This window comes from Zingiber officinale, chromosome 5B (genome assembly GCF_018446385.1).
Source record: "Zingiber officinale cultivar Zhangliang chromosome 5B, Zo_v1.1, whole genome shotgun sequence".
NCBI classification, from domain to species: domain Eukaryota; kingdom Viridiplantae; phylum Streptophyta; class Magnoliopsida; order Zingiberales; family Zingiberaceae; genus Zingiber; species Zingiber officinale.
This window is the reverse complement of record NC_055995.1, coordinates 138604111-138745557: the sequence shown is the minus strand read 5'-3', so window position 1 is coordinate 138745557 and position 141447 is coordinate 138604111. Positions and strand designations below refer to the sequence as shown.

The following is a 141447-nucleotide window of genomic DNA, read 5'->3' as shown; positions in this document are numbered from 1 at the left end:
ACGATGGATGGCCAATATAGCAGCAGGGCGAAGCCGCCATCATCTCTTTTCTTCCCCGATCCTTCTTCCTCTATCGCTCGCTCGCTCTCTTTCGGCTCCTCTCTCTTGCTTCGCGATCGGTGGGACGGTGGCAGAGGCAGCGGTGGAAGTTTCGGTGGCCGGTGCTGGTCGATTCGTCCGCTCCTTGCATAGGTATGACGCCGAGCTCCGTCTCGAATTGATTTTTTCGGTAGTACTATTATAGTTTGTGATTAGCAAAAGAATAGACGAAGGTATAGTTCTTTTATAGAATTAAATTGATCTCTCCATTGGATGACGATTTTGAGAACTGGGTTTCATTTATTGAGTATGCTAAGATTGTTAGGTTTTCCTCAACGTACAACGACGTATGGCTAGAAAAGGAAGTTTCAATCTAGACCTTAATTGACATCCAGATTTATCTGACATGGATTTTTTTTTTTTTAGTGTATAGTGAGTTTAGCTAAAAGTATAAACTCTGATTCTGGTTCCTTGTGAGAATTATGGGAAGATTTCATTGGTGAGGTGCGAATGTTTTTGTGGTATTCGACAATAAAGAAATTGAGTATTGCAAGAATTAGGACATCAAATTTGTCGGAAGGAATAGCCTTTGCCATTACTTGCCTGTTTGGTGCTACCTAGACCGAGAAGAAAATTGAATCGATACGGTATTCCTTCTTGTAATGAAGTAGTTATCTCTTCGAGAGGAACAAGAATTCAGTATGGTAAGTAATAATTTGATTTCTGTAAATCTTTTATACTAATCGGACTAATTTCCATTTATGTAGACGATGTTGGATTTTAGGAAGTGGGTCTCCAACCAAATTATATCTAATAACTTGCTATCCGCAAGGCCTTTCAGATTCTTTGTGGATGACATAACAAATGAAGAAGCTAGCAGTCGAGGTATTCTCTTTCTTTGAATGTCAATTTTTTTATTTCTTTTGCTTCTTGTACTAGTTTCTATTTTTGTTATTATATTTCCCAATATAGGTCACTCTAGTTTAGTCTCAAGTGGTGAGCTGTGGGATAACGAAGAAGCTCCATAAGTTTAGATGAGTGAGCTACTATTATCTTAGGCTTAAGCATTTTGGCCAATGATTGAGCTTGAAAAAATAATGGGTCAGTTCTCTTAGCTATGTGGGCTGTGACAATCTATTTCAATGATCGGGTTTATGCCTATGAGGAATTCCTCTTTGCATACATCCAATCTATTCCTTCATGTATTTGTCTGTTGAGGATTGCAATATTTTTTCTTCGTCTTGATTGCATGAATGGATTTGTGTGGGACGTAACTGCATAGTTTATCTTACTCCACTTATCATTTTAACGTCCATTGGAGTTTAATTCCATCTTACATTCTAAAAGTCTAATAATGATAATTTCCATTAATCTTTCAAAACTGATGTTGCATCTTTAGCTATCAAATAATGAGGTACATAGTTTTCTTTCTACTTTTCACTTATCATTTGAATTCCTATTGCAGTTTACTTCCATCTTATGTTCTAAAAGTCTAATGCTGATGACTTCCATTAACCTTTTGAAATTTATTTGGCATCTTCAACTATCATGTAATGAGGTCGAACTTAGGCATGGTCAGAATTAAATTGAGAGCATAACATGTTAATTTTCATGTGATTGCAAGCGTTTCCCATTGTTATTAACCTTCAATCTTTATCTCAGAGAATTTTTGAATTATGCCTGCATCTCCTCAACATTGTATTCTTAATTCTTATTGGATGACCTCTTTTGTATTTGGATTATTTGGATGCAGAAGACACGGGAAGTACGTCTGGAACCAGATTAGCTAGGGATTCCCAATCCCACCATATTCCAGCAACTGAAATTCCAGCTAGTCAACATCTCATTACTGCTGAGTCTTCTCAAGCAGGACAAGGATACCATGATTGGAATGCCGATCAATTGAGTAAAGTCGAGGAACTTCAGATCAAGTTCTTACGTATTGTCCATAGAATGGGAATGACGCCAGAAAGCATTATAGTTTCACAAGTTCTATACAGATTGCAAATTTCTAGCTTGATTCGAGCTGGTGACTCGGATGTCAAGAGGCCAGTTTTTAAGGTTAATAAAGCCTGGCTAGCTGCTTCACAACTTGAAGCAGCTGGTAGACCTGATCTGGATTTCTCACTCAGGATTCTTGTTTTGGGGAAAACAGGTGTAGGTAAAAGTTCAACGATAAACTCTATTCTTGGGCAACAGATGTTAGCTACCAATGCATTCCAACCTGCCACTAATCATATTCAGGAAATTGTTGGGACTGTCAAAGGCATTAATGTTACAGTAATTGACACACCTGGTCTTTCAGCATCTTGCAGTAATATGCATCAGAACAGAAAGTTGCTGCACTCCATCAAAAGATTCGTTCGGAAATCCCAACCAGATGTTGTGTTGTATATTGACCGGCTTGATGTCATGAACAGGGGATATAGTGATTACCCACTGCTTAAGCTTATAACTGATGTTTTTGGTTCTTCAATCTGGTTTAACACCGTCCTGGTCATGACACATTCCTCATCACACCCTCCTGAAGGACCCTCGGGCTTGCCTGTCGCTTATGATTCTTTTGTGCATAAGTGCACGAAGATCATTCAGCATTATGTACGTCAGGCTGTTTCAAATGCACAATTCGAAACTCCTGCCGTGCTTGTAGAGAACCATCCGATGTGCAGAACTAATACTAAAGGTGAGAAGGTTCTACCAAATGGCCAGGTGTGGTTACATCAGTTCTTGCTGTTATGTGCTGCAACCAAGGTCTTGGCAGATGCTAATCTGCTACTGAAATTTCAGGACAGCTTCCAACTAACACCTAATAGCAGTCGGCCACCTTCATTGCCTCATATCCTATCGTCTTTACTTCGTCCCCGTTCTTTACCCACTGCCAATGACATTGATAATGATGATGCAGATGGGGTTTTGGACAATGACGAGGATGAGGATGATTATGATAACTTGCCTCCATTTCGTATATTAACAAAAGCCCAATTCCAAAAACTATCCAAAGTCCAGAGAAATGCTTATCTTGATGAGTTAGATTATCGGGAAACCTTGTATCTAAAGAAGCAGTGGAAGGAAGAACTCAGAAGGCAAAGAGAAACAATGCTTCACCATAATAATGACTCAACAAGTAATGATGGCAACGAGGATATAGCTTCCCAAGAGGTTATGCAAGTATCGGATCTAGTTATCCCACTAAATTTTGATGCTGATTACCCTGTCCACAGATTCCGCTGTGTATTAGGTCATGATCAGTGGACTGTGAGACCGGTTTTAGATTCTCATGGATGGGATCATGATGTTGGGTTTGATGGAATCAATTTGGAAGGTTCTCAAGAGATAAGAAGAAACCTCCAAGCATCGCTTTTTGCACAAATGAGAAAGGATAAAGAAGATTTCAGTATTCAATCTGAGTGCATCGCTGGTTTTACTGATCCAAAACGCTACTCTCTGCTTACAGAAGTCGATCTCCAAACTGCTGCCAATGATTTGGTTTGTACTGTTCATGGCGATGCCAAGTTCCGAAACTTCAAGCTTAACACTACTGGAGGTGGTCTGTCTGTCACGAAGTATGGGAATATGTATTTCATTGGAGGTAAGCTAGAGAATACACTTATCATCGGAAGGAGAAGTAAAATAGCTGCAAATGCTGGACAAATCCAGGGTTGTGGTCAAGTGGCTTCAGGCGCCAGCATAGAAGCGACTTTAAGGGGAAAAGATTACCCAATCAAAGATGATAAGGTGACTCTTGGTGCTTCTATCCTTTCCTTCAACAAGGATGTGGTTCTGGGTGGAAGTGTTCAGACTGATTTCAAGGCAACCCGCACCATAAAGATGTCGATCAACGCAAACCTGAACAACCAAGGGTTAGGTCAAATAAGCATCAAGACTAGCACTTCAGAACATATTGAGATTGCGCTAGTCGCAATCTTTTCGCTAGTTAAAGCTCTGTTCCAGAGAAAAAGGACTGATGTTTCAGTCGACCAGAAGAATAGTTTGGGTTATTGATTTGTAGGAAGAGAAGGAGCATTGACAGACATATTTTGGGGATGCTGCCCTATCTCTTACTGTCGATATAGCTTAACCAACTCAATTCAATGCACCGAGAGATTCGAGAATGGGTGATCTTGACACAACTTGTTTTGGAATTCAAATACAGTGGAGGTATGTAAAAAGGACCTAAAAGTGTTCTAGCCTCAAATAAGATTGATATTGAGCAGAATTTTCTAATTCAGGTTATGCTCTTTACAGATAACTTTTTTTTAGCATTTACTTCAATAATATGGAAATGTACAATCAATTTTCTCGAGTAGTAGATATACTTTCTAATTAGTATGAGATTAGGCTCCCTTGTTTCGTATAAATTATTTTGTGTTGAATATTTTCGAAAGAAAGATTTTTACAGGAACATTATTTTACAAAGAGATTATTTGTGTGTGTGTCTACATAGGGTAAAATAAATACCCCTTCTCTAGGTCAGGTCATTTGGTCGAACGGGGTGGGCAGCTGGGCAGACCAGTTAGACCATCAGTTCAGACAAAGGAGCATCGGTTCGGGCAAGTGGAGTGGATCAAACTTGCTGGTCTTCTTCCTCCCCGACTTGCTTGTGCTTTTCACGGCGACCGACCCCAGCTTCAGTGCCGTGAACAACCCAAATGCAATAACCAACGGCCTCACAGCCCAATGGAAGTCTTCAAGATGCTGGTACTTCTTAAGCAACCCCTCGCATTTCTTGAAGTTTACTACTTCCACTTCTGAAGGGTCGGCGAGGTAGTTACTAGCTTCTCCGAAGCTAAACCTGCCGGGGAATTTAACCACGAGGTAACCGTTTGGGTGGATCTTGGAAACCTTACCGGTTGCCCACTCTCCTCCAGGCTTGTGAGGCCACTCGAACCTTGGGGTGGAGATGCTTGATTTCACTTTCAGAAATTGGCCAGTATAGTGTGATTCTGCAATTTGAAGTTCCGAATAATGACCGTGCCAAAGTGTGTCCATTCCGATGAAACCGACTGTGACCTTTCCATCACGCTCTATGCTATGAAGGATGCCAACCAAAGAGCACTTCTTGTCCTCATCACTTGCACGTACCCAATCGCCAACAACAAAGCCATAGGTCACCCTCTCCATTGTAGAATAGTGCACTCTTAAAGGATTGTGAATTGCCATTCCGTGAACTCGAATGAGAAGGTAGTCATCACTACCCTTCCCGACAATGATTCCCTCTGAGATTGGATTCTCCATGCTCTCTGAATTGCACAAGTTTCTGGCCTTCCGAGGGCAAACAGTATCACCGGCCTGAAGTTGGTCCTTCAGGAGTGCTCAATTAGTGTAATTAAAATGGCTTATTTTTTCAGCTTTCTGATCATCAGCATCACTTTCGCCATGTAGTTTGGAGTGTCAAGTCTCTGAATAAGGTCTGAAGATGGCAATGAAAGCCCATGCATTACAAGCGGAATCCCAAAATCTCCTATCACTGCCTCATTGTTCTTGTCGAGAAGGAAATTGCCAGGCTTAAGATTGAGTAGCAGAATCCCATTTCCATGGAGTTTCAAGATGCTCCCAACCAAACTAATAATATACCTGTAATTTTGTGAGCAAACGGAAGGAACTCTCAAAGTTCGAGTTACATAAGACAAAAAAAAAACATGACCATATGTATCAGAGCATTTCCTAAAATAAATGAAAAAAAAAAAGAGAGTAAAAACACATACCAAAAGACTCTCTTACTATAGTTTTCGTGGATAACCAAAAAGTTGCAGGATTGCATGTCAACATACAATAATTGCTTAAAAAAAATTAATCACCCTAAACTACTGATTACCTAAGAAAGAATCATTTACATTGCACGACAATAGATACAAGTTGAACGAAGATGCCAATATTTGTATAAAGTAATATGCAAAGTTCTAATGGCAATTGAATCTAGAATAGTCAGTAACAGAAGCTCTATCTCTCAGAAAGCACTCCCATCAAATAGGCGGTTAGAAATAGAAATTGAATAAAGAAGAGGAGCAACTATTTTCAAAATCTTTATCTGGTCATCAAAAATGTGATGATATTAGCAAACAATAAGACAATATGTGATATTTGGCAGTCAGATGCATGAATGCAGTGCCGCGGAAGGATTGGACTTCATTGGATTTATTATATGCAGCCCTGCATTGCAAGAGACTTTTTCTGCGACTCAAACCCGTAACCACAAGATCAACTATACCGTTGCACTAATGTTCCCCTTCATGTCATCTCAGTCAATGCCAGAAAATTATCCAATTTATCTAAACATCTAATAGCCAAACACTTCTAGTACTACGTAAAGTCCATTTTCTCTTCCCTGATTCATTTTGTCTTTCATTTTGACTCATCAATTACACGTACCAACCCAGAACTTTTTAGCATACCAGAAAACCTGCATTTCTATCCAACAATATCCCAGCACATATAGAAATTTCATATCAATGCAGCAACTTTTCCCATATCAAACCAGCATTGATTGCCCACTAAACTCTACCCTAGAAATATAACATAAAGGGATACGAAACCCTATTCAAAAAAATTTTTAAAAAAAAAAATTAGGTCAAAAGCAAGTAAAACAACTATTTAAAACCCTTTAAAGGAATTTCCAGCGCAAGATAGGCGATCTTAAATCCGATGCCTGCACAATAGTAGCGAGGAAGAACTTGAAATCACAAGAACATATTACTGCATCCAACTTAAGCATAAGAAATGGCAGATAATACGAATATCTGAACCGATTGTCCTACCTGAAGAAGATTCCCCAAATCCTTGCCGAGTTAAGAAACGGTTAATGCTAGTAGCCGATCGTGGTAGAGTAAAAACGACGATTTTGGGAGAATCCAAGAACAAGAGAATGGACTCTGCAATAGGAAAGGTATGGAATTTTTATAGTTCTTCTTTGGCAGAGAGAATCAGGAGTCTGTAGCATAGAAATTAAAATTTTAATTATCAAAATTGGCAGGGGCCGCGCAGGCGCGAATCCCCCTCTATCACAAATTATGACGACCACTCTCCCTCTTGGGGAGATGGTAAACCAACGCGCCTCCAGAGTGCAATGGAGGCCGTTGATCTAGGCCACGGACCTTCATTATCGCCCGTCGACCCCGTCCAGGTAAGTATGGTCTAAGGTTGGACGAGGCCTGTGTCTTAAGCAACTCGGCTCGCTTCTCCCTCCACAACTTACAGATGTGGGACTAAAATCCATTATGATCATCCACCGTCTATAGTTCGATCTCTATCCAAGCCCATCTCCGACCGTCCATCAAGACTGATCGCCATTTCTAACGCCGCTGCCAAAATTCCACGTCCGCGATGATCTCCCCCGTTTCTCCGTCTACTGGTGAGTCCAATTAAATTGAATTAGCTCATCTGAAGTCTCAATTTAAAATTTTAATTTTGATTAAACCGATTAAATTAAATTTGACTAGGCTTAATCAAAATTAAGAATTTAAATTTTTTAATTCTATAATTTGTGACGGTTCTTCCCTCTTAAGTATTTTAAACATTTTTTATCGGACTTCGTTCGATTTTGTTTTTCAATCTGATTTGGATGAGGGACATATGATGATATTCGATATGAATGAAGGACATATGATGATATTCAGATTTATCTTTGAACTAAACCTCTTCGACTCAACATTTTTAATCGGATTTTATTCAACTTTGTTCATTGTTTGACGTGAAGAAAAAACATGTAATAGTATTCAGATTTATCCACAAAGCAATACGATCGAGTTCAGCTGAGCACTCAAAGTTCCTTTGAACTACAGTGCACTACAAAAGCAGTTCTGCTGCAATACACTACAGTAAGTATATAGTTATAGTATTCTACGTCAAAATTTTTAACAATAATTTCTGTATGCTACACTAAATTACCAACAATACTACAGTGCTCTAGAAACTATATTTATCTCCCAACTGATAATTTGTATATGCTACAGTAGGATAGATTTCTCGGTACTGCAACAACATTGTTATAAGGCTGGCTCAAGCTTATTTAAGACCCTAGGTAGAAATAAAAAATTTAGGTACATGACGTTGTTTAAAAAAAACATCGTTTATCCTTTTTCATTCAAATTTGGGATAAAAATGATGATTTAATTTTTTTTAATAAATTTAAATATTAATTTAAAAATATTTTTTTATAAAATTTAATTTTCTTATCTTTTTTAGATATAAAATTATTAATTAAATTTTCATATTCAAATTTTCATAATTTAATTTAGAGAAGTATAGGTTTTACAGTATTAAATAGAGTATTATTATTAAATATAATAATACAACTCAAGGAGATAAATAAAAAGTATACGTATAAAATGATAAAACTCAATACAATCATTAGAAAATAAAAATCACAACGAGACTAAATCAGTCATTATCATTTTATCAAGAACTAAATAAGAGACTTTTTAAACACAGAACAAAAGAAAAAAACAAATCATATTTTTCAACATCTAAACTAGAACAGTTGTAAATGATAGTGATCCTGTCCAAATCAAGAGTCAGTGGACGCTGGGCACGCGGCGCTCTCTGCTGGATCCTCAAGTGCTCCGGCGAACCTGCAACAAAACCAAGCCGGGAGGGGTGTCCCGGCGACGGTCCTCCGACGCTCAAGTCAGGTAAGTGGTGGAGAAAGTGGCTGCCAAATTCGTATTCTGCGTACCTTCGGCGAAGTAATAGCCTCTTTATATAAGACGGAGAAGGAACTGATGCACGCCCACCGAGGTGCGTACGTGTCAGCAACCCATACCACGGTATGCACTTGTCAGAGAGCTTACCTGACACCATGCTGCCACAGTCCGAGCATGTTCTTTGATGGGACGGCAGGACCACCCGTTGTCAGACTAGAAGTATGGCACAACCATACGACTTGACGGCTGTCAGAAGATGTCCCCGTCTTTTACCCACCGTCTGACTGGGGTGCCCGGCCCGCCGGGCGGGCGATGAACGTCGTCCGGACGGCCTTGATTCTTTGCGCCGTCCGGGCGGCACCTCCTTCCGCTCGGTTATTACGCACCGCTTTATTTGAGCGCCGGAACCCTGGTCCCTACCAGGTGCCTTTACTACCAGATTTCTTCCGGTCGGCTCGCCCTTTTCCGGCGAGCCACTGGACCCTTTGACCTCCCCTCAGCGTTGACTCCTTATGGGGTTCCGGATTTTTACCGCCGGATCACTTGCCTTCCTCTCGAGTCTAGTCGAAGGAGGCAAAGTCCGACTGACTGGACTGCCGATCGGTCGAACAATGATCATTGCCTTAGGCCGCTCGGCCAGGCATAAAGATGCTCCTCCGTGCGGCGATATCTGTCTGTCCGGCGACACTTTGTCCATGCCTTGTATTTTCTGGGAATCGATGTCCGTTGTTCTCCCACACTACCCATCACGTGCTCTGCGCACGGTAAGGGGAGCTCATTAAATGCGGCTAGTAACCGGCAAACACGTGGCGACCGTGCATTTGTCAGAGTATGGCGGTTAAGTCACTTCCGATGGGACAGCCGCCGTTTGAAACGGACGATCCGATGACAACCTCGATATCGACGACCTGGATCGGACGCTGGAGGTTGCTTCCGGGCGGCAATATAAAGCTTGCGGCTCCGCTTCCGCCGCCGCCTCGCTGCTTCATTCTCCTCCGGCACTCTCGCCCCTCAACTCTTCGGCAAACCTCGGCCCTTCGTCGATCATCTTCTTTGTTTGTAAGGCCTTTTCTCTTGTTCCCAGCGCTTTCTTCTTTTTGTTACCTGTTTCCTTCAATCGGCTTCTGCTCCATTCTTTGCTCACCCCTTCCCTCGGCATCCTATATTCTCGTCCCTTGACCATGACTAGCACTTCACAGTCGACTGGCGGCGCTCCAGGTCTGTGGTACACGACCATGGAGAGCCGTTTTGATGAGGAAGACGCCTTGCGCCTCGTCCGGACTTATGACCTGCCGACCGACCACCAAATAGTGTTAGCCACACCAGCCGCTCGGCCTCATGACCGCCATCCGGCACAGTGCTTTTCTTCCGAGACCAATTTCTGGCCGGACTGCGTTTTCCACCTCACAAATTTTTCTTAGAAGTCTGCAACTATTTCCGCATTCCGCTCGGCACCTCCTATTAGGTCACTGAGCGGAGTGATAGTTTTGTTTAAACAACATCCCTTGGACCCAAAAATATTCCACTACTTTTACTATCCCAAGCAAGTCGAGTGGGGTACCTTTGTTTAGGATAGGCTTCGTGCTTTTTGATCATATGCCGAGCTCCAACAAACATTGAAGGAGCATTTTTCTATATACGCTTTCCCGAGCGGCCGACTTCCGCACCAAGTGGCAGACGGCTATGCCCGCAACCGGAGCTCTGCAAGTTTAGAGGTGACGCGACTATCTCCATGCACCGAGCGGCTAGTCGGTCACGCTATCATATTGACGAGATGCTCCTTCCTGAGTAATGTATATATTCGGCTTGTCTTCTATCCCTGCCGATCCGCCTACAACATGAGTAAGTTTCCTTGTCTTCTCATTTGTTTTGTTCTAACCGATTTATTTTTCGGCGCAATTTGATCGAATCAAAATCGGAACGGGATCAGGCGTCCGATTGCGCATCCGAGTCAGTCGGCGAGGCAGTCCAACCGACCGACCGCCGATCCGTCGAACAATGATCAGCCTTGACTTGCCTCCTTCGACTAGACTCGAGAGGAAGGCAAGTGATCCGCAGTAAAATCCGGAACCCCATAAGGAGTCAACGCGAGAGGAGGTCGCCGGAAAAGGGCGAGCCGACCGACTCAAGAAAGGGAAATCTGTAGTAAAAGGGGGTCCGACGCTCAAATAAAGCAGGCGAATAACCGAGCGGAAGGAGGTGCCGCCCGGCGAAAGAATCAAGGTCCGGATGACGCTCATCGCGGGTACCGACGGTAAAAGACGGGACATCTTCGACCAAGTCGTATGGTGCCATACTTAGTCCGACAACGGTGGTCCCGCCGTCCCATCAAAGAATATGCTCGGACTGTGTCAGTAAGCTCTCCGACAAGTGCATACCGTGGTATGGGTTGCTGACACGCACGCACCTCGCCTTCTCCGCCTTATATAAAGAGGCTATTACTCGCCAAGGCAAATACGAATCTGGCAGCCACTTTCTCCACCACTTACCTGACTTGAGCACCCCCGGCTCGGTTTTGTTGCAGGTTCGCCGGAGCGCTTGAGGATCCAGCAGAGAGCGCCGCGTGCCCAGCGTCCACTGACTCTTGATTCGGACAGGATCAGATAGAATAGAGAAAAAAGAAAAATCAAACAATTTATAATTGTAAATATATCTAAATAAAAGTTAAACTTAATGTCTATCAAGGAAACAAAATAGTAAAATATCTAACTCGTTATTACTAAAAAAAATAATAAAATCTTCCATTTAAATCTGACAAAATATGGATGAATGCATCAACATTTGAATTTAATTAATCAAGGAGCATAATATCAGCACCAACCGGATCAACATGTTAGTGTTAGGTATGATTTCTCTTCTCCAATCTCAATGAAGAAGAGAAGCGCAAAGAAGGAGAGTTGGAAAAAGAAAAGAGGGGAAACTCAATAAAAAAACTAGCATTTTTCATTTTTCATTTTTCATTTTACATTGTATGGATAAGATAAAAAGTTTCTAATTCATATTCTTATTGATCAAAGGAAACAACATCACTAACATTAGATAAACATAACAAGAGAAGGCTATAATTGAGAGATATTGAAGATGAATAGATTAGATCTTATAAAATAACATCCATGATTAAAAATAAATTTAATTTGTTTAAAAAAAGAGCTCCTTTATGACTCTATCCATTCGAATCATAATGAGATCTTTGCAAAATCCGAAACTTTGATAAGAGATTGAGATCATATAAATCTTTAATCACGTGGGTCCTATTATAAAAATATTTTAATATATTAAAAATAATGGCCCCAATTTTTAGAAAATGAGATCGTGTAATTTTTTATTACGTGGACCCTATTCTTTTTTATTATTCTCTTTAAAAAATACAAAAATATATTTAATATATTAAAAATAATGGACCCCAATAAAATTGGGGTCCTAGGCATAGGCCTTAATGACCTATATCTAAAGTCGGCCTTGCATTGTTATAGTACCTCTGTGAAACTCTACAATTATATTTAAACCCTACATTCTCCCTCTTTAGCCCACATCAAAAACTCTTCTCCTTAAGAGTTATCTCATATTATTCACAACCTCACTTGTTGTTCACAATACCACAATGAAGATCTCATACCCTTCATTGTGCCTAATACTCACCCATGAGCATTAATCATATGCTTATCCTAGAGCATTCATAACAATGATGGTTTCCAACCTTCAATTGTTTAGTGAAAAAAATATAAGTCATGTCTTTAAGGAGTAGCTCCCCCTCAAAATATGCTCCAACCTTCTATCATTGCACCAACTATAACTTGAAGTTTTTAAACCTTTAGAAACCCCAAAATTTGAAGTTTTGTTATTCAAAATTCAACTTTGAAACTAAATCTCATCCTAAACTCTAACTTAGTCTTCTTTTAACTAATCATTTCTTGTTTCAACTAGAAATTACCATTAAATATGTAGGATCGAAAAGAATTTAAATATCTCCACAATGGCATGATATTGTCCACTTTGGGCCTAAGCCCTCATGATTTTGCTCTTGGGCTCTACCCAAAAGGCCTCATGCCAATAGAGATATCTTTTTCTTATAAACCCATGATCTTTTCCATGTGTTTTCAATATAGGACTATGTTTGCAACCTTGCAACCCCAACAATCCCCCCCTCAAACAAAGGACCATGGGCTTCCCACGTCCGATCCTTGACCCACCAGGTCTTCCTGCCCCTCGGTCTACTCGACCTACTAGGACTTCCTGCCCCTCGGTCCACCCGACCTACTAGGACTTCCTGCCCCTCGGTCTACCCGACCTACTAGGACTTCCTGCCCCTCGGTCCACCCGACCTACTAGGACTTCCTGCCTGGTGTCTGGTCTTCTTGATCCGAACATAGGAGCCCCCACTTTCTTTGTTCGAGGTCAATATTGTACTCACATGGTTCAATCAGACCATAGCTCTTGTGCACAGTCGGCGGTTAAACCTTCTGGCAGTTCGGGCTCTGATACCAATTGTAGGATCGAAAAGAATTTAAATATCTCCACAATGACATGATATTGTCCACTTTGGGCCTAAGCCCTCATGATTTTGCTCTTGGGCTCTACCCAAAAGGCCTCATGCCAATAGAGATATCTTTTTCTTATAAACCCATGATCTTTTCCATGTGTTTTCAATATGGGACTATGTTTGCAACCTTGCAACCCCAACAAAATATTCATAAATGAATTTCTTAGGATTAAGGATGGTTAACATGACTAAACATGACTTAATCAACTTAGATAAACTTATTTAAGTTGAAATTAGGGCCTTAAGCAATTAGGGAAATCTCTTAATCGCTTAAAGCCAAGCTTAATCGATTAAAATTGAGATTTAATCGATTACCCAGTGTTGATCGATTACTCTAATCGATTAAGATCTTTAATCGATCACAATGATTAATTCCGTAAGCCATTGTGCTCATAGGAATTCACCTTAATCAATTAAGGTATTGTAATCGATTACGATTTCTGAATTTTTGAAATCAATTTCAGCCGAAGAAATGCATAAATAATTCTACAAAATTTCAAAAATCATGGAAAATTCATGTAGACATTATTTATATCATATAATATCATGAAAAAAATAGTTTTCTAAGAAAATACATCACATTTTCAAATATTGACACAAAGTTAGAAACTCTTAAAAACTTCGATGTTTCTTTCAAGTTTGTATCTAACTATACAATGATTCCTTTCAAAAGATAGCCCTCACCAAGATTTTCCAAAAGCATTTTGAAATGGTTTTCAAAACCAATTTCTAACTATGTTCCTTGGGCTAAATGCATATGACTTGTGCATTAGCTTTCTCAATAATTGAATAACGCATAACTATGTGTTTTGATGAAATTAAAACTCCAAAAGATGTGCTAAATTAACATCTTGAGTTTTGTTCATTCTCTTAATATCTCACTTGTATCTAATGTGCACTAAAACACATACAAGTCACCTTATAGTCATCGTGAGATGTAGATATTGATTTTCCCTAATCTAAGGGTTCTTGCATATCTATCTAGACATTTAAATTATGATCATCCACCTAGGATATAATTTGATAACCAATGCTATTGTCCTTAACTACAAGGTATTAAAATAATGCATAATGATTTACGACATACATCAAAATTAGTATTTTCAAAAAGAAAACCAACTATAGCTATACAATGTCTTATTACATGACATGATATTTTTTATTTTTCATAACAAATATGAATGTAAAATATGATGAGCAGACAATTATGGCAATTTAGCATAAATAATATACTTAGATTATCTATCTAAGTTTCCCTTATTAATTGTTAAACAAAATTAATTCTAACTTGCCCCTTTTTCTTCTAAGAAAATGTTAAAATTCCAACTTGACATTTCTTTATTTTTCCTATTTGTATCAATTTTAATTAAGTCAAATTCCTCAAATTTTAGCACATTTTACTCTTCTAAAGAGTAAACATTTAAACTTATATTTTTAAAGGTTAACAAAACCTTGAAAATGCCTCCAAGTGTCAACTTCACCAAGATTGGCTTAACTACTTTTCCAATTAGAGTTGACACCCTCTAAACTCATCTAAGGTGTAAAGAACACACTCTTAGAAACTCAAAACCTATTGGTGCTCCTTGGTGTGCTAGCTACTCATTAGGGATAACTTTCCTTAGTACCTCCCTATTGACCTTCTTAGGCTTCTTAGAAGTCTTGGTCATACTTGACTTCTCACGGTCAACTCTAGGGATAACTTCCCTTATAACCTTCTTAGTAACTTTGTTAGGCTTCTTAAAAGCCTTAGCCACATTAGTCTCTTCAAGGTTAACTCTAGGAATAACCTCCCTTGTAACGTTGACTTAACCCCTAGATCTAGGGTTAGTTCTATAATTATATGGAACTCTACGATAAAAAGGGACATTATTCTTGGCTTTAGGTTTATATCTCAAACCTCTATGATCATTGCATGACTCTTGTTTTCCTAAACCTAGGTTTTGTTTCTTGGACATTTTCCTTCATTTGCCAATTTTCTAAGGGTTCTCTCTAATTTATCAAGTCTTGACCTTAAGACTTGATTTTCCCTTCTTAAGTCCTCAAATTTAGACTTTTCCTTAAATTCTTGGACATTTTTCTTTTTAGGAAAATATTTAAAATCCTTAGAATTTTTGCCTAAATTATTTTCTACCTTCCCAGCCTTAGGTACGATAGTTTTGGTATGATACGCTACATGTTTTCACTTAACTCTATTATGCTTCTTATTTTCATGATAAATAGCATTAAAGTGATATAAATTTGAACTAGCATGTTTTTTATCATTTTTCAAAGGAATTGTATTAATAAATAATACCTTGGGTTTGTTCTTAAGAGTTCCCCCTTGAGTTAAGCTTTCTCCTTTGTTCTTGACTGGATTCTCCCTCTTTAAGACATTGACTTTGATAATGTCCTTTTTAGCTGCACAAGAAGCACACAATGTGCTCCTTACCCTTCTATATCATGGGGCCGACTTCTTTGGGCTTCTTCTTGCCCTTTGATACCAATTGACCCTTCTTCTTGCTCAATTTTAGATACTTACTCTTGTAATTGTTGGTGCAATATCCCTTAGGTCAAGGTTGACTGGTTTGACCAAGCTTGAGTCTTGGTCATAGTTTCGATATTTGACAATACATGTAGACACATGGACAATGCAGGTGCAGTTGTTCATATGGGGAGATTCTGATCAGTGTGAATGAAGAAGAGTCAAGTAGGTATACCTGACTGGATGGAAATCCTGGTGAGTGAAGCCAGGTAAAAGTCCTAGTGAGTGAAGCTAGGCAGATGGAAATCTTGGTGAGTGAAGCCAGGTGAAAGTCCTAGTGAGTGAAGCTAGGCAGTATGAAAATCCTGGTGAGTGAAGCCAGGTGAAAGACCTAGTGAGTGAAGCTAGGCAGATTGAAAACCCTAGTGAGTGAATCCAGGTGAAAGTTCAAGTAGGTCAAGAGAGTGACCGGATACTTGGCATGAAAGAAAAGTCCAAGTGGGTCAAAGGGATTGACCGGACACTTGGTGAGGGAGTCCTAGCAGGTCAAGGGAGTGACTAGATGCTAGGCATGACGTACCAACAGGTTAAGTTTGACCGGATGTTGGTTTGGGAGGTTTGGGACTTGGTTTTGGGCAAAACCAAGTCTGGATCGATTCGATTCAGAGCTCGATCGATCGCTGGATCGATCCAAGCTTTTCCTGGTGAAGCTTTTCCCATCGATCAGAAGCCTCCGGATCGATCATGGATCGATCAGCTGCTTCTCGCGATAAGCGCTGGATCAATCCGTGGATCGATCCAGGCGTTTTCGATGCCTGATCGATCCGTGGATCGATCCAAAGCCTCCCGATCGATTGGGAATAATCGAATCGATTGAGATCCGACCGTTGCGTCGTATTTGAGCCGCATTTCAGATCTTCACCAGCTCCTCCACAACTCTTGTCAAGCTCGAGATCGCCAGTTCTTGAAGGTTCTTGGAGGCTCTTCCAAGTCAAGAGGCGGATCAAAGCAAGAAGAAGAAACTAGAGTTAGGGTTTGTGCACTCATTGTAAGCTTGTATTTCTTACTACCCTTTCTTCTTCTTGTATTGAGTCTTGTAGGGCTTCTCCGCCCTTGGTAGTTACCATAAAGGAGAGTTTCATTAGTGGAGAGTGCGTGCGTTGTGTGGATCCTTGGATTAGTCACCTCCCTTGGAGGTGGATACCAAGTAAAATTCAAGTGTTAGCGTGTTTGTATTTGTTTCTTTGTATTTCTGCTACGCATCCTTGAAGAAACAAGCAACGCTGAGCAACGAGCACGCGAAGAGCTATTCACTCCCCCCCCTCTAGCTACTTTTCGGTCCTAACAGTAATGTCCACTTTCTCTGCATTCAAAGCAAATAATATGTCTTTTATTATCAACAATTGAAGTTTTTATATTTTCATTGCTTGTAGAGTTAGCACATGATCCTCCATTTGATTTTTCTTAACTTGTGGAGGTGTCATAATTTTCCTCTCCATTTGACCCAGAAGTATAAGCTTCTTCTTGCTCCGATGTCAATGAATGATGCTCACCCTCAATTCTTGAGGTGGAGTCCTCTTCAATTTCTTCATCCTCCTCATCCGAGTGAAACAAAGAGTATTCCCCTTTGCCTTTGTCCTTGTGCTCTCTTGAGAATGGATCTTCTTCAATTTCTTCCTTGGATCTTGAGCGCATCTCAACATCCAAATCTTCTTCCTCTTTCTTTTAATCCAATGAGTTGTCCTCTTTAGATTCTTCTTTATTTGGTGTAGTGGAGGGGTTTTCATGGATTCTTGCCAACTTGCTCCAAAGCTCCTTAGCATCTTTATAATCTCCAATCTTGCATATAATTGTGTTTGGCAATAAATTGACTAACAATTTGATCACTTTGTTATTGGACTCGCATCTTCAAATTTGCTCATCGCTCCAATTGCTTCTCTTGATGAGTTTGCCTTTATTATCCATTGAAGCTTCAAATCACTCCATTAGAGCAAGTCATTACTCTATCTCCATTATAAAGAAGTTTTTGATCCTTGATTTCTAAGAATCGAAGTTTGACAGTATAAATAGTGGAGGCACCCGTGTGTCGAATTCGAGTCCATCTTAGAAATTCATCTTGAAGTTGAGCTCCCTTTTGATAAAATCTTTGACTTCTTGAAATTAGGGCACAACTTCTTCTTCCTCTATTTTGTTGTCCTTCCGACGATGATTTTGGTGAAGAGCGGCTTCGCTCTGATATCATTTGTTGGGACACTTCGGAGTTAGAGGTGGGGTGAATAGCTCGCTTCACTTTGATGATGATGATTTGCAGCGGATAAATTCGAAGCGACAAACTTCCCAATGCTAACGCTAGGATTTACATAGTATCCACCTCAAGAAGATGTGACTAATCCAAGGATCTATGCCGAACACATTCTCCACTAAAAAATACACTCATTCTTGGAACAATTTGGAGGTGGAGAAACCTCTACAATTCAAGAATAAAAAATACAACCCAAAATAAGAAGTAAATACACAAATACAAATAAAAAATCTTCTTGCTTGATCTCTTGTTGATTGTGAATACCTCTTGTAAGCTCGATCGAATTGAGCAGTAAACGAAGTTTTGATGTCCAATTGACTAATAAGGAGAATCAATCGACCGATCAAATAAATTTCACGAAAGATACAATCTTGGCGGATCGTGAACCTAGACGCAAATTCAAACATTTTATGAAGATCGGTAAACTAAAAAATGATTTGGTCAACCGAAAATAAAATTTATAAAAGAAGCCTCGAGATAAGTTTAAAAATCATCTACTCCCATCCTCCTCTATGTTCAATTTCCTACTACTGCAAAGTTGAAAGACTCTCTGACAACTTATGACTATATTTTTGGATCTTTTGTTGTTGATATTTTTTTTTATTGCATTTCATTAGAAGTTAGTAAATTGTTATTATCTCCTATATCTGGTAAGAATTTCTTTCCTTACTAAATTTTTTTAAAATAATGTATTCAATGAATTGTCAATCTGAAACTGTCTAATATATTATGGATTTTAGAATAATAGTCCTAGACTATGAATCAAGTTAAATCATCCCGTCTTTCTTATTTTTTTTCTTTAAATTTACAGTGTGCATCTCTGTCTTAGTTATTATAAAGAAAAAAAAAATCAACTAATGATATTCACCCTCTCTATGTACTTTTCCGGTCCTATATTTCCTTCCCTTCCAAATCTGGAGTTAACTCAAAATTTAATTATTTTGATTTTTCACTGATTTAATTGATGGTTTATTAATTCGCTTTGTTTGATGCTTTTTTTTATAAAAGCCCGATTGGTTCGATTAGGTTAAAATAATAGATTTATTCAATTTAAATTGCATCAGTTTTTTTCGACTGATCCAGTGAATAGATAATAATGTATTTTGAATTTTAGAGAATATTTTTATTTTGTTTTTAATGTAATTATTATGGAAACAAAATTAAAGAAAATAAAAAAAAATATTAATTTAAAGAACAATTTATTAATCAACATATTTGAGGAGGAGAATGGACTTGCTATTCTTGTTCAACATACTTTTTCACATAAACAGGATACTTTTATACAAAAATATTCTATATTTTATCTATAAAAAGTTCTACATAAAGCATCATAATTCATTTATATTTATTGAATTATTTTTCCCAAATTATTATGTATAAGAAAAAGAAATCAACATGTATTATATTTCAATAACATAATAAAAAATGATTTTATTAAGCTACAATATTGGTTTGCCTTATTAGTCTAGTACGTTCTTTATAAAACATTTTCCTTTGTGATAAGTAAAAATGATAATTAGCTTTTGCTGATAAAAAATGAATATTAAATTGTACATTATTTTAAAATTTATTTGAGTTAAAAGTAATTAGTTTGATCGTATTTTTATCCATTTAAAATGAAAGGAAAAGATGAATTATTTGTCCGGACATGAGCTCGTGTAACCACGTTGGTCATCTAAACATAAGCTCATAGCCTCATAACATGATAGCGAGCTTACAAGCCAGTCGAATACCACAAAATTCATGGTGCTTACTTGACTATGAGTTCGTCTCCGGAGTTATAATATCATGATAGGATATTCAGATTGTCATCCAGGTAAATTCATGATTCAAACTCTAGATACGTCCCTGAGACCATGGTGTCACGGTAGGACATTCAAGTTGTCACTTAGGTATTTACGGTTTGAATTCCAGCTACGATGTATTTACAAAAATTTTCTTAAATAGGAGGTGTAATCAAAAGATGTTGGACTTCTTGATTAGTCGTCGTGTGTCCTTCCTGATTTATTTTAATAATCGATAAAAATTTTTCATAGGATCAAACAGAGATAATCAGTGAGAATAATTAATTAAGATTATACTTTTTACTTAACTATGAGCTTGTGGACGGCTAGAGCTAGCCGCTAATGGTAAATTTATCCTAACAAAATTTGTTTATCTTTCGGGTCTTATCCTAACAAAATTGTCAGTTACTAATTACAATTCTAAAATTGAGGGTACGCATCTACCCATCATCCATGATGGACTTGTAAGGAAGTAAGATAAAACATAATATTTTTTGGATTTATCCATTTGTGGCACTGTAATCTGGAGTAAAATCGTTGGGTTAAGAAAAATTAGTGAATAAGGTTGAGTTATAGGTTAGTTTAACTAAATTAACTCATCGAATCAATTAAAATTAAAAGTTTAGTTCAATTAATTTAAAATTATAATTTTTTTAATTTAAAATCTGTTAATTTAGGTTCTCTCAGTCCCAACTTAAATTTTGAATTGGATTAAATTGAATTCAGCTATGCTTAATCGGAATTGAGAATTTAAAATCCTTAATTCTATAATTCGTGACTCGTCTTTCCTCCTGAATTCCAATTTCATCCAAAATTCAATTATTTTAATTTTCAAATGATTTAACTATGTTTTATCGATTCAGTTTATTTAACTTTTCATAAAATTTAATTAGTTCGATTAGGTTAAAAAAAATCAATTTGTTCGTTTGGATTTAAATGATTCAGATTAGTCATCTAAAATTCAAATTTATTAATCAACCCATTTGAGGAGAAGAACGGACCCAAAAAAAACTTTGATATTTTTTTTTTTCAAAATACTTTTACAAATAAAGTAAAAAGTCTCTTACATTTCTTTTGAATTTTAAAAAGGATAATTTTATAAAAAAATATTTTATATTTTATATATACTTTATTTTAAGAGAAAAAAGTCCTGCATTAAACTTTATTTATATCATATTTTTTTTCCCCCAAATTATTATGTATAAAAAAAATGAAGTCAACATGTATTATTACAAAGGTAATATTAGGACGGAGTCAAAGCGGGACGATAGCGACAATCGCCCCTCTCAATTTTTAAATATAAAAAATATATAGAATATATGAATAAGAGTGAAAGAAAGGTGAATGAGAGGTAACGACATAGTCATCTCTTTTTATTGTAAATATATATATTTCGTTCTTTTGATATGAAATTGTTGGCTCCATCACTGACAATATATATATAATTCAAGGTCAAGTTTTGGAGAATCGTAATGAGAGAAGAAGCATAGACCTAAAAAAAATCAAAGATGAGATGGGAGATTGATCCGGTGGTAAGGGTTTAGGGCACCATTCTAAGGTATGCTATCCCTTCCCGGCTCAACTTTGTTGCAGGTTCACCGGAGATCCACGTCATCGCGAAGATCATCCAAAGACAATAGAAAGCACTACATCTTCAACTTTCATTTACTCAACACACGAACAAGATCAGAGACCATAGAGTATTTCTTGCTTGAATGATATAATGCTTCTAAGGAAGTACGATAAAAGCACAATATTTTTGGATATATTAATTTGTGGCGCTATTAATTAGAGCACAATCATTAGGTTATTTACTGGAATACTCTTGTGATTGGCTAAACAAAAGTAGTGATAGAAGTGAGTCAAAAGACGGCCGGTTAAATTGAATTAATCCCTAATTGGCTGAAGTTAAAAGTTCTATTAATTTAGAAATATATATATATATTTTTTAAAAATATCGATTATTTCGAACAAATCATCCTCTCTCAATTTTTTTGTTTAAAAAATCCTAATTTGTTTAAATTGATTAAATCGAATTTGGCTATATTTGAACCGGAATCGAGAATTTAAACTCCTTAATTCTGTGTAAATAATAACTTTCTTCTCTTCTGAATCCCTGATTTAATTCAAAATTTGATAATTTTAATCTTTGATAATTTAGTCGGTATTTTATTAATTCGATTTGTTTAATTTTTTATGAAAATTTAGATGGTTCGATTAGATTAAATTTGAATGATTTAATTGATGAAGTCTTATTTTATACTAGCTAACTATAATTTTTTAATTTATCTTTTCATAGACGATCAGATAGTATGAAATTATTAGAGTGACAGATTTCATATTTACTGTCATGTAAGCTGAAACTCAGTCTATTCCTAGCTTGCAAGCCACTGGAATCCCACAAGCACATGGTGCTTGCCTCACTGTGAGCGGCTAACTGTAAATTTACGGTCGATCGTCTTTCTATTATTATCGATAAATTGGGTACGTATTAATAAATTGTAGGTGAAGGGCCCTTGATTCCTCTCGCTTTCTTATTTGCAGGAGGAGCATTTTTTAAGGAGAACCTGCGGCTTAATCTATTATTATTATTATTATTCTATTTCTCCTCCTCTCTTTTCTCGCCTTAATTTTTCTTCACTATCTTCTTCTTCCTCCTCTTCCTCCACCTCCTCTGTTTCCCCCTTCTTCAGCAGCTGCCCGCATTCCAATTGAAGCATCTCCGTTCGATCGAAGATGAACGATCTGCTGTCGACGACATCGTTCAAGAACTACACGAACCTGCGACAGCAGGTGCAGATGGACCAGATGGAGGCGGGCATGGCGGACGGCGAGGCGGCCGGCGCCAACCTCGGCTCCTTCTTCGAGGAGGTGGAGGGAGTCAAGAAGGACCTGCGGGGGCTCGAGGGGCTCTTCCGGCGCCTGCAGGAGGCCAACGAGGAGAGCAAGACGGCGCACAGCGCCAAGGCCATGAAAGAGGTGCGGGCGCGAATGGACGCCGACACCGGGCAGGTGCTCCGCGCCGCCAAGGGGGTGAAGGTCAAGCTGGAGGCGCTGGAGAAGTCGAACGCGCAGCACCGGCTGGTTCCCGGCTGCGGGCCGGGGTCCTCCGCCGACCGGACGAGGACGTCGGTGGTCTGCGGGCTGGGCTCCAAGCTGAAGGACCTGATGGACAGCTTCCAGGGCCTGCGCGCCCGCATCGCCGCCGAGTACAAGGAGACGGTGGGCCGGCGGTACTTCACCGTGACGGGGCAGCAGGCCGACGAGGAGACGGTGGAGAACCTGATCTCCTCCGGCGCGAGCGAGACGTTCCTGCAGAAGGCGATCCAGGAGCAGGGGCGCGGGCAGGTGATGGACACCATCTCGGAGATCCAGGAGCGGCACGACGCCGTGAAGGACATCGAGCGCAGCCTGCTCGACCTGCACCAGGTCTTCCTCGACATGGCGGCGCTGGTGGAGGCGCAGGGCCACCAGCTCAACGACATCGAGAGCCACGTCGCCCACGCCAGCTCCTTCGTGCGGCGGGGCACGGTGGAGCTCGAGACGGCGAGGGAGTACCAGCAGAGCTCCCGTAAATGGGTCTGCATCGGCATACTCGCCGCCGCCGTCCTCATCACCATCCTCTTGCTCCCTCTTCTCACCACCCTGCTTAGGTAGATTCCATTTTACACACAAAAGCATTCTCTCTTTTTCCTCTGTATATTTTTTTTTTCTACTGAATATTTTCAATTTTTTTTTGTATCCATTGTTTTTTTTTAAAGTTCTATTTGTATCATATTTTTTTTATATTTATTTTTAAGTCTAGAATTAGAGTTATTTTAACATTTTTAAATAATAAAATTTAATTAAAAAAACATTGATATCTTACTATTTTATTAAAAATCTCCCTCCTTTACTAACTAACTTTGGTGAAGACTAAAATGAATTTACGTTAATATTCTTTTTTTTTTTGTATCCATTGTTTTTCTTTTTAAGTTCCATTTGTATCATATTTTTTTAATTTATTTTTAAGTGTAGAATTAGAGCTATTTTAGCATTTTTAAATAATAAAATTTAATTAAAAAACACTATTATATAAATAAAGTCAAAGTCAAGGTGGAAGTGAACTAATTTTGGGTTGGATTTAGTTGGGCCTTATCGATTACAGCCTTATATGCAGAACCCGACCCGGTCCGGCCCAATTAAAGTAGCTTCTTCTCTTTCTTCTCTGCCGCGACAGCGAAGCGGATCAAAGGAAACCATGAAGGCGGCGGTGCGGCCTCTCGTGCTCGTCATCGCTCTCCTTTCCTTCTTCTCCCTTTTCCTCCTCTCCTCCAAATCCACTCCCTTCTCGTCCTTTAAATCTTCTCTCTCTCCTATCGCCGCCGCCGCCCGCCTCAAGGTTTTCGTCGCCGACCTCCCCCGCGCCCTCAACTACGGCATTCTCGATGAGTACTGGTCCCTCTCGGCTCCGGACTCTAGGATCGGAGTCGATCCGGACGCCGCTCTACGCCCCGTCGTCGCTGCCGCTTCTTCCGGGCGGAAGCCCTACCCGGAAAACCCCCTCATCAAACAATACAGCGCCGAGTACTGGCTCCTGGCCGACCTGGAGACGCGCGATCGGGGATCCGTCGCCGAGAGGGTGTATGATTTGGACTCTGCGGACGTAGTGTTCGTGCCCTTCTTCGCCACGCTCAGCGCGGAGATGGAGCTCGGGTGGGGGAGGAAAGGTGGTTTTTTGAAGAAGGATGAGGGAAATGGAGACTACAGGCGACAGCGTGAGGTGGTGAATCGGATCAGGGCATCGGAGGCGTGGAGGAGATCTGGTGGCAGGGACCATGTGTTCGTCTTGACAGGTAAATTGCCATTTTTTTTCATAAGTCAAGCTTTTCTTAGTGCAGTTCGTGTGATATTGGATTGTGATGCCAGATTAACTTTCTTTGTCTTAAAATTTTGATTGTTCTGTGACACTAATCTCTGCTACCTTCTCCTCGTTACCTTTTGCATTACTATGCTAAGAAATTTCAACTTCTTCAATACTATCTGAACCTGAAGATTCTTCACTACTGTTAAATCAACCGAAAGCCTGAGTTGTAAAAGTACCCAGAAGAACTCTTTGTTGAAACTTTATGTAGTTATCAATATCTGTCAATATATGACTTAATCAAAGTTTATGCGAATGAGAGATATAAAGATGCTAAAAGAGAGAGTTCTGCATTGAGTTTAAAGAGAATCTAGTTGTTCTCGCACAAAAGATTGTCTAGCAAGCACTTGTAAGAGAATTTTTCCCTACCAAGATCACCATGCTAGACCTAGAACTAAGTAATTAATATCCAAAGAAAAAAAAACCCATGATTTGAGCCTTGTTCTTTGCATGGAGTGACCTTCCTCTTCCTCCTCTCACCTTCGATGACCTGCTATAGCTCGAACACAAATTATTAAGAGGGAAGCGTAGACCTAGCTTATATGTATATGCAAAAATGCCATCCATAAAGGGTTATAATGTCTATACCTACACAATCATCCATCGCATTACCATGAGGTAACCTGATCTGATCACGCTCTATGGTTTTATTTACAACCAAAATTAATATTAATTAATGTTACACCATTTGGGTGCCAACTAGCTCAATTGGTAAGTTTCTTGAAAGTTGTTGTCAATGTAAAATCGCCTTTACCCATAGCTGTCGTTTCAGAAAAAAAAATAGAGAAACAAATTAGCTGAATATACTTATATGACAAGGCCTAAAAGATTATCTGACTTGTCTTCTAGGTTTTGCCATTTGAGTTGTAGATGGTTCAGATAGCAAGAATGCTAGTAAAATACTATGTTTAACTAGTATTATTCTAGCTTCTTATGCTTATAGTCTTTTCATTGTCAGGTTGAGTTAAAACTTGGGGCATTCTTTGGCAGATCCAGTTGCAATGTGGCATGTTAGGAATGATATTGCTCCAGCAATTCTTCTAGTGGTTGATTTTGGTGGATGGTATAAGATTGACTCCAAAACATCAGGAAACACTTCAGGGATGATACAACACACTCAGGTATCCTTGCTTAAAGATGTTATTGTTCCTTACACTCATCTGCTACCAAGACTGCAATTGTTGGAGAATCAACACAGGCATATCCTTCTCTACTTTAAAGGCGCTAAACACAGGCATCGGGTAAGTCTTGTGCCATAAAATTTATGTACCTGAAATTCTATACATAATACATTTGTCATTGGTCTAACATATTGATACATATGGTAAACAAAATCTCACTGCTGTTTCTTTTTTTGTGAATCATGATTTTTCCCTTTGCCATTATTCTGATGCTTCTATGTATAACTTTCTAATCTTGCTTTGATTTAGCAACAAATCTACTAGTTCTGATATTGTTCCTGTCGCTATGATATGAATTTTCTTTTTTAACACTTGCGATGCCATACAGGGAGGTTTGGTTCGTGAAAAGATATGGGATATACTGGTTAATGAGCCTGGTGTAGTAGTAGAAGAAGGCTTCCCGAATGCCACTGGCCGTGAGCAATCAATCAAAGGAATGCGGTCCTCGGAATTTTGTTTGCACCCTGCAGGCGATACGCCAACCTCATGTCGTCTTTTTGATGCCATTTTTAGCCTTTGTATACCTGTCATCGTTAGTGATGAAATAGAGCTTCCATTCGAAGGAATGGTAGATTACTCCGACTTCTCAGTTTTTGTGCCAGTCAGCAAAGCCTTGCAACCAAAATGGCTTGTGACCTACTTGAAGAGTATCTCCGAACAACAGAAGGATATATTTCGTTCCAATATGGCACGAGTACAGCCTATGTTCGACTATGAGAATGCCAACAGCACAGGGAGTGCCCCTCTAGGTGGTGCAGTGAACCACATATGGAGAAAGATCTATCATAAGGTACCAATGATCAAGGAAGCAATGATGAGGGAGAAACGAAAACCGGAAGGCGTATCAAGACCGTTGCGCTGCCATTGCACTTGATCAACTCCCTTGTTTCTGAAAGCTGGCAACAAATTGTTAATCTGTTTGTGTTCATTCTTCTGTAACAGATCAGGAATGTGTAAAGTCTCTTTCGAGTCATGAAGAATTTGCAGATAATGGTGATACGACGATGTAAAACTATGAAAAGTTGTTCTTCTAATGCCATTCTAACACTTTAGTCCTTTTTTTGACTTATCAGATGGTGAATTATAGCCCTCGATGCTGTCTACAAACAATACTCGTTTGAAAATATAATTTTGATGACAAAAGATGAATACGTTCTCTCCCAGTGTCCCTGTTAATTCGTCTCAGAGTTAACATGGAGGAAGTAAATTACGGGTGGTTACTAGTCTTTGGAATAATGACTAGCACATAAGGGAAGTATTTATCTCGATTTTGTCGAGATTCGAACCCCAGACCTCATGATGGCAATATTTCATGCGCTAGTCACTAGATCCATCCGAGGGAATATTTGAAAATATAACCTTGATCATAGAATATGGTACCAACAATGTGAAGGTTATGAGTTTATGATCTAAAAGAGCTGTCAACATGCTTGTTAAAGGAACAATGATATTTTTCTATGTACAACATCAATAATAAGGAGGGACTCAATTATAGTTTCAATTTAGATAGATTTTTTGAATTTTTGTAGGCATTCATGATAGATGTTCATAATGTATTATGCGGAAAAACATTTAAAGCGTACCTTATTAAGTCTCTATTTTCCGTTTGGTGGCCTATCGCGTGAAGTCTGTTGATGATGTCTTTGATCCTCGCATGAAGTTGACTCGTCGTTTCTCCTTCCTGCATTTTAATATTAAATAATTTATTTAACAGAAGGTCGCGCTTAGTTACCTTGGCGTCGCTCGTTCCTTCGTGTAGTTCGATCAACTTATCCAATAACTCTTTAGCATTTTGGTGTGGTCCCACTCGGTTCAGCTCTTCCTTTGTCAGCCCGTATTGTAGCGTGTTGAGAGCTTTGTAGTCCGTCGAGGACTTCTTTCTCATGTCCGGAGTCCACTGTTCCGGATCTAGTGGGTTTCGGGAGTTGTCGACCAGCACCTTGTATCCTCTGGTGATGCTCAACTATTGGTCGAAGTCGGTCTTCAGGTAGAGCTCTATTCGCTTCTTCCACCCCCGTTGAATAGGGGGGACGTATTGTGCTAAAGCCTTCGATTTTAGACATTTTATCTTGCATACAAAAAAAGGAACGAGGAATCCCAAGACTTGGTCTTGGATTAATAATGCGGTATAAAATTAGAAAGATTCTAAAACTGAATTGGTGTTGCACCAATTCAGCTTAATTACTACGAAAAACTTTCCAAAAAGATAACAATACCAATTTGGATTTGTAACGTAAAACTGAATGCCGAAAAAAATGTAAAGAAAAATTTCACCCCCTGTCTGATTAGTGGCTGCACCAAATTAGAGCAGTACCGACTCTGATACCACTTGTTGGATCGATGAATTCGCTAGAGGGGGGGGTGAATAGTAATTTAAAAATATCGTAAAAACTCGAGTCGAGTGCACAACGGAAGAATAAAATGATCAATGCTAACAAGAGTCGTTTTACTTGATTCGGAGCCTTTGTCGACTCCTACTCCAAGGCCCGCACTCGTTGAGTGCTTTCGTTGGGCAATTTACTAGCAATTCGAAAAGATGTTTACACAATTTAAATTACAGGAATGCTAATAAATAAACAATACCAACAATAATAAGGAAAAGAAACACAGCACTTGTCGGAGAAGCCTCGCAGCGTCGCAGGAGCACAGCACATAAGAGCAAGCTTTGGAAGATCTTGTTCTGAGATTGTTCTTTGCTGCAGGGTGCATCCTCCTTATATAGGAGGCTCCGGACGCCCGGATCCCTTCCGGCTGCCTGGAGTGTGACGTAGCTCGTCCAAACATGAAGCTCCACGTGGTGACATGGCGAGGGGATAAAGTTTGCATCCCGGGCGCTCGGATCCCATTCGGGCGCCCAGACCTTTGTTTTCCAGTGACCTGCACGAAAACGTTAGTCCGAGGCAAAATACAAAACTACCATACAAAATAAAGTGTTAGCACAGTTTTAAAAAGAATAGTACAGTTATAATAGAAGCAGTAATTAGATTCCGTCTCTTCGAGACCGGAGTCTAATCAAGATCTCAACTTAGATTTCCGAAATGGATCTAAGTTGGATCGATGCCTAATGTTCCTTTCCCGGGAACGCGTCCTCACAGTCACTCCCCTCTAGTGACTTACCTATCAGACGTCCGGTCAGTCCTTCGATCCGTCTAGACTTCGTGTCAGACATCCTGTCAACCCGTCGACTAGTCTGGGCTTCGTGCCAGCTATTTGGTCGACCCGTTGACCTAGCTGGACTTCTTGCAGACATCCGGTCATCCCATCGACCAGTCTGGCTTCGTGCCAGCTATCAGGTCGACCCGTTGACCTAGGTGGACTTCTCCTGCACACTTCGTCAAAGTGTTAGATCACTATGAAACTAACTTAACCTACTTTGTCATTCATCAAAATTTGAGTTAGACCGTTAGTGCTAACCGCACCAACAGCCGCCAGCCGCGTGCTGGCGAAGGGAGACGCCAGGAGCCCCGCGCAAGCGGACGAAAACCCATGGAAGAAGCTTGCCTAGAGAAAACGGAGTGAAACACAACCTGTCGCCGCCGGAGATCCACGCGTGCGCGAGAGAAGGAAAGGGGTTCGGGTTGCCCTAATAATTTCGGGTTTACTGAAGGAAATCAAATTCCGTCGGTAAGTACCGAGAAAACCTAATTCCGTCGGTAAATCCTATTTGTTTCAACGGAATGGCTTTCCGTCGGTATATTCCGTCGGTAAAGTAGAAAATTTTTATAGTGCTCTCGTTTTCCAACTGATAATAGAGAGGAACAAGTTAGGGTTTGGAGAGTGGTGTCGTCCGGTGCTGTGAAATAGAGATGGTCTAATAGGGATCCACAATCAGATTGGTAGCAAATTGCGGGTAGACAAATATCAGATTTAGCAACAAACACAATTTCAATATCGTTTAAATACATTTCAAACTGTTGGTGTAGCAGGGATATTTTATTTGTTTTTTTACCGTGAAAGAAATATTTTGTTTTGGAAGAGCAGAAATCAAAATTAAGAAAAAATTTCCCTAATTAAAACGTTTCTGTAGTTTATTTCATTAAAATTTTCAGATAGAAGAGAAACGTAATTCATCAACGGATGGTTTTGAAGTCAAAATTGATCATCTCAAAATCGGACGGAAAACAGTGGATGGAAAAATGACGTATGTACCCCTTTTTATTCACAAAATTACATCATATATTAAAAAAAGACGAATGTACCCTTTTTTATTTACAAAATTATATTGTATGTATCCACCTTCCTCTATTAAGATAAACAAATATGCAAAGGAAGAGATTTCTTCACCTTTTCTCTTCTCTTCCTCTGAAGATAATTTTCCACTATAAATTTTTTTCCCTTCTTCATCCACGCTTTAGAGTAAACAAAACATTAGGGCATCTGCAACGCTACATCTTTATAACACTCACCACCTCATCAAAAAGCATGGGACCCACTGCCACATACTCATTATAACAACTTTCTTTTTTCATCCACATTTCTTTTAACATTAACACTCATTATTTATAAATCCCACAATCCACTCAATCATCTTAAAATTATATCATATTAAATAAATATATTTTAAATATGTTTTAAAATATTTAAACAATTATTATTATTTTTAATAATAATATTAGTTTTAAAAATATAATTTTATTGTTTTTTAAAAATAATATTAATTTTTTAAATATATTTATTAAATAAAAAAATATTTGTGAGAAAACGAAATTACAATATTGAAAAAATGAAATTATAAAGTTGGGAAAAAACTGACCGTTTTATTTAATTTTTAATTTCACCCCATGCATGCTTGAACATGTTCAATGTCTTGAACGCGTTCAAGCCGATGAACACAAAGGCACACCTCCACAATGGTAAATTAAATGTATAGTAATGTTATAATGTGATATTAGCACCGCGTTGCAGTTGCTCTTAGTCTATAGTGGAGGAAGATATTTACTAGTTTATCTTTAAATTTATTTTTAAACTATTGAGCAAATTATTAACAACAATACTTTCTTCTCTATTCAATAACAAGAACACATAGTGAACACTAAACTCAAAAGGCAAAGGCGTCTTCAATTTCAAATAAGCAACAACACTGTATTCTAATTTCTATGGTATCAGGCAAAGCTTTAAAAAAAAATTAAGCTTTGTTGTCATGCAATCTTATTTTTAAATTTAAATTATTTTTTTATATTTAACATAATGCATTTTTAAAAATATAGCACATTAAATTTATATTTATAACATATATTTATTTAAGATTTAATGAGCTAAACGACATTAAGGATGAGGTTTTATTATCTTTGTTGCCATAGCATATTGAAGCCCTGAAACATATCATCCCGGAGGCATTGTTAATTAATAATGGCACTCTGATTTAAGTTCATATCGTATTCTGACTTATCGTGTATTAACTTAAGCATCATTATGCTTAAGGAACTTCTTCACACCATCGAAACAATCTTCTACGGAACATTATCCAACAAAGGAAGCTTTTCCATCCAAGGTAAAATTGTCATTAAATACACTCTAAATGCAAATCACTAAAGAAACAAATAATATCTATATTGACTATCAAGAATCAAGGTTTGATGCTTAGAAATCATTAACCAGACCGGAAGAGAAATGTAGAATGAAATCAGCTCAGATCCTCTAGTCCGCAAAACACGGATCAAAGAATGAGCCACTCTCCATTATTGATAGAGAGTGATGATCCCCACTTATTTTACAGGTAGAGGCAGCCTACAAAATGGCAGAACTTGTCTGAGGAGCGGATGGGCAGGAAATGACAAGAAATTATATTCCTTGAATGCATTCGAAACAGAAAAAAAAAAACATTCATTGAATGAATTCAACAACATTTATAAAACCTGATGTCCTCAGGAAACTATATTGCATAGCCACAAGAGATGAACCACTTCTAGTATTACAATGATCGATTGATATCTAGAGTTGTATGGTAGCGAAGAACTTAAAACTCTAGTCATCAGTGACCTAGCAACTTCAAAATTGACCACCTTGTACAACAGTTGATGACAATGCGGTGAAGGATCTAAAATCCTGAAAGAAATGGGAGCTCAGCCAAGGAGGTTGGGAGAGTGAGATGTAGGTTATGAGCCGCTACGTATGCCACGATTCCAGCAGTATAACCGGCGAAAGCAAAACCGCTCACCTGACATGAAAAACAGGCATCAATCGCAATGAGTCAAACTGCAAGCATAAAATAGGGGGGGAAAAAATACTTTGTTGAAGACATCGGGACATTACCTTGCGAAGATACCAAAAGAAATCCACTTTCTCCATTCCCATGTATGCAACTCCGGCTGCAGACCCAATGATAAGCATGGAACCCCCGGTTCCAGCACAAAAGGCCACAAGCTGCCAGAACTCCGAGTCCTGAGGAAACGACGTCAGGTTATACATCCCCATTGTTGCTGCGACAAGCGGAACATTGTCTATGATTGCTGAGACCACTCCGATTGCACTTGCAATCAATTCAACATTTGGGATATGTGCATCAAGGTAATTCGCCAAATTCCTCAGGACTCCAGCAGACTCCAAGCTACAAAGACAAATACACATCAAAAGAATCTCACTATCCTGTTAGCAGATCGAGTTGTCATTACCGTATCATAAAATCTGTGTACATGGAAGTAACAGCTCCTGATCACATTCAAAACTTAAACATAAATATGACAATGAGTTCTATGACATGACCTGTTTGACGATCAAACTATTTCTTTTTCTATTAAGTTGCATGATTTTATATTGATAAAAATGAGATGACCCACAATTAATATGATAAATAACTTGGAAACATTATTCAATCATCTTGTTTTGCAAATTGAGAACAAGAATATTGGTTATGTATCTGACAATTCATGATAATTTCTTTCAATTAGCTCAGAACTCAGCTTCTTTTGTAAAATGAGATGAAGGTTTTTGGAGGTACCTGCTTACTGATAAAAGAATCCCTAAAAAGAAGAGGACTCCTTGTGTATCGATACGAGATAAGGCTTGCGGTACTTTCAGTTTTTGTCTTCCATTGTCACCAAAGTGAATTGCATCGGTCAAAATCCATAGGACTCCTAGTCCAAGAAGCATACCAATGTAAGGTGGCAAGCCTGTAATAGCCTTGAACACCGGAACAAACAGTAATGCTCCTATGCCAACAGCAAAAACAAGCTGTCCTCTAGGAGCCATTTTCTCGGAAGCTAAAATATTGACACCTTTCTCTGATGTACCACTGACCTCGCTACAATAAATAGAACAAAAAATGTATATCAGTAACATTATTGAAAATATAACTTTATATTTGCTAGTTATGCATTACATACCTAGTAAGGGACATCAAAGCCAGTGGAACAGCTAAAGAAATGGCTGAAGGTACAAATAAATCCTATACGCAACAATGCACAACAGTGAAATATTTAAAATACTATCTTGAATGTCCATTAACATTCCATAATTTTTTAATAGACAAAAAAATAATGATAATAAAGAACTGTAAGAAATTGGTCTTGTTAATCGTAGATGTTTAAGTTTGGTGAGGGGAACGCACAGCAAGCTTTATCCAGTCAAGATGCATACTGAACACCAAAATGATCTCATACAAATACCTCATTGGAAATCGAGATTCATCGTGGTCTTTACCATGTGCAACTTATGAATGAAAACAACAATTTGATAAAGCAGAACTTTCTTGTTTGAAACTTTGATCATGAGATTGTAAACAATTAACCTAACCTGACCTTTTAAGTCAAACTGTAGATATTTAAAATCCAATTGCAAAGTAATAGCGTGTATTTCGCATGACCATAGGCTTTTTAAACCTAGCAGTCGTTTGCAAATTTCCTCCTATGAAATCAAATCTTGTATAGGATTACAGGAGAGTTATAGATGTTTCAAGTAACCACAGATCCATGTGCTTGTAACATGCTCACAAGAGAATATGAATATTGAATTGTGAAGAAACAATTACATCATTTGAATAGTTAAGGCAACTTATTGTGATTATCAAGCATATAAAACTAGTGCCTCAACAGCTAAAAGAAAACTATGGGACAAGCCTCGACATTTTGATTTTCAAGATATTCTTACCTCTTAGTCCTCTGTTGACTTTCAATATGACAGTCAGATAGCTAGTTAATCAACTCGACAAAGAAATTGGACAAGCAATATCCATGCTGGGAGCCGCTGTTCTTTAATTTGAAATATTTTCAGCAAGTGGAATCAGAAATTTAATATACCTGCATAGTGTGCAAAGTGGAAATTTGACCATTAATCCACAACATAGTAGTGGTTACATCGCCTATGGGTGTCCATGCACCTCCAGCATTGGCTGCTATTACAATGACAGCACCTAATAATCTGTCGAATCATATACTAAACAATAACAAACTCCACATACACTAAAATAATCATATTATATTACATGTAAGCATGGAAGCCATATAACTAGCAGCTAACTCCACATGCACTAAAATAAGGAAGCAAATCGAGTCATACTTTCTGTATTCTGATGGTGGTACTAGCTTCCTTAACAAGGAAACCATAATAATTGTCGATGTTAGATTATCCAGAACTGAGCTCACAAAGAAAGTCACAAAACCCACCTGCAATAAACCATGAAATCTCAGGATATAGGTAATTCTAGAAATATATTTCATCATTCACTCTACGACTGTGCTAGTCTTAATCACAATAATCAAATGACTAGTTTAAGCATTTTACTCAATCAAATTAGACTGAGACGAAGAGTACCTTGTATTATTGTTCTGGTACTGGGGCAAGCTAAAATTCATGATTTGCCATACAAGTCCTTTTTTATTCAACAGAGAGTGCAATATAAGATTAGAACTTCTCAAACATCTCAACCAATACACTCACCGACTTAGTTGGAATTTATGTGAATACATTCACACATTGTTAAGCTTCGTCAAGAAAAGTTCTTAGGATAAATTCAGTAAACAGTAGAGTCTATTAATCATTCTGAGACGGAAATCCACAAATCCAGATTCTATGACCAATCAAAACCTCACAATCTAATCAATTTCCACCATTTGAATACAGGCTTTTCTTGGAACTGTCTCTTATATTCAGTAGACAGGAAAATGAGTTTGAGAGCTAGTAGATAATCGTTGAGTATAAACATGACAATTTCTTAGATCTCTGAATTTTGTTTTCATAATTGACATTGGAATTCAGATTCAACTAATTTATCAGGGTATTCTGGACCACCATTTATTCAAATGTTTATAAGACAAACCAAGATTTTGTAGTAGTCCATAATATGCTATTAAATATGCCACAGCAAAACCTCCACCACACGAGCACCATATTCACATATTGTGCCAATTCTACACTGGGAAACACATAACAATCCTTCCCATTTTCCGGTTTAGTGCCCTTACAGTTTGGTGTACCCTGATGCTATTTGGTGCTGACTCACAAGCAATATATGTTCATAAACATCTAGTAGACTTTTCTTTGATACAAATTCTGCAAAACCAATATAAGTTACAACAATCTACAAGGAGAATTATGGACTAGCCAGCTGTAAGCATATGCGATATGTAAAAGAGTGAGAAAAATTACCCACCACCCAGAGGAGAGTACGAGGCTTGCGAGTGGTAATACTGTCAGTAATTAGCTTGAATCCTCTATGTGCATCAACAATCTCCACTATCGTCATTGCACCAAAAAGGAAGAACACAATTTCACTGACTTCACCAGATGCGTGATTTAATTCTGAAACAGCTATCTCAGTTGATGGAGCCTACACAGGAGGAATTCTTCAAAACAAAACCTCCAAATACAAACAAGTAATGCCAACATATGTTTATCTCGATTTCAATGATAGTTGATATGCAATTTACTTTGCAACAAGTGGGAATTAAGCCAGATATTAACCACCGAAAAAATAAAACTGACTTGTTGTATGACAATTACGTACAAAAAAAGTATGTAAACATCTACACATCAATTACATGAAAGTTCATAGGAGTATTTAGCCAAGATAATCATAGGTCAATAACTAAAGGGAGCTCAAGTATTATTTCCTTTTAATTTTGCATTGGGCTTAACTATGCAATTTGGCTTTTATTTAAGACTATCAACTGACCACCATAGACAAAGATGACTAAAGATGAAGGATAACATATTTAGAATTGCACATTTTTGTTTGCAATGTTTCATCATCAGAAATGCAAGCAGAAAGAAACAAAGTTTTAAAATGTTTCCCCAGAGAGGAATTCATAACTTAATTCAACTAGGAAAAAAGACCAAGATATCCATGGTTCTTTGTACACAGAGTAAGAAGAACCAAGAATAAATTGATTATTTGAACATCTCAGTGATGTTTGATGAATATGATGCATCTAAGACTAACTTCACACCTTTCACATTTATGTAGGTGAAATGAAAGTCTTCTCGTCATGTTTGCATTATGAGGACAATGTTCACTAAGTTCATATTGTTCCAGAGTTGTATAGAAGGTAGATCGATAAGTTTCTTGTAAACAATACAGATAGGCGTCCTAGTTGATCTGCATCATAGACAAAGTATTCAAAGAAGCTGACTTTTGATGCATATAATCTACTAACAAGAAAATAGAAAAGAAACATCACACTTTATATAAAAGTCTCACCCCAATGCTTCGAATGACCCATAAGCAAACAGCCATCAACAATCCAACTCCGCTCTTGTTGAAGGCTAATGATTCCTCAAAAATGATGCCAGCATAACCAATTGAAAATACCAACACCATAGCAAGATCCTGTATCATATGACATAAATTTAAACTGGAGATTCTCCATAGTCATAGGGAACTATCTAGACTTGGGTAAAGATTTAAAGACTTTACACTAAACAATAACAATAAATATGAATGATCAAGTATTTTTTTTATTATCCAATGTTCAAGCATCAATTATAGGTGCGAACCTGATTAGAAGCAACCCAAGAATGATTGATTGCAGCTGCTCCTGCTAAAGTAGCTGCAAGAATACTAAGAGCTTTTACCAAATCAGTCTTTGGTTGGTAACTTTCTTCAAAGTCCCGTGAGCTCACTTCATCGAGAGAACATAAAGGATCACAATCTCTAGATCCACTTGTCAGTTCCTAATATGATAAAAAATTCCAAATTCATAGCAAGGTAAGTAACAAACACATTAATAATAGAGAGACATGCTAAGATTATAGTGGTCACCACTATTAGTTCAGTCACCAAGAATAGACAATAAAAAGGGCAACCCGGTGCACGAAGCTCCCGCCATGCGCGGTCCTTGGGAAGGATCCATTGTACGCAGCCTTACCTTGCTTTTTGCAAGAGGCTGTTTACAGGATTCGAACCCGTGACCTTTAGGACACATGGCAATAACTTTACCGTTGCGCCAAGGCTCCCCTTCACCAAGAATAGACAATAGCCAAAAAAAAAAAAAGAGGATGAATTATAAGATGCATGATTGTTAACCAAGAGGCAACTAATATATGTTTTCTTGATGACCAAAGTCCAGAAAAAGGAAGAATTTAGAAATAAACACGAAAACCTATAAACATATGACATTTATTTGAATATAACAAGGTCAAGATCATGTCATGGCACATTTTAGCATTAGAAGACACCTAAAGAGTATTTTATAAGTGAAAGCAGGAAACATAAATTATGATTAGATAACAAAAAGAAATCCACTATCAATGATTCTTATAACTAGCATTACAGTTATATCTTCATTCTCGAATAACCTCCGCCAAAATCATGGACTACAAACATGTGAGTTTCACTTGAAACAAAAGTATTCGACATATTTTCTTAGTTTCTAGAGAAATAAAACAAAACAAAATAAAAAACTAGTTGAGTATGCTATTACAACAATGCTTTCTTCAAGATTCAATAACAAGAATACATACTGAACACTATCATTTTACTGATCAAGATCTGAATAAACAATTCAAAAAGCGTCTCAAATTTTAAATAAGCAATCATACTGTGTTCGCTAGGAACATGCAAGTTTAGCTGCTCCACCAAATGAGCTTAGCTAGGTCAATCCACTTCATCGCCAGATACATGTGAATTGAACATTCATCCGTAGGCATGCATGTCGATTCATTCTCCAAATCACTCTTGAGCAAACAATCATTATATGATATTATCTCGAAAGGAAATTAAATCCACGCCATGAGCAACCAATAAAGGTAATTTCAGTAGCTACAGATTGTCAGATTGACATGCTTGAGTGTTTTACAATGCCTTAGAAGTCTACGCGTCTTTTTTTTCTTCTTCTTCTTCTTTAGTTCAACCCAGGACAAAGTAAAAGAAAAGGGGAATAACACAGCATAAAACAATAAAGATAGAACTTTGCGACCTCGTAATCTCCACGGTCTTTTCCAGGCACCGGAGAGGACGGAAAGGCAGCGTTCTTGGCCTTCTCCTCCGCCCTGACGATGCCGCTCACCCGGCGCCATCGCTGGAAGCCCTGGAGTGAAGGGCGCGGCGGCAAGGCAGAAGCCAAGGCAGCGGAGGACCCGGCGTTGAGCTTGAAGAGGCATCGGGAGAGTGTGGGAGTCGCAGTGGAGAAGGATGCGACAGCCATTTTGGTGGAGAGAGGGGTTGAGCGAAGGAGCTGAAGACCGAGAGACTGGAGACGGATCCACCGCCGAAACAATAATAACAATAATAGTAAAAAAAATTGGATTTGGATAATTTTTATAAACTTGTTTTTTGAGCATCCTACTGGATGGTTTCCAATTTCAACCGGTATTCGTTTTTACCTCTCTTTTCGTTCTTGGAGTGTTTTTTTTATTTTTTATTTTTTATTTTCGAATTCAAAATTCAAAAACCTACCCAATTTCCTATAAATTGGATCTGCCGGTGGGAGAAAAGATGATGATCCGGTGATAAAGATCGGGGGTCCGCATAGAAAGGGGTCAATGACACGGGAGAGTCAAAGTCTCGGCTGATCGGGGGAAGTCACCTGACCGATCGACCGGAGTAAATCCCCGGCCGGCGCGAAGATAGCTCGACCTCGGGTCGAGCTTCCGACGCTCACGAGTTTCCCTTATAGAGGAACCGTTGTGCCGAGCGGTCGATCCGCTCGGCCAAACTGCAGATCAACCAACTCGTACTCCCGTCTGAGTATGTGACCGAGCGACCTTCTCGCCCGGTCCGATGCGCATACACACCCGAGCGCCCTGGAGGCCGAGCGGTCATCCCGTCCGGCCCAGTAAGAGACAAAAGACTTAGAAGAGGACAAAAAGGGCAGTTAGTGATATCATTCTCGAGACACCTGCCGCCGACAAACAGCATGGTTGGCTGTCGGGTCGTACCGAGGATCATACGGTGAAAGTTTCCACTATCATGGCAGCGATATGCTCGGACGATTGCGGTATGACGTCAGACACGCTTTTCTGACACAATCATTCTGAGGTATGTTTTGAGCAGCGTGCATGTCTCGAAAAGCGTGCGCGCGCCTCTCTGGGGTCCTATATAAGGACCTCCAGACTTCGCCAGAGGTATGCTTTTCTCATCTACTGTAGCCATAATCTCGTTATTTTACCTCTGCTTCATCTCGTCGTTGCCTAACTTGAGCGTCGGAGGGTCGTCGCCGGGAACCCCTTCCCGGCCCGGCTTTGTTGCAGGTCCACCGGAGGTCCACGTCATTGCGGAGATCACCCGAAGGCAGCAGAGAGTGCCACGTCCCCATTTTTCATCGACTCAGCGCTCGGATAGGATCAAATTGGCGTCGTCTGTGGGAACACACTTAAATCCGAGTAGAGAAGATGGAAGGAGTCGGACGACTGCACACCATGACGCTCTCTCAGGAGGAACTCGACGCTCTAATTGAGGCACGAGCGGCCAAGATCGTGGAGTAGCAGTAGCAAAAGGCGCTAGCCGAGCGGCTAGCACAGCAGACAACATCATTATCGGGCGGCCGGGCGGCGCGAGAGGACCGACCGGAGCAGCTCTCAGTATGGGGGCAGAACAAAGGTCCGACCGATACTCAAGTGGAAGCGCCGCCCGCCCCGATACCTTTTCATCGGACCTTATTTCAAACGCCATCAGAAGTCGCGCAAGCCAATCTCGACCGAGGGTCTTCATCCGACGAGGCACCCGTTCGTGACACAAGGAAGGACAAGGCACCCCGAACGGAGTCATCCCTCGAGCGGATCAACCGTCAGTTCTCCAAAGCCATCTTACGAGACCCACTACCAAGGCATTACACGCCCCCGGCAATAGGAGAGTACAACGGGACCACCGACTCGGATGACCATCTGGGTAAGTTTGACAACACAACCACTTTACATCAGTATACAGATGGTGTGAAGTGTCGGGTGTTCCTCACCACCCTTTCTGGATCGGCACAACGGTGGTTCCGGAGGCTGCCGGACGGATCAATCACGAGCTTCAGAGAGTTCCGCACGGCTTTCCTTCACCATTTCGCGAGCAGCAGTCGCTACCAGAAGACGAGCGTCAACCTGTTCGCCATAAGACAAGGCTCGAGGGAGACGCTCCGAGCTTACATCCAGCGCTTCAACCAGGTGGTCATGGATATTCCGACAGTCACCTCGGAGACTATGATGAATGCGTTCACACAAGGACTCGCGGACGGCGACTTCTTCCGCTCGCTCATACGAAAGCCACCCCGTAACTACGACCATATGCTGAACAAGGCCAGTGAGTACATCAACGTAGAAGAAGCCCAGGCGGCCAGAAGAAAAGAAGCGCCACCCGAGCCATCGGCCACTGCCGAGCGAAGGCCGCCCACCAACTATCAACAACCGAGAGGACCCCGTGCGAAAGTAGCACACCCTCATCAGGGAGCAAGGCCGCACGCCGTCCAACACGTGGCAGCCGATCGGCCCAAGCAAAAAGGGAAGATATGGACTCCTATGTTTTGTTCGCTTCATCGGTCAGCAACCCACAACACGCGCGATTGTCGGAGCCTCCCCCCGATCGCTCACCCTACGCCACGAAGTTATCGCCGCCGATCACCTTCGCCAGACCGACGACACCGACACCAAAGCCCCGGTCGGCGTGGTGTCAGAGAGTCACCTGAGCGGCATCATCATCGTCAGCCAAGGGTCAATCCCCGAGCATCGCAGGAACGGGCAAAGCCTTCCCTCAGGAGGAGGAGAATAGAAACAACGCAGCTCGGGGCGAGATCAACATCATTGCTGGCGGACCTACAGGCGGTGACTCGAACCGGGCTAGGAAGTTACATGCTCGGCAGCTCAGGATCCACACGGTTGGCTGCAGTCAGGAGCGGGCGAGTGGGCCCGAGATCAACTTTGTGGGCCTAGAAACCTCGAGGGGGTCGAAGTCCCGCACAATGACGCCCTCATCATCCAAGCGGTAATAGCTAACTACACTATCCACCGCATATTTATTGATACAAGCAGCTCGGTCAACATTATTTTCAAGAAGGCGTTCGACCAACTTCAAATTGACCAAGCCGAGCTACTGCCAATGACGACCCCGTTATACGGTTTCACTGGTAATGAGGTTCTGCCGATCGGGCAGACTAGATTGGCTATCTCGCTATGAGAGGAGCCGCTCAGGAGAACGCGGACAACTAACTTCATCGTGGTCGACGCTCTCTCCGCATACAATGTGATCTTGGGGCGACCGGCTCTCAACGAGTTCCGAGCGGTCGTCTCAACATTTTGCCGAAAAATCAAATTCCCTATGGAAGATCAGGTGGGAGAAGTCCGAGGAGATCAAATGGTAGCCCGGCAATGTTATGTGGAGATGGTCCGAACCGAAGCAAAGGCCGCTCGGAAAACCCCACGCATCGAGGTAAACGCTATAACCGAAAGGCCCCCTACTTTAGTTTATGAAGAAAAGGAGGAGGTACAGATCCACCCGGCCCGACCGGAGGCCACGACATTCATAGCCTCCGACCTGGAGGCAAGCCAGAAGGAGGAGCTGACCAGATGTCTCCAACAAAACCGCAACGTCTTCACTTGGTCAACTCATGAGCTGCCGGGAGTCTCGCCGAGCGTGGCGCAGCACGAGCTTCATGTCCGGCCGGACGCTCGGCCTGTGAAGCAAAGGAAGAGGGACTTCAGTGCCGAACAGAATGTCATCATCCGAGTTGAAGTCGAGAAGCTTCTGGAGGCTGGCCATATACGGAAGGTGCAATTCCCGAGCTGGCTCGCAAATGTGGTGCTAGTCTCCAAGCCTGACAACAAATGGAGAGTTTGCATCGACTTCCGTGATCTGAACAAGGCGTGTCCAAAGGATTTTTACCCGCTGCCCCGGATTGACCAAATGGTGGACTCAACCATTGGGTGCGAACTGATATGCATGCTAGATGCTTATCAGGGTTATTGTAACGACCCGGCCCTTTGGCCTCTTAGGCGGCCCTTGTGGCGGCCCAACTGGCGGCCCTTATGTCGTCGGCCCATTTGGCGACCTCTAATGTCGTCGACCGACGACTCTTTGGTCGTGTCGTTACTCACTAGGACTTTCCACCCCTGGCCAGTGGATTTTTGTCTTCCCCAGGATTCGAACTCTAGACCTCCAGGCTTAAGTACTAGAGTTTAATGAGCGTCATTACGCAGGCGTGGTCGCGTGCTCAGCCTTAATGGCGAGGATTTGCACGAATTCCGGGGAGATTCTAGGGACATCAGCATTGACCAATGTCGGGGCAGCGGGACAACCACTGGCAAACAAAACTTTCCAAGTGCCAGCAGGTGTCAGGCCGACCGGCATCGCCCACTTGCGCAGTTCCCGATCGGATAGACACTAACATCAGTAGCAGAACGACAGGCGTGTCACCAGGCCAATGGTCCAGTCAGTCGGACTTGCAGCCTCCTTTGACTATAGTTGAAGGGAAAGCACGTGATCCGATGGTAAGGGTCACGGCCCACATAGGAAGGGGTCAACGACATGGGAGAGTCAAAGTCTCAACTGATCGGGGGAAGTCACCTGGCCGACCGACCGGAGTAAATCTCGGGCCGGCGCGAAGATAGCTCGAGGTCGAGCTTCCGACACTCACGAGTTTCCCTTATAGAGGAACCGTTGTGCCGAGCGACCGATCCGTTCGGCCGAACTACAGATCAACCAGCTCGTACTCCCGTACGAGTATGTGACCGAGCGGCCTTCTCGCCCGGTCCGATGCGCATACACACCCGAGCGCCCTGGAGGCCGAGCGGCCATCCCGTCCGGCCCAATAAGAGACAAGACTTGGAAGAGGACAAAAAGGGAAGCTAGTGATATCATTCTCGAGACACCTGTCGCCGACAAACAGCATGGTCTGCGGTCGGGCAGTACCAAGGATCGTACGGTGGAAGTTTCTGTAGGATCGTTGGGCCGGCTAGAAGGGTTGGTAAATAACCTGTCAATTAAAAACAGACAACCCTTCCTCGAACGATTAAGCTAACACTTGTAAAATGAATTAAGCAGATAAATAGAAACATAAAAGAAAAGACGAGGCACCAGATGTTTACTTGATTACAACCGATGTGGTTGTTAATCCAAGGAAGATTAAGCTCAAAAACTCCTTCAGGCGGAGAAGCCTCTTACAGCGTTTAGGCACAGGAAACAGAAGCTTAACTACAACTAAAGCATACAAGTGTTTGGAAATAGAATGATCGTGATTGTTGAAAAGCTTCTGGACCAAGGCTATATTTATAGCCTTGGTCGGGGTGCCTGGAAGGGTTCCGGGCGCCCTGGGGGGGATAAAATTTATCCCCCAACGGTTAGATCGAGTCAAAGCTCGATCCTGTGAAAAAGTCACTTCCGGGCGCCCCGGAGCCAAAAGTCAACCCAGTTGACTTTTGGTCCGTGCTCTCTTCTCCGGTTTAGCTCGCCTCTGGTCCAGATCTTTCTGCTCCGGCTCCGCTTGCTTGAGTGATCTCTGACATCCGGAATAGGGCTCACCCGAACCCATCTTCCGGTCTTCTCGAGCGTGCTTCCCTCCGGCTTCTCGTCCCTCAGAATTGCCGCGTGTCCCTTCTCGTCCACCAGCGTACTCATCCGCAAACTTCGTCCCTCGGTCGCACCTGGTGCCGACCTTCGCGCTAGCTGCGTCTCTTACTCCCCGAGCAATCTTCCGCTCCGGCTTTCGTACCTCGGAACCACCGCGCGCACTTCCTTCTCGTCCGCCGGTGTACTATTCCGCAGCACCTCGTCCCTCGGACGCACAGCGTGCCGTCCTTCTCGCTAGCTGCGTCTTCCGCTCGAGTACCTGTGCTCCTAAGCTCCTGCACACTTAGACACAAGGTTAGAAACAACGCAGGACCTAACTTAACTTGTTGATCACACCAAAACAACCTTGGGGTTCCAACAGTTTCCACTGTCATGACAGAGATATGCTCGGACGGTTGCAGTATGACGTCAGATACGCTTTTCTGACACAACCATTCTGAGGTATGCTTTGAGGAGCGTGCACGCCTCAAGAAGCGTGCACACGCCTCTCCGGGGTCCTATATAAGGACCTCCAGACTTCACCGGAGGTATGCTTTTCGCCGTTGTCTGACTTGAGTGTCGAAGGGTCGTCGCCGGGAACCCCTTCCCGGCCCGGCTTTGTTGCAGGTCCACCGGAGGTCCACGTCATTACGGAGATCACCCGAAGACAACAGAGAGCGCCACGTTCCTAGTTTTCATCGACTCAGTGCTCGGACAGGATCACATGACGTCACCGAGAAGAGGGAGTGTTTTTTATTTTCGAATTCAAAATTCAAAAATCTCCCCACTTTCCTAATTCAATATGCCGGTGTGAGAAAATATGACGTCGCCAAGAAGATTGAGGATCCTCCCAGGACTGGTCCGGTCCTAAGTTTTAAAGCATCCCGTGTAAAAAAAAACTTTTTAAATTTAAATAAGAAAATTTTATTTAAATCGAAGGGTTTATATGTGTACTACTATATCGTATCGATGGACAAGAACGACGATGCGACAATGATAAAGCTAGACGATGACTATCGACGTGGACAAAGAGTTTGAGGATTAACAAAAAAGAATTCTAAAATATTAGGATTTAGAAAAATAAAACCTCTTCTAATTTTTTTTCTAATGAATATATTTTATTAGCTTTATATATATATATATAAGCTAGAGGATGACTATGATATGGACGAAGAGGTTGAGGATGAACAAAAATGAATTATGAAATATTAGGATTTAGAAAAATAGAACCTCTTCTAATTTTTTTTTTAATGAATATATTTTATTAGTTTATATATATATATATATATATATATATATATATATATATATATATATATATATATAATTAAAAAAAAATCATCAGAGGTGAGCCATGTGCACTGGCCCCACTTGACAGTTCTAGGCCAGATCTTCTGATTCACTTTTTATAGATCAAGAAATGATCTATAATATAATTACGATCAGATCAGGATTACAAACGATTTGATCGCAATTAATTACAATCTCTCTTTAGATTCATCTTCCCATTGAGGTTATAATAGCTTGAATCGAGATAGATCATCAGAAGTTGTCAACGGTGGACAGATGACCAAACTGCTTGGCGCTAAGTAAAGGATGGCATTCGACCGTCCATTCCGACCCAAACTATAATCTAAATAGAAAGATGAACCTAAAAAAAGATCACAATTAATTACAATCAAATCACAATGATGATCTAACTGTAATTACATTATGAACTATCTCTAATCTGCAAAAGATGGACCAAAGGATCCAGTCTCCGCCAAGAATCCCAACAGAGAGATGGCTCTACCTCACTCTGTGTTCAGGAGACATGGCAGCGATCTGGTAGAGATCGCTGGGCTTAATCTGAAAATCAACCTAGCAAAATGCTTCAAACTTTACAATATAAATTTACTAAACGAATAGAAGTTTAGTATTGTTGTCAATTCATACTTGTTTTTTTTTTCTTGGAGGCCCTCCTAGATCAATTTTGAAAATATAAGCTTATGGCAATACATTTACAGAGGCTTGAAAGTTTTCCAGCCAAGATAAAATTGTCATTAGATAAACTCTAAATGCACATAATGAATCACTAAAGAAATAAATAATATCTATATAAACTCCCTAATCCCTAATTCTTCTTCATGACTACCAACTCACTCTTGCACAAAAGCTTCAACACCTCATCGTTCAAATTTTTACAAAAACTGATTCATTTAAAATCGATACAAAGTTTGCTTATCGTTTGAAATTAGTGAGGTATCATTGAGAAAGTATCTCACTCCGTCAATGTAGATTTGCTAGCTGAAGTACGAGTTCATGATATATCTTGTTGGGTTGAAACCACTAAGAATCACTGCAAAATAAAATAGCACGACAAATAAGATGAGGAGAAATTATCAAATAGTAAATGATGTGTTGTTGCAATCTTAGTGACTTACTGAGTGGGGACAAGATGATCACAAGTCCAATTGGATACAGAAAGAAGGTTGTTTTGTCCAAAAATGGAAGTACTGGAGCAGAAAATTCTTGGCTAGTGAGTGAAGGACAATTTATGAAAGTAAACTGCTGTAAAAAGTATTGATAAGGTAATATTATACTTAACCGTCATAACCAAGGAAATTCAAATAGTGATAGTAGGAAATGGCCACCATGAAGAGTAGGTTCGACACCAGCATTGGGAAGAAACCATGCACCACTAAGAGAGGTGATATGAAGTATTGAAGCACTGAAAGGGGTATGACAGATAAGTATAATATCCATATTTCGTATGAGTATGAGTGTAGCAGTACAAGTAATGGAGAGGGAAAGCATAGTTACCATAGAGCATGATGAATGCTGGAAAGAAAGAGTTGCAGTGAACATCGAAAGCATAAAGCCTAGTCAGAGGAAATGCCACAAAGACAGAAGCAGCATTAGATTACCACAGTCCAAATAGCTTATACAAACATAAAGATTAAAAAAAACTCATAGGTAAATAAAATAGGATAAACATAACTATAGCATTCAATGTAAATTGTTGGCATAATCAACAACAACAACAACAACAACAACCAAGCTTTTTCCCACTAGGTGGGGTCGGCTGTATGAATCTTTTTACGTCATTGAGCTCTATCTCCTATTATATCATCATCTATATTTAAATAAATTTTATCTTGTTTTATTATTGCTAACCAAGTCTTTTTTGATCTTCCTCTTCCTCATTTGATATGCATGTTTATCATAGTTTCACATCGCCTAACTTGAGCATTTATTAGTCGTCTTACATGTCCGTACCATCTTAAACGTGTCTCTCAGAGTTTTTACTCAATAGATGCAACTCCGACTTTCTCTCTAATGCTCTCATTTCTTATTTTGTCCATCTTCATATGTCCACACATCCACCTTAACATCTCTGCAACTCTCATCTTCTGCTCATGTGCTCGAGTCATAGTCCAACATTCAGCTCCATATAACATAGCAAGTCTAACTGCGGTTTTATAGAACTTGCCTTTAAGTTTAAGAGGTATTTTACGGTCACATAAAACACTCAACGCTCCCCTCCATTTCACTCATCCTGCTTGTATTTTATGTAAAACATCTCTCTCAATCCCTCCATCATTTTGTAAAAATGATCCTAAATATTTAAATCTCTCAGTTCCGGGCAACTCGTCCTCTCCTATCTTAACAATTGTTTCATTACTTCTAATATTGCTAAACTTAAATTTCATATATTCTATCTTTAATCTACTAAGCTTAAAACCTTTCCCTTCTAGTGTTTTCCTCCAAGATTCTAGTTTAGCATTTATTTCTTCACGTGTCTCATCTACCAAAATAATATCATCTGCAAATAACATGCACCACGATACTGTGTCTTGAATGTGTGCAATGAGTTCGTCCATAATTAGTATAAAAAGATAGGGACTTAGAGCAGATCCTTGATGTAATCCTATCTTTATTGGAAATACTTCAGTTACTCCGCCTGAAGTCTTTACTCTGGTCGTTACATCCTCATACCTATCCTTAATTAATTCAATATATGTTACGTTAACACCTCTTTTTTCTAAAATTCTCCATATAATTTCTCTTGGAGCTCTATCATAAGCTTTTTCTAAGTCAATGAATATCATGTGTAGATCTTGTTTTTGCTCTCGATATTTTTCAATTAATTATCTAAGAAGATGTATAACTTCTATTGTCGACCTTCCAAGCATGAACCCAAATTGATTTTCTGTCACTGTTGTCTCCTTCCTTAATCCTTTTTTCTATTACTTTTTCCCAAAGTTTCATAGTATGACTCATTAGTTTAATACCCCTATAGTTTGAACAATTTTATACGTCTCCCTTGTTCTTATATAAGGGAACTAGAGTACTTATCCTCCATTGATCAGACATTTTTTTCGTTTTCAATATCATGTTAAATAATTTTGTAAGTCATTCAATATCTTGTTTCCCTAAGCACTTCCATACCTCGATCGGAATATCGTCTGGTCCAACGACTTTTCCATTGTACATCTCATTTAAAGTTTGTTTTACTTCTGAAGTTTGAATTCTACGATAAAAATTAAAATTTCTATGCTCATTTGACCTAATTAAATTATCTAAGTTAAGTTGGTCATCTAAACCTTCATTAAAAAGTTGATGAAAATACCTCTTCCACCGTTCTTTTATTTCTCCATCGTTTACTAATACCCTATTACATTCATCTTTAATACATTTTATTTGGCTAAGATCTCTTGTTTTCCTTTCTCTCACTTTAGCTATTCTATAAATATCTCTTTCCCCTTCTTTTGTATTCAATTTTTGATATAACCATTCAAAAGTTTCATTTTTTGCTTCACTCACTACTTTCTTGGCTATTATATATTTTTTTAAGTTTTCCTCGTTCTGATTGTTGACATAATCAGATCACAGTAAATACATGTCACTGAATATTATCATGGATTAGCAACTAACAAAAGAGCTGACCCAACTGAGCATTCTTTAGGAGAAGGGAAGAAAAAATGGAGTATTACAGTGTACCCTAAATGTAAATCCTTGGCATTGGCATAACATCCTGATATCTCATGTTTGCATATGCATGCCCTTGCTTATGTATATTGCACGTAGAAATTTATTAAACTAAACCAATGTTCAAACTGAATTAAGTGCAAATTCTTGTGGACACATGATTCAATCAATCTCTTCACAATTTTCACAAGTAACAGAATCATTAACATGAAAAAGTCTATAAGCTACCATTCAACTCGTTGCTCCACTACATGACTGCTTGTAGCCTCCTCACGCATGTATGTATTAGTCAGAAACCTATACAAGACCAGAAAAACAATAGTTAAATAAAGTACATGGGTAATTTATTTAACAAAAACATTTAAACACGCTCTAATAACAACATTGCTGAAAGTGAATAATATTGATTCTTGACCAGCAGTAAGTCTGTTGTGTTAATGACTTTGATTAACCGTGCATAATACACATGCCATTTGGTTTTTCCTACAGAGAAAGGTTAGGGAGAGAAAAAAAACTATGGAGAGAAAACAAGAGGGAAACCAAAATTTTGACAATTTCTTCAGAGGAGAGAATCATTTTTCAGGAATGAAACTTGGTCCCTATTTCTCTCCTAACCTATTCATCCAAATTGGGTGAAAATCACATAATGCGTAACAGTGACACATGTACCTCTCCTCGACACAGCACATCAGACCTCATTTGTCCTTTGTGAGCCTAATTGTCTCTCTTTGATCCTCTCTGTCCACCTCAACCATTTCTTTCCCCTTTTACCTCCTCTTCAAAAAAAAAGTACAACACGAACTATTCCTCTTTCTTTTTTGTTCATTCTATATCCCTGCCTCTCAGCTCTTCTTTCCTACTCCCATTCCTCTATGCCTTCATATAAATGACAGATAACTGACTCAATGGGTGACACTATCTGTGTCAAAGATGACATATAAATCAGTAATTTATGTGAGCAAGAACGGTACTTTAGCATTTTAAGTAACAAAAAACTTCATTTCATAGGATTAATTCATACTTTTTCTTGCTAAAGGCAGAATATATATTTGCCTGCTGCAAAAACTAGAAATAACAGTCGGATCTCATTTGAAGTTTCAAAACCAAAAACTTCCCAAGTATGTCTTACACAATACAGAAAAGGAAAGAATTACTATCTAGAAATGGATTAACTAAAAAATAATCCACATAAGACTAATATTCACAGTATATTAGAGATTTGTAAACTAGTCAAGAAAATTTTGAACAGAAATAATAAGGCAATATTCTTACCAACAAGATGTTGCCAAAATAGTTCCTGCTAACAAGAAATGGAAGAAAGGAACTGAAATAACGGTGAAGACAGAATTAACCAAATTCTCACCATACCTAAACACAAAAGAAAAATTAGATCCTATACAATTAATGCTTTCTAGATTTTCTTGAGATAAAAACTAAGCCTAGTTTGATGAATTACACATATTTAATGAGAAAACACCAAGTAAGAGTTATAAGATTGCATTTAAAGGTGAATAAAAAGCAATCAACTTACGCAGCACAGTATGCTGAAGTAGCAAGTATCAAGAAAATACAGAAGATTACAGCAAAAGCAGGATCATCCCTGGCCCATTGGTTCTTTGTTTCTGGACACATTAGCAAGAATCAATTATATTGACTACTTTTGCCAAACAACAATCAACAGACAGATGTTACCATATTGACAAATTTGTAGTCAAATGTAAATCCATAAGCTTGAGCATGATATCATGTAAGAGATTGAGAAATAGAACTAGGACCGACTAAATGTACTTTAAGAGAAGTATACATCTTACCAAACAAAAAAATAGGAGGCAAATAACATATTATATGTCTAGAATCAAGATATAGTGGTTAGACGAGATGAGCAGTGTTGATTAGAACTTGTGCGGGAAAATAGTAAAGGGAGCTTTAAACATGATGGATGTAAAGCTTAACATGGGATGTTGCCCTTCCTGTGGCATAATGGCAAATAAGGGGACACGTGGAACACCCAAAAATATGGTAAATTAAGGTCTACAGTTGTTGGCAGGTACCAAGGATTTAGGTCTAATCTATGTTCAATGATATGCCGACCAATGGCACTTCCTCCTAGATCTCCATTGAGAAGGAAAATGGGCCGAGGTTTATTGCCAAGAGCAGCAGTGAGGTTCAAAAGCAAAACAATGCTTTTCACTTCTTCCTCCTCCCAGATTAAGGCAAAAGACCATATAAAAAGGAAAAGAAGAAAAAGACCATACATGACAAAGGAACATAAGAAAAAAGGAAGGAAACAAAAAGGATTAGAGGAGAAGGAAGTAGAGAAGGAGAAGAGGGGGGACATTGAGGAAGCAAGTGAGGGAGGGAGCTCTGGAAGAACTAAACCTGAGGCAGAGAGTTGAGTCTGAGTCTGGTTAGGGATGGCAATGGGACACGGCATGATGACTTTTTAACTTTCCATCTCTCATTTAAAACAAAGTACTAAAATACATAATGAAATAATACAAGATAGTCTCTAAAATATAAAAGTAAACTAAAGTTTACGTGGTGCAAGTGAAGTGAGGCAAAAAAAATTTGTCCTATACCCACACAACCTTGCATAATAGGGTTATCTTTCCCTTACCTCGCAGCCCCTGCAGTGCCAACCCCACGGATATGGGGAGGAAGGTGGATCAAGATCAAGGCAGGCTAAATTGTCATTCCAAAGTCTAGCACAACAGGTTGGTGCTGACATTATACCATGTCTTAGAAGACCCGTTACTTTAGCTTGAGAAGCACCCAAAAAAAATGCTTACTAATTAACATAGCATCAAAACACTAATAGCAATTTGGGAGAGCAACCTATATCTCAATAGAGATATTTTGAAAGAGTTCTATGACATTACAGCAAAATTTAATGTAGCAAGTCATATACTCTTCTTTTAAAAGTCTTTTACAAAACATGATAACAAAGTTAACAAAACCGAATAATAGAAAGAAATAAATCAAAATACCAATATGCAAAAAAAATAATAAACACAAGATAGTATATCTTATGGTAGATAGCTAGATGAAAGTGATAATTAATTAACAAAAAATAGACACCAGGCACTTAATGAAAAGCATAGAAACTTACGTTTATGATACTTTGTGTGCTGATAGCTACCTTCCAAAGGTAATGTCAACATGTAAAAACACAGTAAACTCCAATAAGAAACTCCCAATACAATGAACATAAGTCAAGAAAATAGGCAACCAAAGCATTACAATTTTCTTTTTGAAAGGCACTGAAAATCATTTAGCTAAAGAAAAATGTTGTTTATAGTCAAATGATACTCCTCTGAAGAAATTAAAACAAGAGTGCTATATCAAGCCATGGAAAGACTTTTTCCTCAATATCTATTTATACAATCAGAAATATTTAAGGCCAGCAAAACCATAAAAGAGGTTATTACAACAAGATTGTCACTTCCTTGCCTTTCAAAAAACTCCAGTTCCCACAGAATTGCTCTCTTTTTTTATTGCTAATCATGTATGTCAAAATCAACCTATTGCATGTTCATGATCATATGTAACACAGAACTAACTACCGCTGGTTATGTTGGGTGGTCACCAAATGGCTGTAAATCTGTCCATATTATATGCAATGGTCAATCTACAAGTGGTGCCTGTATGAAAAGCTAAGCTATATAAAGCAATGATATGCAATAAATGCTACAAACAATAAGTGAAAGAGCAATTTTAAAGACTCTCGTCTATTATTCTATTAATTTTTTTCTCAATCAAGTTGTCCATGAAAGACTCTCTTATTTATTCCTCCATAAATTGTTTCTCCCAATCCGGTTCATCCATGATCAAACAGCTTGAAAAATTGATAACTGACTAGTTTTTCCTTTCAATTCACCTTTTTCAAGTTAATGAAGAAATTTGCCAAATCCTCCAATTTATGCTTCCATTTAGGACTATATAATTCAAAATTTACTTTATTCTTCAATTTATGCTAATTGGTTCTTAAAACTCTTTCTCTCTTCTTTGAGCTTGTCTTCCAGAACTGTGAAATCCACTAAAAGACAACCAGATGTCAAGTTTATCTTGGAAAACATCTTCTTCAAACTTCCATGGCCCACATTATGCAAACAATAAAAGAACTTCATGGAAATTCATTAGATGATGACTAAGACTATGCTTCATCACTAACAGAAAAAAGACAAAATCATGCATGATATTTAGACAAATAAAGATGAAATTTGCTTTAGGACAGATGCTAAGATACAATGCATTGATAAAGCAATTGAAATAACTGCATTTGAGAAAGATACATACACAACTTTAGGGGAGGTGCAGAGATGGAGCATTTGCCAGAATGAATACTCTATATCCATTTGTTGCCACTAAAACACCAAACCAGAATGCTCTATGAGACCATTTAATTCACAATCAAATAGTAAATAATGATATCCTAGCATTAACAAAGTATCAATGGTATGTAAATAAATTGATAACAATGGCTTTAGTTTCAGTAATCAAAAGTATAGAATTCATGTACAACAAGTAAAGTTATTCACAAAAATGTTGAAATAAAATAATTTATAGAAAAAGGAGAAATTCCCATTTTTGGAGGCATTATCTTAATGTTAAATTGCTAATTGATTATCAAATCTTAACCTTCCATAAATTTGCCATTTAGCAAATGAACTTATTGTTAGTATCAATTTAAACCAATGCTCAGTGTTTAGTCAATTTAACTCTTACCTTGCATGTGTGACAAACCCAAATGATTAAGTTACAAACTTTACAGCCTAACCCAAAAGGCTACAAGGGATTTGGCATGGTTTAACTCCTTGGATAGGACATTGGTGAGGTCGGAATGCTGAATTAAGGAGGCAACGAATGAGTGTCCATACTAGTATTTTCTAACTCGAAGTTGCCCATGTTTCAAGCCTAAAGTAGAAGAAGAGAACATATTGGTGTGACTGGGTTATGTGCTAATTATCTTTGAAGGGGGGTGTTCATCAAGAGGATGGCACAATCAGACATTAATCTAAAACAATAAGAACTCTTAGCTTGCAAGTGGATGTAAAATGCATAAAGCTCCAGCACTTATTGAAGAAACAAGAAGTGGGGTTTCAACTTCGAAAGGAAGTAGGAAGCAAAATAATTTTCTGTATTATGCTCAGGAAAAGCATTTAGGTATTGCAAGCATGAATTTCTAAAGCACCTGTGTCACATGAAACTACAATCCAAAATACACAGGCACTGCAAATTGATTGATTCTCAATTAAACTAAAATGTTTTATCTCATTAACATCTGGCATCCCGATATCTCAGTCGGTCACACCTACAACCTATACGTTGTCCTATTTTTTCTTCATGCTGCAAATAGATTCAGATTTTTTTTTTTCACATATGGCTTCTCATTTGCATTCTGTAATTGAATTCTCAAAGATTAATAGTTCTATAACACCTCTCTTTGATGCTTCAATCTAGATGAAATCTACCTCAAATGTTCCAGCGCGAGCAGGTTACACTACGGTCTCTTTGGCCATGTGCACCGCACAATCGAATTTCCCAGCCTAAATAGTTCCATAACGTTCTATAAGCTAAACCCTTGCTGTGACATTCGAATAAAGAAATTAACGGCCAGGCGATGATCGACGGTTTCACCCAATTCGAGATTCGCCAGGCCTCCATGGCCGATCACTACACAAATCAAATCGAATCCCCACCGTTTGGTGAGATTAGCATCACAAGCTGCCGCGTGGTTAGGGAAAGAACAGAAGGAGGTCGAGAGCGAACCTTGACGATGCGGCGGAGGTACTGGGCCAGCACCGGAGCAGGCCGCGCGCCGGAGGGTGCGCGTCCCTTCGACACGGTCGGCAGCATCTTCCCCTGAATCGATCTGTCGCTTTTCCCCTCTCCTCTTACCCGAGATCTGAAGAAAGGAAGAGAGTAACGAAATGAACAGAGCGGAGCTCCCAAATGCCCAACCTCCCCTTGCCTTTTAAAAATAATAATAATAAATAACAATAATGATAATAATATTATGGTGGGCTGGGCCGTGAGTCATAGAACGGGCCAGAGCTCAAATTCAATAATATTGCCCAATTCAACGGGTCAATAGCAACGGAGAGGCCTCAATAATAATAAAATGATAAAATGTAAAATAAATAATAAGGGCAAATATTAAAAGGGAACCTTAAAAAAAAAAAAATCAAAAGTGTGCCCGTGAAATATTTTCTCTCCAAAAATAACTTTTATTCTAGTATTGTTTAGTAATGCTACACCGTAAGAAACTAATTTCTAGCTGTTAAAACATATTTAAGATTTGAAATTTATGATTTAATTTAATTTAAGTAAAATAGATAATTTTTTCTACTGTAATAACTATTATTAGAGATATAGTTAGGATCTAAATTTATGATATAGCTAGGATCTAAATTTATTGGAGTTGAAATATAATAAATTAAATAATTTAAAAATATAAAAAAAGTGATTATTATTTTTTAAAAATTATGAAATAAAAGTATTTCATACTAATACATTCAAAATTAAAGCAAGCGAAAAATATTATTAAAGTAACCTGATACAAAGCCATACTTTAATATCAAAATCAATAAGGAAAAGTCCAAATTGATTAATAAATATATGATTTTGTTCATAAATTTAATCAATTTATCAAAAGAAATTAATAATGGTTAATTTGTAGAAATAATATCAAAAAAAATAAACCTAAAGCAATAATCATATAGATATTGCGTGTTATTTGAAAGAAGGGATGTCATAATTGTACTTGTCAAATCATTATCGGATATCTATATAAGACATAAATATAAAAAATTAAGTGAAGGATAATATAAAAATCTTCAAGAAATAAAGAGATTTTACCAAAAAGGAAATCGAAGAAAATTCATTTCAAAATAGAGCGGATCTACTCAAATCCAATGAAGAAAAAGGACAAAGAGAATCAAAACAAAATCTTTTGATCTTGTGACTTTATGGCTGTGAGGAGGAACAAACAAAGCACACCGGTTGCCCTTGCAGCGTGTGAGAGAAACATCTTGTGGGTGAGGGGTAAAGTATTGTAAAAATTTTTATTTAATTAAAGTTCCAGGCGTACAACTTTAATTAAACCAAATCTAATAGGAAAAAAAATCTAAACAAATAAAAGGAAATTGATAGATTGATGGGGCTAAATTTATTTTTTAGTTTTATTTCTTTTTTAATTGGTGGGGTTGGAGGTTTGGAGCTCACCCTAGTCCAAAGATAGCTCCCCTTAGTTATTACATGTTGCAATAGCTATTAAACATTGTGTCAGCTATTGATAGTTGTTACACACTTGCAGCTAATCATAAATTCAAAAATCTTAAACCCTTAATTTTAAACTCTAAATACTATTTAATCAAAATATTTTTATTAATTTAGTCGAAATTATTTAAAGTTTATCAAAATCATTTTAAATTAATTAAAATTATTTTGAAACAGTTATAAAAATTACTAAGTAATTATTACAACATTACAATATTATTATATTAGATGTTATACATTATAACTACAGAAAACTTCTATACTTTATAGTAGTTAGTGGTAACGGTTACAATAGTATTGTAAAAAAGGTACTATAGGATAAAACATCTAATGTGATCTTTTTATTTTTACACGAATAATAATAATAATAATAATAATAATAATACAAGTCAAAAGTCAACGGGTCCATTTCAATGAAGAATTGTGGTTGAACGGATGGTTCCTGAATTGCTTGGCCGAGTGACAAAATAAGAGTCAATCGGACCCAAACCAATTTATTAGGCCGCATTTTAATTCAACCAAGCCAACTGTAATTTGGATGTTTGCCAATTGCCAAGGAATATAAAGGATAGCTTTTGCAAACCTTTCCGATTTGATATCATGTGATTTACTTGTCGGTCGATCAGATTCTATCAAACTCACAAAGGAGTCAAAGTCGCACAATCTACAAGAGAGACTTCAAAATCATGAATAATTAGTCAAAGGTTATATAACACTCCGTTACGCACGTTATAACCAGTTTAGGTTTATCTCAATCTTCAAGAGATCTGACATAAAATTTTCAACCTAAAACAATCTTAAAATAATTAAAATTAATTTACAATATTTATAATATATATATTCCACTACCAACGCAACACAAATGCTCATATTATTACACCACAACTCGCTTTGTGGACGTTAGATGACCTCCTTAGCAAAGCATTGAAGAGGGTGATAAAGATGAGGCCAAAGGAATAGAAAAAGTAAAAGAAAAGCCAAGTAAAGTTGGAGAGTGCAGCCATGGTTTCTTATGCTTGCTGTTGAATCTTTGTAAACAAGAAATTAAAGAGGAAAGAACCGTTGAAATAGCTAAAGGAGAAGCAAAAGTCGTATTAGAGGAAGGCTACATGTTGCATGGATTCCATCAAGTGGAATAAATGGTGCATAGCTTGCTACTCCTACCTTTGGACACTTAAAAAGAAAAGTAGCTAAGCTCCTATCAATGTAGGGTCTTCAGCATTGCAAGGCTTCGTTTATACCTTTGGACACTTAATGGGTATAAAAATCAGTCACTGCAAAAGCCCCTTCATCGATCTCTTTAGAAACATTCAAGATGAATAAACATAAATAACTAAGAAAAACTCTATAATTAAGTAAATAAATAATCGACATATCAAAAGAAGAGCAAGAAATGATGCTTAATGATTAAGAGTACTAATTGCATTCTCAAAGTTTGAGGAGTTCAGGTCCATTAAGGAAAGGAAAAGGGAGAAAAGAAATAAATAAAATATTTGTAAAAGATAAATAAAATAATTAAGCAAAAAAGAGACAAAGGTGGAGGATGCTAAATTGCCATCATCTCATGCCTATCCGCTGACTGTGGACCATCACCACAATAAAGACCAATTGTTTATCATTATTGCTGTTGTTGTGATTCTTTCAAGCACATTTTTGTTTTTTCTATCGTGAAAAGCAATTAAAAGGATGGTTTACTTAAATCAAATATAGAAGAAAACAAATTATAAAGAATAAATTTAATTTGAAGGGATTGCAAAGGATTAATGTTGACCATGATAATTAGAAGAAAACAATAATAACTTTACTTCTTGACTTTGATACTGTACAGCAGGAAACAAAAGCAACAAGCCAATGCTCGATCGGCCCAGGCCTTGCTCAGCGAGAGATGACTAGGTCCAAGCCACATTAACAGGACTAGGCTAAATTTGATCCAAAAATGGCTCATTGACAGACAAGCTTAGCATCGTGATTAGGTTAATTACAATATGCAGGGACACTTATCTAATCCTAGAACACGTGCGGGGTTGACCATGGAGACAGAATCCAATTTGATACCGGCCGTATTTCTCACGTGACAGATCATGGTCAACGAGAATTAAATTGAAGGGATTGGAAAGAATCTAAGCAGCAGCTTCCTGGTTGTTTCCTCCCGCATAATTTCTATCCAGTTCAAGGGGGAAAAAACGAAGGCAAATTTCTCAAACAACTCATTAAATTTAAAGTAAAATTGTCATAGATGAAAAGTGATCATCTGAAATCTCAATATTTACAGTTTATAATTTACAAATATTCATCAAAATAAAATAATATAGACCAATCAAAATAGAGACACGAGAGCACGCGAGTCAATTTCTAATTGGACATCAAATCAAACTCTCTGTTCCATATAAATTAAAAAAATTTCAAGTTCAGTTTGACTTTGACTCGCCAAAATGATTCAAACCAACTGCAAGCCTATCAAGATATTCCCAGTGCCACATGAATTGAGTTTCGAGAGAAAGGGGTTTTGCATGGGAGGCACACGTGCGGCATGCCAGCAGTGGTGTGGGGGAAGGAAGTGGGGCGTTGGTTGGGCACGTGTAGCACCCTGTATTCATTTGTCATCTTCTCTATTATTCAACCGCTTTATTACGAGGGTTCGTAACGGGCGATACGGTTACGGATAAATAATGCGGCCGAGCCGTGGAAAGAGAAGAAAAAAAAAAAAGTCAGTGACGGACAGCTGGAGAGCTGGAGACGCGTAACCGCTGCGAACTGAAAAAGATATGATTCCTCTTCCTCCCCATAAATCTCGCAATGTCCCTTCGCTCTCTTTCCCTTCCTTTCCCGCTCAATAAATGGCCCACAACAAATCAATTATTATTTGAGTTAATTTTCATTTTTTAAATTTGGAAGGAGAGGATAAGGAGGAGAAGTGGGTGAGGAAGCATACAGAATCCTCGCCCGGTCCAGTTTCCGAACCGAAAAAAGAGTACGCTACGTACGAGCAGAAGAAAACGCCAAGAATACGGACCGGCCCGATCCGACCTACTGCTACCGGCCCTCGTGGGCGTAGCATCGGCTGCTGGGATTAAGCCCGGCAAAGCCATCTCGCTGCTGTTCCTAAACACATTTTAAACGGGATAGCTTCGGGCAGGAGAATCTACACTATGATTTAGTTAATAACCTAATAACCGACGGGTTAACAAAGGATTAAGGAAGGAGGGAGGAAGGAGAAAAGGAAGGAGAGAGAGAGAGAGAGAGAGATTGAATGGGAGAGAGTGCCGTTGTGTGTGTGTGTGTGTGTTGTATCCAGCCTGGCCAAATCGAAATCCATCGCCAGCTCAGCGGCAGAGAATGCTAAATTTATCCAGAAGGTTTTAATTCGATGGAAAATCATTGCATTGCATGCACGGAGGGAAGGCCCATGAACATGAGGTTGTAAGATTTCTGTTGACCCGGGTCAAAATCTGCAGCTGGCGCGTTCAAATTCTGAAGGCGCGAGTGGGCCATGGGTTTTCGATCAATAGGCGCGAGAGTAGAATCTGCGGGAGGCCGGGAGGGATGAGGGTGGGATTTGACGGTGGGGGAAACGGACAACACGCCGTTACTTGGCGTTCAGTGTACCCGAATGCTGACCGATTGGTGTTATTGGATAGGAGCAGTTTGGCGGGGCCCTGATTCTTGCTGCGAGTCGGAGCGGGTGAGAGCGTAGCTGGTGATGGGTTGGGGCGAAAGGGACCGCCGGACGGAGGAGGGAAGAGGACGACGCGTGTCTGAGGCCAGCTGTGCGCGAGCCAAGTCTGCCTGAACCGGAAGGAAGCGAGACAAACGCCCGGTTAGACCGATACACCGGTTGCAACCGATGCGTTGCTCTATAAGACACGGTCCAAATCCATCCCTTTGTCCTTCGTATTCTTCTACTCAAGCGACTGCTAGTCTCTCTCTCTCTCTCTCTCTCTCTCTCTCTCTCTCTAGCTTCCCTTCTGAACTCTGAAACTTGAACAGAGGAGGTTTAAAGGTAGCTCTCTCTTCTGAGGAATAGCTTCATGGAGGCAGCGACGGGGAGCGGTAGGAGCAAAGAGGTGGATAGGATAAAGGGACCGTGGAGTCCGGAGGAGGACGCGGCGCTGCAGAGGTTGGTGCAGAGGCACGGGCCGCGGAACTGGTCGCTGATCAGCAAGTCGATCCCTGGGCGGTCGGGCAAGTCGTGCCGGCTGCGGTGGTGCAACCAGCTGTCGCCGCAGGTGGAGCACCGCCCATTCACGGCGGAGGAGGACGAGATAATCATCCGCGCCCACCGGCGCTTCGGTAACAAGTGGGCCACCATCGCGCGCCTCCTCTCCGGCCGCACCGACAACGCGATCAAAAACCACTGGAACTCCACGCTAAAGCGCAAGTACACGGCCCTGGAAAACGACGCTCAGCAGCAGTACGAGGGGATCATGGCAGCCAAGGAGATGGCGGCGGCCGATTCAGAGGAGGCGTCGGAGAGGCCGCTGAAGAGGGCCAGCAGCGACGGGCCGGTGTTCTTGTCTGGAGGAAGCTTGGGGCTGTGCTTGAGCCCCGGGAGCCCCTCGGGGTCCGATCTAAGCGAATCCAGCCACCATAGCCACCCAGCGGAGACGTCTCACATCTATCGACCGTTTCCCATTACCGGCGGTATCATCCCTCCTATCACTTCCTCCTCCCAATACCCGCAAAATGAACACGTCTCAACTACTATCGCCGCTACCACAAGTGACACCCCGATCGAGAAGGACGATGATCCGGTGACCTCCCTCACCCTCTCCCTGCCGGGGTCAGATCCAATGGACACAACCTCCGACCACCAGCAGCATCATCAAAACCAGAGCGAGCTGCAACTGCTCCCGGGTTCGATTCACCCCCCGCAACAAGCGGACTCCGCCGTGTGGCCACCGACCTCCTTGAGCGCGGAGTTTCTAGCGGTGATGCACGAGATGATACGGAAGGAAGTGCGGTGCTACATGGCCGGACTGGAGCAGTGCAGCGTGCAGCCTCAGGCGGAGTCTGTCCGCAAGGCGCTAGGCCTGACCAAGATCGATTAGACCAGGGCTAACTCATCCCCGCTATAGAAGGCAACGGATTGGATGCACGAGCATGCATCAAAGATCTGATATGAGAAAATAAGAAGAAAAAAAAGGAAATAGCAGAACAAGGATAAAAAAAAAAAAAAACCGTCTGCTGTAGTTCTTTTAAATCTACCATGTTCAATTTCCCCAGTCTCTTCTTCGTTTTTTGTTTTCCAGTAGTTGGTTTTATACAAAATAAGAGCTGGGTGAATTATTTGCTTAAGCTTGGGTCGGAAGGCGTCAAATTAGCGCATGCATGGGTACAAATGCGTAGACTTTGATGGAGAAGCTGACAGTGAGCAAACCGATGGCCGTCTACTTCCCGCCCGCTCCAGTAATTATAGTTTTATTTGGAAACTAACGGAAAAGGCAGCAGCTGGAGAAGATAAAGATGGAGTCGAATGGGGACGAGATGGGATGGGTGTTCTTATCTGGAACCAAGATTAAATAAACGTTCACGGCACGAATCGCTATGATGAAAGGGAGTGAAATTGCCAGGGTGGGAATTAAGAAACAGTGGTTGATTTGGTCATCAGCGGGCGGAGGTGGGAGAGAATTCGGAATTGGTTGTGTTGTGACATGGAGCAGCGAGGAAAAGGAGATGTGGATTAGATTAGTTTGGCTGCATGCCAGTTGGGCAGCAGTTGCGTAGTTAATTTATTATTGAACGGGGGAGGAGGGGGCCTAGTGGTTGACGGGACTTGCGGCCAAGTGACGCCTACCGCACTGGGGGCTTGTGTCCCTGCGCTTCCAAGTTCCAACAGCGACAGCGTCGCCGTGGCCCTTGTCTTCCTTCTCTGTGGTCAACATCCATAGTTTACTTTTATGGCTTACTGCCCATGATAACAAGTTAGGTCCAAACAATCAAATCAGTGATTTTAATATCTGACCCGACCTATCAATTTCAACCGGTTTCAGAGATCGGCTATGATTGAATCAAGAACCGATAAAGGCGTCTACGCTTTGGAGAATTACTACCGTGGTTAGCTATACATGCAAATGATATTTCAAATACTAGTTAACTGTTTGCAGATGATAAAAGTTTAAAAAACTAACCGGTATCCAAGTTGCCGTGTAGTTGCTTATCCTTCAGAGTGCCGTTAGATTGTTCCTATCAACGACTGAAAACCAGAACGCAGGATCATCAAAATAGCAAGTAGTAGGGACATCTCAACCACAGTTGCGGTGCCTTCCATCTGTTAAAAAGAAAGAAGTTATGAGATATAGTGACATACATAGAATGACAACTAGAATGGGCTAGAAATGTCAGTTCGAACCTAAAAAAAAATTCTTTACATTTTCTATATTTGTTTTGAATATCTTTTTATGAAAAAACTTCCTACCAAGAATAGATTCAGTTCTTATGATATCAGAAAGCTGGCATTCAATTCACCTTGAAAAGGCATTTAGATACGAACGGATACTAAAGTAGATGCTGTGACAAATGCTAAACTAACAAACATCTACATCGAAGAGATGCAAAGAACAAAAAGTAAAACAACTGAGAATTACAAAAGCACAGGTGAAAAGATGTGGCGGAGAAGTTCGATTGCAAAACTAACTTTGATTTGTGAAAGATGAATGCTAGAAATTTATTGATATAAAGAAATTGTACAATCCTTTGCTGGGGAAGGACAAGAAGTCTACATCCATGACCAAAGAGACTTTTAATCTCAAAGTCCCTCACAAACTGCATTTGCTTAAAAGTGTGAAGTTCTTCCTTTTTTTCATTTGAGAATGGAAAACAGAGACGGTATCAAAACACTTAAATAAGTTTTCAAAACAATCTTTACCACTGAAAAGAGTAAAAGAGAAAATTAAGGATGAGGACTAAGTGATTTTAAAGTTGTGTGCTTTGCTAAGTCCTTTGTTCACTTGGTTACCACTTTTAATTTGTCGCAAAGAAAATTCTATTGATTATAATTTGAATTATAGTGCATTGCTTGCAGATGAACTTCACAAAAGGATCTCTTTGAAGAGTTCTAGCAATGTGCAACGGGAAGCTTTTATGACAAGAGGAAGAACTACTTATGAAGTTGATGACAAGAATCCTTCAAAAACTCACTCATGTGGCTGCTTAAAATTCAATGGGTAGAATGATGGTAAGGACGTGTGATGTTGTTGTGGCAAAATTAGGCATGTAAATAAGAATTATTTACAAAGGAAAGAAGCATTTTCCTGAATATCTTTAACATCTAAAGATGACAAAGGTAGAGGTAACAATGGAAATAACAATGGAAGTGATGACAACATCAAATGTCATAAGAGATTTAGTGTTAGTAGCAGACTATAATACGGAGTACTAACCCGATTGAATGCTTCGCGCCAATGCCACTACTTATTTATGCCTTTTTGAGTTACAGTTTGCTACTTATGAACTGTGTAATGGTATAATGAAGATGGGCAGCATTTCAACTAAAAGAACACTTAGTATTGGGCAAAGCTATATGCGATGGTGTTGCTAATGTTGTCATTCCTGGAGAGAATTCCCCAAAATTATCACATCAAAGGCTGGGGCATGCGGGTGGCAAGGGAATGCAAATCTTAACGAAGAAAAAACGTGTTCCTTCTTTTGACTTGGACAACAAAGAATTTTACGAGTATGATGTCCATGGGAAACATAATAAACAAGTATAAAAGCCAAAATAAACTTAAAAAGATCAAGTGGATTCTTGATTATGCACATTTGATATATGTGGAGCTTCACCAGTCCCATCCTATGGTGGTGCAGGATACACGGTAAAAAAGTCATGTTTTTCAAACTTATAAGAACTTCATGGTGACATGGAGAAATTTATTGATAGATGCATCAAAATAAGAAATGAAAAATAGGCAGACTATGCATCAACAGAGTATAAGAATTTTACAAAGTGAAGAGATAACAAGACCCTTTATAACCAGTGATGCGGTGATAAGGGAAAGGGGGTTTATAACCAGTGATGCGGTGATAAGGGAAAGGGGGGGTGGGCTCCACCCCGCCGCCATGGTTGAGGTCAGAGTCAAGGTGGTCAAACGCGGCCGATCGGGGAGCACGCTCGCCCGATCGGGATAATGAAGACTCGATTTGACATCATAACAGCCCGGCGAGGTTCCGAGCTTCCGACATTCAAGAAAGACTATCTGCAAGAGCACGCCGAGCGGCTTCCCCGCTCGGCCTTATATAGAGCTATGAGAACGGAGCGGATGTACGACCGAGCTATACAGAAAAAGAAGGCCGGCCGAGTGGCTTTCCCGCTCGTCCAGATAATGGCTCATGGATCAAGACAGCGGAAGCACCGGTCGAGCGGCCTTCCCGCTCGACCAGGTAATATACTCACCCGAGCCGAACAATTAGCCTTCGGGCGGCTATCCCGCTCAGCCCAGTAAAGGACACCGCTAGCTGGATATTATCTTTTTGGGAGCATGCGTCGCTGACAAGCGGCATGGTCGGCGGCCGGTTCAGACAGAAGATCGTACGGCAGAAGCTTCCACTGTCACTTCAGAGATATGCTCGGCTCGTTAAGGTATTGTGTCAGGGACACTTTACTAATACATCTTTTCAGGGAAAGTTTCGGGAAGCGTGCATGCCTTGGGAAGCATGCACGTGCGCTACAAGAGCCCTATATAAAGGGAGTCCAAGCTTCAGCGGAGATATGCGATAATCTACTGTTGCTACTGCTGTTCGCTACTTTGCTTTGCCTCCACACACCACCGGTGACTGACTTGAGCGTCGGAGGGTCATCGCCGGGGACCCCTTCCTGGCTCGGCACTGATGCGGTTGTGGTTGCAGGGTCGCGAGAAGTCAACACACGGTCAACCGGAGCGCCACATCCCCAGCTTCCGTCACCTCGACTATCGGACAGGATCAACCAGTATGTTGCACAATAAAACAATATGGCAGAGTGCATGAATCAGACTCCAATGTAGAGGACTCAGACTATGCATAGCAACGTAAGGCTAGAGCAAGAATGATGAAGTAAAGTAGTGGTCTCTCTTGCTAACTTGTGAGTAGATCACCATCAAAGGCATTGGAGTTGAAGACACCAAATGAGGCATGATTTGGTGCTCCTTGTGACTATTCTGATTTTATGCATGTATTTTGGTTTTTAGTTGTCAAAGGACAATTGAACCAATAATTAGACAGTGCTTGTTTGTAGGTTATATCAAGAATGTGAAGGATTATCACCTATTGAACCTAATCCATCAATACACAAGATCATCCATAGCCGAGTTGTGCACTTTGTTGCCAAGGTATTGGACAAGGAGAGCAATCAAAAAACATTTTTGTAATGCAAACAAGTGTTGTGCAGTAACCATGTTCCTCGAGTGAACATGTTTCAGATAATAAAAGGGCACAATGATTAAGTTGCAAAATCAGATAGTGTGTAAATAGATTTTCCACCAATTTAAGGGGCATCATAAAGGGAAACTTGAATGCTAAGCAAGTATAAAGAAATTACTAATCCACTCATTCTTTAGAGCTTTGATTATTGTGGATAAGAAACCATTTACATTCGTTGAAGCGACTAAGGGAAAGAATGCACTTTGTTGGAGAAATGCAATAGACGAGGAAATCCATGCTCTAAAGCAGAAAGAACTTTAATGGAATCAAAGGAAAGAAAAACAATTGGATAAAAATGGGTCAAAGAGAACTTGGATGCTCAAGTTGAAAGATATAAAACAAAATTTGTAGCTCAAAGTTTTTCACAAGAGGGTATTGACTTCTTAAAGGTATAAATAAGACTTAGTAACAGAAACAAGTCGACAATAATACATCACAAATATCAATGTGAATGAAGGGAAGAAACTAAGCAAAATTGCAATGAGTATCTATCATGAATACCTTCACAAAACAGAGAAGCAATGACTTATTCTAAGAGTTCCGCATCATCTAAAGAACTCCACACCATTATCGACATAATGTCTAATAACTGCAAACCACCAATCAATGCACAGTTAGACTTATCCATTGTGCATGGACCTCTACACTCTCAACAAGAGAGTGATGCCCATGTGTGCTCTAATACATGCACAACTAACAGATAAAACCGAAGCATGTTGTGTCCAGCACATCACACTAACTAGCAGGCCAACACATGATTGAGGTGAAAAGACAAATGCAATTACTAAATGGTCTAGAAATCATGCCAATGGGCTAAAGGCCACATCCACAATAAGGTCAACATCCGCTAACACACCTCAAGTAGATCATCAAATATTACATTAGGTTATGTTCTATGATCACCAAGTTCTAACCCACCGTGATGAATCTAACCACTAGGCCAACAACAATAAATAATTGCATCATGTTAATAATCCAAACACAACCAAATCAGTCCACAAGACCACATGCTAAACCACATGAAGCGATATCATGTAAAATCAATCAAATAAAATATCATACGCGCACATCACAATACATTACAAGAATAGCTAAACAGGTAAACCTTGGTATGATAAAAAAAATACATAACCGATATATAGTTCCATTAACATCATCACGAGATCAAGCATGTCTGCAAATCATAAAAGAACAACTATATAATGAACAAATGTAAGGTATAAAAATACAAGCCAGTAGAGCAGCACAAGCAGACAGAACAAGGTAAATCGAGTTCTCCACAATATTCAATACGTCAAGTCCAATCCCCCAGCAAATAGAAACTAGAATATTCAATAAATTCGGAACAAATGCAGAGGAGTTAATCGGAGAATGGAAGAAAAACCCTAATCGGGCATCACCTGATTAGCTCCCGTGACGATCTGCACGACCTAGGCGCGTAGAAGCAGCGGTGAGTGGAAGAGGAAGCAGTTGCCTCTTTCATCAACTCCATTGCTCTCCTTATCGCAGCTCTCAAGCGATCGCCGGATACGGAAACCCCATTTCACTCGCGCCCTTTTTCCTCCTCTCGATTCCGGTTGAATTTATAAGAGCAGAGGTTTTGGAACGTTATTGGGCCTATCAGTTAGGGCTCATGGACTTCTCGATAATTTTCAAATTCAGTTGGAATGGTTGTAAAAGAGAAAATATATGAATTTAAACCTTGTAAATCAAGAATTTTAAAATGGGGGCTCAATGTTTAATCTTTTTTTTTTTCTACCCAAAAGCTAACGTGTCTAACGATTTCATCTACGACTATTTCCTTTGCTAATGCGGTGTTCGATCAATCGATGTGTTAGTCCGGCTGATCAAAAGATTTGATCGACAGATAATTTTTTTTCAATCGTATGAAACTCTCGATGTAGTCGACTACGCCTTGTGCATTCAATAAATAAGTGTTAGGATCAAAAAAAAAAAAAAAAATTTAGATTTATTTATAATGATATAATATTATCTACTTTAAATTTAAATTTTTAAGATTTTATTTTTAGACTTTACTCAAAGTGAATAACATCATACCTTAAAATAAATAAAAAATTAAACATATTCTTTAAAAAATACTTTTAAAAATAAAATTTCATAAAAAATATTTTAAAAATTCTTAAACATGTGGTGCAAGCGAAGGTGTAGTCACGTTATGAGGAGGGGTGTGACTAACCCTTTGGATTTAAAAAAATATTAATAGTATATATTTTAAAATCCCTCGTCTTTACTTAGATAGACTGATTCACACGTTGGAAAATTGAAATTGATTACATATTTAGAAAGTCCTTGAGCTAAGCTATCCATTGGTCCCCCCTTTTACGAAGAAATATCGCTACTTGGAATGTTAAATATTAAATTATAAAAATAAAATATATATAATAATAAATAGATAAATTAAATGTAAAACATGAAGTAAGGACGTTAAATTAAAATTGGATCCGGTTTGAACTAAATCTAATTGGTAGATGTAGAAATAATAATTACATTGGTTCAAATTATGATTCATTTAAAGTTAATTTGATCAAGTAATGATCAAATTAAATTTAAGATTTAAACAAATTTGATTGATTTAAGATGAATTATGATATTTTTAAAGAAAAAATTTCTTTCATTTTTTTCCTTTTCCATATTATAGTCTATACCGTGTCATACATCATGATATAAGATGTTAAATATTACAAGAAAATGATATCATAAATAATTTTTTGACATTGATTCATACATAAATTATGAGCATATGGCAAATCGTTGTTTTAATTAGAGCTTAGATTAAAGTCGAAATATTTAAATTTAAGTTCATTTTGGACTTTAAAACTCAAATTTTAAATTTTAGATGGTAAAAATCAACCTATATAAATGTTTAAAATTTTTAAAAACTATCCCTCCTAATTTAAAATTCTAAGTACCTCACTATATAAGTAAGATGTTAGATTTAATTTGGAGTCATTTGATAATATATCAAAATAATTATGATTCAATCCTTGCTGTATTTAATATCATTAATGAATTCGGCCCACTTCAACATTCTCATCTCATATGTTCTAAGTCAAAAATAAAATATTTATATGCTTTTCTACCTAAAAAATTTCTGAATAATTTTTTTTAGGTCTCATATTTTCTCACAAATTATTATTATTTAATATTTTACTATTTTTATTTTTTTTAAAAAAAAAACTATTTGAAAAAAAAAAACAATGAACCACTTCTGGTCGAAAGTCAGATAGGAACTCCCATTATATTCAGAGGTGCTTTTTGCACCCCCCAAACACCCTCCATTCCTAACTCTACATTCCTAACTCTATATTTTTTTTACCCTTATACCCTTTTCCTTATTCCCTAGTCCACGTGTTTTTTTTTAAGTTTTGTTTTTTTATTGGTTTTATTTTTTCTAAACCAGGTTTTTTTTATTTTTTATCAATGTTTTTATTAATTTTATTCTTTTTGAATAAGTTTTTTATTATATGTTTATAATTTTTATTTATTTTTTAGTTGTAGATTTTAAAATTTAAAAAATATAAAAGTATGGATGAAAATAAAAATTATATATATATATATATATATATATATATATGAAACTAAAAAAAAAAAATACTAACAATTAATAATAAATACATACGAATAATTTTTTTTTTAAGAAATAGTACATATAATAATACACAAAAATATATATAAAAAAATGTAATCAATATTATCTCTAAATTATGCTCCAGACACATTTGGTGGTGTACCTATTACTTTGTACCACAAATGAACATGTGTCCTATAACGAGTGACTCATCCTTTAGCTTCGTACGATGAATATTGCCACCACCACGTTGGAATGGGCGGTACAGGGTAATGAGGGTGTAAGAAAACTTACACGAAATGATTGCCAACATGGGCAATAGCTATTTCTCAATACTCTTGTTTTGGAACTGGAGAAGTTCTTAATGACAAGTGAGTAAAACAACTTCCAACATTCTCACCTAAAGTATGCAGTACAAAACTGTACCTTGATACGATAAAAATTCCCAAAGGCATAGAGTCCATCCAATACATTTATGGTGCCCACGACTCAACCAAGTCAATGAGAATAATAGATTGACTACCAAATTTCAATCTGGATAAAGTTAATCATATAGATCCTTATATTGTTGAATCTCTTCTATAATCTCGAATCGTATTTGAAATCAACATTCTTCACCATATCCAATTAGTACAACTATTGTCCTGAATCCACAATGATCGTCAGGTTGAATGTCAACAGTGTGAGAAATATAACGTTGCAGAGATACAAGTAATTTCTCAATATATGTATCATGGATGGGTGGAACTGGAGAGTGATTGTGGGTCATTTGAGTATTGCGAACCTTCGACCTCCTTTCACGTCTTCCTCTCCCTCGAGATGTTGCAGTCAGTTGAGAGACCATAGATCCAAAAATGGATGCATCTGCAAAAGAAGGTATGCGACGTCTACTTTATTCATCTCTATCTGTAGGTCGACCTTTATATTCTGTGTTGTACGAAGGTGCTCGAACTGTATTTTGAGTCTTTGAGATGGATCTATCATATCAAAAAAATTGTCTATCATATGCTCTCGCATATGTGGATTCATCCCATCTAATATCTCAACAACATGGGATGTCCTGTTGGGTCGTGCTCTCTCGTGATTAAACCCATATACGTACATAGACAATCTCCTCCAATAAGCGTAATACTTTGTAGCGGAAATGTGCAAGATCGTGCTCGCATGGTAATCCATATACAATTTTGATAGAGCAATTGCATCTGCCGGCTAGCTGGTGAGATGCTTCCTCAACGTATTTTAGCTGACCAGAAATCAACTCCATTACCTCTAATATTGATAGTGTGGAATGTTGAGAGATTTCTCGAACCACTTGTTAATATCCTCGAACTGAATTCTCAAAATCTTATTTTTTCAAAATATGTTTGTAAGAATGACATGGCATCTCCCAAATATAACTTCAGTCTTGCACATGCAAACTCTTTCCTATAATAAAAAAATACATTATGTTTTAATAATAAAAAGAATTAAAATAGTACAATAATAAAAAAAATTGAAATAATAAAGCTATAAAATAACTATACATTTGACTTGAATTGCTCCCGAGGTGTATACATGTATTAACCCATGCTGAAACAAACCGTTATTTGTAAGGGTGTAATCATATCTCCCAAAGATAATTTAGAACACCATTAAATCGTTGATACTCCTCAAACATGACATCTCACTTCTATTTGTATGACTACTAAACAAAACTAAAAAAAATTAAAAAAAGTATATATATGAAAATATATAATCATTAGAAGGTAATTTAAAAAAGAGAGATTCTGACTTATATTAAAATTATATAAAATAAAAAATTTAAAAAATTGATGAAAAAATAATAAACAAATTTGAAAACAATATAAGTAAAGGAGTTTAAAGAAGAAAGCATGTAAACATCATTTAAATGGGAATGAGAAGCGGGTGCTGTGAAAAGAGGGGAATAGTAATTTACTTATGAATGGAAGCCGAGCTAAATTTAAAATAAATCAAATTATTAAAATAGTTGTTTAAGTTAAATTTGATTTTCTCTTATCTTTTAATTCAAACTTATTACAAATTGGTATTATTTCTAAAAACAATTAATGCTATTGTGAAAAAAAAATTAAATAGATATGCACGTAACTGGCACATGTTTACTGCCCGGGTAATATCAGTTTGACGCGTCTATCAACTAATTAACCGGTAATTTATTTAAAAATGAGGGCCCCTCTCAGTTCGACGCCGGCGCCGCTCTCTTGGTCACCTCGTCGACGAAGGCTTGAATATGGCGGTCCGACGACCCGCCCTCCGACACTGCCTTCGCCGCCGCCTCCTTCCACTCACTCGCACGCCTCCTTATCGTTTCAGCCATCTCGCCCTCCGTCACCGCCTTCACGCACCGCTGCAATTCCGCCCTCGTCGCCGGCGCCGGAAGTCTTACACCGACCCCGCACGCCTCCTCCAGCATCTTCGCGTCCGGAACCTGGTCGCCCCACTGCGGGTACGCCACCACCGGCACCCCCGCCGTGAGCGCCTCCGTGGTGGAGTTCCAGCCGCAGTGCGTCAAGAAGCACGCCACCGCCTCGTGCTCTAAGACGCGCTCCTGCGGACTCCACTCTACCAGCATCCCGATCCCCTCCGCCGCGACTTCCTCCGCGAACCCCGCCGGCAGCCTCTCCCGCGCGTCGCTCCGCACCACCCACAGGAACGGCCGGCCGGTCTGCTTCAGACCCCACGCCATCTCCTCCATCTCCTCCTCTGTCAGCACCACCACGCTTCCCACCGATACGTACACCACTGAGCGGGGTGGATGCCGCGCCAGCCACTGGATCGACTCGTCCGCGGCCTTGAACAGGTCGGCTTTGATCTCCCCGCCGCCGATCTCCTTCGATCCGCCTTCCTCCGGCGGCGGATCGACCAGCGGCCCTACGGGGATGATGACCTGGCGATGCGAGATCGCCTCGATCGCTTCGTGCTCCAGCTCGTCGAAGGTGTTGGCGAACACCCACGAGGCGTTCGACAAATTGCCGAACTGCTCTAAAATCACACTTTTGAGGATCTGATAGGGCGAAGTCCAGAGGAGAAAGGTGGGGAGGTCCTCCGGCCGCAGAGGCGGCAGGCCGGGGAGTTGGACGATGGCATCGGGGTCGTCCTCCGAAGGGAAGGCGGCGAGGGCGTGGCGGCAGTGGTAATAGATGGAGAAGACGGCTGCGGACTGGACCCATAGGACTCCGCTAGGGAGTCCAAGGTCGGCGGCGACGTCGAGGACCCAGGGGACGAACGGATTGTTGACGATGCAGGCGACGGGGACAACCTGGCGGCGGACGAGGGCGGCGAGGGCGGGGGGCCCGGCGGAGCGGAGGGAGGCCATGAGAAAATCTAAGTCTGAACGCACGGGGTCGTCGGGGGCGATGCCATCGGAGAAGAACTCGAAGCGTATGAAGCCGCGGCCGACGCGGGTGGGCTCTGCGAGTGCGCCGACAGAGGTGGATGCCGCGGCAGCGATGCGGCGAGCGGTGTCGTCAGTGGAACAGAGCGTGACGAGGAGTCCTTTGGCGGCGACGCGCTTGGCGAGGCGGAGGAGCGGGTTCAGGTGGCCCTGCCCCGGGAAAGACACCATGACGACGTGGGGCATCGCCGCGCCCCGGCCGCCGGCGCTTGTGTCCTCAGTGCCCGTGACGGCGATGGCCATATATGCACACAATTACAAGGTAATATTCCTAGCTTGCTCCTCGTCAATTGCGTTCTTTGTTCGAAGTGATCGAGAACGGATTTATCATTTATAGAAGCAGCAGCCAAATAGCCAATCTGGTTGTATCCTCGAGCTCATCGATCGATTATGGTTTACATCTAAATTTGGCTTCTTCAAAGTCCACGGATTCGACTGCAACTCCAAAGTCAACTCCAACACAAATTTTCATATTGCATGGACGTCACTTGGAAGCTTCATTTTGTCAAATTGTTAAAATGTAGATTTATTATTTCTTATCAAATTCCTTGGTAGTGAAGCAAGCAATGACGTCGGAGGATTGGCTTTAGCTATTCTCTCGTGCCTCTCGCCAGCCAATGAAGAGAGAGCAGCAGCGTGCGTCATCGCGGACAATGACCATGCCCACCTACTTTATACTTTGTCAAACAGTTTGTTTTTTAAAATAAATTTAATAATAAAAAAGATAAGCTTTTTAAGTGTATATTAATTGTATTCCAAATTTTATTCAATAGTTTGATAAATCAGAGAAAGACTATCTTCAGAATGATGTCGTAGCACAATGCCATGGCCTGCTATTTTTTACCTTGTCAAACAGTTTGCGTTTTTGTCAAAAAGATGACTCTGGGAGCAGGGCAGAGGATGGCGCTTGGAAGATGCTTAGGGAAGGGTGTGAGTGAAGAGGTTGAGATTTTCATCATAATCCGACATACATATATGAAGTGGAAAAAGAGGATGATAAAGTATCAAGCTATAAAGGCTAACTCCTTGAATGACAAGCGTGCTTTGGTATAGATATATATAAGCCGAGAGAAACCTACAAAGATTGTCATCATAATCTTTGAAAAATTAACAATGATTCAACTGTTTAGCCATTAATCTCATATATTATTAGGGCTATAAATAAGTCGAGTCGAGCTTTGGGATGTTAAAATTTATTTGATAAGATAACTAAACTGAGTCGAACCGAATTTAAAATGAATTAAGCTTTTGAAATGAGTGTTCAAGCTTGATTTAATTTATTTTTTATGAGTTTGAGCTTATTTGAAGTTTGACTCGAGCTTGGTTCATTTAGATATTATCAAACTCTCAATTCAAGCTTGACTTGAGCTTAGTTCGAACTTGACTTGAGCTTGATTTGAGCTTGGTTCATTTAGATGTTATCAAGCTCTCGATTCAAACTTATTTGATTGTTTGAAATTTTTAGTTATTTGATTGGTTATTGAGCTTGATAATTTAAATTTATTTATTTTATTTTATTATTTATTTAGCATATTGAAAAGAGTTTTATTAATGAATATGGTTTGTGAACATTGTTCACGAACGTTAACGAGCTGAATACATATGTATTCAAACTTGTTTATTTAGCTTAACGAGTTGTTCAAGCTTGTTTATTTAATTAATCTTATGTATATTGAACGAACATAAATAATTCTTACCAAACCGAATACCAAAGTTATTCATGAACGCTTGGTTCATTAACAGTCCTATATATTATGGCCATTAGTCCCAAATGCTAACAATGTGAAAATATATAGGGATCGCTATCGCAATCTATAAACAAATAGACATGATATAAAGAGCATGTGAACCGTGCATCAAGACCATCTATGTTTTTTTTATATATATTTTTATATAGTATCTATATACAACTTATTCCGACTAATCTTAGAATGACTGATCTAACTCTATGCATCGGTAATCAGGATAAATCAAACAAATTTCATAATGAATGGTATATCAGTCTAACATTCTTATATCAATTGTTTATTAAAAAAAATTCATCCGTTAATTCGTTAAGTCAAAGACATATTAAAAAAAAATTATTGATTATATTTTGAAATAAAAAAAATATATAACTAGCCACGAACGCAACCTAACCTACTGGCTACTATAGCTTGAGATAGAAAGCTCAAGAAACTCAAGTTCAAACTAAGAACTTCATCTTGAAATAGATATATAATTCAAAAATATTATTAAATACTATCAGAAATATTATAGGTGTTAATTATATTACATTAGACATTTTACTGAAACGCAACTGGCAGAATTTCTCATTTCACTTATTTAAGGAGTAAAAGTTTGGTTAAATGAACATACTGTCTCAATCATTTAAATTTAAAAATTCAATCTGAAACTTAATTTTAATTATTGAAGGATACACTGCCAAAAAAGGCGTTCTCTTTTTCATTGGCACCAACAACACAATCATAGGCTCCACGTCCTACTTCACCATGGCAACTGCAGGCAAACCTTGCATCAAAACTTTATCTTGTACTTGCACTTTTCTTGCTTGAAATAACTTCTTGATGCCTGTAGGGAAAATTTATATGTAGTTCTCATTGGCAAACACAACTTGTATGTACTTTTCATTGTAAAAATTCTTTGTTTTCACTCCCTAGTGTAATATATTTATCTAATTGCCCCTGATATTTTAAGTATAAAAAGTTTAAAAATAAATATAAATCCTCTTAAATTCAGTACATTAAACTAGAATCTAGTATATTTTCTATCAAATTGAGTACGATTTTTTTTCCATCTCAATTGGATGGAAAATATACTAGATTTTCTTTAAATGGTACTCAATTGGATGGAAAATATACTAAATTTTCTTTAAATGATACTCAATTGGATGAAAAATGTACTAGATTTTTTTCACATGGTACTGAATTTAGGAGGAATTATATTAAATAGGAAAAAAATCATACTTAATTTAATAGAAAATATACTTGATTCTAATTTAAAATGCTGAATTTAATAGGAATTATACTCATTTTTAAACTATTTATACCTGAAAAAAATATGAAGGACAATTTTAATAGAAAATATACTCGATTATACTAGATTTTCTTTAAATGATAATATACTAGATTTTCTTAAATGATACTTAATTGGATAGAAAATATACTAAATTTTCTTTTTTACATTGTACTGAATTTAGGAGGAATTATATTAAAATAGTAAAAAAAAATATGTTCAATTTAATAGAAAATATACTCGATTCTAATGTAAAGTGCTGAATTTAAAAGGAATTATATTCATTTTTTGATCTTTTGTACCTAAAAAATTTGAGCGGCGCAATTATGTCATAATATTTGCATGAGGCAGTTGAAACAAATAAAACTTTACATGTAGATAGTGAAAACAAAATTTTTTATGAGTGGGGATTACATGCAAAATTCAAGTTATGATTGAAAATTTTTCTCTACTTTACTCATGTCTGTAAAGTATTACAATACTTCTCTTCTAAATCCTCAATATCTAGTGTGAACAGTGATTTCGAGTTGTACCTTCAAACCTTAGTGAAAACCCTTTTCTAAGGTATACCACCAATCAATTCAGCTTTTCCCCAATAAATTGTCACGTCAGTCGACCATTCAAACACCTATAGATCTTGAATTGATTGGTAAATTATACCAATCAATTCGATAGCTTCTAATCAATTGATCAATCGATTCAGAAGTTTGTTATTTGCTCACGAACTCTTATTAATTGATTAAGCAAACTCCCAATCGATTCGGCCTCTTCATGAACAACTCAATCAATTAGACACATTCTCAATCGATTCAGCATACTGTGCTTCGTGAAAATCACACTCCAATTAGTTACCCAATCGAATGGAGATGATATTGATCGATTACTCAATCAATCCAGAACCTTTCTATTTCACGAGAAAATGTTCTTAATCGATCACCTGACTTTGGCCTTGATCAATTACTCAATCGATTCAGAGCCCTTATGTTTCGCGAGAAAAAGCTCTCAATCGATCACCTAATCGATTAGTTTTAGCCTTGACCGATTACCCAATCGATTGCCAAGAGTTAATCTCCTAAACCTTGTTTTAGGGTTCCTTTGTCCAACCCGAAGCCTTCCATGACTTGTTAGGACTTCCTGTTATCTAACATATAGTCAACTTTGACTTATCAGGACTTCTTTACCAAATATCCGATCAATCCTTGGTCAATTTGGACTTTCTATTTCGTGCTAATTTTTCGTTAGACTTTTGATCATATAGTGGTGTCCTGGTTCATAGGATTTGGTAGAGGAGCAAGAGATTCCTGGCCGTTGGATAAAATAAATAATAATTGAAATATTATTTTTGACGCTAATAACTCAAGATGATGCGTGTTTAGGCATGTTTTAGAAAACTTTAGGGGATAAAATGTAAAAAAACAGATAAATGCGATAAATTGTGAGGGCAAGTGAAATTTTCTTCAATTGGCTGGTTATCTCCATCGTTGCGCGTCCGGCGACCTCAGTGCATGATCGCGGTGAGCTGGTGTGGAGCCGATCCGGCGAGTAGGGATGGCGTTGGCCGTTGACAGCGACGGGAGCGGGAGGGGATTCGGCGGAGGAGAGATACACGTGGTGGAGATGGCGGCGGAGTCATCTTCGGCCGTCGATGAGGTCTCCCCCCTCCTGGCGGCGGACGGCTCTGGAGATGAGCGACCAAGGATGACCATATTCTCCGTCTCCTATCCCAGGAAGAAACCCGCCAAGGTTTGGACCTATCTGATTTTCCTTCTTTAGTCCTCGGCTTGGATTATTTGGGCCTCTTGAGGCTGAGTGATAGTTCATGAGTCGATCATGGTGAATCTTGGGATCGTGAGTGAATCGGAAAAGGAAAAAAAATGTCATCGAATTTTGGAAAGGATACTATATTTCAGTTTAAGTCTGTGGAATCCTTTAAGAACACAACATGGCGATTGGCTATTATTCACTCTAACTGCTATAAATTTTGTCAGGAATCGGCATATAGCTCGACGGATACAGAAATTAATTTTCTTGTTCAGATTGTCTCATGGATTTGGAGTGGCTCTAGGCATTCTGGGATTCTCTGCGTGTGTTCTTCTTCGATTATCTATAGCATTATCGAAGTGTTGCTAGACATTTTTCCAGGTCAGATGTCTCTTTTGAAATTCGTTACCTTTTTATAATCTTTAGAAGCATATAGTACTTAGAATTTTCCTTTTGTGTTTTTGGAAAGCTTTGTTTTTTTACTGAATGAGTGTTTCTTCTCATGTTTAACAAGTAAATTACTGTAAATGCTTCATTTTACTGTCAGTCACTACAGATTGCATCAAAAGTCTCCAAAACAATATTTAACTCATCAAAGGCATTTACACTTGTCGCCTTTCCTATCTTATTCCTTCAGCAAAAAAACGTTTTCATTCAATGCCTTAACACTTCTAATACTTTAAAAGCAGCCTTAGTTGTTTATGCATTTGTGAAAAATGCAACCTTTTCTTACCCCCTCTCATGTTGAGGATCCAGTTATGGCAGGTCTACAGTTCGTATATCCTCATGAACTTTTTTTTGTTCTGTTTTTTACATTGTTATACCTTTACAAATTTATGGGATGGAATAACTTTTATGTTTAATTAGAAAGAACCTAATTGTCGAATTTCTTTCATATTTCCTAAGATCAGAATACTTTGTCTTAACATACTCACTATAGCCTAGCATGAGATCCATGGGCCATCATACTGTCAATGCACTTAATCAGGATATCAGTTACCTAATTTGGTTGGATGGCATACTTGTATCTACTGGGAAGTATAGGTTAGACTACATGACCTTGCAGGAAGAAACTTGGTTATCAGTGTCTTCTTGATTCTTAATTCATGAAAATCTTTTACCTAATTTTAGCATAATTTAACTTTTATCACGTGGTTCATTGTTTCTGTCTTTGTAGTTTTAATTGAGTTTTTTTTTTTTTAAATGTCAGTAATACCTTGTCCAATTTAGAGTTTGCTGAAAGTTGCATGTTTAAAAAATTTGCTTGAAGTAGTTAATGCTTATCTATCAATTACGTTTCTATTAAACAGATAGATCATCTCCAGTATATCAGACTCTATTTACTAGATGTTCAATCCTTTTCATTGTTTCACTTCTATGGTTGAGAAGGACTGGTCATCCTCTTTGCATTCCAACACATGCAAAGACTATACTACTGCTGAGATCACTCACTGGGTCTGTTTCATTGTTGAGCTTCATCTATAGGTTAGTGCCATTTTGTTTTTGAGGTTTATACTCCTGTGATATGTCTCAGTTGGGTCATTACATTTTAGTTAAATCCCCTTATCCAGTAGTCTTCTCTCTAGATTTCTTCTTTTGTTTGGTCATTGACTTGTTATCTGAAATGGCAATCTGCATGGATTAGTAGATTTATCATCCAGTTTTTATGTTGGAAAGATCAAATTGAAAGTATTTACTGGATACTATCCTTAGTAACATATAAACTTTTTCAATTACCTTTTGATCCATTGTCTTTTTGTAAAATGATTACAGATTATTTTACTAGATACTTTCCTTTTCAAGATTATTTGTAGCGTCTACTTAGTTGCTGATCCATTCACAGGTCCAGCTTTACATTTGAACATATGGAATTACAGATGAAATCTTCTCTATTCTGCTATTTTTTAATAAAAATATTAATTATATTTTCATTTTAACTCTGCTTTACATTTGAACATATAAATTCAGTGGTTTGATCTATCAGTAAGTCGTTTCTTCAATGATGCATTTGCCAAGATGTTTTTGTTTGCATGGGTTCATATCATTTTACTGATAGGTTTTGAGATTAAGAAATATGGAGATTTTTAGTGCATAAAATCGGTACAGCTGCACAATTTCACATTAGATTGTTTATTTTCTTAAGCATTTGAGTTAGATGAATTTCCATGGTTTTTCTGTATGAGTCTCCACATTTATTTCATTACTTTTAGAATTATTTTGAAGTAATCGCAATATTAACAAACCTCTATCAGTTTGGTCTTGAAACACTTCATAATAGAAAAATAACCAAATTCATCCTTTTTGTTTATTTCAGTGTCCAAAATCTACCTGTGTCCTATGCAGTTATGTTGAATTTTGCAACCCCGATCATGGCATCACTTGGAGCAATAATCATCTTACGGGAGAAATTGCCTCTTCCTTACATTGGAGGTAGCTTATATGCTGACTTTTTTGATGGTTGTATACATATACCTATCTCCTGGATAAATTTGTTTTTGTACTTGTATTAATCATAGAGATGTTTTAGCGGATAATCATCAAATCATTTATTTTGCAAATATTTTTCTTACAAAATTTTTTTATCTTTACATGTGAAACATTTATTGAAAGAAAGGAGATGTAATTACTGTCCATGTTCCAGTTTTGTGAACTGAGCTAAATTAGAACTAGGGCTACATAAGTTGGACAAAAAAACTGACATGCATCAAAGTCGTCTTGATAAAACTGGTAAAGGAAAAACTGTGTTTCACATTTGTCTTAAGATTAGGCATAGGCTTATTCTACTATATATATTTTCTTTAGCTGGGCTTGTGGTAGTACATCATTTAATAAGACTATCGCATATGAGTCAAATGACTAATCAAATTTTGTTGCTAAGCTGTATGATTCTATTTCTCAATGCTAAGCTGTATGGTTCTATTTCTCAATCTCACATATCAGGGCAGTGGGAAATTTTTTCTTGAACTTCTCTAATCCATTATTTAACGGTACAGACTTCAGGAGTAACAGAAGTACAGAGATAGCTATTATTATTTAAATTCCTTTGGGAATTAACATCTATTTTTCACAAGATAGGTGATATAATAGATTGATGATAGAATGTTGTCTTTGAGTGTATTGGTCAAGGCCTGATATAATTCTGGTTCTCACATCATAAAGTATGCTGGTCCCTGACTATTTGGATAAATTATTCAACTTTTTTAGCACTAATATAGCTTATTCATTGTTTTGAGGCTCCTGTTATTATGTTAATAATTTTTAAAATATAGAGCTGGTAATTTCTTTCTTCAATAACTAATCCATTGTAGTTTCTGAATTATGTAACCAAATATTTTTGTATATTTTAGAAAAAGGGGGCAATTTACAAATTGATGGTCAGCTTTGTACTTAACATTAAGTATAGATAGGTTAGAAGTGGGACCTAATGGTTGTTAAAGTACTCACCTTTATCCCTCTCAGTAGAAATATGTGTTACATTTGATTGGGGCATCAGCTTCTATTATTGTTTTCTTTCCTCAAGACGTTTGAATGTAAAACTTGATGCTTCCTTATAACACGCTTTACTGTTAAATAAACTGGAATTCTGTTCCTTTTTAATCTAAGCAATAACAATAAATTTATTCATTTATGTTTGTGCATCAGGTTTAGTTTGCAGTTTTCTTGGTCTATTCTTGATTTTTCAACCTGTGCTTCTTATGGGAGGTAAGGTCTTTTGCTGATCTGAACGTGTACTCTTTGTTCTGCATGAAGCAATCTAGTGAAACATTGTCATCAGTTTCTCATATGTTCTCTGTATATTTTCTTTTCTTATTTTAATGTTTGCTCTTTAGCCTTGGCGCAACGGTAAAGTTGTTGCTTTGTGACCAAAAGGTCACGGGTTAGAATCCTGAAAACAACCTCTTGCAAAAAGCAAGGTATGGTTGCGTACAATGGATTCTTCCCCGGGACCCCACATGGCAGGAGCTTTGTGCACCAGACTGCCCTTCTTGTCCATTCCATCAAAGGTTATCTTTTTAAAATGGTTATTTGCATGTTTTTAGATTGTGTGGAATCTTTTATTTTCTAGTGAAAAGAATATTGGATTGTTGGAAAGCATGTAGTTGTTTGCATTATTATTCCTGTGCAACATGTTGGTAAATCACCAGTCTTAGAGATTATAGTAAAAATAAGCAAGGAAGATAGTGCATACCTCAAATACGTTTCTTTGATTGAAAAATTGATCATTAAACTATTAATTGTCATATTAGCATAAGTATGATTCACTTGTGATATAGTCTTGTATAGAGATCATTGGAGGTTAAGATACCTGTAGCCAACCCCCTGATAATTGACACAAGCACAGCTTGATGATCTGTTGATGAGTTTAAATATGATTTCCACTATCAGTTTTAGCTAAAAGTATATAAACGTCGAAAGGGTGCCTTGTGATCACAGATACTTCTGAATCTTAGTGTTATGAGAGACTGTAATTATGTTCTGCAGCAAGGTAATTTTGGACTTTTAGCTAACCATGTCTAATTATCCAAATATTCAGATTGCCTTGCCAACCATCTATCCTCTAATCAAGATCCACAGAATAGCAGTTCTGCTTCAACTGATCTATCCTCTAATCAAGATCCACAGAATAGCAGTTCTGCTTCAACTGAAATGTGAAAATAGAAGCCCACATATTGACAGTTTGGTTGTTCTTGATATGTATATATTCTCCAATTGTATTGAATATACCATATCAGTATGCTTTATGGTTGTACTCATCATTTTATGTTTTCATTTGTTAAAAAGCTGCTTAAGATTTTGGTTAAACTTATATTCACACCTGAAAGAAGGGGCACAGAATTTCAGTAAACTAGAGGGGGTGTACATATAATTTACTCAAGCAACATATAACTCAGTGTGTGCTAGTTTGCATCATACTGCAACCTCTCTGATTGAAGAAACAGCTCTTTCCTTTTTCACTTTTCATTTGCACATTCCAATATTTAACATCGGGGTTTCCATACATGTAGGTGACAGTGTCACCAATGGAGAAAAGCATGCCTTGTTTGCTATTTTAATTGGTATATTTTCAACAATTCTGGGTGGAGTTAGCTACTGTCTTGTACGTGCTGGTGCAAAGGCAACGGATCAACCCATGTAAAGTTCTACCTGCTAAATGATCAGAGCCTGTTAGCTGTGTTTTATGTTTATTCTTCTTGTTATTTCTTTGCTGATCAACTTTTTTATCATTTAATTTCTGAATGGCATTGTAGTTTGTGAACGTCAAAATTGCACAACTTAATTTAAAAGTTGAATACAATCTTAATTACCTAAATACTCGGTTAATTTTTCCTATTTTTCACAGGTACACAGTTCTTTCATTTGCAATACTTGCTCTTCCTCTCTCAGCCATACTCATTTTGGTAAATCAGGTACAATCTGTTAATGAATAATAAATTTTTTATTATATAATCACTAGCTATATCTATCAGCAAAAAATAGTCGTTATTTCCATGGTTACAGTAATTTGTCTAGGTTATGAAATAATCATGCTCTAATTCATTTCAGAGATTCTCTGACCATTTTTAGGAGATGAGCTACAGGAATTATATTTCACATTTTTGTAATATATTTATATTATTAAACTTTTACATATTTATATTTCACCAAGCACAAGTGGTTTTCCTCCCAAAAGATCCCCCTTCAAACATGGTAAACTGATCATTCTACCCTTAAAACAGTAAATAGAAAATAAATAAACCCATGAGGACACATAATGTTCATTTGGTTGTAAATACCAAATACCCTTATAAATTCAAAATAATATATATATTTGGTTCATTTTTTCCCCTGGCCTCGCAGGCTAGTCCAGCCCCCTAACCCATGCCGAGTACAACACAGGACAACCATGCCAAGACCCATGCTTCATTTAGGCAGCTGGATCAAGCACCACCGCTTGACACCCCTATTCTTGAGTTTCATTTACTACATAATTAGACTCAGTTATCTGTTACTGGCCTTAGTTAACTTCTTTAGTTTAGGCGCAATGAGCTATCGTCATTTATTGTTACTATTATATTCTTTTACTTTCACTCAACAGGCAAAAACGAACAAGGGTTTAACATTTTCATTCATCACTCAACAGGCAAAAACGTTTCAATATACACAAGTTAAGCACGCCAATTTTCTTTTAAATCAAATTAGATCGAACAAGGGTTTCTAACATCGTTTTAGTCCAAATAGATGGAAGTTCTAGCATGTGCCAGTCTTGATGCTAAACTGTTATTTAGGAGATACTTATATGGCCCTTTTGTTTCCTTCATGGGAGGAAATTGTTTCCTTCATGGACGAGAACAATGATGTAAACACACTTACAAGAGTTAATGAGGCCTGTTGTTTTCACAGTAAACGCTATGCCTTCGAGTATCTTCTCTTTGGTATTGACTTCAGTGTTATTGAGTGGTTCTGCCACACTGAGTAAGCATATTTTAATTACAAATTGTATTTCTTCTTATTTATACTCCAATTCCAGGAATTTGTTGTACCCGACCTATTCACTTTTCTCCTGGCAATCACGCTTGGTGTCTTGGCATTTCTTGCAGAGGTACCATATTGTACTTCATGATCTGCATCATACTTACCGGGACTTATCGTCATTTAAGTAATACACAAGCTGAATTTTGCTGAAATAAGCTACTTTGCAGGTGCTTCTAGCTCGTGGACTTCACCTAGACAAAATAGCTAAAACTACAAACGTTCTTTACTTAAAGGTCATATTTCTTGCACATTTCAGTCATTGTTAAATGCCTTTTGACATTTGCTGGGATGATAAATCAACATCATTTTATTTGCCTAGTAACCTTTGCAAACTTTACAAATTGTATTCTTTTAATGCCAAAATTTGACTTGCATCGATTGACCATTGTAGCATACAAATCCAAACACTTATTAGTGCCAATCTTCAGACAAAAAAAAAAAAGATAACTTTTGATTTAATATTCTCCTTAAGTAATGCCTTCGAATAATCTTGATGCAGGTGCTTTTATCGCAAATGTGGAGCCTGATTTTCAAGGGGGCCTCTCCAACTTTAAACAAACTCATTGGATGTTTGCTCATTTTGGCTTCCATCTGCGGCACTTCCTATATTGCTCTGGAAAAGGAAAATGATTGATTCAGGTTGCATCAGTTGGAAACACCACTTATTCATCCATTCTTTCAATAATGTAGTGTTTGAAATTTGTAATTGCCTTCTTGAATTCGAAGGAAGTCGAAGAGTGATTCCTATGCTTACATGCATATGCTCCATCCAAAATAACTTGTGATTAAATGCATCATAATTTCAATAGGTATAGATAGATTCCTAAAGTACTCCCCAAAGAGTCTAGGAATTCCTCGTGGTATAGAGGGTCGCCCTTGTAAAATTTCTGTATTAGGGTCGACAATTTGGGTTACTCAGGCCATTTGTATCAAATAAAAAAGTTCAACTAAAATTAATTAAATTTCTTGTTTTATCTACATGGCAACTAAACTCATCTTATTTTATAACATTTGTTCATCATCATTATTATTATCTTTTAGCAGCATGGTGTTATAGTATAGAACCCTCCTCTATAGATCATCTTATAATGAAGGATTGCATCGTACAAATGTATATTTTAATATCACATTGAAATTAAAAACCATAACATTTATTAGGATAAATTGTTTTTTTTTGTTAATTTATCTTATAGACAATTTTGGGTTTCTTGAGAGAATTGCAATCTAGGAGAGTTATTTTGTCTGACACTTTGTTTTATGTTAGCAATAACAAGAGAAGAAGCATCCCACTGACGATGAGACCATTGTCTTAAAAATATGATATAGTCGACTGGAAGTGTGTTCGGGCTCGACAGTGGCCCTGATGCACCTTCTCGATAATTCAAGACAAATTAAATAAAAAGTTTTAAAAAAATTCAATAAGCTTATGCCATTTTCGAACCACAACAGGCACATCGACAGTCAGGTAAATGCCCAGACCGACCCATATTGAAGGAAGATGCCACATTATGTCTTTCATTCGAAAATGCAAATTCAAACCCTCTCGCAGTCTATAGTATTTCGCTAGACTTAACTGAAAGAAAGGCTAGATTGAGCATTCTTTAACAGAACACAGCACAGCATTCTTAGTCAGTAGAGGCATGGTCCAAGTATTTTAGTCGATAATCACTACTACATCAAAATAAAACTTTGATCAATAGCTTGATATGAACTAAAGCAAACACCCTATCAAACTCCAGTAGGAATGAACTTGATCGGTATATCCTGGCAAAACCAAAAACTTAACAGTGCCATGAAGTTTCTTATCTTTTCAAGCATCTGCCAGTGATTCATCATGCCCGCGAGCACAGAGCCGAGTACCATTTTTGAGATGCCATAGGACCTAGCAGAAATAGATTGGGAGAAGCAGAAAAGCCGAGACAGTGTGGAGAAGAGCAGCCCATGGTGCGGCCGATCTAGATCTTAGCAGAACCACACCTCAAACAACAAAAAAAGAAGGGGGATGACATTGTTAAAGACCTTAGTAACATTAACCTAACAGCATTAAATTAACAGTCTTAAAACATGATTAATCTGCTACGAAGATCAAGTGCAGTGTCAGAAATAAAGTCGTAAGACAGAATACTGAACTAGAAAAGTAACCTCTCCATATGCCAGTAAGCTGAGGAGAGTGCTCCAACCAATGGAAGGATCCAAAGCTTCATTGTTCGAACTTAACCACTTTAAGCAAACTAAATTATAGTAGGTCCAAAGATACTCCAAGGTCCCCCCACTTGTAACAGTTTCCGATGACCATAATGTAGTTCAGCTATTGCTCCTGCTCCTGCTCCTGCTCCTGCTCCTGCTCTGTTTGCCATCCCTGCTGAAGTCATTTAGCATCAGTTGTTGCAACCACAATAGAACACCATTTCCATGACTAAGAGATCCATGTTCGAATTTCAAAGCAATTATCATTACCCATTGGCATAAGGAGATTGTTCAGGGTGATTTGGCAGTGAAGGACTGTAGTTCTTCTCAGGGCCAGGACTTCTGAAATCAGTGGCGACAAATACAAAGATGAACAAAATGCAAAATGAAAATCAATTTGCTAATACATACCAAAATGAGAGTTCAGCAGGAATACTTATTGACAAAAGGAGAAGCTTCACGCCGATGAGCAGGAGATCTACTCCTAGGCGAATAGCTGCGACGAGGAGATTTTCTCGCTCCTGGGCTGCTACTTCTGCCAACAGGAAAATGGTTCATTATATTTCATGAGAGCACATGCATATGTAATGCAGTTATATATTGCCTTAGCTAGTTTATTATGTGAGAAGGGTAGAGAAAAAATCATTCAATGATTTAGTAATCAATGCCAGAATATGAATTCAGATGACAAACCTATTGGTATTAGGAGAATCTCTACGACGATATGCTGGTGACCTACTTTTAGGAGAATAGCTGCGACGAGAAGAATTTCTCGTTACTGGGCTGCGACTTCTGCCAACAGGAAAAAGGTTCGTTATATTGCACGAGAGCACATGCATATGTAATGCAGTCATATATTGCCTTAGCTAGTTTATAATGCGTGAGTATGCAAGAAGGGTAAAGAAAAAAAATCATTTGATGATTTGGTATTCAATGCCAGAATATGAATTCAGATGACAAACCTATTAGCATTAGGAGAATCTCTACGACGATTAGCTGGTGACCTACTTTTAGGAGAATAGCTGCGACGACGAGGAGATCTTCTCCCTCGTGGGCTTCGATTTCTGCTAACAGAAAAAAAGAATAAAAAAGGCTTTACACATTTACCTCTATGTTATAGAAGCATTTTACATGACACATGTCTAATAGCATGTGCTATCTTTTCTAGACCCAGATGCACATACTGTGCTCTCACAGCATTAGAGAATAAAATTACATCATAAGACGGTATCATAGAGCATGTGAACTATATAAATGCATCATGTATTCTACATACTGACACCTGCAATAACAGCTAGTAGGTAAAGACTAAAGGTAAAAGATCAAATCGAAAGTAGTTGAACCTAAATATTAATTGTCACAACTGCAATCTCTCTATGAATCTTCAATAAAAAAACTAATAAAAATTGTATAAGAAAAACCATACCCACGGCCATAGCTAGGGCTACTGCGATGGCGGGGAGGACTAGGGCTTCTACGCCTTCCGCTTCCTAAACCACCTGACCCAATGCGTAATCTACACTCACGCGCAAAATGACCAGGTTCACCACACTCATAACAATTCATGTCCCCACCACCACCACCTCGTCCACGCCTATCACGCCCACCACCTTCGCCTTTAGAATTATGAGAAAGCTCCACACGCCACCCATGTTTCCCTATGAATAAAAACCAGAAAAAGTACTTGTTAAACAACAATTAGAGAGAATCTAAAAGAGTTGAGACTTTCACCTACAGCAAACAATCACAGGAAAACTGAGAAAATAGAAACTAAAACTGACAGGCACTTGCTTCACAAAATAAAGCGCAATTACAAATTATTTATAATATGGGTAAACCATTTCTCTAGCTGGAAATTTTTTCACAGTTTAAAAAACCAGAGCTAACAAATACAATTGGCACAAAGGAGTACATCCATAAAAGTTCTTTATGAAAGGTAACTACATTAAAAACAATCAAAATTTAAAAACAGAAAAAAAAAAAAAAAAAAAAAAAAAGACAGGCACTATCAACCTCTTCCCAATTGAACTCTAACAACACTGAAAAGATGTGCTCTATGCATCACTAATGACATCTTATGTACATATATAGATACATAAAGACCAACATTTGATTCCTCTTATATTATTCCTGCTTAATTGCCCACGGAATTGCCACAGAAAGACAGGTGAAAGAGAGACTTTGAAAGAAGAATACTTCAATGACTCACGATAACTGGTGTATATGTAGGCTTTGCATTGAAAATTTAATAAAAAATAATAATAAAAAAAATTGAATTACTGTCAATAAGGGAGAGCCATCACCAAAATAACCAATTTCATCTCTACTAAAAATAGTACAAAAATACTAGAGCATGATTCATGACAGAATTAAGAACTCAACAAGTTTACATATTGAAACAGCATTTTCATCATTGTGACTGAAAGTTAAATCATGTACTTTTTTATAATTCTCAAAAAGGGAGAACATAAACTTACATGAGAGCAATATGTAATATAAAAAAAAACAAGCATTCAATTCTTGCGTAAATCTACTCAAACGAGTTAACAAATTCATTAAGTTAAAAAGACAAATTTTACCATCTAAATCATGAATGGCATCTAATGCATCTCTTCGATCATCAAATTCAACAAAGCCATAACCAGGTGGCCTTCGAGCAACCCAAACACTGCACAGGTTCAAACAATAGTTTTTCGAATATAACATTACATTTTGAACCCAGTAAGAGAGAATGACAACCCATCCTATGCACTTCAAGGACATGTGCATGGGGAATAAACTGACAGTTCCAGATAAATTCTGCTACTGACTAGATAAACATAATCCACATACTAAGTCCATGACATTTACATCCACATTATCTGGAGCAGTGAATACATAAGACAGCAACAAAGACAAGAACATCAAATTCAGACATTAGCATTGATAAACATAAATAAATTTGAAAGCAGCTTTTTATATAGTCAATAAAGGGAGAAATATTTATGCATTTTTAAGAATATGAGAAAATGATGTTTTAATTTCACAGCTTAAAGAAAATGCAAAAGATAACTGACAACTATAGTCATCATTTGCTTGGAGTTTATTCAGTTTCATACAATATCTCTGTTGAATTTGTTTTGTGGTTTTACATTGCAATGGAATGTTTAAGAGATAACTGATAACATGAACATGATGCAGAATAACACCATCAACAGGTTCTGATATTGAATTACCGCGCCCCCACGAGCATAGTTGAGGTGGTAAGTGGATGGGGGTTTGCCACTTGAGGTCAAGGGGTCGAATCTCAGGGCTGGCGGGGCGTAAATCTCTACACCCCATGTAACTCACCCCTGCATCCACTTGCCTCCTCAGTCACCGTGATTTACCTCCTCCGTGTAAGTCCGGGGGCGAGCTGGCGGGGGTGCTGGGGGCGAGCGCTTCGCCTTTTGCAACTTGATATTGTATTACCGCATACCAATGAAAAACCCCAACTATCGCATATAAATTTCAAAAGGCACTATCAGGCAAAAAACAATGTCCATTTCAACGGTAGTATACCTTCGAAGAACACCAAATGTTCGGAATTCATCTTCCAGATCTTTTTCTGTGGTTCGTGAGTCCAAATTTCCAACATAAACCCGAGACATTTTGTATCAGAATTTGTCAACCTGATTAACATAAGTTTAAGTGAGACAGACATGTTGCTATCCAAATATACAGACTCAAATTTACAAGCACACACATTGGCTTAAGCCCAAAATTTGACCAATTGGACATCAGAAGATCCTAATTGATAACAAATTTGAAATGGCAATAGGATGGAAGGTTACTGAACAATATGCAGTTGCCGAGTGAAATTTAGTAAAATCCACACTCCAGGTTACATTCTTAGCTTTTTCTTTTTGGAAAACAAGGACCATTTTAAGAAAACCTACCTAAATACCACAGCTACCTGGATTTTCTAGAACATGAACAACTGAAAAAGATGAATTCAAAATCAAGTAAACATTTTAAGAAGGCAAATTCTAACGTAATCTTGCCAAAACTTATGATAATGCATCCTAGTAAAATTCCAAACCATAAATTAGCTCCAGTCCAACTGCAAGGATTTCATAGCATATTTCCTTTAGATGAAATACTATATCCTCGAAAGCCCTATTAATGGTATGTTGCCTTTAGAGAAGCAACTCCTCTCGACAAACAATTATGAGATATCACAATACTATAAACCATTAATTTATCTCGTATTTATGGCAAATTTCTCTTACAGAGAACTTTCGACATAACGATGTGCGGATCAGTGCCGAAGAAAAGTCACTCATTTGAAGCCCCAGTCAATCAACTTTTACATCGCACAACCAAAAACCAAAACTTTATCTCGGCGTTACTAATTACCAGTTCAAAGCAAACGTTAATTACCTTCAACAAACGTGTAGCACGCCTCCTTCAAATTTCAAGGCCAACGAAAAGAGACGGGGGAGAGGGAAAAAACGAAGGTGAAAGCCTAGACAAAGAAATCGAATTTACCTCGTTCGCCTTCGGAACCGATTCGAACGATCTCGGCTGCCGCAGCGCAGCGGGTTTAGGGTTTGGTCGAGATCGATCGATAGAGAGAAAACGTGGATATCCCAATCGGCTCCTAATCTGGGCTTCAAACAAAATGGGCCTCCGGCCCATCTCATTTTGCCCATGTTACGCGGCAGCCCTTTGAAGGCGATTTCCCAAATTTTAAACCTTATGGGACTACTTCGAAAAATCAAGCCAGCGGGATTAGCACGAGTCTAATCAAGGTTGCGTCATCATCACTAACATGTAAACTTATTCTAAAATAATACTAATTTAAATTTAAAAGAGTTCTGTGTTTTTGAGAGTCTTCCAGCTCCCACTCTAACGTGGCTCCACCGAGGAAAAAAAATATAATGTAAGCCCTTGCACAATGGCAAACAAATTAGTCATTGTGCAACCATTTTCATATTAAAATTTTATTTTTTTTATTTAAAAAATAATTTATAAATTAAATACATCTTCAATTATCATTCTCTTACTCTCTATTTTTTTTTTCCTTTCTCTATTTGTATTCAAGATGAATACAAATTTCAATACTTCCTTTATAAAATGAGTTGAATTTTTTAAATAGGAAAGAAAATAAATCTTCTCAAAATACTCATATTCCTCCCAATGTTCAATATCCTCATTTTTTTCTCTCATACATGATACCATCCAAATTTTTAAAATATTTCATATGCTCCACAATATCCTCCAAACTTTCCAAATTTCCTAAAGTTTTCAAAAAAATTCGATAAATCCAAATAACTTCGCCACGGCTTCATTTGGTATGTATCAATCCTAAGATTGGTTAGCTATGGCCAGTCGATTTCGGATACCTTCTCTGTCTCGCATATTTTCTCTTTCTCAACCATCAGACATTCTTTTGAATGAATCAAGAAGGGCATCTATCAGCAACAAAGAACATCTGTTCTAGCAACTCAGTGGCCACCACACTCATCACAAGAAGTGTGAAGTTGAACCAAAGAAACATGATTCGAAATGAATATTTTGGTCTCTTGATGAATACGTGCTCCTTGTAAAGTCATGGCAACTATTAGCAACAACACAGTCATTAGTAATGACCAGAAGGATCAAGCGTTTTGGAAACATATTGCTAATTACTACAATAAATATCAGCCTACTGGAACTTTGACGAGAAGTTATTAGTGGTTAAAATCACATTAGCACCGATGGTAAATGAATTTTCTATGACTTATAATAATTTTTATACTCATCGTCAAAGTGGTTGGAGTGACAAAAATATGTTAGAGAACACATTGAATATGTGGAATATCAACAACAATAATAAAGACTTCAAGTATATACATATGCGGAGGGTTCTCAGATAGTATGAGAAATATGATTTACATTCATTTGCTCATTACTCTAGCAAGAAGGTAAAGACATCTGAATCAGGTGGAACACTTCAACATCAAATCCATATACGAGTATTGATGTGGATGTCTCTGAAGTCCGTATTTGTCTGATAGGGCAAAAGGCAATAAAGAGAAAGGGCACATTCAAAGTTAAAGAGGGTGATACGATACAATAAAGAATATTAAATATAAAAAATGATTTTGTGGGAAGTAGAGATCTTTCATAAGAATTATAAATTTTTTATGAATGATACTAATGAAGGACACTATAACAACTTTTATATATATATATATATATATATATGTTATTCTATATTAGTAATTTATAAATTTAAATTTTATAAAAATTTAATTATATATAAGATAAAATAAGGAGTTGTTGAGTGTTTTTTTATAATAAAAATATATAAAATTCTTTACTTTTGATATGACATGTATATAATAATGGTGTTTATAAAAGGCTGTTTCATTTATTATAAAAGAACATTTCGACTCACCCACCAAAGTATATTTTACTTTCTAAAAATATATTTATTTTTGATATTGTCACAATAACTATAAAGATGATAACTATTGTACAATTATAACAGTTGTAAATGCTATATAATCGTTGCAGATCTGGTAACTGATATATAATTGTAGCATCTCTGCTAACTATATGTTATAATAGCTACGGGATTGAAGGATGTTTATTAAAATAAAATATTAATAAAGTATTAGATATGATTTATAATTATTATAATATAATATTATTAGTATTTATCAGACGTAATAAACTATAACTGCCAACAAGTAAAAATAGTTTTGAATAAAAAAATATGTTGTGTGGAATAGGATGCTTTTCTCATAATAAATGAAAGGGGATATGTTTTTTTTTGCCCGATTAATTATTCATTAAATTGCATTGGCAAATCATCCCTTTATTGATACTTTCTAATTCTTTTATTTTTTATTTTTAAAAAGAAGAGATTAAATTTATAAAACAATGCGTGATGATGCTACATCCACATCAAACCTAATCTTATCGGCTACACCTAATTAGTCCTAATTTAAAATTAGATTAAATTTATGCATGAAAATTGGAGGAACAAGCTAATTAATTAATCACTTAGATTATATTAATTTATTACAATTAATTTAATAAATTGAACTAATGCTCCATATAAATAATAAAATTAAATATTGTGCTAGATTTGTAGGCGTTGAGTTGGAGTGATGCGAGTGGTCGGTTGTGGGCACCACAAAAACATGCCATTTGCCGCTTTGCAAATCGAATATTTAAAAACGAGACCAATTGGTAAAGTTAAGGGTGAAATGAAAAATGTAGAAGTTCTTTGAGGCCATTTTACCAATTTTCAAAGCCTAGCCGAGGATATTTCCATTTGTAAAGAAAACTTTAGCGGTTAGGATGGAAATTTCTTGAATTTAGAGTCTCGATGAGTAATTATCATCTCTTTGCTTCGACAAATTTTTAATGGGATCAAGACAAGTTTGACATATGCTCAACGTATAATCCTAAATAAAATAAAATTTATTAATTTCATGTCAAACATTATACAAAATAATCCATTTTTACTAAAATTTATCTTTTGATTTTTTTTCCTGATTGGAACAATGAAATACACGAAAATAATTTCATGAAAAAGAATAATTCTATAAAAAATCAACGTGCCATCTTATTTTGCATTTAAAAAAATATTTTTATTCCAATATTATTGTAAATTTTTTGATCAAAACTACTACAATGTGGAATAAAACTGCTCTAATTTAATCAAAATTACTACCCAAAAGTATTATAACATGATCAAAATCATTTCAATAATGTTATAGTAATTTTAATTAAAATTATTATAATATGAAATAATTTGATCATAGTAGTTCTAATCAAAACTACCACAATAATTTGATATATTTTTTAATATGGAGTGCCCTTTCACAACAAGGGAAATAAAAAAGTAACCTTTCATTATTTTTTTTTTGGCCCCCAAACAATTACCAATCTCATGAAAACTTCATGAAATTTGAGCACATTAATGAGACCAATCAATCACTAGACCCCTCCCATTTTTGCTCTTCAAGTTGTTGCCCCATTGAGAATTTGGACCACTGAGATTATTTGGGTAGCTTTGAATGTGATATTTCATCCACATTATTGCACTCCAATTCACTCACAAAGACAAATGTGTGTTTCTGTGTTCTACACTTGTAAAAGTCACCATAAGTACAATACATATTTTAGCAATGTGCTTTTACAAATATACTACAATAGTAAAATATTGAGAGAAGTACTGAGAGAATTAAATTTTCAATTTTAAATGGGATGGATATGGTGCACTTTAGATAGCTGATTAATTTTAAAGATGAACAATTGGATGCTGTAAAAATTTTTCTATCAGCCATCTCAGTAAATCCAACAAGTACAAGTAGGTTTTGATGGACTATCAGATGAATTGAACCCCACGCATATCGAACCTTGATCTTGCCATCTAGATCTCTATAGAACTTTAGTTCCGCCACCTTATCAACTTGATGCTCCATCAAAGCTACAAGCTTTTAAAGGACAGCACCTTCCTGCTCGCTTTCTTCCTCCTCTAAACTGCAATTTGCTTCCTCCCATGGCCACCTTTTTGAGCTCCTTTTCTTCTCCGACTCTTGCAGTGCTGCTTTTTCGCATCCTCATACAGCTCAACCGCCCTCAGCCCAAAAAGAACAAAAGCAAGGGGAGAGAGAGAGAGAGATGGTACCACCACCACAACACAAGCATGACACTATGACAGTGTGACACACCAACCCCACCTTCTAAATATCTTCCAATGGCTATCTGCTTCTTCTCTCTCGGTCTGTAACTGAAACCACAGCTTCTGCTCCTTCTCCCATCGACCTCACCTACTCTGTTTAATTAAGCTCCATCGCACTCGCTCGCAATATTCTAATGTTGGCCTTTTCCGCTGTTTGGCCTAACTCTCTTCTCCATATCGAGCTTCCCTAGGTGCTCGCTCTCCTACTCGTTTGACCTCCTCGCTAGAGAAGAAGCAGACGAGCTCCTCGTCTTCCGACTCGAGTATTGACGAGCTAAAAATGCAATCTTGGGAGTGAGTTTGTGAGTTCTTCGCTTGCTTTTCCTCTCCACTGAAGCTAAAGTTGTTGCCTTTGTAATGAGCTCGGTGTGTGCTTGACCTCTTCGAACATGGATCTCGAACGCGGAGGCGACGGCGGCGGGGAGGGTTTCCCTAGTGCGGAGAAGGTATTTTTGTATGGTTTTACTTGGAGGGAAGGTAAAAAGATTCAGTGTTTTTGGCGGTTTGTTTGATGAATCTGGTGTGGCAGAAGAAGGATTCATGGCGGGCGGTGGTTACATTGGCGTACCAGAGTCTGGGAGTGGTCTACGGCGACCTGAGCACGTCGCCGCTGTACGTGTACAAGAACACCTTCGCGGAGGACATCGAGCACTCGGAGACGAACGAGGAGATCTACGGCGTGCTTTCCTTCGTCTTCTGGACCCTCACGCTCGTCCCCCTCCTCAAGTACGTCTTCATCGTGCTCCGCGCCGACGACAATGGCGAAGGCGGCACCTTTGCGCTCTACTCCCTCCTCTGCCGCCACGCCCGCGTCGGATTCCTGCCCAACGGCCAGCTCGCCGACGAGGAGCTCTCCACGTACAAGAAGACGGACGGCGGGGACGCCGCCCCGCCCTCGGGCGGCGCCGCGGCGGCCTCTAGGGTAAAGAGGCTGCTCGAGAAGCACCAGGTACTGCAGCTCTTGCTACTCATCCTTGCTCTGATCGGGACTTGCATGGTAATTGGCGACGGCGTGCTTACACCAGCAATTTCTGGTAAATTTCCTGGACACTCTTCCCCAATTTTTAGGGTTCTTCGCCAATCTCTGACCGGAAAGTGGCATCTTTGCAGTCTTCTCGGCTATTTCAGGTCTTGAGCTGTCCATGTCCAGGGAACAACACAAGTGTAAGCCAAATCTCACCCTTATTATGAACCCTAAATCTTCTTTGTCTTGTGCAATTACTTCGCATCCCGATTAGCAGAACACATTTGGAAATAATTGCATAAGATTCTACAATTAACTTCAATTCTACATAAGAACCCCTTTGTGATCATTTCATATCACTCATCAATTTGCAGATGTTGAAGTTCCCATTGCTTGTGCCATATTAGTTGCTTTGTTTGCTCTGCAACATTACGGCACACATCGGGTCGCCTTCCTATTTGCACCGATCGTGGTTACTTGGCTCGTTTGCATCAGTGCGATCGGTGTTTACAACATTTTTCATTGGAACCCACATGTGTATCAAGCACTTTCTCCCTACTACATGTACAAATTCCTGAAGAAAACCCAAAGAGGCGGTTGGATGTCTTTGGGTGGAATACTATTGTGCATAACAGGTTTGTAAACTAATTGCAAATCTTCTGATACGCTTGCTTATCATCGTATTACATGGATCACATTCAACTTTTTTCCGTTGCTCTTGCAGGTTCTGAAGCTATGTATGCCGATTTGGGACATTTTTCTCAGCTATCGATACAGGTGAGGATCAAATGAATGATGGATAGATATATTCACTGGTTCTCTCTAATGAGTATAATACTGTTTGTTGCAGATTGCTTTTACTTCCATGATTTATCCCTCCTTGATCCTTGCATACATGGGACAAGCTGCTTATCTATCGAAACATCATTTTATAGAAAGTGACTACCGTATCGGGTTCTATGTATCCGTTCCAGGTACTGATAATATGCCCGAATGAATTATCTGCTAATGTTGTTGATGTTGGTACTCTGAACTTGACAAACTATTTTGTTAGAGAAAATAAGGTGGCCAGTTCTGGCGATCGCCATATTGGCGGCTGTTGTCGGAAGCCAAGCTGTTATCACTGGCACTTTCTCGATCGTCAAGCAGTGCTCAGCATTGAGCTGTTTCCCTAGGGTGAAGATCGTTCATACTTCATCGAAAGTACATGGACAAATATACATTCCTGAAATAAATTGGATGTTGATGACATTGTGCCTCGCTGTTACTGTCGGTTTCAGAGATACAAAGCGCATGGGCAATGCATCAGGTATGCTACGAGCTCAAGATTTCTCGAGTTCCATCTCGTGTTTGAACTTTGATCACTAATCCATTTGCGTAGACGATGTGTATCGGTTTCGAGTTCAAGTGCATTTTTGTGACCAGAGATAACTTCTTTTGGTCTTTGGTGTTTCTGATAACTTATGCTTTCTTGACAGGGCTGGCTGTTATTACTGTCATGTTGGTTACGACCTGTTTGATGTCGCTTGTGATAGTTCTATGTTGGCACAAGAGCATCTTCTTCGCCGTATGTTTCATCCTCTTCTTTGGATCGATCGAGGCATTATACTTCTCTGCGTCCCTCATCAAGTTCTTGGAAGGAGCTTGGGTGCCAATTGCCCTCTCATTCATCTTCATGATAATTATGTATGTATGGCACTACGGCACACTCAAAAAGTACGAATTCGACATCCAAAATAAGGTCTCGATCGACTGGCTCATCGGTCTCAGCCCTAACCTCGGAATTGTTCGTGTGAGAGGCATTGGCCTCATCCACACTGAACTTGTGTCGGGAATTCCAGCCATCTTTTCTCACTTTGTCACCAACCTCCCTGCATTTCACCAGGTGAGCTATGCTTTGGATGGTACATCAACTACTTTTTCTACTGAATTGTTCATTTGAAGTGAAATTTTACAATGTATTTTACTTGCCATGCTTGTGTAACCTATTGCAAACTTGTTCTTAGCTCGTTGGTATTCTCATCTTACATTTGGGATACCGCAGGTCCTCGTGTTCCTATGCATCAAGTCTGTCCCAGTGCCGTATGTTCGACCAGAGGAACGGTTCCTCGTGGGAAGAATTGGCCCAAAAGAATACAGGGTGTACCGATGCATCGCGCGGTATGGCTACCGTGATGTGCACAAGGATGATATCGAGTTCGAGAAGGATTTAGTGTGCAGCATTGCTGAGTTCATCTGGTCCAGTGTTTCTCATGCCGGTGGAACACAAGAACAACCCGAAAAGGACAACGATAGAATGGCAGTGGTTGGAGCAGGACTAGGACTATGCGAAGAAGAGGTGGACCTAGACGACGCAGCTGGCCCTTCAAGCTCAAGGGAGATACAATCACCGGTCGCGAGAAAGAAGAAGGTGAGGTTTGTTTTACCCGAGAGCCCGCATTTGGACTCCGACGAAAGGGAAGAACTGCAGGAGCTGATGGAAGCAAGGGAAGCCGGGATGGCATTCATTCTGGGGCATGCCGAGGTGAAGGCAAAGAGCGGATCGGGTTTGATCAAGAGATTTGTGATCGATATCGGGTATGATTTCTTGAGGAGGAATTGTAGGGGACCTGCCTACGCAGTGAGCATTCCTCATGCATCGACTTTGGAAGTGGGGATGGTTTACAGTGTTTGAATTCTCGACGACAATGTACATCGATCTCGTTAGTGTAAATTAGCATAGGTGTTCAGTTTCCTTTTCGTGTTGTTACTTTCGATAGATTTTTTGGTATTACAGTAACAATTTCAAGAAGTTATGAACCCGAAATGAAGTCCAAACATTTATTGTGGCGATGTTATCTACTTAGGACATGATCAATTTCGAACGAAGTATGGCTTGCTAATTGATAGCAATAGGTGAAACCGTCATTTTAACGAACAGCTTCATACATTCTCGAAGATTCAACCTTAATTGAGCGACCTTTCTAGACAGAAGATACGAGATAATGAAATATGACTTATTAACATAAAGTGGTTAGAAGATACAAAGTATGTTTCTTGAAGGTGCAAAGGCCCCATCACATTTGGTGCTCTTATAATTTGTTTGATGATGAAGGAATCCACTCCTAAAGTTTGAGACCAAGAGACATGAATCACTATGGCTCAAGGCCTATAAATAATGTCCTTAATCTAACACTAGATTCTATGTTGCATGGTTAATTTTTTTTTTAAAGGGTAAAAATTAAAAAACAGTGCTACAATGTATGTATCAAAAACTATTTATTAGTATGAATAGATTTTTCTAAAACTGGATTAAAATCATTTAAATATGTTTAAAATCATCTTGAAAATTATTGTAACAACTATTCAGTTGTTGTCACACTTTCTTGTAACAGTTGTAACTGCTACAATAATTTTATGATGATTTTAACTTTTTTAAAATGATGTTAAAAACCAAAATATTTATATGTTATTTTTTTTGTGTTTTTAAAAATATAAATTGCCAAATAAATAACTCGATCATTAAATTCACAGTGGTTATATATATTTATTATATATGTTCAGTTTACTAAATTGCTCAAAAAGGTTGGAAAAGTTCTCCGTGTTTTGTTCTAATGAATGATTACTGAAGAGGAGCGAGGCAGCGAGAGGCGATTCCTTGGACGACGACGTTGTAGTTGGAAGCAAGCGGCGCCCGTGATCCATCGGAAGATGGCCTAAATCTGCGATCTTTGGATGCGAGGTAACGCTTTACCCACTTCCGCTAACTCCATCAGTTTGTTTCCCCAATTATTCTTGTCCTTACTCTTGCGTATGGCGCTTGGATCTGCGCTAGGTCGAGGCATGGGAGATCTCCGGGAAATTAGCTTCGATCTGGCCCAGGGAAGTGACACTAAGGACTGAATTTTGGATTTTATTGTTGTCGCTTCTGAAAAAAGAAGGGTTTTTTTTTGGGGGGATAGGATTTTTAATTTGCTCCCCGGACTTAAATCGTGATTTATTCTTTTTGGAGTTGTAAAAACTGCTTCCCCGATTCTTGATGAATTGTCTGCTTAATTAGTTCCTTTCGAAGATCTATTTTACTATGATGTGAAACATCTCCCACAGCATTTGATTTGAGATTTAACTACCCATGAGAAAGAAAACAGAAAATGTGGAATCCTAATTCAAGTATATTATACTTTCAGTTGCTTCCTGGTGATTTGGTATGTTCTTATTTATCACTTCCTCTATTTGCTTTTGAAGTTGGTCATCTTTTATTTGTTCATATCATTATATGGTTCATATACTTGTTCTTCTGTTTGGTTTTCATATTGATGCAAATGTCTTTAGCGCCTCTTACATTGATGTTTCTTTTATTATCTGGCAGAGTTCCCTCTAGGTTATCTACTAATGGGTGAAGCTGAAGAGACTAATGGGATATAAACAGCAGATAAGGCAACAAATTTTACTACATTGAGAATTCGGGTGTTTCTATTGATGGATTCAAAAGCAGTGTCGAAGCCCTTTTTGAAACAACAAAGCAATCAAATCAGTGGCCAAGTTGTTGAAAAATCTTCCTTGCAGTTGCCTGTTCCAAGCAGGTTCGTATTTGATACATCAAGATTGTCAAAATTATCTGTGACACAGAGCATTCCGGAGCACAAACTTGCGGAATTTATCGAGCATGAAAGTTTGAGTCAGCAAGAGAAAGTGCCTGCTAACTTTTCAAGCCAGCAGGGTGATAGTGTTGAGCTGCTTCAGTCAAATGGGGCAGTGAAGTTGGAGATTATGGAATGCGATGGAAAGATCTCGGAGCAGGACAGTGAGAAAGGTTGTTCATCTTGTGCTAAAGTTAGTGATGGCACTGGTGGTCCAGCAAAGACCAGTGGCAGTGCAAAAATAAGTGACCGAACCGATAGCGGCAAAAGTAGTATGTGCAGAGCTAGTACAAGCAGTGAAGTTAGCGATGATAGCACTTGTAACAGCATAAGCAGAAGCATTAGCAAGCCTCACAAAGCAAATGATTTGAGATGGGAAGCAATTCAGTCTATTAGGGCTAAAGATGGGGTTGTTGGTTTGAACCATTTCAGGCTACTGAAGAAGTTGGGTTGTGGGGACATAGGCAGTGTTTATTTGTCGAAGTTGAGTGGAATCAAGTGTTATTTCGCAATGAAGGTCATGGATAAAGTATCTTTAGCAAGTCGTAAGAAGTTGCTCCGAGCCCAGACTGAAAGGGAGATATTGCAATGCCTAGATCACCCATTCCTTCCGACGCTGTATACTCATTTTGAGACCGACAAGTTCTCCTGTTTGGTAATGGAGTTTTGTCCCGGAGGGGATCTGCACACTCTTCGACAGAAGCAGCCTGGAAAGTATTTCTCAGAGGAAGCAGCCAAGTAGGTATCTAGTCCTTAATCTCAAGTTATTCATGCTTCTAGGCACCATTTGCATGACTTAGTAATAGTTTGTTCGTATGCTTTTTTGCTACTTGGCCTAGAAGTTTGTCTGATAGCTAGTTTATCCTATCATCGAAGTCTTGAAATCCTCTGCAATTGTAGTTAAACTTGCTTCTAGATTAACTTTTCTAAATCCTCATTTTCAACTCCATTCAGATATATCGAATTTGATTCATTATATTTATCAAGTATATTCTGTTATGTTCATGTTAAACCTAAGCAAGTTTCTTATGATTTTTGTGGGATTCTACAAACACAGATTTTATGTGTCTGAGGTCCTCCTTGCTCTAGAATACATGCACATGTTGGGTATTATCTACCGGGATCTGAAGCCAGAGAATGTCCTTGTACGAGAAGACGGCCACATCATGCTCTCGGACTTTGACCTTTCTCTTCATTGTGCTGTTAGCCCCACCCTTATCAAGCCGTCCAACATCTCTGAGTCCTCCAGACATAACAACCCTGTCTACTGTGCTCAACCTGCTTGTATCGAGCCATCCTGTGTCCAGCCTTCGTGTGTTGCTCTCTCCCCTCGACTATTTTCCTCAAAGTCCAAGAAGGTGCAGAAGCAGAAACTTGAGATCGGAAACCAATCAAACACACTCCCTGAGCTCCTTGCGGAGCCTACAGATGCCAAATCCATGTCATTTGTCGGTACCCATGAGTACTTGGCTCCGGAGATCATTAAGGGCGAAGGGCATGGCAGCGCTGTAGATTGGTGGACATTGGGCATATTCCTCTATGAACTTTTGTTTGGCCGGACACCCTTCAAGGGGTCAGGCAACCGAGCCACATTGTTTAACGTGGTCGGGCAACCACTGCGGTTCACTGAGTACCCAATTGTTAGCTTTGCTGCAAGAGACCTTATTAGGGGATTGCTCGTCAAGGAACCACAACACCGTCTTGCTTCCAAACGCGGTGCTACGGAGATAAAGCAGCATCCCTTCTTCGAGGGCATCAACTGGGCCTTGATAAGGTGTGCAAGCCCGCCGGAGATACCGAAAACCTTTGAGATTGGTCAGACACTCCTAGATTCTGGATCGTCGGCGAGCCAAAAGGACATTCCGACATCCAATAAGTACCTGGAGTTTGATGTATTCTAATGGATTTGCTGTTTGAAGCAAAATGTAGAGTCTCCAATGGCCTTGTTGATCTTAGCATTGTCTTTGCATTGCTAGTGTTGTTTCAAATTTAAGTATAATGCGGTATCGAAATGTATCTTTGGGTGGTTTCTAATGATCAAGTGGAGCAATTTGGCAATTTCCTTCCTTTTGAGAATCATGATTTTCTTGATGCAAGTAAACGTGTCAAATTCCTTAGATTTTCCGTGCGAATACAACAAATTTTCTTATGACAGTTTTAGAGATAAACATATTCTTCATTCTAAGGAAAAGGATGAGAAGAGGTATCCTTCACCAAGAAAACTTCACAGTGCTACAATGCTTTGACTCAGTTGAAGAAGTTTATGTAATATCAACAAAGAAATTGGATGCAATATAACTAAAGACATCATAAATGGATTAAAACAAGACATCAAGAGCCCATGAAATGTATAATCTTACTGAAACCAAAAACAAATACAATTACTAACGAGTTTTAGTAAATGTTCCTACACATCAAAAAGAAACCATAACACCGATCTTTCTTCATCGTCTCAAGCTTTCCTCCGTTCATGTGCACTCGGGTACAATGGCTAACTCTTCCTGTCATCTGAAAATGTGGCAAGCCAATCTGTAAACTTTGAGATCATCAGCACCCATATCTCCTATTGGGCTGATGTATGCATGCAACAGAACCATTTCTTCTGTGGTAGCAAAGAAGGAATGGTATTAACACAAGGGATTCAATTCATATAGGAGCAGAGTATGAGCATGCACATACAGGAGGTTTGGAAGCAGAAATTCCTGGTTTTAGAGCTTCTTCCTCCTTTCCAGGAGAGTCGGTTTCGCGTATGTTGCCACCCATTTTCTTCTCGTCGCGGGCTTTGTTGAAGATCACGGTGAAACCTTCAGCTGAGGCAGGGTCATTGACGTCCCACTCACCAAACTTTGGCAAAGGGCAGCCTTTTTCCTGCTAGAATTCAGGGCATGTTTGTAAGTAGTGAAGCAAGTTGAAGTTCTTAGCATCCAGTCAAATTTAAAAAGGTTGATATCTAAATCTGTCACATACTTACAGTATGGTTTGTTATACACAATGAAGGGATGTGAAATTTGAATTTCAGCAAAATAGGTGGGCAATAGGAATCAATTAAGTGTCAGACAAACTCAAAATCTTATCTAAAAATACACCTATTTTCAGATAAAAAGGATGATATGTGCAGGCCACTTGCATAACAGTTATTTTGAAGGCATAGTCCTCTGCATGTCGACTCAAATAACATAAGGTCAGATACTTGATAGCTAATCATGCAATAGATAAAAAGGGTTAAGATACAGATACATGATTAGGAATTAGCAACAATCTAACACATGTATTTCATAGGACAACGAAAATCTTCCCAAACCATACTCCATCAATTTGAAGAAAAATAATTTACAGGCAATTCACTAGAAGATTTTAATTCTATCAACTAACCTTGCAAGTTTACCTGCATAGAAAAAAAAATAACAATCCATGGCGAAATTAAGGAATAAAAGTTAAATATGCAAAATATTTATGAGAATGTAACTATATGGTGATCATAGTCTCGAGACAAAACAAGACATAATTAAAGTACTCAAAGAGTATGAGGTTATAACAAGAAGTTTGGCCAACCAACTTCTAATCCAGAACATTATAAGAGTATTGGAAGTCAAGGGACCAAAGTATTAGATAATATTGAAGAATGATTCTGATAATTTGACACTGCCAACGTGCCACATATATGAATTGACTATAATGCAGTGATAAGGAAATATGTCGATTAACAGTAATCAGTTTTCTCACAGAAGCTTGAATTCTAGCAATTTTCATCTAAAGCAAAATGGGAAATCAAAGCCTCCATGGAAGTACAAACAACTTAAGAACCATACTGACCTACTAGATATCGTAGAGATGCCTTAGTTGATTAAATGGCATTTGAGAGACATGAAAAAGAGTAAGGCCCTAGAAGAACGGCGAAAAAGAAGCACTTTTTACAAATTTTACACTTGATTGATCGATAAAGCGCAGATTAATAGTTTCAAAAAGGAAAAAGGTCCTGCATTTTGTACCATCCAAGCATACAGAAAACCTCTGAGCTCCAGTGGACTAATCCATACCCATACCCATTTCCACACAAGAAGTCAAAGAAGCAATAAAGCTAGAACTGAGCGTGCCCTAGATCACCAAAAAAAACTAGCAAATAATCAAGAAACAAGAAAGCAGACATAAGCAGAGGAGCTAAACAGATCAACATGCATCTACTACACTTGCTCATTCTCAAATATAAACCACAGCCAGCCCAACAAGATCAACCCCATCCCGGCACAACCAAATCGAATCAGAAATTCCTCAAACAAAAACCCGGGGAGTAAAAGGGATTGCGACTCACCGACATCATCAACTCCTCGTTCAGAGAGGGAGAGAGGGAGAGGGGAGAGGGTAGGGCTTGTAAGCAGGGTTTGGAAGGGACTGGCGAAGAGGAGCTCCCTATATACGTAGAAGACGAAGTACATGTGAGTTGTCCGCCGCCGTCAATTTGAACCGGAGTACCGGACCAGACCGGTTCCGTCTTGCTGTGTGCTTCGGGGGAAAGGAAGAGAAACGGAGGGAGATTGTGCATTGCCTAATTATTTTTAGGCAGATTTTCCAATGGCACCCCTGATTTTTATTTTATTTTTTATTTCACTTTGTACAATTTTTTATTTTTGCCTGATTATTTTTTATGGGCGAAGTAAATTCCAAATAAAAAAAATTATAAATTGAATTGTGTAAATTACAATTTCCAAATGAAGTTTATCTTGATTTATTATTGGGTGAAAATATCATTTATTTTCATTATCGTTAAAGGATATCTACGTTGAAGACATAATAAAAGAGTGTCCAAATTATCATTTTTTACCTTATTGATTCAAGACAAGACTAATATAATATAGAGAAATTTTAATCAAAATTATTATAATATGAAATAGTTTTAGCTAAAAATATTATAATATAGGACAATTTTAATTACAATTATTCTAAATAATTTTTTTTTATCAAAATTACTCTAATAATATTATAAAAAATTTACCGTGTTAAAATAACTTTGATCAAAATACTTTTTTTAATTAATGTTAAAGTATTTTTTTAACTAATTTTAGAATAATTTTAAATAAAATTGTTGCAAATCAATATGCCCTTTCTTATTTGCACTCGGTTTGTACTATACTTATAGTGAGTCGATCATCACTTAATCATTATTTAATAATTATTATAATCATTTGTGATTTATCTATATGTATTTTATCATGGGATCGATGATACTAAACAATTTAAGATAAATGATATCAATTTATCTGTATATATTTCAATTTATCTGTATATATTTTATTATGGAATGATACTAAACCGCTTAAGATTAATGATATCAATTTTTACTCCAATAATTATTATAATCATAGTTAGAAGTTGATCACCACTTAGTCCATATTTAATTATGATGAACTAATTGCTTACGGGTAAGGGTACAGTAGTAGGACACATTTTCAATTTCTCAGACATCTAAAGTTATCTACAATGGAAAATAATTAGAGGGGATATTTCTCTAAATATACACAATCTCAAATATCCTCCATTGGAAGGGGAAATTGTAAAGAAGATTTGAAATCATTGGACATAAAGTTATGCTTGGTGATTTTTACAAAAAAAAATTTAAAATATATATTTAATGGTGGAATTTAGAATATTTGAGAGTAGAATATTTAATAGGTGGGCTCATATATATATATTTGGGTTTGTGTGATATTTAATTGTGAGATTTGAGATATTTAAGGAATGAGATATTTGATTGATGATGTGAATGTGAGAACCATCAATATTTGAGAGAAATATTGGGGTATCAGTGTAGATGCTCTAAGGATTGAATCTAAATTTCGGTGAATTAACTGAGGACTCTTTTTTAATGCGTGGATGACCTAAGAACGTTAAGTTGATGCGCTGTCTGCTATGAACGCTTCTTATCTTGGTGGTAGTTGAAAATTTATGTGGAACTAGATTAGTCGCTCTAGGATTAGTTGGCGTAAGCTGGTTGCTTGATACCAATGAAATTTTTTTTAATGATAAATTAGTTAGTCCTTATAGGTTGACACAGTTTGATGGTGGCAAAGGCGAATACGCTCGCCCTTAGCGCTCCCGACAATCCATCCCAGGGCCAACACGGAGGAGGTAAATCACGGACGACTACTAGCCTTTGGAATATTGACTAGCACATAAGGTTGACACAGTTGATGCTTGCATGAGTGGTTGCTCTAATAGATCTTGAGGTCAATTATCAACTAGTGTAAAATATCTTATTGGGTGTCTGACTTCCCCCATGCAAAGGGTTGCTATGCTAAAACAAATATTTCTCATGATTTATCCTCTTTTATAGAGTGTGGGCAGTTCTAAAGGGACCACTAGCTAAGATGACAATTTCATTTTTTGCTCCAACTATGATCAATTAGTTGCCCAGTCTAAGGTATAGTAGTTAGACCCTTTAAATGATTAACGAGACATCTAAGAATTGAATCATAGTTATGATACACTATAGGAGTTTTTTTTCCAGTGGGATGATAATTTTAAGAATGTTGATTGTTTGGATGAGCTTCTACTAGCACTTCTTAATTTATCTTAGTGATGGATGAAATTTTTTCAAAAGATTCAGCTAGTCGTCTCTAAAATTAATCAATTTGAAGAATTAAATATTTGGATTACAAACCCAAATTATGATAAATTAGTTACCTCGGACTACAATACAACCACAAAGAGCTTCTTGCCTACTGATTAACTTTTTCTGGTGGGAAAATAATTTTGAGATGCTAGCTGTGGAGGGACACATTATTTACATTTTCATATTTATGTGGTTAGTCATTTTGTAAGATCAAATTATTCGGTTTTAAAAATTGTATAGCTAGATTAAAAAAAGAAAAAAACCTTATGACAAGTTAGTTTATATTGGCAAATGCAAACACCCAGAGGTACATTTGGCAGAAAATAAATATTATTTTTTTTAAAAATAAATTCTTCTACATATCTTAATAAGTTTTTTTTAATAAAAGGAATAAAAATGTAAGTCAAAAAAGAACTTGAGCTTGCATTTTGCTCTATTTTGAGAATCCAGCATGACAGAATCCATAACGTATTACAGAAGAGAGAATGAAATTCATTTTTTACTAAAATGATATAAATATATGATTTTAATATAATAGACTGATTTTAATGATTTTTTTAATATTTTTTTAAAAATAATTATGTAATTTTAAAAAATAAAGCTGATTTATAAATTAAAATAAGACTATAAAAACCGATTCCAGTACAAAACCCAACCGCAAACCCAGCAAGAGCACCTTCCACGTATTACTCTCAGGCCGCGCCATAGTCCTGGAGGGCCCCACCCCCACGCGATCCTCGCTCCTCCGCCTGCCTGTTACGCTAACGGCTCTTATCCTGCCACGTGTCAACGCAGTCCAACTCGGCAACTCCTCTCCCCGAGATCGGTCACGTGATCGCCGCGCCGCGGCATCGGATCCCATGCTTCCGCTCCGGGTTGTCTAATTAATCAACTAATCTCGCCTCCTTGAGGACACGTGTACGGTTCTAGTGTCGTGATGCGCGGATAAAGAGATAATCAACGCTCCAAATCCCCGCAATAATGTAGTAGAGTGAGATATGACTAATTAGTGTGCTGATTAGAGATATTTAAGATAACAACGGCAGTTAACTGCAAGCAGCGGCACGAGGTTAGTGATAAGAATGGCTCGTTTCTTCGAGGGAGAAGACTGAGCTCATTGAGGCCATTCGTTTGCTTGCAAAGCCAGCGGTGGATATGCCGGCGATCGGGATTGCGATGAACTCTGCACTGATTCTCCCTAATGATGCCGATCGGAGATCTCCGCCGACGCCCTTCCTCGGATCGTCGAGTTCGCGTAGTCTCTCCTCTTTCTTCTATGTATCCGGTTGCCATCAAATGGACCTCCTCCACAAGGCGGTAGCTGGGGCGGGGAGGAGGAAGGAGTGCTTCGGAGTGAGGAGCCCGATCGTCGTCTCCCCCAAGGCGGTCTCCGACTCCCAGAGCTCGCAGACGTGCCTCGACCCCGATGCCAGCCGGGTGAGTGTTACTTCTTTCCGATGATCTCAAGATTCTGTTGTCTTTTTCTTCTTAATAGATTTTGAAAACGAACTTGGTGTCATACTCTCCTGAATCGTAGTGTAGACTTGTCGAAATATTTAATGGATTCTATACTGGAGCTCTATTTTCCCCTTCCATCTTCGTAGAAGTTGATGGTGTCTTGAAATTCTTTCTATGGTATTGGCTGCTGAACTTTCATAGGAAGCATATCATTTACTTCCATGAGAAGAAATTGGTACATTCAAGAACTACTTTTCCGTAAAACCTTTTTTGACAAGATATTTATATTTTTTGGGGGGGAGGACTTCAAGATTTGGTGATATATTGTGAGGCTATGCTTCATTTTCAACCGGTATGGCTTTGGATTAACCTGCAACTAAGGACTCAAAGTTTAGTTCAGTATGGAACCTACAAATTAAACTCTAGAGGAGAAATTTCATATTCGGAAAAATATTTTCAGGGGGATATAATTCGATGGAATGTGTAACCATTGGAACTTCTAATAGAATTAACTTCAGTAGTCTTCATACTAAAAGAGTGAATTTGGGTTCAGATTGTATGACCTGTGCTCTATAAGAAACTAACCCGAGGAATTACTTGAGACAATATGTTGGTGTTCTTGATTTGTAGAGAAATTCATGCAGAGTATATTTTCAAACGAAGGTATTATAAAGAAATTTGTGATGATATGATTTGTCCTGAACCACATAGTACTAGTCAGAGCAATTGATCTTCTTGTATCAATTTGCACGAATATGATCTCATGCCTATCTTCATGGAAGGATTATTCACAAAAATTAATTGTTTGCTTTTGCCTTACTTCCGTGCGCAATCTTGTTTTGAAATGGTGATGGTTGATAATGGTAATGATAAAGCTTTAGTTAATCTACTTTCTTTTCTCTGTGTAGAGTGTTCTAGGGATTATACTTGGGGGAGGTGCTGGGACACGCTTGTATCCTTTGACAAAGAAGAGGGCTAAACCGGCAGTACCTTTGGGTGCTAACTATCGGCTTATTGATATTCCTGTCAGCAATTGCTTGAACAGTAATATTTCCAAGATTTATGTTCTCACACAATTCAATTCTGCATCTCTCAACCGTCATCTTTCACGAGCCTATGCAAGTAACATGGGTGGGTACAAGAATGAAGGTTTTGTTGAAGTCCTTGCTGCACAACAGAGTCCAGAGAACCCTAACTGGTTTCAGGTACACCTATGAGCTATAAGTGCTTCTATCCCACTTTAGGCTTAATTGTAATAAGGAGTAGATTTTCCCGCAATCTCATTCAATTATTTACTTGAATTTCAAAGTCACATTTTCTGCTAACCTTTATATCTGTTCCTGGCTAAGCTTCATGATGACATTAAAAAAAACTGTTGTATATGTTGAGCTTCGTTTTTATGTGGTCACTGTATCCTTTTCATCTATATGCACACAGGGTACTGCAGATGCAGTTAGGCAGTATTTGTGGCTCTTTGAGGAGCACAACGTCATGGAGTTTCTAATACTTGCTGGAGATCATTTGTACCGGATGGACTATGAGAAATTCATTCAAGCGCATAGAGAAACAAATGCTGATATTACTGTGGCTGCATTGCCAATGGATGAAAAGCGTGCAACCGCTTTTGGTCTGATGAAGATTGATGAAGAAGGGAGAATAACAAAATTTGCAGAGAAGCCAAAAGGACAACAGCTAGAGTCAATGAAGGTAGAAATTCTTTACTAGTTTTAACATATTTGTGAATATGCCCCCTTTTTTTTAGCAGTTGCCATTCATAACTTATAAAATATTGGTTGGTCAGCATTCATCAATGTTTCCTTAAGCCACAATGATCTTGTTTTACCCATTTCTTCTCAGGTTGATACCACTATTCTTGGCCTGGATGATGAAAGAGCAAAAGAGTTGCCTTTTATTGCAAGTATGGGTATCTATGTCATCAACAAGGACATAATGATGCAATTACTTCGGGACAAATTTCCAGCAGCAAATGACTTTGGGAGTGAAGTTATCCCTGGCGCAACTAATATTGGGTTGAGGGTATGCCTGACATCTTAATCTGTTGATTTGTTTCCCTGTAATTTGTTTTTGTTGAAAAAAACTAAATTATTTATAAGAAAGATTAAGAAGTTCATGTCCTTGAGATATTTGTTTATTTCATAGGCGCATATGCTATTATTATTTTTAGATGACTGGATGTAGTCGCCTGCAGACAATACAGATGCCATTTGCCTAGTTGTAATTCCTTCAATAATGGTGAAGAGTGGCCATAGCGTGCTAAAAAGTTTTCTTATGCTATGTGTTTGTCTGTTTTTTTTTACCATTTTATACAGTGCAGTGTCAGAGTTTTAAACTTTCTTACAGTGCAAATGATGTCAGTGTATTTATACTTTGCATTTTATAATATATTACTAATCAATACTGGAAACTCATGGTTCATGCCAAAATGTTTATGATAGATTGAGAGAAAATTCCTTGTTCTGCATAATCATCTTCTTTGTTGTTTGAAGATGTAATTACTCTTTTATCATGATTAATAGGTACAAGCTTATTTATATGATGGTTATTGGGAGGACATTGGTACAATCGAGGCATTTTACAATGCAAACCTTGGAATAACCAAAAGACCAATACCAGATTTCAGGTAGATAACTTAAAAGAAACTAGTAAGATAAATTTTCCCCTTATTGATATGTATGCCATCCTTTCAAAAGTTCCTATATTTACCTGTCATATCTGCTTAAATCTGACTTGTTTGTTCAGCTTTTATGATCGTTCTGCGCCAATCTATACACAACCTCGGTATTTACCACCTTCAAAGATGCTTGATGCTGATGTGATTGACAGTGTTATTGGCGAGGGATGCGTGATCAAAGTAAGTGCATTACAAGATAATTTCAACATCATTATTTATTGACATTTATGTAACATTAATAGTTTTTAAATTCTTGGTATAAGAGAATTGCCTTATACTTTATCTTTAGTTGATTCTACCAGAACAATCCATGTATTACTTAACTAATAGTACTTCTATGGCCTTAGGTTTATGTTGTCTCAAATAAGATGGGGTATTAAGTAATAGATTTGTCTTATTGGAAATTTTTATGGGTATATTACTTCCTGCTTTATGGGTAATAGATTTGAAGTGAAGATGATTTCATCCATTCTTTGATGATACGCTCAGGATTGCCCAAGCCTATTCTGATATGTTTGATACGAGTGTTTAGGCATGACTATCTATATATCGTAACAGAAGATGCTGAATAACATCTATTATTTGAGAATCAGCATGTTTAATCACCATTCATGCTTCCATATCTTTCTTGTTTAACTTTTCTCGACTCCACATGCTTAACTTCTTCAACACTTTGGCATGTCCAATAACTAATTTGATGCATACCTTTGGATTGTGCCTTCATACATGACAAAGGATTTTGCTGAATCACAATCTTCTAATTAATTGGAGTTTGGAGTATCGTAACTTTTTTTCCTTTTGTAGAACTGCAAGATCCAACATTCTGTAATTGGACTTCGTTCTTGCATTTCTGAAGGTGCAATCATAGAAGATACGTTACTGATGGGAGCAGACTACTATGAGGTAATCTACAAACATAAAACTGAACCAATTAACTTGTGCTTCAAATATAGATTTTCTTGTTTCCTTGGCCTCATATTGTTTGCTACATTTTGTAGACTGATGCTGATAAGAGGCTATTAGCTTTGAAAGGAAGTGTTCCTATGGGCATTGGGAAAAACTCCCATGTCAAAAGAGCTATCATAGACAAGAATGCTCGTATTGGAGATAACGTAAAGGTAAGCTACTCCAAATATTTGTCATTGCTTCTAGGCATTTGTTGGAAATTTGGGATTACTTTCAATTTTATTTCTCTAAATATACAAGACCTACAAAACCTTTTTCATATTACTGCATATTTTTTCTTGGCCTCTTGTTTCTGAACGTAGGACTACGCTTTTTTTCAAGAAAATAGAACTTTTAACTGTGTAAGGTGAGATTAAAATCTTCCTTCAGTAGTTTGCCGAGTAGATGCTTCTCTTTATGTATAATAAGATATCGTCCAACAAGGAATGAGTAAGCTATGGAACATCGAACTGAGTTTACTTTTGTGAAAGGTTTGGAGGGGGGAGGGACTTTCCCTGCTTCCTTTCCCCTTCTATCTTTTCATTCAAGTAATCTCACACTAAAAAAGGAAATAAATTGCTTTAGATCAATTTCATTGCCCTTCATAGTTTATCTATTGTGCAAAATTTTCTATAGAAATTACTTATTAAACGCCTCCAAAATTTATTTCTTGTTTACAAAGCTTCCTTTAGTTACTGATTTGGTCTAGGAGTACATGAAGTTGAACTAAAGAATTTTTAGCTAAAGGTTGAATTTTAATGTTTAGTGGGGACATTATTATTAGAAGGGGGTTTAACTTTGTTGCTCTTGCCTTAAATTACGAATGTGTGGATTCTTGAGAACCCCAGAGTGTGTGGAGCCCTAGAAGTTTTTTTTTTTTTGAAAATCTCCCCTTTTATAGTTACGAGTAATTAAAAATATATATGTATATATTCTTGCGCTTGTATAGTTAGCTAAAATTTGATTTCCTGCTGCTAAGATTTGATGAGAAATCATTAAGTTAGAGATAAACAATTTTTAGTTATACACAAGCATAGTAAGTTAGATGCTTGTAAGTTAGATTTGAAGAGCTTTTCGCCAAAGGCCATGGATTTGGATTCATATAAAGACACTAATAGAAAAAGTTTAACCTCCTTGCTCCCGCTCCCTAATCATTTCTTGATGAAGACTAATAGAATTTACATAATTTTATCCATTATGCTCTTATAAATTAGGACTATAATCTAAAAGTCTTAATGACACTGGTTTCTTTTTTCTTTTACTTTTAAAAAATCAGATCATCAACAGTGAGAATGTGCAAGAAGCAGCGAGGGAGACTGAAGGATTCTTTATCAAAAGCTGCATAGTGACTGTGATAAAAGATGCATTAGTCCCCAGTGGAACTGTCATATAGATCTCACCTCACCTATTAATTCTATCAATCTTAAGCAACTGAGTATTCTTGTTTACTTCTGTGGCGTATTTTTCAACTCCTGTCCAACTCCTGTCCCCATTGTTCATCTGCTTAATGTCTACAGTTAGTCCAAGAAGAATGAGAATTGGGTCACACAAAAGTAGGCTCTGTTCGAGACACCCACTTAAATTAAATAAAAATATTTAACTAGATTACTTTAAGATCTATAATATTAGCCCATACTTTCTCCATACGAATAATAATAGCACTTAAATACGAATAATTTGACTTGTTAATTTCCTCATCATGCCATTGATAGAGATCTTTGCTTACTCGCCAGATAGAATTCCCAACGAATAATATTAGCACTTACTTTCTTCATACGAATAATATTAGCCATTGATCAAGATCTTTGATTACTCGGTCATAGAATCCCCAACAAATAATACCAGCACTTACTTTCTCCATATGAAGAATTTCTTTGTTCAACGCAAGATGAAACATGAATTGATGGTTCAATTCATTTTTTGTGTGCCTATTTATAGATAGTGTTATAAATGAATAAAGCGTTTACAAGTAAATTTAGTATTCAGTTTGATAAAAATTTATTTAATTATAATTGTTTAATGCATAAATCAATTAAATAAGTAAACTTAAACAACTCCTTAAAATAAATAACGTTTGTAATTGTGAATTATGTTAATCAATAAACCATTATTCAATAACCAATCAAATAAGATTAAAAATGTGAATACTTCAAATAATTAAATAATCTTGAATTGAGAACTCGATAATATCTAAACAAATAAACTTCAAGCTAAGTTAAAAAAGCTCAATTCATAAAAAAAATAAGTCAAACGTAAACAATCATTTTAATAATTTAGTTCATTTTAAGCTCGATTTAGTTTGACTTAATTATCTTACTAAACAAACTTAAACACTACAAAATTTGATTCAGCTGGACCCATTTACAATCCTATTTATCGAATAAACTGATTGATCGAACACGAGCAGCCTAGTCTTGCATCTCTTTCTCTATATATATGGCTCTTGCGGTACCACAACATTCAACTTTCAACTTTTGTGGTATAGTAAGAATATGGCTCCTCATTTCTCTTCTTTTTCATTACCAATATTGATATTCCTATTAGGTTTTATACTTTACAAAGTTGAGGGAACAGATCAAATAGTAAGTGCTCATCTTCATGTTGGTCTCAAAACTCTCCCGCCCAAAGATTCTTGTTCGTCATCACTCATCAGTCAAAGGTTTGTGAGCTCTACTTATATATTGTTATTATTATATGTTTATATTGTTAATAAAAATTAGCCATGTATATACTAATCTTTACTTAAACCACTTTAAAATATCCCTAAATCATAAATTAGTTAAACTATATGCCAAAGCTTGTATAATTATTAGAGATTTAAATTGAAAGGAAAATAATAATAATTTCATTTCCATAATTTTGTTGTCTTTTCTAAAATGACCATATGACCACCCTTAGTTCCGTCAATGTTTTTTATCCATTGTCAAATAGCATTATTATGTGAGCGTTAAGTGAAATTGACTTGAGCACGCTTGATGTTTTGAAGTGGGGCATGTTAAATAATTATAACGTCATCTGAGGAAATCTTACTTTCGTCGGCGTTCTAGGAGAGGTAATCGTTGATCTGTCAATACAGATTACCTCAAGTAAGGAAGAAGATTATTATAAAAATATTAGAATATTTCCTCATTAAAAAAAATAAAATTAAGGATAATAAAAAAAAAATTAAAATCATTTTTTATAGATCATCTATTACCTCCCCTTAATATATGGAACTTAACTTACGTATATGGAGCATAGTTCACCAAATGTGTGCACGCACAATCACTAGTATAAAATATTGATCTCGTCCTTAATAAATTTTACCTAAAAAATATAATAAATTCGTTTTGAGAATTTAACGGTACTTTGGATATTAAAAAAAATATTTTTAAAAATAAAAAACTAAGAAGTGGCGGAAAACACGGGATTGGCTGATCTAATTAATTAAGCGTGATATAATAATAATTAAATCAGCACATTGAGAAACCCTTGGTATATAAATCAACGCATCCACTTTCTTCCGCCATTCTCCGTCTCCACTCACTTTGCGCGCTTCCATCTTTCGGCGCCAGAAGAAGCAGAAAGGGGATTTCTCGAAGATGGATTCCAGGGTTTTCGAGGCCGCCTATCGCTCCCCTTCTCCACCTCTTCCTGTTCATCCGCCGCTGCCGCCGCTGCCGCTGCCCGTTTCAACGCCGCCTCCACCTTTGTCGTCGTTGCATGTCTCTGTCGTGGATGATCATTCGCCGTATTCCTCCTTCTACGAATCTGTGTCGTCCAAAGCCTGCGCCGCTTGTAGATTCCGTCGCCAGAAGTGCAACGGCGACTGCCTTCTCGCCCCTTTTTTCCCTGCGGCAGACGAAAGTAGGTTCCAAAAGGCTCACCGTCTGTTCGGCGTCAGCAAGATGAAGAAGATCCTGGAGCCCCTCCTCCCCCGTCAACGCGCCGTCGCCATGGCGACCATGATTTATGAGTCAGAGGTCCACGCCGCCAGTCCGGGCACAGGATGTCTCGACATCATCCTCTATTTGCACAGTCAGATCGAGCGGAGAGCCGCTCATCTCGACCACCTCCGACGGCGGCATCTTTCGCTCCTGCCTTCTCCTACGCCCGCATTGGGCACTGTCATCGCCGGAAACGGTGAAATAATCATTCCACCTACTACCACCGGCAATCTCAAGCGCCGTTGCCAGGATGTTCCAGAGAATGATCAGAAGAAGCAGAGGATTGGCTGATTTTACCATTTGATTATTATTTTGTTCGTTATGTACACTGTGACTGTGACTGTGACTGTGACTGTTGTCTACATTCGTTTAGATTAATTGATTGATTGATTTATTTATTTATTCCTGTTATTTGTGATTGTTTATGGAGATTGATTCCTTCTTTATTCACTAATAGCATGCAGTTTGAGAAAAGCCAATTAGCAATTAGTCTTCTATTGCCTGTGTTAATTAAAATCTGAATTTAAGTGTAGGAAATGCTTTGGTTTCGTTCTACACTCAGTTCGGTTTTATAGAAGATGTGGCTGATGTCTTGGAGAGAATGCCTACAAAAGATGTGTATCTTGGACTGGGATGCTTAATGCGTTTGTGGAATTTGGTTTAGTTGAATCTGCTGTTCAGGTTTTTGATCAAATGCCCGAGAGGAATTGTGTGACTTATAATGCTCTTTTAGCTGGGTTTTGTCATAATAGAGAAGGTTCTCGAGGTCTAGAAATTTTTCAGTGGATGTTGCTAAATGGCTTGGAGATTTCAGATTTTACGCTGACTAGTGCTATGAACGCTTGTGCCTTGGTCACTGATATGAAGAAGAGTGAGCAGATTCATGCTTTCTTGATTAAATCTGGCTGTAAATTGAGTGCTTGGATTGAAGCTGCTTTACTCGATATGTGTTCTAAATGTGGTAGCATTCATGATGCTCGGGAGATGTTTACGAGTTTGGTCCATGAAGAGACTTTCAGCTGGCTTGAACTTCTCTTATGTGTGCCTATTCTAGAAACGGGCAGCATAATGAAGCTTTGTCTCTTTTCCAACTAGGGATAGTGAGAAATGACCTAATGATTATGGATGAATTCTCGTACTCAGCAGTCCTTGCATTATGTGGTACCTTAGGTTTTGCAGAAATGGGGTAGCAAATTCACTGTGTCATTGTTAAGTCTGGTGTATTATCTGATCTAGAAGTTGGGAATGCTCTGTTCAGTATGTTTGCCAAGTGTGGGAACTTGGAAGATTCCATTACTCTCTTTAGCCAAATGCCTCAGCATGACATTGTGTCAAGTGGAATCATAGTAATGTTTGTGTGTATAGAACTGAGAATTGGCCATGCCTTTTAACACCATTGTAGGTGTCAAGTTAGCTCAAGTATACCATTGTTTCTTGAACCAATAGCTGTACTTTTATTCATTTACCATAAAATAAGCTCTAGTGCATAGTTAGCTCAAGTATGTTTCTTCACAACAGCCAGAAGTTACAAAGAACAGTAACTTCCGAACCTTATTCCTTTTGTTAATCTCATTTACCCATTAGGAAAAGTTACCCATTGAACAACCACAGGAATACTCTTGCAACATCTTTCAAAAGTTGCAACAAAACACCAATCAAAATGGTCAAACCTCTATCTCGAAGTACTTATCTGCCTATATGCAATAGAGAGCTGTACAACTTTTGTACAAACAGACTTCGTTTAAATCTCAAAAAAATTTTAAAAATTTTTAAAAAATTCAATAAGATTTTTCGTCCAATAATATTTATTTTAAAATTTTCGATATCTTACCAAATATTTCATAGGTAATGTATGGACAGCAAAATATTTTTAACTGGGGTCAACTGGGATCGAGCGAGTACGCAGTGTTCTGTTCTTGCTCCAACAATCGCTTTCCTAAAAAGTGTTCCTTTGATCTGAAAAGATTGAAGGAAGTGGCGTACTGTGAACAATCTGTTCGAGTTTTTGGTCGTCTTGTTTAAATTTCCAATCTTTTTGATCGTTCAAAGTTGCGCAGCAGCGGAGCAGGGGGCAAGAAGATTTCAGTACCAAGCCCTCGGTCTGTTCGTCGTTTTTTCTCTTTTTGAAAGAAAACTCTCTCTGTTTTCTCTGTTGAATCCAACAAGCCCTAATGTCCGATCCCCACTCTTCCAATAGCAGCTGCTGCAACAAGTCCAGAGCTTTCTCAATCTTCTCCTTTCCAAGGCTCTTTGTGGGTGGGTGTCTCCTCAAGTAGCTCCTCGGACTCACTCCGAGGCCACCAAGAGCCCGACCTCCATACTGAGACCAAGAGCTTGCCCTCGATCGGGCGTCAGCTCCTCTCCGATGCTACCAAATCCAGTGGCACAGAGAGCAAACTACATGCTCGATCATTTGCCGACACTGACGCCGTCGGGCTCAGCATCATCGACGCTCTCAACGAGGAGAAATCTACCAAAGCTTTCCCCAATTCGGAGAGCGGAAGGGTGGTGTTTGGGTCGCTTCTCAAGGTCCGAATTCCTTCCCTTTGCCCCGGCTCAATGTCGCCGGTCGGATCCCCGATAGAGTTTGGCGTCAAGAACAAAGAATCCCAACTAGCTCTGCTCTCCCCTGCCCAGAGTTCTCTAGGCTTGGAGATGACGACTTCTTCTTCTTGTAGGGTCTTTGCCAGGAGCATCTCTATGAGTGAGATGGAACTCTCGGAGGACTACACTAGTGTGATATCTCATGGTCCAAATCCAAGAACCACTCACATTTTTGACAATTGTATAGTGGAGAGCTGTGGGGATGGGTTCACTGCTTCCATCGAAACCAACAGCTCTACACCGACTGATCGCCCAGGCCATCTTAGCAATGATTTCTTCATTTCTTGAGCTTCTGCTATGCATGCAAGAAGGATCTTGGGCAAGGGAATGACACCTCCATATACAGGTTTGCATGCTCTCCTATTGCAGGTTAGACTTACATTTATATTAGATTATAGTTTCAAATCGTGTAAAAATTTCTTCTCTTTAGGTACTATGTTTTTATTATGCTACAGAAATAATAGCTTTTAGAAAATACATATAGAAGCTTAAAGCTTCTAAATGACAGGCAATCTGATTAATTTTAACATGATTTCAAGCACCTGTTATTATTTCAAGATTTGCTTTCAGGGATGAAATCTAGTGAGGTTTAGAGAAGATTATGTCGAAGCTAAGGTCGGGCTCCGTAGCTAGCATAGTGTTTGACAGAGAGAGCTCTATTTAAGGGTCACTTTCTGTTGAATTTTGTATTAAATTCAAAACATTTGTTGATAGTGTTTTTAGTCCCACATTGTTAAGTGGAGAAGCTTGGAAGGGCTTATATAGGAAGCCCTTCCATCCTTGCTTAGCAATGATAAGGGGACCTACACGCATGCACGGGCCAAGCCCAAATCGAGTGAATTTGGGGGGTGCAAATCCCTAGCCCGTGGGCCTTGCACTCACGGGCGGCTTGGTGTGTTTTTGCTAGTTTGGTTCAGTCTGAACCAAACCAGTTTGGTTTCCGGTTCGGTTGGTTCGAACCAAACCAGAGTTTGGTTTTTGTTCCGCGTAAGGAACGGACGCAACACCGCGCGAGAGGAGACACGGACGCGACATCGCGCGTGAGGAGACGCGGACGCATTTCCTCTCTAGCGAAGCAGTGCTTCGTACCTCCTCGGAGTGAATAAAAGGGGACAAGCAGTGCCTCTATTCTTCACTCAATCTTCCTTCTTCTCCCTTCTCTGTGCGATACATTCTGCACAGCACCTCCTCTGTTTTTCTTTTCGAGTTCGAGTCTTTCTGCGCCTTTGTTGTGTCCTGAGGCTTGGTCTTTCGGCGATCTGAGGTTGGGTCCGAGTGTCGCGTCCGTTTTGGAGTGCACCTACGGACAAGACGAGCGGTTGTCGGATCTTGGGGCAATTTTGCCGGGGAGCCTTTGCACCGTGAGGCGGCAATAAATTCTCTAAGGACAGTCGGCGTGCCGACGCTTCAACCGGATAACTATATTCTAAACCCGACTACTTTATTTATCTGTCTATTGCATGCTATTTTTGTGTCAATATAATACTGCTGTTTATATTGCTTTAAATATATTACCAACATTCTTAGAGAATTTATTGCTTGTATCAATAGACATGATGAATGATAGGGTAATAGGATATGATGAGGCTAGTGCTAGACCCGAGAAATTTTACGGGCAAAACTTCAGACGTTGGCAACAACTGATGAAATTTTGGCTTACTACCCTAGGGCTATTCTCCGTTATAGAAACAGACCCTCCTTCACCTACTGAAGAGGAACCTGCCCGTAGTGCTGCCTTAGAGAGGTTTAAGCAAAGGGATTATCTCTACCATGGGAGAATCCTATCTGCCCTCTCAGACGCACTATTTGATGTGTACTGTTCAACCGCTTCAGCTAAAGAGATGTGGAAATCTTTGGATAAAAAATACAGCTCTGAAGATTCTGGTTTAGAAAAGTACACTGTGGCAAAATTCTTGAACTTCAAAATGGTTGAAGGCAAATCTGTGGTTGAGCAGACACATGAATTCCAAGTTCAAATTCATGGTCTTGCTGAAGGAGATATGCCATTACCTGAAAAATTTCAGGTCTTGTCTATCATCGAAAAATTGCCTCCGAGTTGGGAAGATTTTGGCATGACTCTTAAACATCGGAGAGGTAAAATCTCTCTAGAAGATTTGATGATTGCCTTAAATATCGAAGAAGAACATCGGAAGCAACATAAAAATGATGATACAAGAATGCCTATGGATTTTATTCCAAAGGCAAATGTAGTAGTCTGATCTGACAAGAAGAAATTAAAAAATCAGAAAATGAAGAACAAGATGAAACCCAACCCAAAGGTTCAAAAGAAAACTGGAACTAAACCTAAGCCTTGCTGGGCATGTGGACAGGTTGGACATTATGCCAAATTCTGCCCTAAGCGAAAGGACAAGAACCAAAGCAATACGTCCAACACCAAGGCACAAGTAAATGTCGTGACTGCTAGTGATGACACCAGCGATAGGTTTGTTACCTTCAAACCCGAACTAAACTTGATCTATCAACCCAATGAATGGTTAGTTGATACAGGTGCTAATGTACACTTTGTGCTGATCGATCTGCCTTCCTTACTTATCAGGTAATTGAAGTCACTTCCGTGACCATGGGGAACCATTCTGCAGCCAGGGTGTTTGGGATAGGACAAGTTGACCTGAGGTTCACCTCTGGAAAAGTCCTGTCACTGCATGAGGTGCATCATGTTCCAGCGGTCCGTCGGAATTTGATTAGCGGATCAAAGTTAGTTCGTGCTGGTTATGAGTTGAACTTCAAATGTAATAAAGCTGTAATATTACATTTAGGAACCTTTATTGGAAAATGTTACCTTAATGAAGGTTTATTTAAACTCAATGTAGAAAATGCTACTTTAAATAAAACTTCTGATATTGGTTGTTCATATAACTTGAGTCTTATGATCTGTGGCATGACAGATTAGGACATGTCAATTTTAATACTGTAAAAAGGATGATGAATCTTGACATGATCCCTAAGCATGCTATAAATGATAAGAAAAAATGTGAAATTTGTGTGCAATATAAACAACCCCGTAAACCCTTCAAATCAGTTGATAGAAATTCTGATATTTTAGAATTGATTCATACTGACTGTTGTGAGTTTAACGGTGTAATAAAAGGTATTTCATTACCTTCATTGATGATCACTCTTGTTATTGTTATGTTTATTTGCTAAAAACCAAGGATGAAGCTTTAGATAAATTTATGATTTTTAAATCTGAAGCTGAGAATCAAACCGATAAAACTATTAAGAGGTTAAGGTCTGATAGGGGTGGAGAATTTACCTCGAACCTGTTTCAAAAATTTTGTCAAGATACAGGTATAATCCATGAGGTAACTGCTCCATATAGTACTCAATCCAACGGTATAGCAGAACGAAAAAAATCGAACCCTTGAAGATATGATTAATTCCATGTTAGGCAGTTCTGGGTTACCCAACTTTATGTGGGGGGAGGCTCTATACACTGCATGTCATGTGCTAAATAGAATCCCAATGAGTCAAGGGATAAAACCCTATATGAGCTTTGGAAAGGTCGAAGGACAAGTTTGAAATACCTTAAAGTGTGGGGGTACCTTGCAAAGGTACTAGTACCTGAACACAGAAGGAAAAAACTTGGTCCAAAGACCGTAGATGGTATCTTCTTGGGTTATGCTCAAAATAGTATTGCATATAGGTTCCTGATTATTAAATCAGAAATTCCTGGAATAGATGCAAATACTATTGTAGAACTTCGCGATGCTACATTTTTTGAGGATATATTTCCTATGAAGACGAGAACACCTCAATCTAGTATTCCTACTAGAAAAGAGCCTTCTTCTGTAGAGGTCCCATTATCCGTAGTGGGTACACCTTCCTCAAGTCACTCTAGACTAGATGAATCTAGTGAGTGTACAGAACCAAGAAGGAGCAAGAGGCAACGTGTGTCTACGGATTTAGGCCAGGACTTTATCACCTATAATATAGAAGGTGACCCTGTGACATATAGAGATGCTATGACTTCTCCTGAAGCTAAGTACTGGAAAGAGGCCATTAAAAGTGAAATGGACTCTATTATCTCTAATGCTACTTGGGAGTTAGTAGATTTACCTCCTGGGTGTAACACTATAGGATGTAAATGGGTGTTTAAAAGAAAACTAAAACCTGATGGGTCAGTAGATAAATTCAAAGCCCGCCTAGTTGCTAAGGGATTCAAACAGAAAGAAGGGATTGACTATTTTGACACTTATTCTCCTGTTACAAGAATTACTACAATCCGAGTATTAATAGCATTGGCGTCCATATATCATCTTGAGATCCATCAAATGGATGTTAAAACGGCATTCCTTAATGGAGATCTTGAAGAAGAGATATATATGGATCAACCTGAGGGATATGTAGTTTCTGGAAATGAGAACAAAGTTTGTAGGTTAGTCAAATCTCTTTATGGTTTGAAGCAAGCCCCAAAGCAGTGACACGAAAAATTTGATAGAGCTATGCTATCATTTGGCTTTGAAGTGAATGACTCTGATAAATGTGTATATGCTAAAATGAAAGGTGATAATTGTATTATACTATGCTTATATGTAGATGATATTCTACTGTTTGGAACTAACCTTTCTATTATAAATGAGACTAAGACCCTCTTAAGTGGTAAGTTTGATATGAAGGATATGGGTTGTGCTGATATGATTTTAGGGCTGAAGTTGACTCGATCAACTGATGGAATATCAATTTCTCAGTCACTCTATGTTGAGAGAGTATTAGAGAAATATGGCTATAGCCAAGTTAAATCTGTAGTCACATCCTATGATCCTTCAAAAACTCTTCACAAGAATAAGAGTGGTGTGGCAGTGTCTCAATTAAGATACTCACAAATAATAGGTAGTCTAATGCATTTAGCAAATTGTTCTAGACCTGATATTTCTTTTACTATATCGAAATTGAGCAGGTTTACCAGCTGTCCGGACAGAATGCATTGGGATGCATTAGACAGAGTACTCAGATATCTGAAAGGCACTATATCATTGGGCTTGTGGTACGGGAGATTCCCTGCAGTCCTGGAGGGATATAGTGATGCTAGTTGGATAGCTGACACTGCTGAGTGTAAAGGCGTTACTGGTCATGTCTTTACACTTGGAGGCGGTGCAGTTGCTTGGAGGTCTGTTAAACAGACGATTATAACCCGGTCTATATCTGAGGCAGAATTGTGTGCTTTGGATACCACAGTAACTGAAGCTGATTGGCTTAAGGGTCTTCTTTCTGAAATTCCCTTGATGATGAAGCCAATACCTTCTATTTCAGTACACTGTGATAATCAAACAACAATAGCTCAGATTAGAAGCTCCAAGTATAACCAGAAACAGAAGAGACATGTACGAATAAGATTAAAGTCTATTCGTGAGCTAGTGTCTCTTGGAGTGGTGTCATTGGACTTTGTAAGTTCAAAAGACAATATTGCTGACTCACTCACTAAAGGACTTGATTCTGAGAAAATCAAGAGATCCAGTAAGGGAGTGGAACTGAGGCCTGTCCTGGTTTCATCTATAGCGGCAACCCAACCTATCTGATTGGAGATCCCAAAAAGTAGGTTCAATGTGGTACAAACAAGCTATAAGGGTGAAGCGTAAGCATCAAATTGATTGAGATGTAATCTCATAGTCTCTTCCCTGGATAGATGCTTGACTGCTAGTAAGGATGAGCTTAGGAGCTCTTAATGAGTTCAAGGTCTTAATGACAGGATGCTTGCAGTACATCCTTGGAGAACTCACCTATGTAAGTGTAACTGTGTGGCCGCAGTGTGGGGGGTCTAGGCAACTCCCCTTAGCAGTTATGAAACAAGATTCGGTGGCATGACCGTAATGCACCAACCCAGAAGGATTCAACCGTCGCCCGTGATGAGTTGTTACCAATTGACTTCACATATAAAAAAGAAGGTTTAAGTTCAAGACCTAGTTCACTTCAAACCTATGTGAATAAGATTGGTGTACTCAGGTGAAAATTCAAACCGGAAGGTATTTTCACTAAAAGCTCATTGCAACCTAGCCTCAGGACATATTTTATCTTTTAAACCGAAATGATTTGAATTTGTGGGGGATTGTTGAATTTTGTATTAAATTCAAAGCATTTGTTGATAGTGTTTTTAGTCTCACATTGCTAAGTGGAGAAGCTTGGAAGGGCTTATATAGGAAGCCCTTCCATCCTTGCTTAGCAATGATAAGGGGACCTACACGCATGCGCGGGCCAAGCCCAAATCGAGTGGATTTGGGGGGTGCAAATCCCCAGCCCGTGGGCCTTGCGCTCACAGGCGGCCCGGTCTGTTTTTGCTAGTTTGGTTCAGTCTGAACCAAACCAGTTTGATTTTCGGTTCGGTTGGTTCGAACCAAACCAGAGTTTGGTTTTTGTTCCGCGTAAGGAACGGACGCAACACCGCGCGAGAGGAGACACGGACGCGACACCGCGCGTGAGGATTCGCGGACGCGTTTCCTTGCTAGCGAAGCAGTGCTTCGTACCTCCTCGGAGTGAATAAAAGGGGACAAGCAGTGCCTCTATTCTTCACTCAATCTTCCTTCTTCTCCCTTCTCTGTGCGATACATTCTGCACAGCACCTCCTCTGTTTTTCTTTTCGAGTTCGAGTCTTTCTGCGCCTTTGTTGTGTCCTGAGGCTTGGTCTTTCGGCGATCTGAGGTTGGGTCCGAGTGTCGCGTCCGTTTTGGAGTGCACCTACGGACAAGACGAGCGGTTGTCGGATCTTGGGGGAATTTTACCGGGGAGCCTTTGCACAGTGAGGCGGCAATAAATTCTCTAAGGACAGTCGGCGTGCCGACGCTTCAACCGGATAACTATATTCTAAACCCGACTACTTTATTTATCTGTCTATTGCATGTTATTTTTGTGTCAATATAATACTGCTGTTTATATTGCTTTAAATATATTACCAACACTTTCATCTGTTAATCAGTCTTGCTGCTACAATGAGGAAACAATAATGAATTAAATATGATATTCTCAATCTTTTCTGTTCTATGTTTTCTTGTTATTGCAGGGTTATGTTATGTTATCTTTTCTGTTAATCAGTTTTGCAATTTTATTCATAGTCTATTTGATTCAGTGACTCCTGCTTCACAGGCTCTGTTTGTTCACTGTCGAAGGGACCAACTCTTCCTGCAGCATTGAGTCACAGAGCATTTGTTCTTCTCCATCACAGGCAAGATAATTCGGTAATCCTAATCGATCATAATTCTCATAGATATTAGAAAAGGATAATTTATGATATGTTTGTTAGTTTGACCTTGTGCGTATTTGCACTGAGATGTCTAAGAACACGATTTCATAGAACAATTACTTAGAACAGCTTCAGTAAAAACTTGCTGTTCAAGCAGTTAACGCGGTGTGGGATTCAACCTAATACCACACGAGATGAAGAAACAGATCGATTGATAAAATTTAATTTTTTAAAATGCAAAATTTATAATTAAATTTTTATATTTAAGTTTTTATAATAACTTTTTTAATTGATAAATTATTAAATTATTTAATCTTTTGAGTTATTGTTAAACGTAAATTATTAAATTAACTGACCCATTTTGCTCGATACAACAACCAGTCTTCTCGGCCTACCTATCAATCTGATGATGGGCTTGTTCAGCCGAACTTGCTCATTTGGCTGACCTGAATCTGATCAACTCGCTCATTTTATTTATTTAAAATTTCAGATTGAAATAATAAATTTGTTAGTTGGTACTATATTTGATATTTAATAATGGCGAAATAAAGTTTGGCCTTCTGTTAAAATAGGGAAAATAAATTTTCTGAATTCCTCCCTCCAAATATTAAAGTATTTAGTGTGTTAATGGTGTGCTAGTTTTGGGTACACTTCCTAATTTTGGACAATTTTGGGATGGTTTGTGACTTGTATATCTTCTACATTTCAAACCTTTTTTTTAATCTCTTAGCTTGCAGCTTCTCAAATGCTAGGTTATATATCCAAATTTCTCTTTGATGTTGTCTTGTATATTATAGTCACAATCTGACACATGTAGTTCATCTGCAGGCATTGCCTGACCCAAGGCAAGCACTAATGGTGTCACATTGGCCCCGGACTTCACTTCCAAGAGATGTCATGTCTGTAAAAAGATTTGAGAACTTACAATCATTGGTTAGTCTTGGAACTTTTGAATATTATTCTGTTCTACTTCTTTAGGTGTGTTATTTTTGTTCTTATGTTTTGTTTTGTTTTCTGATTCTAAAAAGATTTGAGAACTTACAATCATTGTATGCATTATTTGGCTCAGGTATAATGTACGGTTTCAAGATTATTGGATTGACCACATCTGTTAAAATCTCTGATTCCTTATCTGTTTTTCTTCATTGCATGGAAGAAGAGTTCTCTATTGGTCATCAACGTATTAGTGTGGTCATATAATTTCAAAATAATATGCATTTGCTATTGCTTGTGTAACCATTTAATCTTCAACAGTCTATTGTGAACAATATCAAACTGTTGGAGTGGAATTGGCTTATACATTTTTGATTGATTCATGTGTTTTTATTTTTTTTTTATTCTTATAATCGTATCCAATTTTTTGAATCGATTAATTTTGAAGATGATTGGACCGGTTATATAGAAATTTTTTTACAAGTCATCAAGTAAATTTGAAAACACAAATGGCTTGTTGCTTTGCCGTCAGTGTTTTAAGATTGTTTTCCCATTGAAGGATAGATTTATGCGTAATTTTCCATCGACCATCATGATAAATTTTGAAGCACAAATGTCTTATCACTTAATAGTCAATGTTCTTGCCATTATTGCCATTACACCGTAACTTAGAGGCGATTCATAGGTGTAATTAAAGCCCATGTATTAAGGTATTTCTATCATTCATTTACCTAAGGTGGCCGGTCCAATTTCACGGAAGTTTTCCATTGGTTATTGGATAAATTTAGGAAGCGCAGATGGGTCACATGGATGACCCCAACACCATGAGTGTTTCGAGCATCACACATTTATATATTCTATATGTGAATCAAACCCTCGTTGCTTGGGAACACATCCATCTGCTTATCATCGCATCACGTCATGTGGAAATTGAACTCCTATTTTTTAAGTTGGTACTAGGTACTCAACTCACGCTGATTAACCCGGTTAATTCTCAACTTGGATTGTAATTGATTCATAGAGGCAAAAAGTGATTCGCTCTCCTAGTGCCTCCGCTAGCCTATCTCTAAGCTAACATGGAAGAGGTAAAACACAAGTGACTACTAGCCTTGAGTAGTTGAATATCATATAAAGAAAGATAGACACCCGACTATTACCCCAGATTTAATTTTCAGACCTCATGACGATAATACTATCCTCTGCGAGTCAACTATCTATTCCAAGAGGACTGGGTGTAATTGATTCATGCACGTAGATATACTATTTCAAAGTATGTTGAAACTTAAATTCAAAGATTACATATAAGACCTTCAAAAATAATATTTTACTTTCCATCATCAATTTTGAGTTGAAATGATCGATCAATATATTTCTGTCAAATCTAAATTCTAAGATTTAGCCGAGCCTATAACTATGGCAATGTGGCCGATTTAATTTGTAAGCATAAATTATAAGACTTGAAATGAACCTTTGAATACTTTCAATTGTTAGTTGAGTAAAAATGATTTATCAAATATTTTAAATAAAATCATTTAGAGCGCTAATTTAAACTTAAAAAAAATAAACTCAAAAATATATGAACCATATCTCATTAAAATAATAAAATTTCACCTCCAATTATTTTTTTTTAAAAAAAGAAAGACTAAACATTAATTTAGTTAAAGAACGTTGCAAAAGTTATATAATGGTCTAAAATATAGTAGGGATCCTCTAGTCCGTAAATTACGGACCAAAGGATGATCCTCTTAAATAGTAAGGATCTTTTTGTTCGTAAATTGTGGATCAGGAAATGGTCCTCCTAAAAATAACATATTTTTAAAAAAATTATGCATTATCATTCGTGTAAATTTAATTACACTTTTATCTATCTGAAGTACTAAAGTGTAATGTTTATTTTTAAAAAGTTATTTTTTAAAAAAAATTATATGGTCCTCGCTTTTATAAAATATATATCTCGTTCTTATTCATATAATATACTAAAATTTTACAAAAAAACTTATAATAAATTTGTTTTGTATATATATATATATATAGTTTTGATAAAATGCGGACCTTGGCATGCGGATTCGTCCGCAACCACATAATTTGATTTTTTATTTTATTTTATTTATTTTTTAAATACAACTTCTTCTCTTTTTATTCTCTTCGTTCTCGCCGAAACAAACGTGCTCACTGCGCCTCCACCCTCGCGGCCCGCCGCCGACCGGCAGCCCCGCAGCTGGCCTCGCGCCCCGCCGCTGGCCCGGTAGCCTCACGTTCGGTCGTGACATGTCCGGAATCCGGCCGCGATCGCGCTAGATTTCGGACACGATCGCGACCGGAATCCGACGTGCGATTGCAGCCAGATTCCGGCGCGATCGCAGCCGGATTTCGGCGCGATCGCAGCCGGATTCCGGCGCGATCGCAGCCGGATTCCAGTCGCAATCGCGGCCGCGCCGGATTCCGGCCGTGATCTCGTCGGAATCTGGCACGATCGGGTCTTCGGCGAGAGAGAGGATCGCGGCTTGCTTCGGCGACGAGAGGAAAAGAAAATAAGGAAAACTAGGAAGCCGCGATAAAAAATAACGAGATAAATATGCCACGTGAGTTGGTCCGTATAGTTCCGTAGAAAAAGGTCCGTAGGATATCAATTCTATATATATATATATATATATAGGAAACGGTATTTTTGAAAATAAAATCTGAAGAATATATTTCTGCGGCGGTAATTAAGGATAATCGCATAGAAGAAGCGGGAAATACGATGATTAACTATAATTAATAATATAATTAATCCTGAACTTAAATCAACACCGAAGCTATAAGTTTCTTTCTCCGCCGTCTGTCTCAACTTTCTCCCATTCCATCTTTCGACGGCCAAAGATGGATTCAAGGGTTTCTGTGCTGTCGCCATATTCCCCCTCCTACGCCGACGACGAATCCGCGTCCAAAGCCTGTGCAGCTTGCAGATTTCGCCGCCAGAAGTGCAAGGGCGACTGCCTTCTCGCCCCGTTTTTCCCTGCGGCAGACAAAAGTAGATTCCAAAAGGCTCACCGTCTGTTCGGCGTCAGCAAGATGAAGAAGATCTTGGAGTCCCTCCTCCCCCATCAACGTGCCGTCGCCATGGCGACCATGATTTACGAGTCAGAGGTCCACGCCGCCAGCCCGGACACAGGATGTCTCGACATCATCCTCCAATTGCACAGTCAGATCGAGTGAAGAGCCGCTCATCTCGACCACCTCCGACGACATCTTCCGCTCGTCCCTTCTCCTACGCCCGCTTTGGGCACTGTCATCATCGGAGACGGTGAAATAATCACTCCTACTACTGACAATCTCAAGCGTCGTTGTCAGGATCTTCCGGAGAATGATCAGAAGAAGCAGAGTAGACGATGAGGCAATTAATTACCACGTCGGAGAAGAACATCCTAGCTAGTGACATGACTGACAGAGCGTAGATTGATTGATTTGTTCTTGTGATTTGTGATTGTTGTAGACATTCATTCGATATTCGATGTTTATGGAGATTGACTCGTTCTTTGTTCAATAACATTAGCATGCAGTTTGAGAAAAGCCAATTAGCAATTAGTCTTCTGTTCTGTTTATAGATTGTATAATTTTTAAGGATTTGCTATTTGCAATGGTTTGTAAAAATATATTGCTAATTGTGTTTGATAAAATCTGAATTGTAGATTTGGAATTAAAATCTAAGTATTGTAATGGGTTTTAAAATTTTGAAAATATTACGATAGATTTAGATTTTCTATAATAAAAAGAAAAAAAAAACTAATGGATGTATTAATCGATATTATGATAAAGGGGAGCTCACCTGTCACAGGTCAATTAACATGGTGTCGGTTAAAGTCAAAGCGGTCAACACCGACATTGAAAATGATTGGACCGGTTATATTGAAGTTTTTTACGGGTCATCAAGTAAATTTGAAAACACAAATGACTTGTTGCTTTGCCGTCATTGATTTAAGATTGTCTTCCCATTGAAGGATAGATTTATGCGTAATTTTTCATCGACGATCATCATAAATTTGGAAGCACAAACGTCTTATCACTCAATAGTCAATGTTCTTGCAATTATTGCCATTACACCATGATACAGTGCATAATCATGGGGTCCGTAAGATGATGTGGTTAGGAGTCAATACCACAGGATGGTCAGAAATCAAGCTTACGTGAAGGTCGGGGAGGTCAGAAGTCCAGCCCCGTGGAGGTCAGAGGTCAAGCTTATGTGGAGGTCAGAAGTTAAGCTTATGTGGAAGTCAGAAGTCAAGCTTACGTGGTAGGGGTCAAAAGTTTCCGTTGATAAGGGCAGTTAAAGGTCAAGAATACAGGCTGTCATTCTCAAGGGCAAGGAAGGGTTAGACCCACAGGTAAGGCAAAGACGCGAAGAGAAGGGCCTCCGACGCAGAACAGACCTGGTTTACAGGTCGGGGAACATACCTGACATACAGGTCGGGACGTATAAGCCATGGATAGCAGTAAACAGATGCAGGTCAAAATAATACAAACATGGCGTACAGGTCGGAACGTACAAGCCATTGATAATAGTAGACAGAAGCAGGCCGGGATACAGACCTGACTTACAAGTCGGGAAGTACAAATCAGGGATAACAAAAGACAGAAGCAGGTCAGAATACAGAGCTGTCGTACAGGTCGGAACGTACAAGCTATGGGTAACGGAGGACAGAAGCAGGTCGGAATATAGACCTGGCGTACAGGTCGGGACGTACATGCCATGGATAACTGACGACAGAAGCAGGTTGGAATATAGACCTGGTGTACAAGTCGGGATATACAAACCATGGAGTAGGAAGGATAGAAGCGAGTCGGTTTACAAACCTAGCTTACAGGTTTGGACTTATATCCTCACGGCATGGGATAAAGGGATCGAAGAGCTAGCACAGGTCGGAATTCAAGATTAGTGGAAGCAGACCGATGCACACAGGTCAGGATTTATAGCCTTATGGCTCAGGATACGTAGATCGATAAAACGTACAGGTCGGAATGTGCTAGCCAAGGATACAGGTCAGGATTTATATTCTCATGGTCCGAGATAAGCAAAGTTAGAGGCAGGCATGTAGGTCGGGACACAGGTCGGGACACAGGTCGGGACAAACAAAGTCAGACGTACAACCTGGAAGTAGGGATAAACAGAACCAAACTAAGGTATACAGGGCGCGACATGTAATGCCGGTAAGAGACAAGACCAGTCAGGGTGGGCAATAGGAGACGCATAGGACAAGGTTGAAAGCACAGGTTTGGAGGTGACGTTAGATCGGGCTTAATCTATTTTTCAAGTGTTAGCTTAATCGTTCGAGAAAGGGTTGTGTTTTATTCAGGGCTATTCAACCCCCCTTCTAGCCAGCTCATCGGTCCTACAAGTGGTATCAGAGCCGAGGTGCTTCAGGAGGACTAACCGCCGAATGAAGCAACGAGATGGCCGGACCAAGCATCCACCAGCCAAAATACGAAGGGGACTTCGTTACCTGGAAAAAACTAATGCAGGTATTTTTTTACAACGGATATTGAATTAATTTTAACAATGAAACTTGGCTTTGAAGCTCCAGAGGACAAGGAAATAAATGAATGGACAAAAAGGGAGCAGGCCGACTTCGTGGCGAACGGCAAAGCAGAATACTATCTGCTGAGCGTTCTTCCGCCTCAAGAAGTCAACAGGATCGGTAAATATAACTCTGCAAAGGAACTTTGGGAAAAGTTCCTCGAGCTGCATGAAGGTACGTCCGAAGCCAAACTCGCTAGACGAGATCTACTTCGCAATCAGCTCACCAGCCTGCGACTTGGGGAAGATGAGACAGTCGCACATCTGCACTCCAGAATAAAAGAAATCATCACCGGACTCACGAATCTCGGAGAAAAGGTAAGTAACTGAGATTCGCTCAGGTACGCGTTAAATTCATTTCCGAGAAATTCAAAATGGGCATCACTAGTAGATGCTTTTTATATTTCGAAGGACTTAGAAAAAATTTCATTAGAAGAATTTTTTTCAACATTTGAAGTGCATGAGTCAAGATGTGTAGGAATGAAGGAGCCCAAGAACAACGTCGCCCTCAAAGCTTCAAGAGACGAACCTGAGTCGGAATCTTCTCTCGACGACGAGGAAATGGTAATGATGGTAAGAAGATTCAAGAAACTTTGTAAATCTAGATCTACTAACCATCTGCAGGGGAAAAAGAAAAGGACAATCCGCTGCTACCACTGCGACGAAGAAGGGCATGCCAAGGACAACTACCCCAAGCTGAAGAACAAAGACAAGGAGAAGGGTAAGAAGCCTATCCAAAAACGAAAGACCCTGTAGGCGACGTGGGACGATACGTCGTCCAAATCGGAAGTCGAAGCATTCTCCGGACTCGCACTGATGGCGAGTCATCAAGACGACGACTGCGATTCAAGTTCTTCCGAAATGAGCATCGAAAGCATCGATGAAGGGGGAGACACGTCGGAAGAAAGCAGCAGCTCAGGGGGAGAAACGGACAACGAGATCGACAAGGTAAGTCAGGTACGATCTCTTCCTCCCGATAAAATGTTTAAGTTCGTTAAACTTTTAACAAAAGATTGTTGCAAATTAGAAAGTGAAAATAAAAATTTAAAAGTAATTCTAGCTAAGTCTTGTCCCTTAGAAGAATTAGATAAATTAAAACTAGCAAATGAAAAATTGAAACTTGAAAATGATGATTTGAAAATTCAAGTAGATAACTTGAAAAACTATGCATGTTCATCTAAAACCAATTTTAGAATATTTAATAATTTAAATTGATATTTTAAATATCACCCGGGACAAATTAAGAACATTTCAAGAAAATATGTCCCTAAAAATTTTTTGGTTAATCCAGTAGGCTGAAACCTATATTGGGTTCTGAAGTCATGCTTAAATTAATTTTAAAATTAAAATTAGCACTTTAAGTGAGAAAATTAAACAAAGAATTTCTTTATGAGGCTTTGTCAAGGAAGTGGTTGTTACTCCAATAACCAAGAAGGCCTAGTGCCTTGCCACGACCTGAAAGTCAAAATATTGAAATAAATGTTTAATTAACTTACTAATAAAGCATTAATGCAAGAATTAATTAATGTTTTAAAAAGGTTATTCAAAACATTTTTTTCAATTTAGAAATTTACTTACTTAAAATTTTTTTAAGTTGACTAAGTCATTTTTTTTCTTAGAAAAATTTTTCTTAAAAATTCTCAAATGATTAAATTAGAAAAATTTCTTTCAAAAATAATATTTACTTAGAATTTTTTTTAATGTTTCTCTTAAGTTAAAAGATTTTTTAAAATTAGAAATTTATGCTCAAATTACTTAGAATTGTTTTTTAAAAAAATTGCCCATGTCAGATTTTCAAAACTTTACTTAGAATTATTTTTAACTTAGACTTTCTTTTAAATATTTTTTTCAAATTTACTAAATTTTTAACCCTTAGATTGTTTTTCTTGGAACCCCATTTTTTTGTGATCAAAGGGGGAGAAGGGATAGTATAAGTCTAGGGGGAGGTAGATAGATTTAATTTTTTCTATCTTTCTGTACTTAAATTACAAATTAAGTTAATTTACTTAATTTTATTTAATGTCTATTTTAACCCTAGCTTAACTTGGGTTGATCATACCAAAAAGGGTGAGATTGTTGGAACCCTATGGTTGTTTTTGTGTGATCAACAAGTTAAGTTAGGTCATGTGTTGTTCTAACCTTGTGTCTAAGTGTGCAGGAGCTTAGGAACACAGGTAGTCGAGCGGAAGACGCAGGTAGCGAGAAGGACGGCAGTCCGAGGGACGAGGTGCTGCGGAAGAGTACACCGGCGGACGAGAAGGAAGCGTGCGGTGGTTCCGAGGGACGAAAGCCGGAGCGGAAGATTACTCGGGGAGCAAGAGACGCAGCTAGCGAGAAGGACGACACGCGGTGCGTCCGAGGGACGAACACTGCAGATAAGTACGCCGGTGGACGAGAAGGAAACACGTGGCGATTCCGAGGGACGAGAAGCCGGAGGGAAGCCCGCTCGAGAAGACTGGAAGTTGGGTTCGGGTGAGTCCTTTCCGGATGACAGAGATCACCCAAGCGAGCGGATCCGGAGGAGAAGAACCGGACCGAGGCGGGACTGAACCAGAGAAGAGGTCCTGGACGAAAAAGTCAACATCTGTTGACTTTGGGCTCTGGGGCGCCCAGAGCAGTCCGGGGCGCCCGGAGCCCTCCGGGGCGCCCGGAACCCTTCCGGGCGCCCAGACCTTGATTTTGACCAGGATCACTATTTACGCGATCTGAATGTTGGGGGATAAAGTTTTATCCCCCCAGGGCGTCCGGAACCCTTCCAGGCGCCCCGACCAAGGTTATAAATATAACCTTGGTCCAGAAGCTTTTCATTAGTTCAGAAATTGTAATAACACTTGTGTGCTTCCACTGTTTAGATTAGCTTCTCTCTTTCTGTGCCTACACTGCTGTAAACGAGGCTTCTCCGCCTGAAAGAGTTCTTAGTGCGATCATCCTCCTTGGATTAACAACCTCTCCGGTTGTAACCAAGTCAAATCCGGTGCCTCGTTTTTATGCTTTATTTTCTGCTTAATCTATTTTTCAAGTGTTAATTTAATCGTTCGAGAAAGGGTTGTGTTTTATTCAGGGCTATTCAACCCCCTTCTAGCCGACCCATCAGTCCTACAGGAAGAATTTGCAGAAGTTACAGTAACTAAGATCCCCAGGACAGAGAACGAGAAAGTTGATGAACTAGCAAAGATGGTCAGTTCCTTGACTACTTGGGTGTTGGACTGGTCAACGACACAAACTTTCCTTATAGCTCAGATAGAATTGTAAAACAATAGAGAAGCAACTATTGATTGGCGGACACCCATGATCAACTATCTTAGGTAGGGTACCTTACCGGCTAACCCAGAGGAATCACGGCTGGTCAGGAAACATGCCCATGCCTATGTCATGATTGGGGATTAACTATACAAGAGGTCCTTCTCTAGGCCCTTACTCAAATGCCTGGGAATGGAGGAGGCGGACCAAGCCTTACGAGAAATACATCTGGGATGCTGTGATAGTCATGCCGGAGGTCGGACATTATCTCGCAAGGTACTCTTTGTTGGTGCAATCGACCTAGGTTTTGATGTGTGTGTCAAAGAGTTTAAGTTAGGCTTTCATATGTATTTGATATGTGTTTGAGTCATGCAGGACTTGGAGTGACCAAGTTCGGGAAGCTCATCCAAGGGCTCGGATCGTTGAGTCGGTGAAGGATGGTGTGGAAGACATCCAAGGGACCGCGCGGACGAGGAGCAATGGAGTGGAGCCGAAGGAAGTGGACTTCAAGGCAGCGTGAAAGATGGCACGGAGAGGAGCCACGGGCTCGGGTGCATCTGAGGGACGAAGGCCGAGGAAGAGGACTTCAAAGGCGACTCCGGAAAGGATGAGAGGAGTGAATGTACTGGGACCAGTTGACTGGTCATGATACCAGTCGACTGATCCAGCTTCACAGAATGCACAGAAGCATTCTGTGCTTATCGACTGGTCCTAAGACCAGTCGACTGGTACATGACCGTTGGCAGAAAACGGGCTCTAAAGAGAGCCGTTGGCGTTGCCTAACGGCTAGCACCAGTCGACTGGTGCATGGACCAGTCGACTGGTGTCAGGGTTTGAGTTGATTGGTGATCAACTCTTTCCTCTTATTTAAGGGGAGCTTTGGGGCATTGAAGGGGTTACTGATACTCATTGTAAACCTTCTGAATCTTGCCCAAAGCTTCCAAGCCAACTCTCTTCCTTCTAACCCTAAGTTTCATCTTGTAAAGAGGAAGAGAACTTTGTGAGAGGTTTGCTCCACCGAGAAGGAGAAGCTTTAGCCGGAGATTGCCGGGGACTGATCCACCAAAGGATCAAGGGCTCGTCCACCTCAAGGACACGTCGTGGAGTAGGAGCAAGCAATCTCCGAACCACGTTACATCGAGCGTGTTAGCGTTTGTATTCTCGTTTGTGTTTCTTTGTTTTTAGTTTCTATATTTCCGCTTGCGCAAACTAACGTATTGTAGAGAAGAAATCGATTTGGGGGTGGCCTAGCTATCCAACCCCCCTTCAAGCCGGCCACCGATCCTCCAACAATTGGTATCAGAGCGAGGACGCCCTTCAACGGACTAATCGCCAAGAAGAGCATTTCATCAAATGGCCGGCTCAAACATTCATCCACCCAAATTCGAAGGCGACTTCTCTTGGTGGAAGAAGAGAATGGAGGTATTTTTCAATACCGATTTTGACATATTGCTAATCATGAGAAATGGGTTTGAAGAGCCAAAGGATGAACGCAATGAGACAATCGACATAACAAGATGGACCAAGAAGCAAAGAGAAGAACATGTAGCGAATTCTAAAGCCATACATCATCTACAAAATGTCCTTCCCCAACAAGAACTAACGAGGGTTGGAACCTACTCAAGCGCTAAGGAGTTATGGGAAAAGCTAGTGGAGCTTCATGAAGGGACATCGGAAGTGAAATTGGCAAGAAGAGATCTCCTTCGAACTCAACTCAACAATATCAAGCTTGAGAAAGGAGAAAAGGTATCAATTTTACATTGTAGAATTAAGGAGATTATTAATGGACTAACAAGTGTAGGTGAGACACTTTCAAATCGAGACGTGATTACGAAAGCCCTAAATGCTTTTCCAAGATCCACAACTTGGAGTTCCATTGTAGATACATATTACATATCAAAGGACCTAGAGAAATCTTCTCTAGATGAACTCTTCTCAACAATGGAGCTTCATGAAACAAGAGTTGAGGGATTGGATGGAGAAGCTCATAGATCAAGAGGAGTAGCCCTTGTGGCAAACAAGGGAAAAGGGAAGAAGAAAGCTCTATCTCCATCATCTTCCGATTCCGAGGAGTCAAGTGCCTCAATGGATAGTGACCAAGAGGCGTATATGGTAAGGAAGATGAGAAAAGCATTTAAATCTTTTTCTACTAACAAATCTCATGCTAGGAAAAGCTCAAGAAGTAAAAGTAGAACAAGGAGGGTAATTTGCTACAATTGCCAAGGAGAAGGACACATAAGAGATGATTGTCCTCTCTTGAAGAAGAAGGAAGGGAAGAAGAAGGAGGGGAAGAAGACAAAAGAAAAGGGGAAGAAGGCTCAAAACCTAAAAGCAACATGGGATGATCCTTCATCATCATCGGAGGAAGAAAAGCATCACATAGTCAATTTTGCTCTAATGGGGATTGATGATGTAGCCTCCACCTCATCCGAGCAAGAAGAAGGAAGGAGCTCAAGTGAAGATGAAGAGGAGAGCTCAAGTGAAGGGGGAGGTCAAACTTCGGATTCGGACTTCTCGGTAAGTGAGGTACATAATCTTCCTCCCCATATCTTAGTTAAAATTATTTCAAGCACAAATGATGACTTGTTCAAGGCAAAAAGGAAAAACAAGTCTTTGAAACATGACATTTGCATGTTTAAAGAAAAATTAGAATCCATGCCTATTAGGGATGATGATTTGCATGCTTCCTCTACAAGTTCAAATGATTCATGTTTAGAAGAGGAAAATAGGAAATTAAGGGAAAAGGTAGAATACCTTACCAATGCCCTTAGAAAATTTGAAATTGGCTCAAATACCTTAAATATGATCATTGGGAGCCAAAGGGTAAGTTTTAAGAAAAATGGGATAGGATACAATGAACAAAATAATGAAAATACCTATCATTGTCTACTTGCTAGGGGACAATCCAAGACAAAGACCATAGATAGGAAATGGATCCCCAAAGAGTACTTGGTCAACCCAATTAGAAAGAATTTCTATTGGGTGCCAAAATCAATCCTCAAGGGTTAGAGGATTTTATGGCAAGTCAACCATGGAAGTCAATAATTCAAATTTTTCCTATATGGTTGACTTGAGACCTTAAGGGGGAGGGCTTAGCCTTGATAGAGATTTATGATCAAGAGGGCTAAGTAGAGGTTACCTTTATCTCACAATGATTTGTATTATTTTCTAACCATGAATGTGAGATATTAGGATGATACAAATAATTCACTTATGCTTATGGCATTTTGATGAGTTATGAAGTGTATCAATGTTTAGTGATCATAGGCCAACTATGGGGAAAGCAAATGTTTAATTAATGGACATCTTGCCCATAGATCATAGTTGGATATTTTAAATGTTTTGAAAACAATTCTATATTTTAGTTACTATGGTATAGCAATATTAAAACATATGATTGCAAAACTGAGCTTGAAATTGATACAAACTTGCATGTTTTCGATATTTTTGAAACTTGGTCAAAATTTTGAAAATATGATGACTTTTCATGAAAACATATTTTTCTTAGTTAAAGAACATTATAAGAAATATGTGTTCAAAATTTCATGATTTTTCAAATTTTCTGGAATTTTTTATGGATTTCTGAAGTTGGCTGCCGTAGGCTGAAATTGATGTTCAGTTTGTGCCAGTCGACTGGTACCAGCCTTTCAGCATTCTGTTGGTCTTTAAAATCAAATTTTCGGTTCAAATTTGGTTGGAACTGATACCATAGTATGTGTACGTGTCTGGTACAATGGTTTTGATGGTGTCAAAGGGGGAGAAATGGGTAGGTTTAAGTTATAAATCTACTTGGGTGCAAATCTTTGAAAATTAAGATTAAGAGCATGTGTTAAGGGGGAGCTTGGATTTTATGCTTCATATTTACATATTGCTTGTACTTTTCAAAGTTGTTATTGGTGCCTAACTTAAACATATTGCCACACATCAAAAAGGGGGAGATTGTTGGTGCAATCGACCTAGGTTTTGATGTGTGTGTCAAAGAGTTTAAGTTAGGCTTTCATATGTATTTGATATGTGTTTGAGTCATGCAGGACTTGGAGTGACCAAGTTCGGGAAGCTCATCCAAGGGCTCGGATCGTTGAGTCGGTGAAGGATGGTGTGGAAGACATCCAAGGGACCGCGTGGATGAGGAGCAATGGAGTGGAGCCGAAGGAAGTGGACTTCAAGGCAGCGTGAAAGATGGCACGGAGAGGAGCCGCGGGCTCGGGTGCATCTGAGGGACGAAGGCCGAGGAAGAGGACTTCAAAGGCGACTCCGGAAAGGATGAGAGGAGTGAATGTACTGGGACCAGTCGACTGGTCATGATACCAGTCGACTGATCCAGCTTCACAGAATGCACAGAAGCATTCTGTGCTTATCGACTAAGGGGACCAGTCGACTGGTCCAAAGACCAGTCGACTGGTACATGACCGTTGGTAGAAAACGGGCTCTAAAGAGAGCCGTTGGTATTGCCTAACGGCTAGCACCAGTCGACTGGTGTCAGGGTTTGAGTTGATTGGTGATCAACTCTTTCCTCTTATTTAAGGGGAGCTTTGGGGCATTGAAGGGGTTACTGATACTCATTGTAAACCTTCTGAATCTTGCCCAAAGCTTCCAAGCCAACTCTCTTCCTTCTAACCCTAAGTTTCATCTTGTAAAGAGGAAGAGAACTTTGTGAGAGGTTTGCTCCACCGAGAAGGAGAAGCTTTAGCCGGAGATTGCCGGGGACTGATCCACCAAAGGATCAAGGGCTCGTCCACCTCAAGGACACGTCGTGGAGTAGGAGCAAGCAATCTCCGAACCACGTTACATCGAGCGTGTTAGCGTTTGTATTCTCGTTTGTGTTTCTTTGTTTTTAGTTTCTATATTTCCGCTTGCGCAAACTAACGTATTGTAGAGAAGAAATCGATTTGGGGGTGACCTAGCTATCCAACCCCCCTTCTAGCCGGCCATCGATCCTCCAACACTCTTGGCCGGGTATTTCTGGCCTACTCTACAGAGGAATGCTTAAAAACTGGTGAATACTTGCTTGTCCTGCCAAAAACATCAGAATTTGACACACCGACCAACAGCTCTGCTAAGAACAACTATAGTCTCGTGTCCCTTTGATCAATGGGGTATGGATATTGTGGGATCATTTCCAATAGCCCCAGGTCAGAAGCGCTTCTTATTGGTAGCGGTGGACTATTTCTCTAAGTGGGTGGAAACAGAGGCCCTGAGCAGGATCACAAAAGACACTATCATCCAGTTTCTATGAAAGAATATTCTATGTAGGTTCGGCATTCCACAAAAATTGGTATCAGACAATGAGAGATAATTTCAAGGGCAAAAAATCCAGTCATGGTGTAAGGGGGTTGGCATAACACAAGCCTTCACTTCAGTGGCATACCTGCAAAGCAACGGCTAAACTGAGGTGATCAATCGAGAAATAGTACGAGGTTTGAAGATTAAACTGGATCTTGTGAGAGGTAACTTGATGGAAAAGCTATCAAACATCTTATGGGTCATCAAAAGCGGCATAATGACTGTGATAAAAGATGCATTAGTCCCTAGTGGAACTGTCATATAAATCTCACCATCCACTGTCATATAAATCTCACCTCATCTATTAATTCTATCAATCTTAAGCAACTTAGTATTCTTGTTTACTTCTGTGGCGTATTTTTCAACTCCTGTCCAACACCTCTCCCCATTGTTCAACTGCTTAATGTCTACAGTTAGTCCAAGAGGAATGAGAATTGGGTCATATAAAAATAGGCTCTGCTCGAGACACCCACTTAAATTAAATTAAAATATTTAACTAAATTACTTTAAGATCTACAATATTAGCCCTTACTTTCTCCATACGAATAATAGTAGCACTTAATACGAATAATTTGACTTGTTAATTTCCTCATCATGCCATTGATAGAAATCTTTGCTTACTCGCCAGATAGAATTCCCAACGAATAATATTAGCACTTACTTTCTTCATACGAATAATATTAGCCATTGATCGAGATCTTTGACTACTTGGTCATTGAATTCCCAACAAATAATACCGACACTTACTTTCTCCATATGAAGAATTTCTTTGTTCAACGCAAGATGAAACATGAATTGATGGTTCAACACATTTTTTTTGGGCCTATTTATAGATAGTGTTATAAATAAATCAAACGTTTAC

General features: G+C 38.6%; 16 protein-coding genes, 1 long non-coding RNA gene, 1 other non-coding gene and 1 pseudogene across 28 annotated transcripts; 11 read left to right on the top strand and 8 right to left on the bottom strand.

Moving 5' to 3' along the window:
• The first annotated feature begins 4 nt into the window (after positions 1–4).
• On the top strand, positions 5–4365 carry LOC121986351 (translocase of chloroplast 90, chloroplastic-like). Of its 2 annotated transcripts, none has more exons than XM_042540239.1 (3): positions 5–192; positions 807–924; positions 1796–4365. In XM_042540239.1, exons 2-3 carry the CDS (start codon positions 810–812, stop codon positions 4039–4041), a joined length of 2361 nt encoding a protein of 786 aa, XP_042396173.1. In that variant the 5' UTR covers positions 5–192; positions 807–809; the 3' UTR covers positions 4042–4365. The 2 variants fall into 2 exon arrangements, with proteins under 2 accessions (XP_042396173.1, XP_042396172.1); XM_042540238.1 differs by having other exon boundaries at positions 1793–4365.
• A 22-nt stretch (positions 4366–4387) lies between these two features.
• Positions 4388–5618, bottom strand: LOC121987140 (the record flags this gene model as incomplete). Its single annotated transcript, XM_042541033.1, has 2 exons — positions 4388–5346; positions 5379–5618. Coding segments are annotated over 2 exons (1026 nt in total), but the record flags the coding sequence as incomplete, so codon positions are not given.
• A 1387-nt stretch (positions 5619–7005) lies between these two features.
• Positions 7006–7167, bottom strand: LOC121988220. Its single transcript, XR_006113955.1, has one exon. It is a non-coding gene; the product is annotated as a U1 spliceosomal RNA (small nuclear RNA).
• Positions 7168–22501: 15334 nt separating this feature from the next.
• On the top strand, positions 22502–23422 carry LOC121986350 (syntaxin-124-like). Its single transcript, XM_042540237.1, has one exon. It carries the CDS (start codon positions 22502–22504, stop codon positions 23420–23422), a length of 921 nt encoding a protein of 306 aa, XP_042396171.1.
• A 572-nt stretch (positions 23423–23994) lies between these two features.
• Positions 23995–26905, top strand: LOC121986349 (probable arabinosyltransferase ARAD1). The gene is made up of 3 exons (XM_042540236.1): positions 23995–24600; positions 25659–25909; positions 26178–26905. Exons 1-3 carry the CDS (start codon positions 24006–24008, stop codon positions 26721–26723), a joined length of 1392 nt encoding a protein of 463 aa, XP_042396170.1. The 5' UTR covers positions 23995–24005; the 3' UTR covers positions 26724–26905.
• A 4730-nt stretch (positions 26906–31635) lies between these two features.
• On the bottom strand, positions 31636–38508 carry LOC121986348 (sodium/proton antiporter 2-like). Its single transcript, XM_042540235.1, has 10 exons — positions 38200–38508; positions 36779–36955; positions 36483–36611; positions 35436–35612; positions 34343–34449; positions 34084–34204; positions 33172–33233; positions 32787–33089; positions 32102–32396; positions 31636–32006 (listed from the first exon to the last, which is right to left on the bottom strand). The coding sequence occupies exons 1-10, from the start codon at positions 38425–38427 to the stop codon at positions 31887–31889; spliced, it is 1719 nt and encodes a 572-aa protein (XP_042396169.1). The 5' UTR covers positions 38428–38508; the 3' UTR covers positions 31636–31886.
• Positions 38509–45744: 7236 nt separating this feature from the next.
• LOC121986347 (protein unc-50 homolog) lies at positions 45745–54682 on the bottom strand. 2 transcript variants are annotated; one of them, XM_042540233.1, is made up of 10 exons: positions 54486–54682; positions 53013–53080; positions 51826–51851; positions 50248–50338; positions 49989–50084; positions 48945–49013; positions 46548–46606; positions 46333–46455; positions 46169–46240; positions 45745–46083 (listed from the first exon to the last, which is right to left on the bottom strand). In XM_042540233.1, exons 1-10 carry the CDS (start codon positions 54570–54572, stop codon positions 46028–46030), a joined length of 747 nt encoding a protein of 248 aa, XP_042396167.1. In that variant the 5' UTR covers positions 54573–54682; the 3' UTR covers positions 45745–46027. The 2 variants fall into 2 exon arrangements, with proteins under 2 accessions (XP_042396167.1, XP_042396168.1); XM_042540234.1 differs by lacking the exon at positions 49989–50084.
• Positions 54683–57728: 3046 nt separating this feature from the next.
• LOC121986346 lies at positions 57729–66945 on the bottom strand. The gene is made up of 3 exons (XR_006113383.1): positions 66788–66945; positions 62123–62262; positions 57729–58154 (listed from the first exon to the last, which is right to left on the bottom strand). It is a non-coding gene; the product is annotated as an uncharacterized LOC121986346 (long non-coding RNA).
• On the top strand, positions 59885–61289 carry LOC121986344 (transcription factor MYB44-like). Its single transcript, XM_042540232.1, has one exon. The coding sequence runs from the start codon at positions 60023–60025 to the stop codon at positions 61040–61042; it is 1020 nt and encodes a 339-aa protein (XP_042396166.1). The 5' UTR covers positions 59885–60022; the 3' UTR covers positions 61043–61289.
• A 4027-nt stretch (positions 66946–70972) lies between the features above and the next one.
• On the bottom strand, positions 70973–72746 carry LOC121986343 (gallate 1-beta-glucosyltransferase-like). Its single transcript, XM_042540231.1, has one exon. It carries the CDS (start codon positions 72629–72631, stop codon positions 71171–71173), a length of 1461 nt encoding a protein of 486 aa, XP_042396165.1. The 5' UTR covers positions 72632–72746; the 3' UTR covers positions 70973–71170.
• Positions 72747–76850: 4104 nt separating this feature from the next.
• Positions 76851–84432, top strand: LOC121986341 (uncharacterized transporter jhp_1155-like). The gene is made up of 10 exons (XM_042540227.1): positions 76851–77146; positions 77392–77545; positions 78475–78649; positions 79479–79594; positions 80807–80866; positions 82171–82297; positions 82506–82572; positions 83673–83744; positions 83845–83910; positions 84177–84432. Exons 1-10 carry the CDS (start codon positions 76952–76954, stop codon positions 84309–84311), a joined length of 1167 nt encoding a protein of 388 aa, XP_042396161.1. The 5' UTR covers positions 76851–76951; the 3' UTR covers positions 84312–84432.
• An 814-nt stretch (positions 84433–85246) lies between these two features.
• On the bottom strand, positions 85247–90501 carry LOC121986342 (serine/arginine-rich splicing factor RSZ21-like). Of its 7 annotated transcripts, none has more exons than XR_006113379.1 (10): positions 90374–90501; positions 89405–89514; positions 88444–88532; positions 87291–87522; positions 86827–86928; positions 86558–86656; positions 86301–86399; positions 86135–86206; positions 85808–86039; positions 85247–85654 (listed from the first exon to the last, which is right to left on the bottom strand). XR_006113379.1 is itself a non-coding variant. In XM_042540228.1 (9 exons), the coding sequence occupies exons 2-9, from the start codon at positions 89491–89493 to the stop codon at positions 85982–85984; spliced, it is 840 nt and encodes a 279-aa protein (XP_042396162.1). In that variant the 5' UTR covers positions 89494–89514; positions 90374–90501; the 3' UTR covers positions 85702–85981. The 7 variants fall into 7 exon arrangements, 3 of the variants coding, with proteins under 3 accessions (XP_042396162.1, XP_042396164.1, XP_042396163.1); XR_006113380.1 differs by having other exon boundaries at positions 85820–86039; XR_006113382.1 differs by lacking the exon at positions 85247–85654 and having other exon boundaries at positions 85702–86039; positions 86276–86399.
• A 3715-nt stretch (positions 90502–94216) lies between these two features.
• Positions 94217–98362, top strand: LOC121986339 (potassium transporter 6-like). Its single transcript, XM_042540224.1, has 9 exons — positions 94217–95014; positions 95098–95602; positions 95679–95732; positions 95907–96167; positions 96257–96309; positions 96383–96506; positions 96587–96841; positions 97011–97417; positions 97577–98362. The coding sequence occupies exons 1-9, from the start codon at positions 94958–94960 to the stop codon at positions 98204–98206; spliced, it is 2346 nt and encodes a 781-aa protein (XP_042396158.1). The 5' UTR covers positions 94217–94957; the 3' UTR covers positions 98207–98362.
• A 721-nt stretch (positions 98363–99083) lies between these two features.
• Positions 99084–102209, top strand: LOC121986340 (serine/threonine-protein kinase D6PK-like). 2 transcript variants are annotated; one of them, XM_042540225.1, is made up of 4 exons: positions 99084–99253; positions 99347–99716; positions 99881–100889; positions 101209–102209. In XM_042540225.1, exons 3-4 carry the CDS (start codon positions 99991–99993, stop codon positions 102050–102052), a joined length of 1743 nt encoding a protein of 580 aa, XP_042396159.1. In that variant the 5' UTR covers positions 99084–99253; positions 99347–99716; positions 99881–99990; the 3' UTR covers positions 102053–102209. The 2 variants fall into 2 exon arrangements, with proteins under 2 accessions (XP_042396159.1, XP_042396160.1); XM_042540226.1 differs by lacking the exon at positions 99347–99716.
• A 276-nt stretch (positions 102210–102485) lies between these two features.
• On the bottom strand, positions 102486–104667 carry LOC121986338 (protein NOI4-like). 2 transcript variants are annotated; one of them, XM_042540221.1, is made up of 3 exons: positions 104461–104667; positions 102831–103022; positions 102486–102753 (listed from the first exon to the last, which is right to left on the bottom strand). In XM_042540221.1, exons 1-3 carry the CDS (start codon positions 104467–104469, stop codon positions 102715–102717), a joined length of 240 nt encoding a protein of 79 aa, XP_042396155.1. In that variant the 5' UTR covers positions 104470–104667; the 3' UTR covers positions 102486–102714. The 2 variants fall into 2 exon arrangements, with proteins under 2 accessions (XP_042396155.1, XP_042396157.1); XM_042540223.1 differs by having other exon boundaries at positions 102831–103019.
• Positions 104668–107815: 3148 nt separating this feature from the next.
• Positions 107816–113406, top strand: LOC121986337 (glucose-1-phosphate adenylyltransferase small subunit 1, chloroplastic-like). The gene is made up of 9 exons (XM_042540220.1): positions 107816–108195; positions 109125–109421; positions 109654–109923; positions 110074–110253; positions 110754–110857; positions 110977–111088; positions 111713–111811; positions 111907–112026; positions 113130–113406. The coding sequence occupies exons 1-9, from the start codon at positions 107914–107916 to the stop codon at positions 113244–113246; spliced, it is 1581 nt and encodes a 526-aa protein (XP_042396154.1). The 5' UTR covers positions 107816–107913; the 3' UTR covers positions 113247–113406.
• Positions 113407–115434: 2028 nt separating this feature from the next.
• On the top strand, positions 115435–116070 carry LOC121987138 (protein LATERAL ORGAN BOUNDARIES-like). Its single transcript, XM_042541032.1, has one exon. It carries the CDS (start codon positions 115435–115437, stop codon positions 116068–116070), a length of 636 nt encoding a protein of 211 aa, XP_042396966.1.
• Positions 116071–116412: 342 nt separating this feature from the next.
• LOC121987137 lies at positions 116413–118772 on the top strand (annotated as a pseudogene).
• Positions 118773–129370: 10598 nt separating this feature from the next.
• LOC121987136 (LOB domain-containing protein 22-like) lies at positions 129371–129706 on the top strand. Its single transcript, XM_042541030.1, has one exon. The coding sequence runs from the start codon at positions 129371–129373 to the stop codon at positions 129704–129706; it is 336 nt and encodes a 111-aa protein (XP_042396964.1).
• The last annotated feature ends 11741 nt before the right edge of the window (positions 129707–141447 follow it).

Bases quoted from the DNA above. Each gene is read 5' to 3' on its own strand.
- LOC121987136 (XM_042541030.1), top strand. From the start codon at position 129,371: ATGGATTCAAGGGTTTCTGTGCTGTCGCCATATTCCCCCTCCTACGCC.
- LOC121986348 (XM_042540235.1), bottom strand. From the start codon at position 38,427: ATGGCTGTCGCATCCTTCTCCACTGCGACTCCCACACTCTCCCGATGC. The intron at 35,613-36,482 runs GTGAGACTTTTA...CCTCCTGTGTAG, and splicing joins GGGTCATTCGAAGCATTGGG to GCTCCATCAACTGAGATAGC. The intron at 34,205-34,342 runs GTATGACTCGAT...ATGATTCGACAG, and splicing joins CCACCATCAGAATACAGAAA to ATTATTAGGTGCTGTCATTG.
- LOC121986344 (XM_042540232.1), top strand. From the start codon at position 60,023: ATGGAGGCAGCGACGGGGAGCGGTAGGAGCAAAGAGGTGGATAGGATA.
- LOC121986341 (XM_042540227.1), top strand. From the start codon at position 76,952: ATGGCGTTGGCCGTTGACAGCGACGGGAGCGGGAGGGGATTCGGCGGA. The intron at 77,147-77,391 runs GTTTGGACCTAT...AAATTTTGTCAG, and splicing joins CCAGGAAGAAACCCGCCAAG to GAATCGGCATATAGCTCGAC. The intron at 83,745-83,844 runs GTACCATATTGT...GCTACTTTGCAG, and splicing joins TCTTGGCATTTCTTGCAGAG to GTGCTTCTAGCTCGTGGACT.
- LOC121986339 (XM_042540224.1), top strand. From the start codon at position 94,958: ATGGATCTCGAACGCGGAGGCGACGGCGGCGGGGAGGGTTTCCCTAGT. The intron at 95,015-95,097 runs GTATTTTTGTAT...CTGGTGTGGCAG, and splicing joins GTTTCCCTAGTGCGGAGAAG to AAGAAGGATTCATGGCGGGC. The intron at 96,168-96,256 runs GTTTGTAAACTA...TTGCTCTTGCAG, and splicing joins AATACTATTGTGCATAACAG to GTTCTGAAGCTATGTATGCC.
- LOC121986343 (XM_042540231.1), bottom strand. From the start codon at position 72,631: ATGGCCATCGCCGTCACGGGCACTGAGGACACAAGCGCCGGCGGCCGG.
- LOC121986351 (XM_042540238.1), top strand. From the start codon at position 810: ATGTTGGATTTTAGGAAGTGGGTCTCCAACCAAATTATATCTAATAAC. The intron at 925-1,792 runs GTATTCTCTTTC...ATTTGGATGCAG, and splicing joins TGAAGAAGCTAGCAGTCGAG to AAGACACGGGAAGTACGTCT.
- LOC121986340 (XM_042540226.1), top strand. From the start codon at position 99,991: ATGGATTCAAAAGCAGTGTCGAAGCCCTTTTTGAAACAACAAAGCAAT. The intron at 100,890-101,208 runs GTAGGTATCTAG...CTACAAACACAG, and splicing joins TTCTCAGAGGAAGCAGCCAA to ATTTTATGTGTCTGAGGTCC.
- LOC121986350 (XM_042540237.1), top strand. From the start codon at position 22,502: ATGAACGATCTGCTGTCGACGACATCGTTCAAGAACTACACGAACCTG.
- LOC121986349 (XM_042540236.1), top strand. From the start codon at position 24,006: ATGAAGGCGGCGGTGCGGCCTCTCGTGCTCGTCATCGCTCTCCTTTCC. The intron at 24,601-25,658 runs GTAAATTGCCAT...ATTCTTTGGCAG, and splicing joins CCATGTGTTCGTCTTGACAG to ATCCAGTTGCAATGTGGCAT. The intron at 25,910-26,177 runs GTAAGTCTTGTG...GATGCCATACAG, and splicing joins GCGCTAAACACAGGCATCGG to GGAGGTTTGGTTCGTGAAAA.
- LOC121986337 (XM_042540220.1), top strand. From the start codon at position 107,914: ATGCCGGCGATCGGGATTGCGATGAACTCTGCACTGATTCTCCCTAAT. The intron at 109,924-110,073 runs GTAGAAATTCTT...ATTTCTTCTCAG, and splicing joins AACAGCTAGAGTCAATGAAG to GTTGATACCACTATTCTTGG. The intron at 111,812-111,906 runs GTAATCTACAAA...TACATTTTGTAG, and splicing joins TGGGAGCAGACTACTATGAG to ACTGATGCTGATAAGAGGCT.
- LOC121986342 (XM_042540228.1), bottom strand. From the start codon at position 89,493: ATGTCTCGGGTTTATGTTGGAAATTTGGACTCACGAACCACAGAAAAA. The intron at 86,400-86,557 runs GTTTGTCATCTG...TCCTGTTGGCAG, and splicing joins GATTCTCCTAATACCAATAG to AAGTAGCAGCCCAGGAGCGA. The intron at 86,040-86,134 runs GTAATGATAATT...AAATGACTTCAG, and splicing joins CAATCTCCTTATGCCAATGG to CAGGGATGGCAAACAGAGCA.
- LOC121987138 (XM_042541032.1), top strand. From the start codon at position 115,435: ATGGATTCCAGGGTTTTCGAGGCCGCCTATCGCTCCCCTTCTCCACCT.
- LOC121986338 (XM_042540221.1), bottom strand. The intron at 102,754-102,830 runs GTATGTGCATGC...TTGCTACCACAG, and splicing joins TTTCTGCTTCCAAACCTCCT to AAGAAATGGTTCTGTTGCAT.
- LOC121986347 (XM_042540233.1), bottom strand. From the start codon at position 54,572: ATGCTGCCGACCGTGTCGAAGGGACGCGCACCCTCCGGCGCGCGGCCT. The intron at 50,085-50,247 runs GTAAGTTGATTG...TTTTGTGTTTAG, and splicing joins ACTTCAGCATACTGTGCTGC to GTATGGTGAGAATTTGGTTA. The intron at 46,456-46,547 runs GTAACTATGCTT...TACCCCTTTCAG, and splicing joins AGCATTCATCATGCTCTATG to TGCTTCAATACTTCATATCA.